Source organism: Canis lupus, chromosome 20 (assembly GCF_011100685.1).
Source record: "Canis lupus familiaris isolate Mischka breed German Shepherd chromosome 20, alternate assembly UU_Cfam_GSD_1.0, whole genome shotgun sequence".
NCBI lineage: Eukaryota > Metazoa > Chordata > Mammalia > Carnivora > Canidae > Canis > Canis lupus.
This window is the reverse complement of record NC_049241.1, coordinates 19786287-19897783: the sequence shown is the minus strand read 5'-3', so window position 1 is coordinate 19897783 and position 111497 is coordinate 19786287. Positions and strand designations below refer to the sequence as shown.

At 40.9% G+C, this 111497-nt stretch overlaps 1 protein-coding gene across 1 annotated transcript; it reads right to left on the bottom strand.

Moving 5' to 3' along the window:
- Positions 1-28097: 28097 nt before the first annotated feature.
- On the bottom strand, positions 28098-108288 carry RYBP (RING1 and YY1 binding protein). Its single transcript, XM_038565850.1, has 5 exons — positions 108157-108288; positions 107167-107292; positions 32725-32901; positions 32536-32634; positions 28098-32131 (listed from the first exon to the last, which is right to left on the bottom strand). Exons 1-5 carry the CDS (start codon positions 108186-108188, stop codon positions 31879-31881), a joined length of 687 nt encoding a protein of 228 aa, XP_038421778.1. The 5' UTR covers positions 108189-108288; the 3' UTR covers positions 28098-31878.
- Between the last annotated feature and the right edge of the window lie 3209 nt (positions 108289-111497).

Here is a 111497-nt window from a genome sequence, read left to right as displayed (position 1 = left end):
TCAACACGCACATTCAACAAAATGGTTGAAGTTCAGAAAGGTAGAGTGACTTGTCCAGGGCCACACAGCCAGTAAGTGACCAAGCGAGAGATCTGAACCCGAGTGGGTCTGACCCTGCTACATTAATGGTTTGGCTCAATGATACCCGTCAGCCTCTTAAAGTTTACTTCTGCGGGTACCAGGCCTTCAGGCCCTGCCCTCTGCCTTCTCCTGCTTGATGATGGGGTAATTGTGGGCTTCTGTGTGACTCACCCTAGGAAATAACCAGCAGAATAAAAATAGTTTCTGTTGGCCCAGGGCATTAGATTTCACAACAGAATGAGGGCACCGTGAGAGCAAGGAGTGTGCCTATTTCACTTGGCATTGTGTAATCAGCACCAGACAAATGCCTGGCACATCGTTGGTGCTCATGAAATCTCTGTTGACGGATGAATGGAGTCCACAAAATCTTTGTTGACAAAGACCTGCTGCTTCCTCGCTCTCTCGCTCTCCCTCTCTTTCCCTGTTCCCCTCTCTGGCCTCTGGACCACCAGTTTTCTGCCCCGAGATCCTGGCCACCCCCCTGCTTCTCTGTACATCCCTCTGGCTTCTGGATCTCCAGATTTCGTAAGAGGGTCCACCCCCCACCCCGAAGTCCCTGCTCTCAAAGGTTAATACCTGTGACCGTGACCCCCACAGTGTAGTGGGAAAGGCCTTGCATTAGCCTTCCTGCCTCGTACCCTCAGCATTGGCCAGAAGATGAAGGCAAATGTGCTCTCAGACCTTTCCCAACTTTTCTGTCCCTACTTCTCCTGTCCCCAGCCAGGACTTCTCAAGAAAAACATACCTTTTGGCCCTCTCTGTGCTTTCTTTCCTACCAAGCTACCAGAAATTGAAGCCTACGAATCTCCTATGTTGGGAGAAAGGGAAGAAAGCAATGGGAAGGTGTAATCAAGGGTTAATTAACCGCTCCCCACCCCACCCCCCGCCCCGCCTGCAGCCCAGAGGGCCAGTGCAGTGGCAGCTGCAAGGGTGTCTCCCCAAAGAAGAGGATGACAGGATCTGCAGAAGGCCTTTTGGCTTTACTTAGGGGAGGCCCCAATCACTGTCATTGCAGCATTTGTTTAGTTGTGCACACAAACATTTCAATCAGTCACTAAAGCATCCTAGGACCAGCACTTGGTTAACTCTACTAACTCCATGGTCTTTTTTTTTTTTTTTTTTAAAGATTTTATTTGTTTATTCATGAGAGACACAGAGAGAGAGGCAGAGACACAGGCAGAGGGAGAAGCACAGTCTCCCTGCAGGGAAGCCCAATGCAGGACTCGATCCCAGGACCCCAGGATCACACCCTGAGCCAAAGGCAGATGCTCAACCACTGAGCCACCCAGGTGCCCCTAACTCCATGTTTTAAAGCCTTTGCTTTACAAACACACTCACCCCGGATCACTATAATAATAGAGCTGCTGCGAGGGTATGGCCGGTACGTACCACCAGCCAGGGCTCTGTGCTGAGCACTTTATCTCTCCTAAGACTCAGCAATTTCACAACATTCCTGTGAGATAAGGTGTGTCCATTCCATGGATGAGAAAACTGAGGCTCGGAGAAGTTAGGTCACTTGCTCAGGACCACAGTGTTCTCATTTCCGCTTTTGTCCTCCTGCAAGGGGAATCAGCACACCACTGTCCAGAGGACAATCTAGCTGCTCTTTTCATAAAGTTTAATTGGACCACTGCCATACCTGGTCACTTATGGATGGCTTCTGGCTGCTTGGTGCAGTGCTGATTAGTCACAGCAGAGACAACACAGTCCCCCAGGCCAAAAATATTTACTATCTGGACTTTTGCAGAGAAAGATCACAACCCTTGCCCTATAATCTATTCTCTGCCTGTTCCCCAAAGGGATCCTTTGAAATGTTAATTCAAGTCATGATGCAAACTGTTTAAAATCTTTTGAATAAGGTCCAAATTTCTTCCCATAACCCACAGCATCAGCAGGATTTGGTAGCTGCTAACCTCTCCCACCCTCACTCCCACTGACTACATTCCAGCACACAGGACATTTTTCCATTTACCTAATGTACTGGGCTCTTTCTAACCTCAGGACCCTTGCACATGCTGTTCCCATGTCTGGAATGCTTGCCCCCATACCCCACCCTCAGCTTTTTTTTTTTTAAGATTTTGTTTATTTATTCATGAGAGACACAGAGAGAGAAAGAGAAGCGGAGACACAGGCAGAGGGAGAAGCAGGCTCCATGCAGGGAGCCCGATGCGGGACTCCATCCTGGGACCTTGGGATCATGCCTTGAGCTGAAGGCAGATGCTCAACCCCTGAGGCACCCAGGTGTCCCCACCCCGGGCTTTAAGTCTTAGCTTAAATACTATCTCCTCTGAAAGGCCTCCCCTGCTGTTATTCTGCATCCCCATACCTGGTCTGCTTCCTTTCTAGAGTGATGACAGTTTGTCATTAATTTATCTCTATTTTCACTTTTAATCTCTCTTTTGCCCTAGGCTGTAAGCCCCACGAGGGCAAGGGCTGTCGCTGTGTTGATGAGTGCTTTATCTTCTGCCTGGCTCATAGTAGATGATCTATAAATTGGTCTATGAATATTTGAGTGACCTCAGCACACGCATGCTGGCATCCAGGCCTACGGGACTCCCAGCCACCTCCTCAAGCAGATACTCCTGTCCCCTTGTCCTTCCCACAAGCACTCAGGAACCAAGATTCATAAAAGTCTGCAGAGGGACTAGATGAGTCCTGAGAAGAGCACAGGCCAGCCCCTGCCCTCAATGAATTCCCCAGGGACCAGGTTCTAGCACCTGAACCTCTTCCCTTCTTTGGAAATGACTGGCCAGAGAAGAGACTCCCCCTTGATGGGTTCCCGAGCCCAGCCCCCTCCCCAGGGAGGACTTGGCTGCTCCTCACTCGGGCCCCACCAAATACCCCCCAAGCTCCCTGTCCCTGAGAGGCTTTGGAACATAGCTGGGCTCCCCTGGAGACGGTGACACTGCAGGACTGGGTTTGGTGCTGGACAGATCCAGATGCCAGGTGTAAGGGAGCTCAATGGTGGTCACTAGAAAGACACGTCCAAGCCCCCCACACACACTCACCCTCCCCCCCCCCCACCCCTGCGGCCTGGAGCTTGTGAACTGTGATTGTGACTGTATTTGGGAAAGGGTCTTTTCAGATGTAATTAAGGATCTCAAGGTGGGATCATCCTGGCTTATTGGGGGAGCTTCTAAATCTAATGACAAGTGTCCTTTTAAGTGACAGAACAATGTATAGATAGAGGCAGAGACACGGCCACATGCCCCACAACACCTGGAGCCCCCAGAAGCTGAAACTGGCAAGGAAGGATCCTTTCCTAGAGCCCTCTGAGACAGTGTGGCCCTGCCGCCACCTTGATCTCAGATGCCCCGGCCCCAGGACCCTGAGACAATACATTTCTGGAGCTACGGGCCGCCCAGTGTGTGGCTAATTGGTTCGGACAGCCGCAGGAAACCCATACACCTGGGGAGGGCAGGCTCATGGCCTGCTTCGGCCCGTGAAGGTCAGGCTTCTGAGAACCACAGAACTGCCTGCTGGAAGGGGCACCAGGGCCAAGTCACCTGACATTTGCTGAATCCAGGCCCCCCAACTCCACCTGATCACTGTTCTCACTTCCACATGCCGCTCTGCTCTTCTTCCCTCGATGTGTGTTCAGGGGACCCAACCCGCTCCCCTACTCAAGTGTCTTTCCAGGGAGAACCTCACCTGTGAGTAGGGGAAACCAGTACCACTTGCAATTCATCACGTCCGCCCCCCCACCCCCACCCAAAACATTAGTGAACCACTGACTACGTCCTGGATGCCATTCAAGGCTCTGGAAACGCAGTCGGGGTGACGCAGACGTGAATCCCCATCCTCATGGGCCGGGCATCCTCCTGTGGAACAGGCTGGAGGATAACTGCCCAAATAAATACAAAGCTGTTAAAAGTCACAACGTGTATTGGCATGTCCCCTAAAATCATCTGTGACCCCCAGGTGGGGAAGTGCTGACACAGCCCCGCCCTTCCCTCCCAGGGGAGCAGGGTGGAGGCAGAGACAGGGTTTGAATTCTGGGTGTGCCACTTCCTGGCTCAAGGCCCCGAGAGCCCCACCAAAGCAGAAAGCATCCAGTTCCCAGTGCTCCTGGTCCCCTGCGGTCAAGAGCCTGTGCTTCGGGGGAGAAGGGGGGGCCTCCTCCCAGGGGTACTTGTGGGGCTGGGGCTGGCCGGCTTGCATGTCCCAGGTGCCGAGTCCGCTGTGCCCACAGCTGGCTGGGAGGGCAGGCAAGAGAGAGGCTCCGGGAGAGAAGGGACAGCCTGCCAGAGCTCAGAGCCTGTGCCAACCCCAGCCTCCCACGGGCGACAGGAAGGGGTGTCGTGTGACTTGTGGGATCTGTGGGCAAACAAACCGTGAAGCTGGATACTCGCCCAGGGAGGACAGGAAGCCTGCTTCTGAATCCTTTGGTTGCAATAAACATCATGCATTGAGGATCAACAATTTGTCAAACCCAGACGACCCGTTTTATATGGTTTACCAGCACAACGGTCATCAGGTTTACAGATGAGGAGACAGGGGCACAATGAGCTGACACGGCTCTAAGTGACAAGGTCAGGATTTGAACCCAGGGCTCACCCTAGCCACCTCACTCTACTACCTTTAACTCTATTTCTGAGTTGGTAAGGTGTTTTTGATTGCAAGGAACAATTATCCAATTCAAACTTAAGCCCACCTCTCTTCCCAAAAAGAATTTATTGTAAGAGTGTTGGGCTTTCAGGCACAGCTGGATCTAGTTGCTCAGTGTTCTCACAATTCTGACTCACCCCTTGGCTCTGTTTTCCTCAGGATCCGCTTCACTTTATAGTACCAGAAGTCCAAAGGTGGCTACCTGAGGCTCCAGGTTTCTACCCTGCTTTACAAATTTACTGGAAACAAGACCTTCTGTTCTAATAATTCTAATTAGCATAAGTCCTGGGTATCATTCCCATTGGCCCAGCTGGAATCACATGACCAGCCCAGAACCCATCATTTGATCAAGGGGTTTCAGCCTTCATTCCCACTGGCCAGAAATGGACCTACCCCTGCAGTGAGGGGTCAGGACAGCAACCTCTGCCAGGAGGTGATTCAGCACAGGGAAATCAGGAATCATTTACCAGCAGAATAGGTTCTTGGCAAGTGGAACCAATTGGCATCCATGACCGCCTGTTTCTCCCTTTAGTCTTTGGTAAAGTTCCACTGGATAATCTCCAGCCTCATCCTCATGAAAAAAGGAGGCAAAGCCTTCTCCCACGGCAGCAAGGCAAGATGGCCTTGGGGTGAGCTGCCTTTGTGTGGTGGATTGGATTGTCGAGCAAGTGGCTTGTACCTCTCCCTGAACTGATGGCGTGCTTGGCCATTCGACTGCCTTTGGTCCACAGGGTGTAAGTGAGTGTGTGGGAACAGAAGTCTTAGAGGTGTTTGCTTCATTATTAACTCGGTCTTCTCTGCTTCTGCCATTTACCATAAGAAATCCTCTGGGAAGGGGACGCCTGGGTGGCTCAGCGGTTAAGCATCTGCCTTCAACTCAGGGCATGACCCCGAGGTCCTGGGATCGAGTCCTGCATCCGGCTTCCTGCAGGGAGCCTGCTTCTCCCTCTGCCTGTGTCTCTGCTTCTCTCTGTGTCTCTCATGAATAAATAAATAAAATCATAAAAAAGAAAGACAGAAAAGGGTAACTCCAGATTGCAGAGCAAAGAAATACATGGAACATACCCAATCACAGACCCAGCCTGAAGCAGAGTTACCCCAGATGATCCACAGACCCAAGAGCAGGACATATAAATTGTTGTTTTTGTTAGGCTCCTAAGATTTGGGGGGAGTTGCTCGTTGTTTGGCATTTTGACAGCAAAATTTGATGAACGCACTTTGAAAGTTTAGGAGGTTTTACGTAGGAGGAGACCGCGATTCTTTGAAGTCCACAGTCTTTCAGGAAGTTACTACTGTGAGCTGTGGCTGGTATGTATTCTGCTAACATCCCCTGGGAACCCAGAAAGCCACTGTAGTTTAACACAGCAGTCATACCCCAACTCCTCCCCGAGAAAGTCTCCCCAGGCCAAAAGGGGGTTCAGCATCTTTTCTGGAGTCCTGCAATTTGCCTTACACTCCATCTGGGGTCTCTCAGGATCGTTGTTTTTTTTTTTTTTTAAGATTTTATTTATTTATTCATGGAGAGACAGAGACAGAGAGAGAGGCAGAGACATTGGCAGAGGGAGAAGCAGGCTCCATGTGGGGAGCCCAATGTAGGGACTCGAACCCAGGACCCGTGAGCTGAAGGCAGATGCTCAACCACTGAGCCACCCAAGCATCCCTCTCAGGATCTTTTCCAGCTGCTGTGTTGCCTCCAGCGAGTCACTCTGAGCCTCAGTTTCCCCATCTGCAAGAGGGAATAATACTAATCCTTGGCTTTGGGGGGAACTAATTGAGAGAATATACATAAAACACAACTCGGGCGCCTGGTGTAGTGAAATGTCAGTCTTCTATCTTTTAAATGCCTGGAGGAGTAAAGATGTGTCCAGTCTGTTCCGCCGAGCCTTGGGAAATTCCTGCGGGAAGCATGTGTGTATCCCACAGCAAAGAAGCTCCGGGAGCCTGAACCTGGGAGGAAAGGAATCTGGAACTTGGCAAGGCAGGTTTTTCTCTTCTGTTTTGTTTTGTTTTGTTTCAGTTACTTGAAATCACATAGCCGATTTATTTACTTTGACGGTTCATCACACAAATAAAAATAAAACAAAGACATGTGAACAGTGCTGGCAGTTGCTACAACTTGAACCCGTGGGGAAGAACCATGGCGGGATGAAAAGTCTCAATTCCGTTAACTGGGAAGACACTCGACTCCCATTTTTCATGTCCATTGGGAATTTCCTGTGAGGTGGGGCTTTGATGCCCATTGGCCGAGCAGCCACTGGGCCAGCCTTTATCCGGCTCTGCCTCTCCCTAGCCCTGCTGTGTGGACCTCAGAGTAAAAGCCTGGCCTTGGCTCAATGACCATGGCAAAGCAGTAGCAAATCCAGGTGCTCGGCAGGTACCAGGCACCGCGTTAGACACTGGTTGTGCAGCATCTCCTTAGCGCTCACCCCATCCCCGCGAGGCTGCTGTACGCTTTACATCAGATGAAAAACAAAGACTCAGAGGCTTCAGGTGATGTGCCCACACCCCACATCCAGAGGGGGGCAGATCCAGGACCTGAAGTCAGCTCCGATGACAAAGCCTGCACCCCAAATCCCTAATTTGGGCTGTACCGCCCAGTCCTGGGCACTGTCAGCCCCAGAGGATGCTGGGTCGGCAAGACTCACCTCCATCTTATATGGAACCCCAAAAAGAAGTTCAATATCAGGGCCTTCCTTCTCCTCATTCTGTACTACTTGCCCCAGTCTCTGAATCTGGCCATGGCTCCATCCCTTTCCGGGGAAGGATGATCCAAAGCTGCAGCCTCTTCAAGCCCATCACTGGCCATATCTAGGAAGAGCACCCTTGAACCTTGAACCTTCCGGCCCTGCAGCAAGATCCCCAGTCCAGGCCTTGGTGGCGAGCAGATTGCTGTGCTGCAAAGCACACTGTAAGGGGGCTGCAGACCCACGTCCTGCTCTTGGCATGACCTCTTCCCAGTCGCATGGCCTCAGGCATTCACAAATCTCCCTGGGCCTCAGTTTGGCCATCTATAATGGAGTAGCATACATTTGGCTCAAAGGTCTCCAATTTTAGGCGAGGACACCATTTGGAGAGAGCAGAGGCAGGCTTCCATGTGTATAACCACCGAGCAGCTGTTGCACACGAGAGAGGTCTGGGTCTTGGCACGCTCAGTCCTCACAGGGAGAAGTGAGAACATTACTAACCTGGCTCATCCCTGAGGCCCCATCCAGCTCTAACATTCTGTGTGATTCTTGGATCTCAACAATGCTCCCCAGAAAAGCTTTTCTTCCCAAATGCATTCATCAAGACCCTTGGGCTCCAAGTGACAAAAACTCAATTCAAATCAAGTTAAGCCAAAAGGAGAGATATATGGGCCGAGTCCCTAGAATTCCACTGCAGTTTTTTTCAGACTTGGTGCTCCCCTGCTTAAAGGCCCCCTGAAAGGTCTTTTGCAGCCCTGGGGAAAATGTGAATGCATTCCTTTAGCCTCTCGGTCTCTGCGTGACCTGGCCCCTGGTTCTCACTCCCTCATCCCGAACCTGCCTCTCTCTCATCCAGGCCTTTGCACATGCTGTGCCCTCCACCTGGGATGTTTCTCCCCACCCCACCCCACCCCTGCCCCAAGCTCTTTTGTATCTGTATCTGGCTCACCCTCCCCTTCAGGCTTCAGCTCATTTGTCATCTCTTCAGAGAGGCCTTTCCTTTCCTCCTCTAACTTAGGTAGTGGGATCCCTGGGTGGCGCAGCTGTTTGGCGCCGGCCTTTGGCCCAGGGCGTGATCCTGGAGACCCTGGATTGAATCCCACGTCGGGCTCCTGGTGCATGGAGCCTGCTTCTCCCTCTGCCTGTGTCTCTTCCCCTCTCTCTGTGTGACTATCATAAATAAATCAATAAATAAATCAATCAATAAATAAATAAATAAAACTTAGGTAGCGCCCGTGGCTCCCTTTTACCTCACCTGGCCATGTGTCCTGGCCATAGTCCGCAGTGAGATCATCCATGTGCTCACGTGCTTGCTGTCCAGCTCCCCGTTAGACTGTCCACTGCACTCTGAATTGCTCACTGAGGCATCCCTGACACCCAACACTCTACTCGCTGTGCACAAGTGCTCCATAAATATTTGGGGAATGAATGAATACATGGTTGACAATAACTCTTCATGCTTTATCAAGTCCAGATTCCTCTGCCTCAAATTCACCATGTCCCTGCAAACCAGACCCTCTTGTGTTTCTCAGCTGTAAGCCACACCCCCTGGCCAGGTTTGTAAACCCTGGCACCTCCCACCAACCCACTCCCTAGGCCTGCCAAGTCTCCCCTTAATCTCCCTAAGCCAACCGCTTCTGCCCATCCTCACCACCCCTCCCTCAGGGCTCCTGCTGCTGCTTCCCCGGGGGCTCTCCTGGAGCCCCTTCTCACCTAGCTCCAACCTCATCCCTGCAGCACTGCTCTGATTATCTCTCAGTATTATGTCTCAGCTTCTTTACTGAGAAGCTATCAGAAGACTTCCCAACACTCAGAGGAAGCTCACCACTTTTCTGTAGGCCACAGCTCTGCACGGCCTGCCCCCAGGAGCCCACGATGTGCCTTCCTCCTGCCCCTCTCTTTTTGCTCCAGCCACTATGTTCACCAGACTCCTGCTCCCAGCTTAACAGAGACCTTACCACAGTTGTTCACATGCATCTGCTGGGGCTCCTGGAGCATGTCTGCATCCTCCAGCTCACTTTACACTCTGGGGGCAGAGACACTGCCTGGCCTTGCAAGCGCAGCCCCGTTCCTGGCATTCGATGGGCTTGATAAATATTGGCTAATGAATGGTTGAATAAACACAGTTGAATAACTATCATATGCCACACATTAAGCTAAAAATGTAAATACGTTTTCTCATTTTCTCAACAATCTTGCAATGTCGGTACTATTATGTTTGATGGAATACATGAATGAATCAATGACTGAATGACCCAACAGGGGCAGAGCCACAGTCCAGAAGCGTACAGAGGTCTGGAGGAAATAGAATTTGTGAAAGGCACCTAGTTTCAGGAGCTAGTGAATAAAAGAGACGGTGGCAAAATGAAGCCCCACAGTGTGCACTATAGGTTGAGCTGTATTCCCTGGCAATTCCTGTGTTGAAGTCCTAACTCCCAGTACCTCGGAATATGATCTTCTTAGGAGAGAGGGTCTTTGCAGATTAAATTAAGATGAGAGTTGTTAGTGTGGGCCCGAATCCAATGTGACTCACTGGTGTCCTTATCAAAAGAGGAAATGTGGTCACACAGAGAGACACACACAGAGGGAAGGTGATGTGCAGGCACATGGACAGAAAACAGCCAAGGAGAGGGGGCCTGGGACAGATCCTGTCCCCACACTCCTCAGAAGGCCCCCGCTGACACCTCGACACCTCGATCTGGGACCTCTAGCCCCCCCAAACTGTGAAACCATTAGTTTCTGTCCTTGAAGCCACCCCCCACCCCAAGTCTATGGTCCTTGGTGACAGCAGCAGGAGCAAACTAGGCGGCATCTGAAGGCATTTGCATCCAAAAACACTTTTCAACCCTGATGGGCCAGATGAAATTTGTCTGGAGGCTGCATCCTGGGGGAGAGGGCACAGGTGGCAGCGCCGTGCTTCCCCAGTCCCGGCCACATGCTCTCCACTGGGAATTGGCTCTGCGGGAAGCAGAGGTCAAGCAGATCAAATGGGAATTCAATTATGGTTTGGAGATGAGTCCTCGAGGTCACAGATTAAATGAGGGCAGGTACTGGAGCCAGGGCCTCCCTGTGGCGCTTGTACCCCAGGCTCCAGAGGTTGGGCAGTGGCTCCCTGCAGAGCCCGACAAGGCCTGGCCTGTTTGTCAAGTATAGGGGAAAACCCGAATCAAAAAGAAGACGTTCATTGGATTAGTTTAGACATGCCCGTCGACTAATATCCCCAGCATATGGTAATCAATGCTCTGTAGAGCACATTGCTGTTTACAAGTATCTGTTAATTGTAAAAATTGAATCTATTTTTCCCCCTCCATTTAGTTCAGAAATCTCATGTTACACGGAAAGGTTAATTATAAACCGACTTCTAAGAACCCTTTGTTGGAAGCTTCTGTTTCATTTTCTTCAAGATGAGTCCTTGAACTCCATATTTGGGAATGCAGACTCGGGCTGGCTTAGCGAAATCACTTCCTCCTTCCACGGCCCCCAGATGCAGCAAACCTCTCAGATGGCCTGATGGAGCTGGGCTGGCCAGAAACCACTTCAAACCACCCCAACCCGTCTAAAATGTGGTGGTGGTGCTTTTTTCCATTTAGATTGAAGACCACCATCTTTTCAACATGTTGTCCTGGTTGCAAAAGTAAGAGGGTCTCAAGTTCCAGGACCACAATGAGAGACATACAATATTCCAGTGGCTACACCAATTAGGTCTGTTTGCTCCCAGCTCTGGAGAAGGTAAACGGTCTATTACTTGGCGGGTAATGCATACCACATGGCATTCCTCAGCCTCAAGAAAGCCTGCGAGGCCTCATTTTTCTAGTGATAACTACAGTGGCGTGGCACAGAGTAGGGCCCCAGCACCAAGGCTGAGCGTCTTCCCCACCGTTAGCTGCGCCAGGAACTTCCCTGCTTGCCGTGGCCCCAATGCAGCCTTCCCAGAAGCCTTCTGTTCTCTCCAAACATGTTTAGAAACTTCCTTACAGCAGGTGTGGGGTGGACAGGTTTTTGTCTGCCTGGCCACTTTTTGCTTCCTCTGGTCTCTTTAGCTCCGTATGTCTCCACGGGGTCATTATGGTACCCAGTCCCCGGGCATCATGGCTGGGCCATTTGGAGGACTGCATCCCTCTGTTCAGGTCAGAGGTGGGCACGTGACCCAAAGTCCTTGGGACTCGTACCTAGTGTGTAAAGATGGCCCTCCTCTTGGAAAGAAAAAAAAAATATTTTTCCCTGTAGGGATATACACTTGAGCTTCTAGGAACCAGTGTTCTTGCCTGATGAGTGATCCTGGCTGCAACTGAACCACAAAATAAATCACAATGATAATAATAATATTAAATCCTTATATAGTATTGACTCTGGCAAGCAGTATGCTAAACATACTTTGTATGTATATTACCTCCCGGAATCCCCACAACTCTCCTCTGAGGTCAGTACTCTTATCATATCCCCATTTTACATAGATGAGGAAACTGAGGCATAGGAAGGTTTAGTAACTTGCCACATGTCACAGAACAAGTGAGATTCAAATCCAGGCAATCTGGCTCCAGAGTCTTCACTCTTAAGGCTACCATCGAGTGAGCAAGGGACAGAAGGAGAGATGTCATCAGCTAAGCCCCTGGATCTAGCCATGCCTGAAGCTACAACCTGCATTTCCCAGCATCACAAACCAATTCATTCCCTTTATTTGCTGAAGCTACTGTGTTTTGTTGTCTATCTTTCACAACCAAAGGAGTCCTGCTTCATATGTCCCTCCATACATTCTGCTTGGGTGTAAGACAGGCAAGAAGCATCTCAACAAATTTCCTATAGTCTACTTAACAGCGTTCTGACTATGAACATAAAATCCCTTCTTCTGCTTCTATTATTAATCTTATTCCACAGACTATGGAACCGAGGCTGGGAGAGGAGAGGTTAAGTCAGTCCTCCAAGACTACATGGCTAATAAGTGACAGGTGTGCTTGACCCCCTGTCCATGACCCGACTACTTCCATCCAAATCCATGGTGTCATTACATTGATATTTTTCTTTTTAAGATTGATTGATTGATTGATTGATTGGTTTTAGAGAATGAGAGTGTGAGCAGGGACGGGGAGGGCCAGAGGGAGAGAAAGAGAGAATCTCAAGCTGACTCATGCTGAATGCAGAGCCTGTCCCAGGGCTGGACCTGGACTGAAACCAAGAGTCAGATGCTTAATTGAGCCACCCAGGCACCCCATCATTATGCTGATTTGTAATGCATAGCTCAATTACTGCCCAAATTAACATAAAGGGTCATAGTAGAAATGCAGATTATTTTTTTTACGTAGTCTCTACCTCCCACATGGGGCTAGAACTCATGACCACGAGATCAAGAATCATGTACTCTACTGACTGAGCCATCCAGGTGCCCCTAAATTTGATGTTTTTTAACGACAATTTTATTTATATATAATTCCCACGTTACAGAATTCAAACATTAAAATTCACAACTCAGAGACTTTTCCCATATTCACAGAGTTGTGTGGGCATCACCAAAATCAATTTCAGAACATTGGGACACCCTGGGTGGCTCAGCGGTTAAGCACCAGCCTTCAGCCCAGGGCGTGATCCTGGAGTCCCGGAATTGAGTCTCACATCAGGCTCCTTGCGGGAAGCCTGCTTCTCTCTATGTCTCTGCCTATGTCTCTGTGTGTCTCTCATGAATAAATAAATAAAATATTTTTTAAAAAGAACATTTCATCATCCCCAGAAAAGCCCTGTACCCTTGAGCAGTCCCTTTACATGTCCTATAAATTTGCCTGTTCTAGACATTTCATATCAATAGAATCATACAATATATAAAATTTGTGTCTGGTTCCTTTTAGTCAGAATAATGTTTTCAAGATTCATCTGTGTGGTGGTATGGATCAGTACTGTGTTTCTTTTTATTGCTAACATTGGAAATTCTATGGTTATACTGCATTCTATTTTACCCATTCATCAGTTGATGGATATTTGGGGTGGGGGGTGGGGGGTTGTTCGTTTGTTTGTTTTACTTTTTTGGCTATTCTAAATAATCATGTGTACGTGTTTTCCTGTTTTCACTTCTTTGGTATGTACCAGGAATTGCTGGCTGTATGGTAACTATGTTTAACGTTTTGAAGAACTTCAAGACTATTTTCCAAAATGGCTACATCATTTTACATTCTTACCCACAATGTATGAGGGTTCAAATTTCTCCACATCCTCACCAACATTTTTTATCATCCATCTTTTTTATTATAGCCGTCTTAAGGGGTGTATCTCACCATGGTTTTGATTTGCATTTCTCTCATGGTTAATGATGTTGAGCATTTTTTCATGTGCTTATTGGTCATTTGTATATGTATATTGGAGAAACATCTATTTAGATCCTTTGCCCACTTGTTAATTACATTATCTTTTTACAATTGAGTTGTAAGCGATCCTCATATATTGTATAAAGTCCCTTATCAAATATATGATTTGAGAATATTTCCTCCCATTCTATGCGTTGTCTTTTCACTTTAAAAAAAAAAGATTTTATTTATTTATTCGGGAGAGACACAGAGAGAGAGAGAGGCAGAAACATAGGCAGAGGGAGAAGCCCGATGAGGGACTCAATCCCAGGACCCAGGAATCATGCCCAGAGCCGAAGGCAGATGCTCAACCATTAAGCCACCCAAGCATCCCTTTCTTTTTACTTTTTTGATGGCATCTTCTGAAGCATGAAAGGTTTTTAGTTTTTATGGAGTCCAATTTATTGTTTGATTGTGCTTTTGACATCATATGTAAATAATTACTGCTGGATCCAAGATCATGAAGATTTATTCCTGTATTTTCTTCTTTTATAGTTTTCATTCTTACATTTAGGTTTTCAATCTATTTTGAATTAAATATGTATATGGTGTGAGGTAGAGCATCCAGCTTCATTCTTTTGTATGTGGACATCCAGTTATCCTAGCAGCATTTGTCAAAAAGACTATTCTTTCTGTGTTCGGTTGTTTTGTATACTTGTCAAAAATCAATTGACTGTGAGGTTTATTTCTAGACTGCCAATTCTACTCAATTGCTCTATATGTCTATTCTTATGCCAGTATCACAATATCTTGATTATTGTTGCCTTGTTTTTTTGTTTTTTTTTTAATTTTTTATTTATTTATGATAGTTACAGAGAGAGAGACAGAGGCAGAGACACAGGCAGAGGGAGAAGCAGGCTCCATGCACCGGGAGCCCGACGTGGGATTCGATCCCGGGTCTCCAGGATCGCGCCCTGGGCCAAAGGCAGGCGCCAAACCGCTGCGCCACCCAGGGATCCCTATTGTTGCCTTGTAATAAGTTTTTAGTGTATGAAGTGTGAGTCCTGTAAGTTTGTTTGTTCGTTTGTTTGTTTGTTTGTTTGTTTGTTTGTTTGTTTTAAAGATTGGACTATTCTGATTCCTTTGCATTGCCATATGAATTTTAGGATGAGCTTGTCAATTTCTTCAAAGAGGCCAACCGGGATGTTGATAGGATTGCACTGTGTTGTAGATTATGGAGGAGTACTGCCATTTTAACAGTATTACATTTCTGATCCATGAACATAGGATGTCTTTCCATTTATTTAGGTCTTTTTTTGTCTCTTTCAACAATTTTTATAGTTTTTGCATTTCATAGTATAGGTTTTGCATTTCTTTTGTTAAAAGTATTCTAAGTATTTTATTTTTTAAATGCTGTTGTAAAATGGAATTTCCTTAATTTTATTTTCAGATTATTATTGTTGATATATAGAAATACAATTGGTTTTTGAATATTGTTCTTTTTTCCTGCAGTCTTGCTGAACTTAGTTGCAATAGCTTCATTAGTGGATTCCTTGGGATTTTCTACAAATAAGATCATGACAGATGCAAAGATAATTTTACTTATTAATTTCCAATTTGGGTGTCTTTTATCTCATTTTCTTGCCTAAGTACCCTAGCTAGAAATTCCAGTATAATGTTGAATAAAAGTGGTAAGAGCACACATCTTTGCCTTTCTCCTGATCTGAGGGAAAGTATTTAGTCTTTCATCATGTAGTATGATGTGAGGTTTTCATAGATGTCTTTCATTCAGTTTGAGGAATTTCTTTTTTTTTTTTTTAAGATTTTTTTTATTTATTTGAGAGAGAGAGAGAGAGAGCACAAGCAGTGGGAAGGGGCAGAGGGTGAGACAGAAGCAGAAGCTGACTCCCTGCTGGAAGGGAGCCAACATGGGGCTTGATCCCAGGACTCTGGGATCATGACCTGAACTGAAGGCAGACGCTTAACTGACTGAGCCACCCAGGGGCCCCAAGAAAGTTCTCTTCTATTCCTAGTTTGTTGATTGTTTTTATATCACAAAGGTGAAAATTAGTTTTAAAAAGAGACCTCAAGACTTTCAGATAAAGACAGAGCATTGAATACACATATCATTTTGTTCTCTCTTGGAACACCATCTAAAGTGGAGTAAAAGTTTTTTATTTTGTTTTGTTTTTTGCAAAAAACCACAGTTCTGAGAGAATGAAGAGGAGACAATAGAAGAAAATATTTTAAGCTGGAAAATAGATGGGTAGGCAACCACTGCCTGCAGAAAACCAAATCTAAGCCAAATTGCAAAAACCAACAACCAACCAAATCGTCAAAAAAGTCGGGAATTCATTGCTCATGTAATTCTAGAAGTGGAGGTGAAGGGTGGGGAGAACTGAATAAAGGGAATTGGTTAAAAGCCAGTTAAAAAAAAAAAAAAGGAAAAAAAAAAAAGTGATGGCTTCCCACATCTGCTCCCAAGGCTCACCTCTCACTTTAGGATGCAGGGGACCCTCCCCTCCCCCACCCCCCTCCAGAAAGGAGGTTTTTCCCCAGGAGAGTGTGAGGCAAAGGATGTGTGACTGTCCATGATAAAGACTGAGGCCTTAGATTGCTTCCTGTATATCTCTACCTCCAAGCAGGAGTTTGGAAGGATCTGATGAGCCCAAAATGAAAGACCTAAAGACATTTACATTCCAGGCTCCCCAAAAAAGAATTCCTTCACATTCCTCTACATTTAACAAGTTCTACTCTTGGCTTGGTGTTTTTAGCCTCTTAGCCTTCCTCTCTTAAATAGGAGATTTAGAGACACCTGAGAAGAGCCTTTACCAGGATATAAAACAAGGAACTTAACAACAGCAACCTAGTCTGAGAAAAGAAAGCTTTAAATAATCATTAATTTTCTCAGATGAGAAAATATAGGGCAGACATGAAATAAGAGGTGGAAATGACAAAAAGGAAATGCACAGAACAACAACAAAAAATAGCTCTTAGAAATTGGAAACATGACAGAAGAAATGAAGAACTTAATAGAAGAAATGGAAGGCAAAGATGAGGTGTATCAGTTTCCTAGGGCTACTCTAACTAAGTTCCACAGACTGGGGTGCTTAAAACAACAGAGATTTATTGTCTCACAGTTCTGGAGGCCAAAAGCCCAAAATCAAGGTATTGGCAGAGAGATTAGTTCTTTGTGAGGACTCTATAAGGAGAATTTGTTCCTTGCCTCTCTCCTCACTTCTGGTGGTTTACTGGCAATTCTTGGTGTCTTGTAGCTTAGAAACATCACCCCAATCTCTGCTTTCATTTTCACTCAGCATTCTATCTATATGCAGGTCCATCCCTGTGTCCAAACTGGCCCTGCAATAATGACATCATATTGGATTAGGACCCACCTTATTGACTTCAGTTCTACTTGATGACCTCTGTGAAGACCCTACTTCCAAATAAGGTCACGTTCACAGACTCTAGGGATTAGGACTTCAGCATCTTTTGCAGGGCATAATGCAGTTCATAGGATGAGGTCGTTTCTTTCTAAAAAGAACAAAAGCATAAAATGAACACAAAACAAAAATCACAAGAAAATCAGAGGAGGTACAATATCTGGATAACAGAAGTTCTAGAAATAAAAAGATAAATGAAGTCATCAGCGAACTAGTTTAAGGGAATTCCCCAACACTGAATGATTTGAATTTAGGGATTGAAGGCACCCACTGGGCATTCGGCATAGTTGTGAAAACAGACCCACACCAAAGAGCATAGTCATGAAATGTCAGTGTACTGGGGACACAGAAAATCTTTGTTATTTTAATTTAGATTTTATTTTATTTTATTAAGGATTTACTTTTTTATTTAAGAGATGGGGGAGGGGCAGAAGGAGAGGGAGAGCATCCCAAGCAGATTCCCCACTGAGCTCGACCTACAGCTCAATTCTATGACCCTGATATTGTGAGCTGAGCCAAAGTCAAGAGTCAGACACTTAACCAACTCAGCTATCCAGGCCTCCCAAGATTTTATTTTTAAGGACTCTGCACCCAGTGTGGGACTCAAACTCACATCCTGAGTCAAGAGTCCCATGCTCTACTAACTGAGCCATCCAAGTGCCCCCAGATAAGCTTCTTTAAATGTACAAAGAGAAAAAAAGATGTCCAATGCACAGGATTGGGTACCAGGGGGCTTTAGGCTTCTCATCAGTGTTACCAGATGTAAGGAAGAAAAATTACTTCCAAGATTGGATCGTGCCAGGTGGGTGTGAAGGAAGAATAAAGACATTGTTGGTCTTGCAAGGTCTCAAAGAATGAAGTTCTCACATGCACATCCTTTCTCAGGAAGCTACTGGAGGATGAGCTCCCCTAAAATGAAGAAGTAAAGCCACAAAGAAGAAGACTGGGGTGACAGAAAATGGGATATACAACAGAGAAGGAAGGACATGCCAGGATGATGGTCAAGGGAGGTCCCACAGTGAGAGTATGGATGGGAACAGGTCAGGACACTCTAGGACAGATGTCTCCAGGAAGCTAAAACTAGGACACCTGAAGCCAATGAATCCTTGGCAAAAAATGAGAGGACAGGCCAGTTAGCCTTTAGTTTCACCGTCCCCTCTGCATTTCCTCCCCTTCCTGACCAGCAGCTTCCAGGAGGCCATCTCTGTGGATTGTAACTCTGGGCTCCCTTGCCCTCAGCTTCCTGTTGGGTTGGCTAATGAGCAACACTGGCAGAAGATGAGAGGCAAGGAAGCAAGGGAGGTCAAGTGTCTTTCGTGCCCCTCTCTTCCTGCTCTGATGCCACCATCTTGGCAGTGGCTACATTATCCTTCCCTGACTACAAATCCTGCAAGGCTGCCCCTCCTCTACAGCTCCAAATCTGCTGGGATCCAGTAACCCTATTTCCCCCTTTGCTCTTCAGGCCTGACACTGGTAATGGTTTCCTACTGTTGCTAAAGTCTAGGGGTGCCTTCCATCCTTGTCCACACCTCTCTGAATAGACCTTTCATGTACAGTCCTTGGATTGAAAGCCCATGTGTTGGTGACAGGCTCTTCTGACCAGGGACCTAAGCCTGTGTATGTTTGTTTTTGAATTGGTGATAAATGCATAGAGAAATAAGCAAACACACAAAAATCATTCCTCCAGAAAAGCAAACCAAAAAGACAAAGTAATCATAGTTTTGCCATAAAACTCCACCATGATGTACACTTACATATATAGTCAAAATAATATAAGTACTGCTATTAATCTAATCAAATATGACATAATAATACAGAGAGCAGGTCAGGGGCAGGGAGAAGTCCGCATTGTAGAGTGAAAATGGGCAGAAAAAAAGAGAGCTAAAATCTCATTTGCCATAGCAGAAGTCAAGAAGTACCATGGAAGATGGAAAATTCAGGAAGGAACCCACTGGGCATGATTCTTATGACATATGGAAAGAAATGCCAAAGTAATAGTGATAAAGAATAAAAAAAGAGTTTCCTCTAAAGAAGGGGAAATGGAAGAAAAGAAAAGTTGGACTGGAAGCTGGGGTTGCTGTTACTCTTAAAGTACTGGTCAGCTAGGACTGCACAACAAAACGCCACAGATTGGGTGGCTTTTTCTTTAGAACAGATAGTTATATTTTCACAGTTCTGGAGGCTGGAAATCTAAGATCAAGACAGCAGCAGGGACGGTCTCTGGTGAGGACCCTCTCCCTGACTTGTGGACAGCTGCCTTCTTGTTATGCCTCACATGGCCTCTTCTCTGTGTGTGATGAGAGAGCAACGGGTCTCTGGTGTCTCTACCTTTCTTATAAGGACCAGTTCCCTTAAGGGACCTCACTCTTAACTTTACATATGTCTTTAAAAAAAAAAAACTTTATTGGAGAAAGAGAGAGGGAGAAAGAGAGGGAGAGAGCACACACAAGCAAGGGGAACAGCAGAGGGAGAAGCAGACTCCCCACTGATCAGGGAGCCCAACATCTGTGAATCCCAGGACCTAAGCTGAAAGCAGACACTTAACTGACCCATACAGGTGCCCCTACATGTGTCTTTAAGGGCCCTATTTCGATAGATAGATAGATAGATAGATAGATAGATAGATAGATAGATAAAGGCCCTATTTCCAAATAGGTCACATTGGGAGTTAGAGCTTCAGCATATGAATTTTGGGGAACACAATTCAATCCATAACACTTAACATGACCTGCTGATCCAGGAGATTCTTTGGACTATGGGCTTGTGGAGTAGGGGTACCTAGGGAGCATCCACTATATGCTAAAGCATCTTTATATAAAGGCCAGGACTGAGGCATAAAGAGATGGGTAAGGGTGGACATCGGTTACACATATGCTTCTCATGAGTCTTGCCTTTGGATCACACCAGAGACTCAGCATCAAGGGCTCCAGAGATGGACCAGACTCACACAAAGATCTTCCAGAGCAGAAGCAATTACATGTGTAACTGAAATTTCATCTCTTCCCCAACCCAAACCTCAGACCACAGAATTCCCCCACTTCAGGAACATTTCCCAGTTTTCAGTTTAGAGGAATTGGACTAGAAGCAAAAGGTAAGTGGGAACATGGGGCCGTATTAGTCTTCAGCCTGGCTCTCCCAGAGTTCCACGTGCTGCCACCGGGCTTCACTTGCCTCCCACTGTTAACAATGCAGCCAGAATGGGAAACTGGCTTTTCTGTTCAGAGTCTCTCCTTGGCTACAGTTGGGTGAAGGCATTGGAATGGGGCAAGTGAAGTTGGAGTTGGTTCTTTCTAATTCTAGGTCCGTTTCTGTTTATATTCTTGTAGTCCAGCAAGATGGTGTGGTAGACCAGTTAATGTGCAAAACATTTGCTGCCCCACCCCGTGGCATCCAGCCTGGAGGATGATTATACATCCCTATCCTGTATGGCCATGTGATTCTCCGGCTAATAAAATGTGAGTGGAAGTGAGGTGTGTCACTTCTAACAGAGGCCGGAAGGAGCCAGGCATGTTTTGCTATCCCTTCTGCCACAAGACAGACAATCATATCCTACAGCGAGCCCTGTTCCAGAGGAAAGGGGACAGGAAATGGGGCTGAGAGAGACTCTTAGCCTGGGTGAGAAACAGACCTTTGCTCTTGTAAGCTTCGCTGGGTTGAGGTGTCTTGTTACAGCACCAGAACATGGCCTGAGCTGCCTGATTTGGGTGTGGATTTCTGTCGCTTGAAGCTGCCTGATAGCTGCCCCTGAACTCATGTGCCCACCACGTTTTCTGCCTAATACACACCGTTTGTTCTTCAGGGAGAAAGTCATTTATAGGAAGTGAGAGTCATGCCAAAATTGTCTGGATCCTTCTTGGCCTGCAGTGGAGATAGACAGATGGTAGATAGATGATTGATAGATGATAGATAGATAGATAGATAGATAGATAGATAGATAGATGTTAGATGATTGCTAGATGATAGATAGATGATAGATGATTGATAAATGATAGATGATTGATAGATAGGCAGACTCACATCTCCTACCGGTTGGTTCTTTTTCCCTGGGGAGCCCCAACTAATACATAGTGGTTTAAGTAAAAGAGTAGTTATGCCTCACCTATAAGGGGTCGGGAGCTAGGCAGGCACCGTGGGACGACAGACCGCTCCATGGACTCATCGGAACTGTATTTTTCAGCTCTTCTAACTCTTACTATGCAGCTTCCATCCTCAAGGTGACCTCACGACCCGTGATGACGGAGAGTTCCCGCCATCACCTTCAAGTTCCAAGCCCCAAGTCCTGAGGAATCGCGCAAACTTAAGAGTATGCTCGCCTCCCCCCCCCCCCCATTATCCCAGGACATTAGGGGTCTCTACTGCGAAACTGGAAGATGTCTCTGCTTTTATATTCCAATCTGGCCCTTCTCATCGGACTGATTGCACCCCGCCGTGCCCCGGCCACACGCGGCAAGGGCTGTCAGGGTGTGAGGCTTTTGGGGATCCTGTCGGGTCTGGGATGGTCGTTTCACGGGAGTCCGTCGGACTCGCTCCAGGGTGGACTCTTGCAGGCAAACACTTCGAGCGAGCGGGGCCGACGGAGAGCAGCCAGGCAGGGGCAGGCAAAAGTGAGGCTTGAAGTCGGAGGGGGCGGGGCGAGGCCGAGGGGGCGGGGCTATGGAGGGGGCGGAGCCTAGGGGAGGGCCGACCGAGGGGGCGGGGCCTAGGGGCGGGGCGAGGGCGGCCGAGAGGGGCGGGGCTGTGGAGGGGGCGGGCCTGGGGGCGGGGCTGTGGAGGGGGCGGGGCTTAGGGGCGGGGCCTAGGGGCGGGGCGAGGGCGGCCGAGAGGGGCGGGGCTGTGAAGGGGGCGGGCCTAGGGGGCGGGGCTGTGGAGGGGGCGGGGCCTAGGGGCGGGGCCTAGGGGCGGGCCGACCGAGAGGGGCGCGGGAGCCGGGGGCGGCGGGGCGGAGGGCTGGCCCCCAGCTGGGTCCCCGCCAGAGGAGCTGTGGCCTCCTGGGACGCCTGCCCCTGCGCTCCTGTGACCCCGGCGGGAGAGCCGGTTCCCCAAGCCTGGGGGGGGGAGGGAGGGAGGGAGGGAGGGAGGGTCTCCGGTTGCAGCGCCCGAGCTCTGTCCCTTCGACCCCAGCGGCTGCAAGGTCAGCGCCGGCCCCGGAGCGCGGCCTTCCCTGCGAGCGCGGGCTGCCAGAGGCGCTCCTGGGAGGAGGCCCCGGCTCCACCTGCCAGGCGGAGGTCCCCCTCCTTCCCCCCGGCCCGGCAGGGACGCGCCGGCAGGCTGGAAGGACGGTGCTGGGGCACGCGACAGGGCTTCCAGGTCTGCGGTTCCATCCTTCAAGCGCACGCGGCCAGCGGGAGGACAGCGGGGCAGCCCCTCCTGCCAGCCCGGGGGCAGCCACCTGGCTCCCCCTCCTTCCCCCTCCCCCCTCCGGGTCCCCTTCCCTGGCCTCCTCCCCGCCCTGTCCCCGGACCTGGCCCAGGTCCCATCCCGGCCCCGCCCTCTTCCCGGGCCGGGTCCCTGTATCCCCATCCCCTCCCCGGCCGGGCCCAGGCGGCCCCGGTGAGGGAACAACGGGCGGGGACCCAGGCGCAGCAGCTCCCCGCCCCCCGCGCCCCGACACCCCTCCTTGGCGCAGCCGAGTCTATTAAGCAAACTCTCGAGATGCCTGGGTGGCGGGCGGCGGGCGCTTTCGCAGGCACTGAAGTGGGTGGCCACGTGGAGAGGCTGCCAGCGCATCACCTGCCGTCAGGGAGAAAGGCGGGGGGCCAGGGAGTCAAGAAGGACTCACTTCAGCAGGAGTGTGACTGAGATGAGAGCAGATTCCGGAGCGCACGGTCAGATGTCCCCAGAAGGGGACAGGCACAGAGGGGAAGCCCCCGAGGCGAGCGCAGGCTGGCAGGGCTGAGCCAGCTGCTGGCTGCGCTGGCTGCACTGGCTGGAGAGTCCGTAGTTAGGATGCCAGACCTCCCCTCTCCTGCACTGGGGGTTCTGCTTTAGAGCCCAGTGTGGTCCTCGGATAGGCACCTGAAGGTGACACAAGCCATGCCTCTGGAAAGCTTCTGTGGCTCCATGTGGGGCCTCAAAGGTAGGAAATGGCAGGTGTGCAGGACAGCCGAGTCACCCTGCGGAACGGGGAAGTGACATTTTGTAGGTGTCTACCAGGACCCAGGAACTTACCAGCCTCACTAAATCTTTATCATGCCTGTTACCATTGTACAGAGAGAAAATAAAACAGAGGTTCAAAGAGGCTCCATAATTTTCTCACGGCCACGGGCCATCCGTGGCTGAACTACAAGTCTTTTCACAAATGCTCCCCCCTCAGAGTTATACTAGTTGCTGGAATAAGTTTTTAAAATACCATATTAAAGAAAGTGAAATGGGTTTGTTTCCTGCATGACTTCTCAGAGCCTTTCATATGCTAATGACCATCGGGAAACTCCAAGAGGGCTCCTACATTAAACAGGATTTCCACCAAATTTATTTGGCCCCATGAGGCATCTGGCCTAAGTTGTGTTCAAGGAACATATTTTGGAGGAAGCTGTCCATTCAGGCTCTTGAAAGCGAAAAGCCAGGACTCTGGATAGGACGGCCTTGATTCGAATCCCAGTTCCTCCACTTACCAGCTGGGTGGCCTTGGGCAAGTTCCTTAAGGTCTCCGCACTCCAGTTTCCTCATTTGTAAAATAGGCGGGCAGCGATTCCTTCATTCCACAGCCATTTATCCAGCACGGACTCTGCCAGTAACCCTTCTAGACTCTGAGGGCTATGTCAGTGCTTACCTCATAGAATGTGACAGATGGCAGTGTATGTTCCAGGGAGCAGTCCGGTTTTTCCCTAGGGGGCCAGTCCGGTTTTTCCTCTGTGGGCCCAGGGTCTCCATTGCAACAACCCCACTCTGCCTTTGTAGCAGGAAAGCAGCCAGAAACAATACCTGAACGAATGGGCATGGCTGTATTCCAATAAAACTTCATTTAGAGACTGAACTTTGAATTTCATATCATTTTCACATCACAAATATTATCCTTTAAAATTCTTTTTCAATCATTTAAAAGTGCAAAATCAACTCCTTGCTCATGGGCTGTACAAAAACAAGCAATGGGGAAGGATTTGGCCCACGGGCTATAGCTTGCCCACCCTGACTGTAATTCCATAGGGTTTCTGTGAGGATTAAGGGAGGTAATATTAAGTGAGGATTAAGTAAGGCCCTAAAAACAGTACCAAGAAAGTGTGCTGTCCTTGCTACTTAAATAAAGTTTGCTAAAGTAATGCCCTTGCACATAGAGTAGAATGGATTCAGAGTCAGGATGAAATGAGGAATCTTCATAAAGCTGAGAATAATCGATTTAAAAAAAAAAGGGTCCTAGGCAAGTGTCCTTCCCAGAATCTGCCACTCACACCCACCATTCCCAGCTCACTCAGTACCATTGAAGCGTAAGTTCCCACTTGGGATTTACGGGCTTCTACAGAAGAGTAGCAAGCCCAGCCAGTTGTTGGCACCCTGCCTCTGCTCAGCAGCCACCAGAGTGGTCCCCACCTCTTGCCAAGCACACAGGCGAGCTGGCCCATCTGTCCAGCAGCGGCTGCTGACTGTTCCCAGATGAATGGAGGTGCTCGCAATCCTCCCTCTTATTAGCCTATTTGTTTGCTGCCTTCGTCTGCATTGTCAGGATGATCTCTGCACGCAGGAGTCACTTCGAACGTTACAGTATAATTTATTAGAGGGTCTTGCCTCTTGGGAATGCCTCACATTCACACATTTTCCACTCTGGCAGATTGTTATAATTCCAGCCAATGAGATAACTCTACTGTAGACTTCTCCAAACGGGTACAAATTCCTTTAAATGTGAAGAGGCAATGAATACAATTTATATATCTGCCTTGCTCCCATACACGGAGCTCTCCTCCTTCTGGGGCTGCTCTGATGGCTGAATCACTCAGGCTGAAAAAATGGTTCTCATCTACAATTCACTCTCCATGAGTGTATTTGTGGCTGATCTAGTGGCCTGTAGCTCAAACTTCTCTATGCTAGGAGCTCGTGACATTTATGCATGAATGAAAAATCCCATTCTCCATCAATACACATGTGCATATATACAGACGTAGGCACGTATATACATATGCAGGTACAGTACATGTGCACAACCCGCAACTAATGCTTAGCTGCTCCTATGGTGTACTGATGCCAGGCACTCCATAATGTAGCGGATCTTAAATTCTCCCGCTGACTTGAAACTTTTTCTCTTTGGGAAATAACAGAGCAGTGAACATCATTTTAAAAAAATCAGACTTTTAATGAAGAAGAAAAGCCATACTTGTAACACTGTAGATACAGAAACACCAAGCAGCTGTCAAAAAATACCACCGGCATCGATTTACATGTGGCTTGCACCCAACTGCTCTGGGCCAGGGGTAACATATAAAATATAAAAAGGTAAAACAATCACAAAACAGAACAGACCTTTCTCACTCATTCAGAGTGTTGACATCACTGAAGCATTCTAGTAAATGTTCCAAGATGAATGTTGCTCCCTGTTGTTTAAAAAAAAAAAAAAAAAAGACAAAATAGAAACCACCACAGGGGCACTGGCCCATTGTCCCTGGGAACAGAGAACAAGGCAGAGGAGGAGGGTTTGTTTCAGAGATGAGGAAAATGAGCTTTAAGAGGCTGACTTGCCCAAGATCACCCAGTCAGGTAGAGGTGAGAGCCTTCTACAGTTCTAACTCCAAGGGTGTATCTTGCTGCTTCCAGGAATCACATCCGTTTGGTATATTGCCCTGTTATTTGAGTCTCTGGGGTTGGCCGAACCGGTGTGACAGCCTGGGCAGGTCCCGGTCTAGCCTACATGGTGACACCCATCACTGTCAGCAGGCCTCTGGGTCTGGCATTTAAAGCTGCAGTGCTCCGCACTGGCCGCCTCCTCTGGTCCCATTTTGAACAGGAAAGCTGAGCCTTTTGAAGAGTTGGTGTTGGATATTTAGTTTTCTTCTTTCCTCAACTCCTCCAAGCCTCTCAGCTGGCCTTCGGCTTGGAATTCCTCTGGCCCCAGGAGTGCCCCACAACTGAAGAATTGATGAAAATCAGCCTTGTAGGGTTCCCCCAACTGCTTGGGGTGGGTTTGGTCCAGGGCAGGAATGGTAAATGAGTTTTATCACACAGGAACATGGGGTCATGAAGCCTCTAGAGCTGTGTTGAAGATTCAGAGTCTGAATTCAGCTGGAAAAAAAAAGTCCTATAACTGATTCGTGGTACCTGGCATAGGCTCGAGATGGGGAGGACGGGGTGGAGGCTGTCGCTGGTACGCCAGGTCAAAAGCACCTGCAAGACTGGGCCAATTTCAGTCTGAATCCACACACTCACGCACTTTGCTGTGTTTGTGACTGACGTCTGGAGGGAAGGCAGGTTTACCAGGCTGAACAGATCACCTGGATGTCACTCCAGGGTCTGACCAGACCGGAGCCCTTCCTTCATCTTTTCAGACATGACTTAATGACCTTTGATAGAAAAATCAGAGCAGAGCCTTCCCTGCAGTTTTCGAGGGTCCATTTCTATTGCACTTAGCAGAGCCCAGACTGCTGGGGAAAAGGTTGTGCCTTCCCGACACACACCATTAGGAGTAGCCAGATTAGACCCTGGCATCTCTGGTAGCATCTTTTTTTTCTTTTTCCTGGTAGGATCTTGATCAAGTTTTTCATTCTAATACAATGGTGGTTCCGAGCCTTTCCTTCCTGTGACTTTAAGGTTCCAGACCTGCTGGGAGGTCAGGGATGAGAGAGACCTAGGGCCTCCAAGAAGAGAAACCCTTCATCTTCTCTTCGCTGCCCCAGGCTGGGGCTGGCTGGTTGTCCTGTCGCAGGACTATGAAAGCGGAGCACAAGCCTGGGCACTTTCCAGCTTCAGAGATCATCCCATCCTTGACCAAGAGGAATTTAGCCACTTCTCACCGTGCTGTCACACCCTAGCCACAGTGTTCCTCAATGGGGAGCCTGGACATGGGTCAACGCTGGGGTTTAGCTGAGGGCAAGAGGGAGGGAGCCTTTGCCTCCTCTCCTGTCCTGACTGGGAAGGATCCATACTCTTTCCCTAAAAGAAGTCCTTGCGCTTTCACTGAAAGGGCCAACCTCTTGCTGTAGGCCTCTATCTAGGGTGAAGGGCAGTTTCCATCCTCCTCCAAAGGGTGGAGTCAGTGCCAACAGCAGCGGGGACCCTCACACAGGACTCCTGAGGCAGCAGAGAAAGCTGAGGGAGGAGGGGTACAGTCCATAGCCATCACCTGTCCATGCCCACACTGCCCTCCACCCCTTGGGAAACATGAGACAGCATCTGATCCCTGCCCTTCCAACCTTCCAGGACCTGAGAGTTTTAGGGAGCCAGACTGGGTTAGGACAGAGGAGACCATAGTCTGCTAAGTCTCCTTTCACCAGGGCAGGACCACTTTCCAACTCGGCATCCTGCACTTTACATGGTCTTCCTTTCAGTACAAGTGCAAACTCAGGACAGAGAAGAGTGATGGGTAGGGGCAGATCTTGAAGCGTCTCAAGTGGCTTCCGAGTTCTCTGGAAGGGTTCAGCAACTGCCGAGGCATCTGGTCAGCAGCCCCCCAGCTCTGTTGGTGTGACTTTTAGATCTGATGCTGTGTTTTGCGGACATCCAAGTCAGAGTAGCTGACTGCACGGGGCCAGAAACTGATGGGTCTTCCGGGTGTCCAGTCATCCACTGAATTGTCCTCGGCCACCGTCTCCTGCTTTAAATTACTGCCACCAATCTCAAAATATGAACACACACAGGTTAGTGGGGTTTTTCCCCCTCACCTCGACATCCTTTTGTTCAATTACGTTTGCTGCTGTAGCTTAAGAGACGTGTCCTGAGACACCCAAATCAACTTGCGCTTCTGATAAACAAGGAGTCTTCCTCCTTAGCCTCCTGTTCCCATTGGAAAAATCCCACAAGCTAAAAATCTGTATGAAAAGTGGTCATTTTCTTCAGGGCTAAAATCTATACACAAGAAAATAAAGATTTCCGTGTAAATTTTACTATTTTATTTGTGAAAAAACTACAAGCAGAATTCATAAATAGACATTTCTATTTAAAGCAGGAAAATGATAAAGTGGCTTCTAATAACATAGTCGTGCACATGCCAGTAACAGGAATATATTAACATCTTTTATTTGCTAGACAAAGAGCAGTGTCCAATATAAATTTTCCCAAAACATTTAAGACCTGTGAATTTCTGACCAGTTCACAAAACCACCAACTGACACTTTAGCATGAAGGAAAAAAACAAACCTAACAGACTGTCAGCTCTAAAGACGTTACAGAGCAGAAACTTCCCAAAGCGTTATACAAGCTGTCTTTCTGGGCAAATGAAAAATATAGCTCGTATAATACATTAACAAAAATTCACAAGATAAGATTATGTTTTGACATACTTAACAAGCATTCTCTATTTGTCTCCAACAAACAAAGCTAAGGAAATAATGTAACCATCTTTACACAGTAAATTAAGGTTACAAGTCATACACAAGAACAGAACTGCTTGCGCATTAAAAACTGTTCAGCTCCATTGTCATACTCTAAATGTTGGCTCTTAAACCATTTTCGGTTACATACAAGCAAAGGTTATTATATATTCAGCAATTAATAAATTTTCAATAATTTAAGATACTGTAGCTTAAAAAAGTAGACTGAGAATGGTCTTGATAAGGCAGGTGGAACATCTTAGTGGAACTAAACTCACAGAAGCTTCTGCCAATGTTTTTAAAGATCCAGATTGAAACTGAAAGGTTTTGATTAAAATATTTTGTGGGTGTCAAGACGTCTTTACCTTTTTTTAAAACTGCATGACTCAAGCAGAGCAAGTCAGGTAAGCTCTGTGTGTGTGCGCACGCACGAGTGTGAAGGATCGTGTGGTATTAAAACAAATGGAAACTTGCAAGCGTTAACACTGTGCTTTTGTTTTTTTTTTTGTTTTGTTTTTATAACCTGCTTACTGTGCCACTGAATACCAAGTATTTCTGGTCCTCTTTTAATATATATCTTTATAATCTACACTAGTGTTTTTACACGCTGCCTACTAACTGTAGGGCAAACTGCAAATGCAGGAAGTTACAGGAATTCCATTTCCAGAATACATGCCTGAGGGATGTCTTCAATTTCAGAAATTAAAAGTTTAAGGTACCTACCACCTCACTACCTCAACAGAATACACAACGGCAGCTAGAGGACTGGCCCGATAACATCTGTTGAGAGAAGTCCCACTGTTAGCTGCAGTTTCTATCAGAATGCCAATTTCATCTCACCTGTTCTAAAGCAATCCTCCCTTCCTTCACCCCTTCCCATTCTTTCATTTACTGATTTATCACGGAGGCAAAACTGAAAAAACCAAGACATTGGCAATGAATTAATTAGCAGCCTATGAGTAGCTGGTTAATCAGCTTTTTCCACTAATCTAGGGGTCCAATCACTTTACATGAAACTAATTTTGAAAAAGTACACAGTGTTTCTGAACAAAGTGCATACCAACACTTATTGGTTCAAAAAGCAGTGCAACCCACATGAGTTTGGTGGCATTTAAAATTTTTTTAAAAAGTTAATTAAAAAACGTAGCAATTCCTTACATCTCTGGAAAATAAATATGGCTGACTAATTTACCCTCCCTGAGACCCTTAATAAAAGGAATATTAAAACTTTAGAAGGAATGTCTTTGCAATATCCCACTAATATTAAAATGTGGATTTAAAATTCATAGTCAAATCACTATGTATTATATATTCTGATGCTTACAGAAAGCATCTGATTTCCTTTGGTTCATTAATAAATACTTTAAAAATGTATTTAAAAAGATAGCATAGCTTGCATCCCAGATACAAGCATTATTTTAAAAAGAGGGGAACAATTGTCCATGCATTTGAGAATAGGACCACAGCAACAAATGGCACTGCTTTATAATCTATACCTTTGAGAACAGAATTTGAATTATGGTACATTAGTGACTACAGAATAGTTTTAATGTAAATGTGAAAGGAACCTTTCCTGTTGGCTACTCAAATCAAGCTGTTAATTGTTTCTTTTTTTACTCGTTGCCTCCAGACACTTACTTCTGTTCTTAAGCAAACCAGGCTTTTCACACCACACCAAAATGGTGGTGCTTCATCACAAATCGGCTGCCCTCCCGTGAGTCCTTCAGTATGATCAAATAAAGGAAGGTAACACCAAGTTCCCATGCCTGAAATGACTCTGAAGCCTATGAACTGTGTGGATATGAACCTTAAGAGTCGAACAGAAGAGAGACGCTAATTCCAAACAAAGCAAAACAAAACAGTTGAAAAATAAGGAGGGAGTGGAATCGTATTAGTGGTCTTTGTTGTTTGTTTTTGCAAGACAGTAAAAAAAATGAATGAAAAGAAACTTCGAAAGAGTTTGCTCAAGCTATCTTTATGATGAGAAAGAAAAAGATCACAGGCTTGCAGGAAGTATGAGCTTTCCCTGCAATTCTGGCTGCTAGTGCTTAAACCATTCACCACTTGAGTTCCTTCCCACAGCAGGGAATTGAGAAATGTCTCCAAACACTGAAAAGCTCCATGTCCGGACTGGATGTGCGGTTGATAACCTTTGTTCAGTAAAACAAACAAGAGTAGATTTTAAGAAAGAAAAAGAATTCTCATAACTAAATTGGTAGGAGGGGAGACACGAGGCAAACCAATTTTAATTACGAAAACCATGACTGCAATGTCACGTGCCAAGTGGAAATAGGGAGTTGCTTCTTGTATGGACCAAAAATACAGTTTAGACGGTTTTAATCCTAAAACTAAGAGACGATTTATAGATTTACCTCAGTCATGAGTTGAGGTCTGGAAAATGGATGGAATTCGAGTTACAGAATACCATATTTTCATGAGTGCCTATGTAAGAACAGCAATGTTAACATGGAACCGGAACTTATACGAATACTTGGCATTCTGGAGCTAGTTTAGTTACTTGTGAATGATCAAAGCCCTCCCCACTAAACCATTTGTGATTTGTCAGTTATTCCATTGCAAATGCAGGCTATCTGGAGCAGTCTTTAAATTTGAGATCACATTGTTCAAAAAATATATATATTTTTCTATCGTCCAGTACTCTTTAGACAGATGAGAGAGTCAAGTTCCCACGTGGGTTGGAACATACTTCATGTAAGACTGATTTTAATTTAATTTCAGCACTTTCATAGAAGGGACTGTCCCAGATCTGTAACTGTTCAATGTTGTATTCACTTCACAGTGTATCAAGCACCAGCGTTGCCATGGATTGGTTTCAAATAACCCTTTATATATAATTTTATATTTATATATATATAGTTATATCAAAACTGATAGTACATAGTATAACTGGAAGAAAGAACTAAACTTAAAAGGATATGCTGAAAAGATGGCGTTTGTGAACACAATAAATAAAAGTTCCCTCCCCCTCCCAACCCCCCCCCCCCAACAAAACAAAAACAAAAAACCAGTTGTAATGTACATGGAAAATTGTGCACAGCAGATTTTTTTTTTTTTATAAAAAGTAGATTCAGGAGCACATCCAATTATAAATGATTGTTAGGAAAATCATATAAAACAATGGAATACATAAAAGTGTCAAGAGTAATCGTCAGGGTGCGAAATTCCTTGGTGGCCAGATGCCCATGGCAAGCAGAAATTATCCTGGCAGCTTCACTAAGAGGCCGATGTCCACAGAAGATTCTCCAGGGGATGCAAGCAGCATGGGCAGGTGGAGGATTTGAATTTCATACCCTGATTCATAGTTTTCACAATTCCATGTGCAATTTCAGAAAGATTCATCATTTACTGCTGACATGTCGCCCTTTGGCGTGGAGGAACGGGAGGAGCCCTTGTCTGTGCTCTCCGACCCCGAGCTGCTCTGGTTCTGCTGTTCTGACCCTGCACTGGAGGTCACTGTGGATGAGGATGTCGAGGAGGAGCGAGTCTTTTCCTTAAAGTCTGTGATAATGACGGTGACGTTGCCCACAGTCACTGCCAACTGCTGTGCGGTGCTCCTGTCCACGTTTTTCAGCCGGGGCCTGAAAACAACACCCCAGGGAACAGCCGATTAAATAAGCTATGGATTCAAGTGACTTCTGCATCAATATACAGAGACTGCATGACCCTGTGGCGATGAATCTAAATTGTCACTGCATGTCCAAAGCTTACTACTTTAGCAATAGAAACCACCAATAAGCAAAGCTTTTGCACCAAAGCAATTATCATCAATTTATCTTTCTCCTGTTGTGGCCACAGTGACACAGAAGTAGCCTGCATATACACAGGTGTGTCTTCAAAGTTAAAAGCCCACATCCAGCTCATCCTCCTAACACCCATCTCAGCCTGCAAACCCACAGGCACAAAACCACCCCCGGGGGTTATTGACTAGGCAAAGTGAATAAATCAGAGCACCAATGCTATATTTCATTCTAGTTTCAAGTACCTTGAGGTGTGATTCGTTTCACTGGTCTTTGTTGTAGCATTTGCAGACTGTATACTGTTTGCTTCGCTGGGAGGATCTTTCAGAATATCAGACTTTGGTCTAAGGTGGGGATACAAAAAGAGACATTTAAAACATAGTTTAAATTCATCTGCAAAATAATATAGTGTGCTGAGTTAGCTGGGAACTTACTTTGTTTTCTTGTTGGTATTTTTCTTGGTGACACTAGGACTAATTTCCTTATCTTTCTCAGGTTTCTCTTTGTCTTGCTTTTCAACTTTCTCCTTCTTCTCCTTTTTAGGGGGTGGTGGAGTGGCATACTGTTGTGCCACTTGTTGTGCCACCAGCTGAGAATTGATCCGAGGTTTTCTAAAACATTCAAGAAAAGACACATCACTCTTTGCTTTATAAATTATTTCTCTCATTTTTAAAAATTTTATCATTTTTAGATATTTTATTACTGGTATCTGGGACCTCAAAACTAAATTACTTGTTATTTCTACATTATCGCTTCTGTGCAGTATGAGTAAGTCCATGAAACTTTTCCTCTTTCAATCACCTCCTATATACTTATCTACCTTTAATGACACATACACATGTGCTCAAACATACACATCCCTTTGCAGTTAAAAAAAAAAAAAAGTCTTTCAGCCCATAAAACATTACACTGTTTCTAAGAATGCTGAGAACAGACTTCTTTTGAGCTGTCAAGATTATACTGAGTGACAGCTTTCAAATACTCCTGCTGCAGAGGGTTAATCTCATTTTATTAAATGGACACTGGTAATCCCTTGAAAGGAGAATGAAATTAGAAGTGTGACATTCACTCCTCAATCTAATTATTCCAACTTGGTCTGCTCCCCTGCAGCTCTGTGATTGGCATGGACAACACACATAGAGCAATAAAAGGTAACTGTGGTTCATACTAGTTCCCAAGGGGGTGAAAGATGGAAAGTCACTATTAAAAAAAAAAAAAAAAAAAAAAAAAAACAAAAAACAAAAAACCTCAGACAAGTGATACATTCATTGTGCCATCAACCATTCTGTCCCCGCCAATCTCCAACTGACACTGGCTCTTAACACTATTGTTTACAAATTCTAAGTGCTGCCAAACACTCTACACAATGCATGAGCATTCAGACCCAAACAGGAAAGGGAGAAAGAGGAGCCTATGCATTATTTCTATACAATATTCATTTTCAAAGACATTCCCATCCAGTTTGCCATTTGTAATAGAATAATGTCTCCAAAAACAAGGTAGGAAACAAATACCCAGATGCGTCACTAATGAGGTGAACGACTGGCTGCCACAATGTAATCATCACCTTCAGGACAGAGAAGTGGGCTGGGAAATAAAAAACAACCAACCAGACAACATAGGTCTGGCTCATCAGTGGGAAGGCCAGTGGTGGAACACTGCAGGGGGAGCAGGGAGGACACATCACCAACAAATTTGGAAAAACAAAACAAACACCTGCTAGATACATGACATGCTGAACCCCTAAGTTAACCTTTAAGTTTCTGGAGCTCCTCAAGAGCAAGTGTGGTGTGGACAAGGAGATAAATGGCTTACTCCTGAACTCCTGTGAGTTCATCAAGGTGAGCCTGAACACAGAAGGCGCTGGGTTTGCTCTGAGTGTTTCAGTACCTGTTTGGAGCTAGTATGGGTTTGTCTGAAAACAGACCAAACAAAGGCACAATCTCAGAGCATGTTGCCTTGGTCATGGAAAGGCACACTGTGAAACCCAGTCAACAGGTACACCTCAGCCTGGACCACAGTCTCTTGTCACTGGGCAAGAGATTCAAACACAGAAGTAAAGTACCCTAAGGAAAGGGAGGAATGTACTTACTCTAAGCCCCCAGTCCCTAAACACACACAGGACACCATGTGAAAGGTCTGTTTCCCACAGGTTCTGAGAAAGGTAGCAGCAACAGCAGCCATTCTAACACATTCTACTCTGCCTAAGATTAAATATGAATGTGTTAATACTTACAAAGAAGATAATCACCACTACCCAAACATTTCACAAGCACTCACCGGGGACGCAAACAGATCAGCTGTCTAATGGGATTACGGAGGAGTTTAAATCAGTTAGAACAAAATGCCATATACTACTCAGGCATCAAAATGAAATAACTCGATCAGAGTTAATACTGTGAATAAACCATAAAAACTTTATAAAAAACTACACCTTGAGGGAGAATTTCAGTTAAGCCAGTATATGTACTTTACTCCAGGGAACTCTGAGGTGCAAAAACAAGAGGGGACACCTGGACAGGAGTCTATGAGAACCTTCAAAGGAGACAGAATCAAAGGTCACAGCCAGCCTCATCAACAGGGCCACCCAATCTGAGTTAGAGGTGTCTGTCTCACTCTAGAATACCCTACAAAGTTCTGTAACCTACAACACTGTACTCTAATTGCCAATCAACCATACACTCCTCAGTGGTAAGATCACATCTTAATCATTCTTGTCACCATGTCGTTCAGCAGTGGCAGGTATTCAATAACATTATCTACTGGATGAATGAAGAATAAATGAATATAGCAGAGAAAGACAAAGTAAAATGAGGATGGACAAGGGGGCCCAGGCTTTGGTGATCAGAAGGAGATCAATGACTACTTCCAGGAGAGGAGGCCACATGAGATTAAGGGTTGCAAAGACTTGATGGACTACAGGCTGCACGAGGACTAGTACAGAGGTGGGAAACTGGAACCCTTCTCTGAGCATCATGGTGCTGAGGGAGAGAGTGGCTCTAGCCAATATCGAAAACAGTAGGCCACGCTTCACCGTTCTATAGGAAAAGGAAACTTAAATCATGTTGTATATGCTGAAAGAGTCTCAAGGCAGGCAAATGAGAGGAGTTAACTCCTGGGACAGAGACAAACTACAATTGAGAAAAATCCTGAGAAAGGAATAGGGACACTTTTCTTCTGAGGCAGGAGAGGGATGCTAGATAAAGAGGGGTTATGAAGAGAGAAATTAGAAGTGAGAAGTCAGAGAAGAGATTTTGAAACCATGGACATTAGAAGTGGTGTCTGGTTCAGTTGAGTAGAAGGCACTAACAGCAGAAAAGAGAGCTGATGTTGAGCAGAGAGAAAAGGAAATTGCTCATTTTAATTTTTTAATGTGAGTAAAGTTGAGATACAATGTTATATTACTGTCAGGTGATTCAACAATTCCATAGTGTAGCTTCCATCAAAAAGTTACTTGTATATCACAAACTGCCCTTAAAGGCATGAGTGTAGGGGCCCATCAACCAGGTCTCAACCAGCCAGACCTCATGCTTGTCTAGGACCGAGTATCCGCAAATGAGGCCAGCCTGCTGAGGCTCTGGGCACACTGTGGACAACAGCTTAGGTGTCCGTGTGTTTCTTCCCCTGGTGATCATTCCCTAACACTTCAAATACACTGTCAGACTTCTTTTTCAGCACATGCACCATGATCCAGTATCTACAGGAAAAAACCCTACATGTACTTAAGTGAAATCCAGCTGTAATTCTTAATATGCGGCACATGTACACACAGCCATAGGACTGTTCTTACTTGCTCCTAAGAAAATGAGTATTTGACTAGAATAGTGAAGTGTTGTTCTCCTCCAAAAGCCAACCAAGCCACAACACATCATAAATGAAAAGGACCCAAGGCTATTTGGGATCCAATAATAAGCAAAGAATCAAGAAATATAAGGTGTCTGCTAAAAGCATCTGTGTCATCTCAAAAATATTGCTGTTTTATGTCATATATATTCTAAAGTAACAACCTAACTCCTTGGGTACTACTTCCATCCTACACATACACACAACCTCCACAATGATAGATAAGCATTTATTAAATTACCAAACCAGCTTTTTCTCTGTCCCCCACCAACGTGTCCTATAGAACTTCTAGAATTAGAGCACAGAGGATGAGGTAGGAAATAAACCTAGCCACTTTTTAAAAAGATTTTATTTTTAAGTCCTCTCTATACCCAACTTGGGGCTTGAACTCACAGTCCTAAATAAAGAGTTGCATGCTCTTCCGACTGAGCCAGCCAGGTGCCCCACACCTAACCAATTTTTAAATTTTTTGTTTTTAAAGATATTATTTATTCATGAGAGACACAGAGAAGGCAGAGACGCAGGCAGAGGGAGAAGCAGGCTCCATGCAGGAAGCCCGACGTGGGACTCAGATCTCCAGGATCACGCCCTGGGCTGAAGGCGGCGCTAAATCACTGAGCCACCTGGGCTGCCCCCTAACCAATTTTTAAGAGGTGCAGTGTTTCTGAACGAAGTGCATAGTTACTGGTTCAAAAAAGTGAAGCCAACATTTTGGAAGGGCAAAGTAAAGAAAACTAGAAGGCCCATTAGTGTCAACCTACCAAATAAAAGTGCCACCCTGTCAAAACTGTTCCAGCAGCTCCTGCCACCTGTCCTCTTCTTGTTCCTAGGCTTGTGTTGTGACTGCATGTGGCAGGAGAATGTCCAATCTACAGTGAGAACAGCACACTCTGCTCCAGTGAGGCCATGCCAGCTTCTCCAGACAAGACACTGAGAACAGCCTGGAGTGGCAGAGGCACAGCATGCAGTAAGATTGGGCACAGCACCTCTACAGGAGAGATGGACTGTCTCCATCTTACAACGACTGAAGAGCAGAAAGATAAAGAAACTCATCTAATGCTAACAAGTAGCTGAGCTGGGGGATTTTTAACCCAAATCTATCTGGACTCTTGTTGTAGAGCCCAGACGTGTGTGTGTGTGTGTGTGTGTGTGTGTGTGTGTGTGTGTGTGTGTAGAATGTGTGTCTATGTGTATGCACTGGGTCTGGGGTACCAAGGATGAAAAGCCCAGGTCAATCCAGGCTGCAGCTTTGCTAGACAAGGGAATGTCAGTAGCTTAATTAGCCTCACCATCCTTGTTCTGGCAAGGACTACTTAGGTTGTTCTTAAAGAGGGCTGGGTCGGGGGCTGGCAAGAATGCTTTCCACTGTCTATAGAACATTCCCAGGAAGGAGTGAACCTTTATCATGAAAGGGGATAGTGCTGATCAGTGAGAAATCATTACCTCCCACAGATTTATATTGCCTAATGTGTCTTCTAAGTGTCCTATAACAGACAGTGCATTTAACAAACAAAACTTCTAACATGTTGCAAAAAGTCAATTCTTCAATATGCAGCTGCCACTCCGAGTTCTTCAAAATTACCTGTTTCCCAACTAACAAATTTAAAATAAGCAATTAATAGCCTTCACAATACAGTGGAAAGCAGTAGATCAAAACACATGGCTTAAGCTTTAGATGCCTTAAGCCTTGATTTAAAGCTAATCAACTAACAATGGAAAACCCTATTTGAGAAGTGCTATGAACAGGGGGCCTACTTTCCTTACAGAGTAAAGTTGACACCAACCAAGTTATTTGTATCTTCTTCAAGACTTCTTAATGGGAAAAAAGTCTTCTTAATATTATTTTATAGGTTTATTGTTGCTGTTTCAATAACCTGTACAAATGGAAATTTGCTGTGAAATTTCAATAAACATCAGAAAAGTATGCCTGTTTATTTACATTTAACACAGCTAATATTTCAGAAAAGTGTCCATTCTATAACAAGCGAAGCAAATCTTCATGTAGGGACAGCCTTAATTTTAGAAAATGAAAAATTTCAGAGTCTGAATATACGTGAATGAATGAGCACAAAACTATCTTTCTGAATTGTTTTTGTTATGTTTGTGTACTCATGCCATTTTGGAGGAGCACAATTTTTTTTTTTTTAATTTTAGTCAAACCTATTTTTAAGAGGTGTTTCCACCATATATACCCTTTTCTGTGTCTGCTTGTGTACTCAGAAATGTACTTCTCTCTCTTGCACTTCTTTGTATCTCAGCTACCAAACAAGCAACAAGATAAACCCATTTCTTGTGGTTCAGGCAACAAAGAACAAGAAGAAATCTCTAACAAACTATCTTCCTTGATTATGTTCAGCTTTTCCTAAATTATCATTTGTGCATTTTGCCAACTTAGAGAATTCCATCTGGTGTTTTCAATTAAAATACCCCCCCCCCCCAAGGCTCTGGAATCAGACAACCAATTCATCCATTTTAAGGGAAAAAAAGGTACTTTACAAACTTACAAATCATCACTAAGTCAGCTTATAATGTCCTCAAGTTCTCTGGACATTTACATTTCCCCCCCAATCCTTTACTTCCCTTAGCAATGTGTTAGTTGAAGAATAGCAACATCAAGGATTTAACAGTTCTCAGAGTACCTTTCCACTATTAGCTCATTCCTATCAGGAGCCCATGATTCTTTATGATGGATCAGCATGGTAATATAAAAGGAACCTTCACATGACCCATTCTCCTGTCCCATGTGCAAAAGGTCATCCTACACATATGTACTGGGACAGCTCAGATTCTACCCCACCCAACAGTGACTGAATTTAAAAAAAAAAAAAAAAAAAAACAGTGACTGAATTTTTACATTAATGATCCCCCCAAACAAAAATACACCAGCTCGGAGCACAGCAAGGTCTGCATTTACTTCTAAGGCAATGTACATGTTGGGTCAACAACAATGTCCAAGACACACTAATAGCCCTGGCTTTGATGACTAGTATAGAAAGAGGCCCTACAAGTACAACCTGTTTTCTGTTCATTATAGACACCAGCTCCTGACCTATTGTTTTTGTTTTTTTTTTTTTTTTAAATACCAAAGATAATGCAGAGGAGAAATGCTGCAAACAGAAACAGAAGTAGTTAGAATTCCAGCTCCAACATCAATGACCGTGGAAACTTAAAAGGTGATGTAAGACTTTTAAAATCTAGACATGTGGGGCAGCCCCAGTAGCCCAGTGGTTTAAGCACTGCCTTCAGCCGGGGGTGTGATCCTGGAGACCCGGGATCGAGTCCCACATCAGGCTCCCTGCATGGAGCCTGCTTCTCCCTCTGCCTCTGTCTCTGCCTCTCTCTCTCTGTGTCTGTCATGAATAAATAAAATATTTAAAAAAATAAAAATAAAATCTAGACATGTATAGATTTAAGGTTATAAGGCCACTTTTAGGGCTCTTCCCCCTCCACATATGCTTTTTTTTTTAATTTATAACAACTATTGCCTCACTTTATCCTCAACAATTATAAAAAGTAAGTTAGAGAATAAGAGTCTCAGTTTTAAAAAATGAGAAGGCTAACAACTACAATGAGAAGGAGAATCTCCAGACTATTAGCGTGGCATTCTTTCAGCTATATCATGTGAGGCTGAGACTTTTTTATTTTTTTTTTTTGAGACTTTTTTAAATAAAGTATTTTAATCTCTTAAAAATTGCTGTACTTTTACATATTTGTTGCAGTGTTATAGGGTAGTGTATAACTACTAAGAATCACCAACATGATCAACTAGCCCAATGAAGAATAACAGATGAAGAAATACAGCAGATAATCTGGTTTAAAAGTAACCCCCCCCCCCCAAAAAAAATTAAATCCCAAGGGAGTTTCTACGTACATGCTTTCCTTTCCGCTATTTCAAAGGACTGATTATCTTAACAGACCGTTGAACAAATATTCATACATTCAGCTATGGGAATATAAATGAAACCTAATTCCTCCAACCTAATTCCTCCTTGATGCAGGACACACAAGACCTTGTTGGTACCAGCTGTTAGTCTCAATGATGAGGGTGCCCTTTCAAGATTGCCGGTTAGGGTCCATGTCAATGTTACTAGGACCTAGCTGGGCTTTGCTCTGGAAGATCAGTACTCATGGCCTTCCCCAGAGCTGCTTGCCACATCATCAGGCAATGCTGCACCAGGGTAAAAAGAAACTTGCATGACCTACTGACCTTCACTAAAGCCAACTATTATAATACGGACAACTTTAAGAATCACCCAACTTTGCTAGGATCACACACAGTATGGCATTATTATCTCTGCTTCCCAAATAGTATCTCTTCTTGCTGTTCTTTTCCTTCTAAATGTACAGAAAGTGTTCTTTCCTCTCTCATGTAGACACTTGTCTTCATGAAATTTCTCAAATCCTTTGGCTCATCTTTTAGAATGAACCATTAAGTAAGTGATCTAAGGGGTCTTAGTTACCAACCTAGGTTACTCCTTCCCAACAGTATACATCCTTGACTCAGGGTAACCACTCTACTCTGTACCAAAAACTAAAACTTTCAAACCTGACTCCAACTATCAGTTAAAACAAAACCCATCCCCTTCATTTCCTATATTTTTCCTTCTGCCATCTTCAACACACAACTGAAAGGGAGAGCACAGACTCTGGGATTAAGACATAGATAGGACAGCTCTTGGACTTTAAATAGGCCCTGCTACTACTGAGAGCTCAGTAGTCATAGTTACTCAAAATGGAAACAGGGCCATATCTAATTTAATACAATTGAAGTCAAGACTAAAAGAGGCAAAGTTCACTTAGCTTATCAAAGTACATGTACACAGATTGCATAGATACTCAACAAAATAATTCCCCTTACAAGTAATATATACATTTCAAAGCACTACTTTTCCAGCTGCAGATGTGTCTACCACCCTTCCTCAGAAACTGGGAAGCAAATGGCAAGATTTACAAGTCAAAAAAGTTGGTAAGCCTTGCCCTAGTTAGCTCAAGACATAAATCCTTCACATATGTTAGTGTCCTAAAGTTAATTATACTACTTAGCAGCAACAGCAGCACTAAGGATCCTTCATCAACATAGCTACCAATACTTCTGCCTGTCAGAGAGAATTCTGGTTTTGCAGATATTTCTTTTTAAAAGAGGATGCTTTTAGGGGAAGCCACCAGACTTCAATTGCACAATACTTATGGTATTACATAAATAAACTCTCACCAGATACAACTTGGTTAGGAACAATTGGCTCCAAAAGACTAACATAAACATCATTAATAAACAGCAGATTCAGCAATGTTCTATTCTAGATACAAAATGGTCATTCTGAATGTTCAAATGTCTCTTATGCCCTGAAAACACACTTACTTTACAAATAACCGCTAAGTATAGGCACTATATAACTTTTCTAGACCTTAGAAACACATTCAATTGGCAAAAGGAGCTACAGGTTGGGGTCCTGAAAGGAAGATACCTAGTTTATAAAACAACCTGGTAGCAGTAAGTGTCTTAGCCTCATGGATCTCAAAGTGTGGTCCTGAGACTCCTGGTGGTCCTCCAGACCTTTTCAAGGAGGGTCTACCTACTACAAAGGCCAAAACTATTTCCATAATAATTTTATTTTCCATAATAATTATTTCCACAATTCTAAGACATTACTTTGCTTTTTCACTTTCCAAAGATTACATGACATGTGACATCACTGCTCTGACACCTAATGAAATATGTTTGTATAGCAGACTCTTGAACAACAGAGGTTTGAACTAAATAGGACTGCTTATACACAGGTCTTTTCTAGTACAGTACTGTCAATGTATTTTCTCTTCCTTAGGATTTTCTTAACGTTTTCGCTAGTTTATTGTAGGAATACAGTAATACGTATAATGTACAAAATACGTGTTAATCAACTGTTATCAGTGAGAAATGGTAACAGTAGGCTATAAGTAAGCAGTTAATTATAAGTTTTAGGGGAGTCCAGTTATATGCAGATTTGATTGTGGGGGGGGGTCAGTGCCTACAACTCCTATGTTGTTCAAAGGTCAACTGTATATAGTTTTGTGTTTTAAACATTTCTCAGTTTTAATTTTTGATATGGAAAATATCTATACATACAACCAGTATGAACAAAAGCTTCTTCTTGGGGTCTATAATAATTTTATCAACAGTGTCAACAGTTGGAGGAATTTCCGACCAAAAAGCTTGAGAACTGCTATCCTAGGACCATGCCAGATTTTCTAACTGTGCAAGTCTGGTGTATTACAAGCAAAGAAAGAAGACACTTCAAAAGGCAGCTTCTAAAATAACTCAAGCTTAAATTCTTCCTCAACAAAACTTTAAAAAAAGAAAAGAAAAGCAACAATACTTCCAATTCACGTTAAAAAAGGTATGAAAATAAAGAAAAATTTTCAACTTTACTAAACAGCAGAACAACTTTTAAGGAGTGGGCTTAAACTATTTAAACCACAGACTATAAATCTGGCTTCCTTCTATTTCCTCTCTCTTGTGGTGCCTAACGTAACAGATTTTTACTGTGGTCATTCAAATATTTTAAGTAAATGTCCCATAATAAATACGCCCTTTATTTTTATTTTTTTTAATTTTTATTTATTTATGATAGGCATACAGTGAGAGAGAGGCAGAGACACAGGCAGAGCTCCCTCTGGAAGCAGGCTCCATGCACCGGGAGCCCGACGTGGGATTCGATCCCGGGTCTCCAGGATCGTGCCCTGGGCCAAAGGCAGGCGCCAAACTGCTGCGCCACCCAGGGATCCCTAAACACACCCTTTAGATCTCCCACAGCCATTTCTCAAAAGTAAGCCCACTCACTGATAAAGAATGTACTAGCTGACTTTATGTAAAGAAAACTGTTTCCTAAATTGTTTTTAAACTGGACCTTCTTCAAGATGGCTAACTGAATTTTTTTTGGTACCTCCATCATTTTCAATATAAATTTAATTCGATAGCAAAAGACTTCAGTGTTCAGTCTGAAAAGGGTCTTTTACTTACTGAGGATTTGGATTTTAGGATCACTGCCACACTGGAGGTAGCGTTATCACTGGAGCTGCTGTCCTTGAGACTACAGGTGTGGTGGAGACCTGCCCTGTTTAGAGGAGGAAAAGTCCACGCAGGAATCCAATCCCTATTTTCTGGGCTAGCATCTTCTACCTCTCAAACCCCATCTGAGTAAAGGAGGAGAGATGTGGCATGCCTTGCTTGTGCTGTCTTCTCTCCCAGTTTCACCTCTGGTATTCTGGCTTTTGTTTTCAAATTCACTGAACATGTTTTTCTTTTTGCCTACTATATGTCAAGTCAGGGTGCTGTGCACTCAGGATGTGTGGGAATATATGCTCATTTTCCAAAGAATTGATAAGGTATGACATAATAGATTCCAGTGGCCCAGATCACTGGTGAGGGTCCTCTGTGTTTTATGGGGTGATCCTTGTCACACAAGCTGGATTATAGGACTTAACAGGTGAGATGCATAAGGTCTCCTCCTCTTTTCTTTCTGTATTTATTTTGGAACCTAACCCAGTGACCTTGGATGAGTTCAGTACCTTCTCTAAACTTTAGTTTCCTGACTGGCAAAGGAGATTTGATTAAAGGTCAGTGATCTCTAAGGCTCTTTTAACTGAGACACCTGTATTCAATATTTAATAAGGACAACTAAACAGAATGTTTGTTCTCAAGGTAGAGGCAAGTTTTCAGTTTATGCTGTAACTCATTTAGCTTCTTTCTTAAAAAACAAAACAAAACAAAACAAAACAAAAAAAACAGGATTAAACATCATGAGGTACATCATACCAACTATATTGGTTTAGTGACTCTGATAGGACCTTTCTTCCTGCAAAAGACACACAAAAAATTACCTTATAAATCATATCAATAATTTAAGAGAAATCACAGATCTCTAAGCAAACCACATTTTCAGATGCAAATAAGCCCAATGATGAACCAAGTCTTTCTCTCTCCAAGAAACACTATACTGAGGCAATCCAATCTACTCTGCACATTACTTTATAGCTGTCAAAGATCCCATTTAAAATATATTTAACCACTTTGAAATCACAGCTCATGTCACAAAACTGGGACCTGCAAAGCATACAAAAAGAATTAGTAAATCTTCAAAGGGGAAAAAGGGATTAGATAATTCAAAGGATCTGAAGTCTAACAAGTCAGGTCCTTCAGGTCTTGGCCTCCTCACTTGTAAAATTAAAGGGCTGGTCTTAATTAAGGTAATCTTTAAGGATTCCTTCAACTCTAATCCTTAAAAACAAAACCAAAAAACGTACATTACTAGAAAATAACAGTTCTAACTAACAAACTAGTTCCTGGTCAAATTATCATGTTATAATGAGTTTCTTAAATCACTGGTAATCAAAACAATAAAGCCCACCATCACTCTGGAAGGCAGTCTACTGCATGGTTTTCTCAGCCTCTGCACTGTTATTTTGGACCTCAAAGTTTTTTTGCTGCCGGGGCTGTGCTTAGGCACCGAGGAATATTTAGAAGCATCCCCAGCCTTTACCTACCAGATGCCAGTAGCACCCCACCCTTAAATTTTGATAGGCAAAAATTTCTCCAGACACTGTCAAATGTTCTCTGGGAGGCAAACTCATTCCCAGGTGAAAACCACTGGTGTGTACAAGAATAAAATATAAACATGGGACAGGAGCCCAGATAACAGTAGTTCCTTTAAAATTTTATCAAAATATATCCACCAAAAACATCTGTAATGTGTTCATTATTCTAATTGTTGGGGGTTATCAGAGATTGGGATCTAGGAAGAAGCATCTGAAGGGCTTTGTAAAGCAACTGATACTAATAATCATGAGACCAGTCTGATCCATCACCAAGAGATGCCAGAGGAAAGGCTATTTGATAATCTCTATACAATTTCAATTCTGACAACTAAGATCATCTAGATTTCAGGCACTTTAGGTGAATCACAGTTTTTATTTTCAATAAACGAAGGGAAATTTTAGGGTATTTCATTGCCTCAAACAGATGAAAAATTAGACGTGAAAGAAGATGAAGACTCTGAAACCACCGGTAGCTCTCAGAGAAACAAGCAATGGAGTCTGCGAATTCCTTCAACTCAATAAGTACAATTTTGTTTTGCCGGTGCAGTGTGGAATAGTGTAGCACAGGCTGGAGACAGGAATTCAGGTATCAACTTAAACAGTACAATAAACCTGTGAATTAAATGTCTGTCCTATTTGTTACAATGAATGAAACAGATCTTGAATTAACCAGAAAATAAGGAGAATTATTTGAATAAGAATAGAAACCTAAATAAAGACAAGAATATTTTGAGATATGCTGTCACCAGTCACATATCACACCCAAACAAGTCTAAGCAGGCACCTTATCTCAGTGCCTAAGAAATTAGTCGGGCAAGTATCAAAATCTGCTTCAGATAAAGAAAATGTGTTGGAAAACACTGAAAGCCACTTCTTTATAGAATGGATCCCTTGAATTCTGAAGGGCCAAAGAAAATAGGTATTTAGGACATTACAGTAACAAACATTTGGATATAAAAAGTTTAGTTTATGCACAGACCCTCCTATGAGTACTTTTTTTCTTTGAGCAAAATTCTCAGAACTTTCCTAGCAAGAAAGTGTGGCGAACCGATGTCATACAAATGTTATTATAATGGGTGTAATGGGTGCTGCCTGATGTTTTCGGTGTCAAACACACTAATGTGTTCAGAACACCTTCTTGGGAATACTCATATATTCTCCTTCTCCTCATTTTTCATCATTACCTCAGAACACTGTCCACTTACCTCAATCCACCCTACCCTAATCTATCTTCTCCATTCTCACGTCTTCCTCCATTCTACTTCAGTACCTAAGCACTTCCTCCCTCCTCAGGGTCCTACTGGTAACTTTCAGTCTTCCCTCTAGCTAATCTCACATGACACTATTGAGACCAAGGGTCTGAAAAACAAATGCAATCGCTTATTTCTCGGTCTAAAAGCTCTGCCCTTGCCTGTGGCTTACAGAAGTCAGTCTTAACTCCCTAACTTGATGTGAAGGACTCCCCACATTCAGTTCCAACATTCCTCTCTAGCTCACCATTCCTCCACATTCACCACCACCTACCTCAGCTTCCTCCTGAGTTCTAAGAGCTTAAGCCACGCATACTTTAGCTCAGCTTTTTCAGAAGATACCTTTTACCACTTGCTCTGCTTGCCTTTCTTACTGATCCCTTAGCTTCTGAAATGTCCTTCCCCACATCTGATGTGCAAAACCCTAATTCCAGGCTATGGCCAGATTTTCAGGGTACCCAAATGGCTCTGACCTACCACTACTACTAAATACCCTACCTTAGAATACCACTTTATTTACCTGTCTCTTACTAGATTATGAACATCTCTGAGGCAATACTGATATTTTAAATGTTGTTATAGTTCCCAAACTTGCTTCAAAGTAATTGCCTGTTCCCTGACGGTACCTTGGTTAATGCTGGCTACAGGAATCTATGTCCTCTGTACCACATGGTGCAGACAGGAGATGCTGTATCAGCATGTAACACAAGATTTTAGTATTAGAACACTGTACTTAACAGTCTCTCTGGGCCTCAGAACTGAGGGATTTTGTACAACCCATCTTTTATATTGCCATTCCCCAGCAAAAAGCCTAGGACACAGTAGGTTCTCAATGAATATAAATACCTACCCCAAAGGACAGAATAGCTCCCAATTTAAAAGAGAGGAAGAAAGATGCAAGGAAATTAATTGGCAATGAGATGCGTCCTGGAAAGAGGCACTGTGTTGCATGTCCTGCATGTATCATTTCACAATTCTCACAACTTTTTGAAGTCACCGAGGGAACCAAAGCCTGAAGGTCCAACAGTAAACGGAAGGCCAGAGTTGGTAGAGTTTAATCCAAGTTTATGCTCTTTCCTCTAACCCACACTGTCCACCCAGTGAACCTTGATTAGGAAGCTGAAGTGAACCCAAGCCAATGAAAGTGAGGATAACAAAAGGGAATAGTATACCAAGAGCGAGACTGATTCCAGAAAAGAAGAGCCAATAATATTTAAAGCTGCAGCAGCAAACTAAGACTGAATGAATCTGCTAATCAAGGAGCTGCATTTGCAAAAGAGGTTTCTCTTCCATTCCTTCACTACATTACATATATACCCCTTCATATATACCCCTACATATATACCACTACATTACATATATACCCCTTCTCTTCCATTCCTTCACTACATTACATATATACCCCTCCTACCTCAAATATCCCGACTATTCCAACATGTCCAACCTACACTCACAACTATGTATGTGTGAAGAAGACAGACTCTGACATTCTATTGTACAATGGCTGTTATTTTTAAATATCTAGGGCCAAGGAATTGGCACAAAATTCTTAGGAAGTCAAGCCCAAGAACACTCTTGATCTTTTCTGTTTAGCAAAGTAAGATCTACAGGTAGTAACAAATGACTTCTCAAAGCATAGCAAAATTAATAAGTTGGGTTATTTAACTTTACAGAATCCACATCACAAAAGTACTATGTCATCAAGTGAGAGTCTCCCTACTTCCGGCAAGCTCTCCAATTACACAGATTTATCTAAATCCTTTGCTTACATAAAAAAAGGTATTTGTACAAATTTGAGGTGATGTTATAGTGCATACATGCCAAATATCCACACTATTTCAATAGAAGAAAATTTTCAGGTTGGCACTCTACTACAAATCAAGTATCTGCCTTCAGCATCAATGCAAGTCAATTTGCACACCTTGTAACAAGTTTCCAACAAGGTAAAGAGCCTGTAGATTTCCAAAAATGATTCTTAAGCGTCTCTGAAAGACTTTTTTCCCCCCGCTCTTAAGCCAAACTTGTATAAATCTTTCTTTCTTGTTCAAAATCTGATTCACTAACTTGGAAAGATAAAACAGATTTTTCAAATGCTTTGTTTCATTAAGTCTGAAAATAAATGTAAATGTTTCCCTTTTAACTAATTTAGAGTAGCAAAAATAGTAACAAGTTAGCATATACCTCTCACCCAGCTTCTTTCTCCTAATGTTTACTTCTTCCATAAACATGACTATCAAAGCCAAAAAATTAACACCACGGTACAATACTGTTAACTGAACTGGACATTTAAGAGCGAGTGAGCCCACATGCATGCACGTGAGTTGAGAGGGGTGGGGCAGGGAATTTTAAGCAGGGTGTGCTGTGCGCGCCCAGCACAGAGTCCAACACAGGGCTTGATCCAACCCTGAGATCATGACCTGAACCAAAATCAAGAGTCAGACACAACCCACTTACCCACCCAGATGCTCCTGAACCCTTTTTTATTCTCAACACTTGTCTCACCAATGTCCCTTTTTTCTTTCAGCATCCTGTTTAGGCTCCCTGCATTGCATTCTGTTGTTACTTCTCATTAGCTACTTGGTCTCCTTGTTTTTGATGGCCTTGATAACTTTGAAGAGCACACCAGTCACTTATCTTGTTGTAATTTCCTTCATTTTTGGTTGTCTGATGTTTTCTCATGATCAAAATGAGGTTACCCATTTTGACTACACCACAGCCAATATACGTGTCCTCCTGCATGCATTGTATCAAGTATCAAAGGGTTCATGTTTACATGTCTTAGTATAAACACTTGGCTGAGGTGGTGCCAATCAGGTTTCTCTAAAGCCATTGTCTTTTTTTAAGAATTTATGTATTTATTCACTCATTCGCTCATTCATGACACACACACACACACACACACACACACACACACACAGGGGGCAGAGACAGAGGAAAAAGCAGGCTTCCTGCAGGGAGCCTGATGCAGGACTGATCCCAGGACCCCAGGATCAGGACCTGAGCAGAAGGCAGCCGCTCAGCCAGAGCCACCCAGGTGCCCTAAAGGTATTGTCTTTCAAATAAAGATCCTAAAAGAGGTATCTTGAGTGTGTGTATATATGTATATATGTATGTATGCATGCAGTTTCTTCTCAAACTTGCACCCGTTAACTTCAGCATCTAAACGTGTCTAAACGTGGATTATGCAAAAATTACTATTTTGTTTTGTTTTTGCCTAATGGTGGTTTTCTGGTTCCGTCTTTTATGTTTATTAACTAGAATTCTATAGGTTAGAGCTGTCTCCTCTCCACTTATTTATATCAGTAGAAATTCACGGATATTTACACTTTATTTTATAGGTTAAAATCCAAAACTACCATTATTTATTTTGTTGCTCAAATTGTCTTAGCTTTGGCTATCAGTAGCTCCTTCAGGTTCAGTTCTCTGGACATGCCCTCATCCTTTTCTGAGCCATTAAAATCCAGGTTTTAGGATCAACTGTTTGTAGGACTATTTTACATTCCTAAGCACTGTACCCAAAGCCATTTAGCCCAGCTAGAAAATAAACAACTCTCATTTATCAGTCACATAAAATGATAAATCATTACATCCTATACCAATCAGTGTTACATTCCATACAGAACTATTAATAGAAATTGGTTGATGTCTGAGCAAATGGGAGTGCTAGAGAGCACATTTTCTCCAAATATACTCACTAATCTAATGCTTCTACTAACAGAAAACTACTGCGTTTCTAAAGACACACTTGATCATCAAACATTTTGTGGCCAGAGGTAAAATTGTCAAGAGGAATGATGATGGATTCTAGTTAGTCAGAAAGTGTTCTCTAAAACATAAAACTTCTTTTTCTGGCACTGGGGGAGGGGAGGCAGGTTTCAGGCTCTGGAAGAAACTGGAAATAGGAAAGGGTACAAAAGCCAAAGCTGAGTGCATGTTCCAAAGAATAAGCAGCTTGTAGTGTGGGAAACAAAGAAACCCCTCCTGTACCCTCGGTGCAGCTCTGTCCACAGCCTTAGAAAAAACAACTAGTGGCATCTCCAAAATGACTCCCCAATTGCTTATAGGTGCACAATCACCTGCCATCCAGATAGAAATCAAGGGAAGCAGGTAGAAGAGTAAAAGGTGCTGTGTTCTGCTAACGGGAACAACTTTTGCCTAGAATGCATTTTAAGAAGGCACAATTTACATAAAACAAAATGTAATTTACAAATGTATACAGCAGTAATCACCCCCAATCATGGTTCCTTTGTGTACCGCTTCCAGATAACCCACATTCTGAGTTCCAGGAGGCTATCCATTTGTTTTGTCACTTTGGATTAAATCTGTCAGTTTCGGGACACCTGGGTGGCTCAGCAGTTGAGCGTCTACCTTCAGCTCAGGCAGGGCATGATCCCGGAGTCCTGGGATCAAACCCCACATCGGGCTCCCTGAAAGGAGCCTGCTTCTCTCTCTGCCTATGCCTCTGCCTCTCTCTGTCTCTCTCATGAATAAATAAAATCTTTTAAAAAAAATAAATCTGTCAGTTTCATATTAATTTATGTGAAATCACATGGCATATATTCATTTGTGTATAGCTATTTTTGTTGAAAATATTTCTGAGATTCACCCATGGTGCTGTGTTTTGCTTGCTCAGTCTCTTAAAGATGGACATTTGGGCTGTTGCCAATTTTTAGCTATCATGAATAAGGTTGCTATGAACAATCATGTGCAAGTCTTTGGACATTTCTTTCATCTCTTTTGGCTAAAATTCCTATGGCAAATGTATACTTAAACTTTATGGCAAGCATATATTTTACTTAATAAGAAACTGCCAAACTATTTTTCAAAGGGTTTGCACTGTGTTGCATTTCCTCTAGCAAAGTATGGGCATTCCAAATGCTCCACATCTTCAATAACTCTTGGTACTGTCAGTCTTTTTGAATCATTCTAGTGGGTGTACAGTAGTATCTCGATGTGGTTTTAACATGCAATTCCCCAAAGACTAAAAATGTTCAGTCAACTTTTTGCCTAGGATGTACTTTTATACAAGTGCAGTTGATGACTTACCAGAAACAGTAAGATTTTATAATATTCTTGAAGATCAAGAAGTTTGCCAATGTTAACTGTTGAAGCTGGGTGATAGGTAGGGAGAATGTTGTCTCTACTTTTGTGTTTAAATTGCATTTGTTAAAAATAAACCAGAAACCTGCTGGGGTTGCATGCCAGAGAAATGTCTTAATGTTTTAACTGATATACAAGAACTCAAAGAGAATGAGGTAAAGAAACCACTTGTCTGCTTTTGTCAGAGTAATGAAATAAAGCAATTTTGACTCTCTGAACTAGACATTTAAGAAACTATTATGAACGAACTCTTATAAACTACCCACTTGACCCAGATGAGTAAAAGTGTACACACTATATATAACAGCTTGTAAAAATTAGTAAATAAGATGCAGAGAGTCGACAGGTAACAAGACTGAAAAGAAGAGCTACCAGTTTATATGACAGAATGAAATTCTGAAGAGGTTAGGCAAACCGGAGTGATGGATTTGAGATCAGATAATAAGATTTCACACAATAGATTATTAATAGAGAAAATCTGCTTCTTGTATTTCTTAATCTAAACATAACTGGTTTAGTGAAAAGATTCTTGGATGTTAAGAAAATGGAATTTTAGCTCTGGTTCTTTTATCAATTTGCAGAATAACTTAGAAGAATGACAGCCTTCAGCCTCAATTAAAGAGAAAACACCAGTCCCACATTCCTCTCATAAGGTTAAGGATAAAATGTTGGGCCAGCAAAACAAACACTTGGGGAGACAAGAATAGAAGACCTATTTTGGTTTTCACATTCACACATTTTTGCATATTCAAGTTTTTAAAACTTTGGTTTTAGTAAAAATGGAAGAATATTTCCCCAAGTTTCACATCAATATATGCCTCAGAGGGTTGATGATACATAAATACCCCAAGAAGAAAAAAAGGTAAGCCTTCATTGCCACACTACATTTATTGCATACTACCAGTGATAAGTCAATTTTCCAGGTAAGTAAATCTGCCCAGAATCAAACAGTGTTAAATAAATAATAATAATAAAATCAGCTTTTTAAAATTATAAATTTTATTTCTCGTATTATTAAACATTACATGGGAAATAATTTAGCCTTTTTTGGATTACAGTGAGATTCCCTGGAGAAGTATGCAGAGCAGCTCCAACCCCCTACAGTCCATGCCAGTTTTCATGGTATATGCTGATGATAGTGCCACAGTAGTGCCATCTCTGCTACTTTAGCAGCTGTCCATCATTCCTACTGTTAATAAGGAGCCATCCACACCCACGGAACCTGGAATGCACTTATAAAATAACATGCTAGAATTGAGAATACTACTGTTTCAGAAGCAGATTACTATGCGTTCAATTTTTGACCACGAATCCAGCATCTTTCCCAAACGACTTTTCAAGAAACTTGCTCTCCTAAATAAGTTATTACTGCATTAAATCCATCAAACATTAAACATACATTTAAAAATTATACTTAAGGGATGCTTGGGTGGGTCAGCGGTTGAACGTCTGCCTTTGGCTCAGGAAGTGATCCTGGAGTCCCAAGATCGAGTCCCACATCAGGCTCCCTACAAGAAGTCTGCTTCTCCCTCTGCCTATGTCTCTGCCTCTCTCTCTCTCTCTCTCTCTCTCTCTCTCTCTCTCTCTCTCTCTCGTGTGTCTCTCATGAATAAATAAAATCTCTAAAAAAATAAAAATTAAATTATAAACTCTTCTAGTAATAAGTCACAGTCATGTTATCTCAATATGTATACACACCCCAAATCTAAAATCTAGTAAGGAAAACTTGAAAAAGACAAACACATAAATAGTCATCTTTATTCTTAAAGTAGGAAATACCTCACAGGAATGACAAATACAGGAAATCAAGACCAAATCTGTTCCCTTCAAACAGCAGCTAGCAAATATAGTTTTAATTGGTAGGGAAATGGGTGAGGACATTATCAGGACTAACCATTAAAATCCTAATCATACAGAGGTGTTTTCTATCCAACACATGACCCATCTTTTCTTGAAAGAATCAGCAAATTCTTAATTATTAGAAAAGCACAAAATTAAATATTAATGAATATTATCAATTTAACTTATTTGTTGTGAATAATAGAATTAGCGTCATTCTATCTTTTCATCTGCTGAAGAATGTGATAAGCCCCTTGTGCTCACCAGCTTTTGGCAAAACTGAACAAACTATCTCATGGAGTTAAGAAATATATGAACATGCTTAGAACAGAATAATAAGCAGAGCAAGTGGTTCAACTGTGTGTGTGTGTGGGGGGGGGGGAACGACACAGCATACAGCAATTCCCCCAATCCTAATTTTCTGAGTCGCGAGTAGTTATCTACATTCCAAGTTCCACACACAGTCTGCAATGACTGGACTGGACAGGAGGGCTGGGCTACTGCCAACTTCCACATGCACCCAAGCTCATGATAAGACCATCTCTTGATCAAAAAGATCTTGCCTGAAGCCCCAATTCTGCCTATGCAAAGCTGCACCACTAAGAGGAAATCAACAGCACTTATTAGGGAAAAAAAACAGAAATGAGAGATACTTCAATTCCTTATGAGGGAGGATGGAAATTCAAGTCTATACATTTTTCAGGGTCTACTAATGCAAACTTGGTCTCATACTAAATATTGCAACAAAATGAGGGTGAATATGACAGGGACCAGAATGAGGTACTATAGGATATCTACCCAAAAAAGTACAGGGACACCTGGGTGGCTCAGTGGTTGAGCATCTGCCTTTGAATTTTTTTTTTTTTAAATTTTTATTTATTTGTGATAGTCACAGAGAAAAAGAGAGAATGAGGCAGAGACACAGGCAGAGGGAGAAGCAGGCTCCATGCAGGGAGCCCGACGTGGGATTCGATCCTGGGTCTCCAGGATCGCGCCCTGGGCCAAAGGCAGGCGCCAAACCACTGTGCCACCCAGGGATCTGCCTTTGGCTCAGGTAGTGATCCTGGAGTCCTGGGATTACTTACAGCATCAGGCTCCCTGCAGGGAGCCTGCTTTTACCTCTGCCTATGTTTGAGTTAGTAGCCAATTGCCAACATTTTATACATTACAATTCCCAGAGTAATCTTATTGTAGTTACAGGATTATAAATGCCTTCCAAAATTGTTAATAGAGGAGAATACCCACAGAGCTTGCGCTAGTAAGTTCAATACTCTCTCTTTTGTTCAAAGTGCAAAGAAAAGGGTCCCTGACTTACAGTGGTATGACTTGATGGTTGGGGAAGCAAGCAACACAATCAGTAGAGGTCATTCTTCAAATTCTGAATGTGGATCTTTTTCATGACTAGTGGTATTTGGTATGATCCTCTCTTGTGTTGCTGGGCAGCTGCAGGGGTCAACAACCAATACACTGACAACCATTCTGTTATTTGCTTTCAGGACAGAATTCAGCAAATTACAGGCGATATTATTATTTTTAAGGATTTTATTTATCCATTCATGAGACACAGAGAGAGAGAGGGGCAGAGACACAGGCAGAGGGAGAAGCAGGCTCCATGCAGGGAGCCTGACATGGTACTAGATCCTGGGACCCCAGGATCACACCCCAGGCCGAAGGCAGGCGCCAAACCGCTGAGCCACCCAGAGATCTCATTATTTTATTTATTTTTATTTTGAAGAGATGGGGCAGATGGAAAGGGAGAGAGAGAGAATCTTAAGCAGGCTCCACACTCAGTGCAGAGCCTGATATGGGACTCAATCTCACGAGCCTGAGATCATGAGCTGAGCTGAAACCAAGAGTCAAGATGCTTAACTGACTATGCCACCCAGGACCCCTTACAGGAGGTATTATTATAAAATATGCACATCCTATAAAAACGGCTTTGTCAGAGAGGATTTTGCTCAACTGCAGGCTAATCTAAGTGTTCTGAACATGTTTGATGTAGGCCAGGCAAAGCTGTGATGTTCCACAGGTTAGGTACTATTACATGCACTGTAGACTTAAGATATTTTCAACTCACAATGCATTTATTGGGATATAAGTCCATTGTAAGTCAAGAAAGATCTATTCTTTTTCATAGTAATAATTTCCTTTATTTTACTGATGAACGAAGCTTAGAGGTAACTAGTAATTTTCTCAATAATCTGAGTTTCATTTAACACAAAGTAACAACCACATAAGTACCTAACCAAGCCTCCCAGTAAACGTTTTTCTCAGTTTATAATAGAAGGGTCACTGCTAAATAAAACAAGTCTTACTCATCTACTCCAAGGCCCAAGTGATGTCATGTTTTCTTAATATTACCAAGTGTCAAAGGGAAATTTTTACACTTCCCACTTTCTAACACCAACTGCAATGTCAACAATTGTAATATGTGTTACTATTTCAGATAGATTAAAGTATGAGAAAGTGATGTATCAGAACAGGCAAAATAGGGTATGATTTGATTTATTCCTACGGATCACTTAACACTTGCCTTGGATAGTTAACACTGTGATAGATATAGTGCTTAAAAATAAAACTGAATTAACTTAAAAATACTCCAATATTCTAGTTCTAAAGTCAGATTGGACTCCCTCCTTCCAAAATAGTTAATACATAACCTAAAGCTTCAGGGAAGTAGCTGTTACCATATGCCTGTCAACTGTTTTAAAAAAGTACCTTAAAAAATTAAAAATTTCCAAATGACCCAGCAAAAGTATTCTTAAAACTGATCTGCATTGGGACGCCTGGGTGAGCATCTGCCTTGGGTCCTGGGATCAAGTCCCACATCAGGCTCCCTGCATGGAGCCTGTTTCTCCTTCTGCCTATGTCTCTGCCTGTGTGTGTGTGTGTGTGTGTGTGTCATGAATAAATAAATAAAATCTTTAAAAAAAAACCTGATCTGCGTTTTATTCTGCTGTTCTGGGGCCCAAAGAGAAAAGCAAGAGCATGGATCAATAGAGGGAGTTATGGGATATCTACAGTAATAAATTTTCCCAGAAAAATACCAAACTTGTGTCCCTGGGATAGATTTATTCACTGTGCTAAGTGTCTAGGAAACAGAAATAAAGAATACTACCTTAAATAAATTCTTCAGTACTTAACATGCATGGTTGGGTGGGGTCTTTTATGGAAGCTTTTGTGAATCTGGGAAAGTTATTAACCTACTCAGAAAAAAAGTGCACAAACAAGTAAGTATCTGTGTGCAATTTCAGATTTGTAGGTCCCACTGTTACAACTGGTCCAACAAATATCGATTTATAGAAAAACAAGAATAGGGAGGACTGGCCAAGATTCCATCTGTAACTTGCAGAATCTCAGAATGTTAATGTTCAAGCTCACTGATCTTCTCTTATCCTCTAGGAGAACTACAAATTTAGCATTTAAGGTGGATCATACCTTGAATAGTATCCAAAAATATAGCTAAACTAAAATGATTGAGAACAGCCATACATACACAAATACCATCCTACCCTTTTTCTGTAAGTCACCTACATTATTTCCACTAAGGTCTAATTTAGTATCCACATCCAAGAATCATTCTATCTTTCCTTCTTCACCCAGCCATGTCATTGCCTTTTATTACAAAGAAATTAGCACAGTTTTTATTTTTAAACTTGCTGATATATTCTAAAATTGAGTTTTTGCTTGTGTGTTTAATTTCCCTATTTTGTGATCAAGAATAGTTCATATATTTATTTTTGAAATCTGAGCCTCTGTAAAATATTACCTTGAAGATGAAGGGGATTACCAACATCTAGTATCACAGGATTGAGAGAAGTTGTGTTTCTTTTCTATGACACCTTGAACATTAGCCCTGAATTCAAAATCTATACTCTCAAGTCCTCTCAAATAGAGATATTTTGGAATATATTCTAACAAGCCCTTTTCAAAAATTTATTTACAGACCAGTGTATTCATATTATTATATAATATAGAGCTGTGTGCTATATATTATATAATAATATATATTATATTGTATTATACATACATATCAATAAAACCTTAAAGGGAAAAAGAGTGTAAGATATACATTTAAGTTGCTATTTGGGGGATGATTTGTTACACAGCCATAGATGACTCATACATACACACACACCTCTCCACATTTCCCAAAGAGTTTCTTTTTATTTACAGACCTGTGTATTCATATAATATATATAATTAATATATTATATAATATATAATACAGAGCTGTGTGCTATATATTATATAATATTATATATTACATATATTATACATATATATCAATAAAACCTTAAAGGGAAAAAGAGTGTAAGATATACATTTAAGTTGCTATTTGGGGGATGGTTTGTTACACAGCCATAGAAGACTCATACATACACACACACACACCTCTCCACATTTCCTAAAGCCACAGACAGAAAGGCAAGATAATCCCAGTTCAGGGCAAAGCAGCTTTCCAGAGCAGAGATATGGCCTCTCCTGATGTCCTCCAAATGAAATCTCAACATGCCTGATAAGAGCCTACTCTTTCCCATCAAGCAGCCTTTCTTCCAGGTAAAACAGTACTCCACTGTTAACTATCTCTTCTTTTTGACCATGAACTACACCTAGTGACAAGAATCTAACAGAGTATGAGTTAAGAGATTTCTGAGCTCAGAATATAAACATTGTGGCTTCCTCCTTGCTCCACTCTTGGACCACTGTGAGAAGCCAGCAGTCATGGTCATAGGAAACTTACAAAGCCTTAAGGGCAGGTTCATATGGTGAGCAACCAAGACCTCCTGCCATGCCAACCAACAGTCAGAGAGGAACTGAGCTCTTCAGCAAAGTCACATAAAGTTGTTTTGAGAAGCTGACCACCAACCTCAGTCAAGCCTTCAGATGATTGCAACCCAACCCAACATTCTGCTACCAGGTCCCTAGAGACCCTGAGCCAGAACCAGGTAAACCATTCCTAGATTCTTAACTCTTGAAGAACGTGTGAGAATTATAAAGGTGGTTAAAAGCTACAAACTTCCACTTATAAGATTAAGTAAGTACTGGGGACGTAACGTACAACATGAATATATTAACACTGCTTTATGGTATATCTGAAAGTCACTAAGAATAAATCCTAAAAGTTCTCATCACAAGGAAAAATCTTCCCTCTTCATTTTTTTTTTAAACTATATGAGGTGACAGATGTTAACTAAATTTACTGTGGTCATCATTTGACAAATTATTATGTTATATGCCCTAAACTTACTAGTTCTGTTATGTCAATTATATCTCAATAGAACTTTAAAGGAAAAAAGGGTGTAAGATAGTATGTTTAAGTCACTATCTGGAGGATAATTTCTTACACAGCCATAGTTAACTTATTCATTCATACATACATACATATATAGACACATACCTCCCACATTTTCCAAATATATGGTAATTTAAAAAATAAAGTTAAGGGGAAAAAAGCCTTTAAAAATCTACTATTTTCTATAAAACCTTTAAGATTAAACATCCTGATCACATCTGCTCTAGAGAGAATAAAGGTTAATCCGAAGAAGCTAGAAGTGAATCTTAAATTTAAGTAAGCCAGCTCTGATCTCATAGTCAACTCTTCAGATATTTAATCAGGTACTGTCACAATAGTTACTGTATTCCTTTAGACAAGGAGTCACCCAACTTTTGATGTAAACTACATAGCAACAATTTTTGGTTCTGTAGGCCAAGAGGCAAAAATAAAGATTATGGACATGCTTATATAATCATCATTTAAAAATGTAAAGACCATTCTGAAATCCCAGGCCCTCTAAATACAGGTGGTTAGCATAGACTACAAGAAGTAGATGGTCTTTCATGTTAAAGCAATCCCAAACTTTTAGTGTCTCTCAGAGGACCTCCCCACAGGCTGCACATTATGCAAATATTAGTAAAAAAACAACAAACCTTACAAACTATAGTGGCTGTTATTTTCCTAAGACAGTAAGGCCATTCCCAAGTTAACAATATCTCAACACGAAAGTCAGAAGAATAAAGATAGCATTCCTGTCAAACTGGAAGAAATACAAACTTGTTTCAGTAAGAATATTAAGGACAAGAGCACAATAATGGGAATACTCCCGGCAAATAAATTTATCATTAAACAAAAGGTCTGAGTAGCAAAAATGACGAATGGGTTAGCCAATATTTTGTGTGCATACATAATTATTGTATATTTGGGAAATGTGGAGAGGTGTGTGTGTGTGTCTATGTATGAGTTATCTATGGCTGTGTAACAAATCATCCCCCAAATAGCAACTTAAATGTATATCTTACACTCTTTTTCCCTTTAAGGTTTTATTGATATATATCTAATATATAATATTATATAATATATAGCACACAGCTCTGTATTATTTATAATATTATATAATATATATAGCACACAGCTCTGTAAACACGACTGACTTACACCAATGGGTCCCTGGAATGAAGTTAATCATATTAAATTAGCTCTCATCACAATGGAAGACTCAGGAGACCTCCAACATCTAATCCTTACACTCTGGACTAGCTGCTGAGTCTTTGCCCAGCTGTTTGTTTTCTTTGAGATTCATATTCCACGTGACAGAACTACAATTTATTACACCTGAATCTTCTGAGTGGTTAAAAACTCATGACTGACATATATTTTAAACAGGTAAGAAGCCTAAAGTAAGTTCTGTCTCCTTAAGCGATAATAGGTGGTAAGCAAGTGCTACACTAAAAAAAAGGCAAGAAAATATAAAGAAATTAAGGTCTAGAAAATACTCCATTTGCTTATTAGGAGCTCATACTAGGAGAATTCTCTAAGTCAGTGAAACGTTTTCCGTAGGCAATGTCTAATTCCTTATTAATTTGCCTTAAGACAATGTTTTGTCCCAGCCTCTAACATTACAGACCCAGTAATCTCCACAGAATTCTTCCCCTCCCCCCCCATAAAGGCTTCCTGCTAAATGCACTCTCTTAAAGGAAAATATCACTCAAGAACTTGAAATCAGTCTGGCGGGCCAATCAAAGACCCTGAAAAGCCTACAGGAAAATAACAGTATCAAGTTATTGGGAAATTATATATAGTCTTACACTTGGCTACACAGTATCCTGCTTGGTGACCAAAAGCATTTGAAGAAGACATCATTATCCTATCTTTGGCATATGGTGACAACAAGGATCTAGTCTGAATCCAAGCATACTATGTATTGAGAAACTGTTTAAAGTCTTCAATATTTTAGATATACTTAGCATAAAGTTGCAAATGTACTTGAGTCCATATTGAAAATTTTTAAAACTGAAAAATATTAAGTGCTTTAGGAAAATTCAATGTTTTAAAAAAACATTTTCTTGAATTTATTTCTTAATAAATTTAGTGCTGTGCCATGTTTAATCATCATTTTCCAAATAAAATCTATTCCACAAATTAATGAGGGTTGAAGAAGGAATAGAAAAGACTTAAATGTTTCAGAGTAAAGTGGAAATGAAACTAATGTTTAAATGATTTGGGACTTTAAAAAATCTGACCATTATTTTCCTTCTTCTGTGTTCTACAAAGGATGAGATGGCTTACAATGTTTTTTTAAATCACAGATGAACTATTTGTATATTAAAAAAATATTAAATGAAAACAAAAGCAGAAAATGAGGACTAGGACAAAGAATGTGTAACTGTTGCTATACTTCATCAAACTTCAAATTTTGGCTTGGAGTTTCCCAGGGTTCCTGGGTACATATGAAACCCACTGAGTAACAGATTCTGGTTGGGGCCACTTGACATTAAAGAAGAGAGTTTAAGAGTAAAAGGACTAAGGAGTTTAATATTCCTCTAATATCAGAAATTTTTTGTTTTTGTCAATTTTGGGGAGAAACTAATCAATCAATTACAGCAGAAAATTTTGGATAAGGGCTAGATACTAGCAATCAAACAGAAGGTAAGTGCTGAGGTATGACAATTAAGGCACTTAAAACCAGGCCAGCTACCCACTTGTGGGGTGAAGAGCAGAGAAAGCTATAGGCAGTGTCTCAGTTTTTAATTTGGAGAGCCCATCTCAGCACATGGACAAGTTCTTGAACTGACCTCCCAAGAGTTTTGCATCATAGGCCATTTAAGGTGATTCTCACCTGGAAAATTTTCAGAAGAGGAGCCCACCAGCATCACAGAAAGGTCTTCAGGATACTGCCATGGATATTCCGGCTTTGCCAATGCTTTCCGGTGAGTTTAACCACTAAATAAGCATAAGCTTCCGGCAAGGCCAGTCATTAGCAAAGAATACTGATAAATCTTTGTGTATTTTATTCCCTGGACAATTAAAAACAGAAAGAACTTAAAAAAAAAAAAAGAGCCAACCATGATTATAATTTTTTCCTCAGTTTATTAGGCTGTGTCTTATTTAAAGCAGTGAGGTAAATCCAGACAAAAAAAGAATAGCAGGTAACCATGTTCTATTGGTTCTTTCACAATTAGAAAATATTTACTCCAATTTCTTTTGTTTTACAGATGACAAAAATGAAATGCAGATACTTACTGCTTTTCCAAATGTTCCACTGTTATTTTGTCTCTCCTAACTCCTGGGGGTACAGTGGTCATGCCTTTTAGTATTGCCTAACACTGCCTTCCTTATAAAATTTCATATAAATATCCTGAATTTAACATTCCTACATATTAGAAATTTGTATTAAGACTCATCTGCCATCAATAAGAATCAAAAAATTAACAAACAATTGGTCTGCCTGCCAATTTTGGACTTAAAATTATCTCCATCTCAAAAATAACCCACCCAATGAAGTCACACATATCTTAAGTCAATAGATTTTGCTACCATCTGATAACAGTTCCACTACAAAATAACTGCTCTTTATTATTTCTCCTCTACAAGTTTTCTCACACTGACTCCTCCTTACCACTCATCCCACAAATAGGAATGACACATAACCAGCACCCATTCTCTCCCTTCCAAATCCAGAGCAAACATGAGAGAGACCAGATAAGGCTTCAGAATCCTAAAAACTACACTCCAAGAAGTTGTAAAAGAAAACCCAGTCTATTCTTTCCCATGCCTGGTATTTCCAATTCCTTCTGTTTTTCCCACTTTAGTCTCTATACTAATGCCAAAATCATCTTTTAAAATATGGCTATGATCCTTCCTCTAAGATCTTCACTGCCTTTCAACTATCTATAAAGTCAATCCTAAAGTCCACAATGGAACATCAGTCTACACCCTGTCTTTCCCCTGACCGACTGAAGTCTGGCTACTGACTCTGTTCACCCCCTAAAATGACAACCATTCCCTTTCCTACCTCCTTTCCAAAGCTTTTCCTGACTACTCCTGTTCATGATATGATCTCCAGCCTCAGCAGTCCTCCAGCTCCTATTAGCTCTCCTACTCTTTATTTCATTCCATAGACACATATAACTAGTGGAATTTTTTTTTCCAGTTACTCTGCACTTACATTTTTCATTCATTCAACATATGCTGTATCTCAAGCGTTGTGCTAGATGCTAGAAATACAACAGTGACTAAAAACAGGCTGATTTCTGCTCTTAAAGAGTTTCATCTAAATAGAGTCATCCAGCAAATAATTACAAACAGAAAATTACAAAGGAGGAAAATGTTCCAAAGAAACAATCAATGGCATATTCAGAGAACATAGTCTTGAGGTGTGGGAGTCATTGAGGGATATAAGGAGGAAAGAGTCAAGGACAGAAGTCTCAGGTAGGGGAAACACAGAAAATGGCACTGTGGTAGAAAGAAAGTCTTCTGGTGTTGTGTAATACTAAGACCAAGGTGGCTGATTTGCAAAGACCAGGCAGCAAAAAATGAGGCCAGAAGAGCAGGCAGGGAGCCAGATAGGCTCTATTAATTAGGGATCATATATTCCACTCACCATGAATTCCCTATTCTATTATAGTCAAAAACTTAAAATCTACTTGCTGAATGAAGTTAAATATATCAACAAAAATGTGCTGAAATATTAAACTAAATACTCAAGTTGTTAAAGAAATAAGCAGCCTGGGCGCCAATCCTATCAAACTTGTATCAATGATTCCCAATCATGCTTACCCTTAGAAATCTGCGTTCTCAAATCTAACTGCACTTTAGAATCAATCAGGGAGCCAGCCTTTAAAGAGCAATGATGCTCTGACTCCACCAACAGAAATACCAATTTAATGAGCCAAAGATGGGGGCCACCTAGGCAAATGCATTTTATTTTACCTATTTTTCCTGGTTTACATGCTTTTGTTTTTATTTATAACTGAAGTATAATTGGCTTACAGTATCATGTTACATATTGATTTTGACAATTCTATACATTGCTCAATGCTCACAATAAGTGTAGTCACCAATGTTATAACAATTTACTGACTATATTCCTTGCGCTGTACTTTTCATCTCTGTGACTTGATGATTTCTAACTTCAAGTATGTACTTCTTAATCCTCTTCATCTATTTTGCTCAATCTCCCTACCCACCTCCCTTCTGGCAACCACCAATTTATTCTATTTAAGTCTCCCTTTTCTGTTCTTTTTGTTTTTTAGATTATACACATAAGTGAAATCACATGGTATTTGTCTTTCTTGGTCTAACTTATTTTACTTAGCATAATGCCTGCTAGGTCTGTTCATGTTGCTGCAAATGGTAAGATCTTATTCCTTTCTATGGCTGAGTAACACTTCAATGTCAACATACCTTATCTTTCTCATCTATTCATCTATCGATGGAGACTTGGCTTGCTTCCATTAACTTGGCTACTGTAAATAATGCTGTAGTAAACATAGGCATGCATATATCCTTTCGAATTAAGTGTTTCTGCTTCTTTGGGTAAAAAGTCAGTAGAGTTACTAGATCCTCTGGTATTTCTTTTTTTTTTTTTCAAGAACCGCCATACTGTCAGTGTTTGCACCAATTTATATTCTCACTAATAATGAATGATGATTCCCTTTTCTCCATATCCTTTGTCAACACTTGTTACTTCTTGTCTTTGATTTTAGCCATTCAAAAAGGCAAAGGTGATATCTCATTATGGTTTAGATTTGCATTTCTCTGATTACATGTTAGAAAAGATGTTAGAACATCTTTTCATGTGCCTGTTGGCCACCTGTAAATCTTCTTGTGAATAATGTCTACTCAGATGCTCTGTTCATTCCTAAATTGAAATGTTTTTTGGTGATGAGTCTTTATATATTCTGGATATTAATCCCTTAGCAGATATATGATTTGTAAATACCTTCTATTCACTAGGTTGCCTTTTTATTTTGATTGTTTCCTTTGCTTTACAGAAGCTTTATATTTGGGATCCCTGGGTGGCGCAGCGGTTTGGCGCCTGCCTTTGGTCCAGGGCGCGATCCTGGAGACTCAGGATCGAATCCCACGTCGGGCTCCCGGTGCATGGAGCCTGCTTCTCCCTCTGCCTGTGTCTCTTCCTCTCTCTCTCTCTCTCTCTCTCTCTCTCTCTGTGACTATCATAAATAAATTTAAAAAAAAAAAAAAAAAAAAAAAAAAAAGAAGCTTTATATTTTGGTATAGTCCCAGTAGTTTACTTTTGCTTTTGTATCCCCTGCCTGAGGAGACATTATCCTGTTCCATTTCTGTGCCTATTTTTGTGCCAGTACCACATTGTTCTGATTACTGTAACTTTGTACTATTTATTCATATTTGGGATTATAATACCCCCAGTTTTGTTCTTACTCAAGAATATTTTGCTAGTCGAGGTCTTTTGTACTTCTATACAAATTATGGAATTGTTTTAGGTCTGTGAAAAAATACTATTGGTATTTTGATAGGTATTGTACTGAATCTGTAGACTGCTTTGGGTAGCATGGACGTTTTAACAATACTAAGTCGTCTAATTCATGAGCATGGTATACCGTTCCATGTGTTGTCTTCAACTTCAATGCCTTACAGTTTGGGGAAATATGAGGTTTTTCACCTCCTGGATTAACAAAATTTATTCCTATGTATTTTATTGAGCAAAATTATTTTAAATAACTCCTAGGAGACTCTAATGTGAAGTCTAGGTAGAGAACCATTTATCTTAGAGATAGTTCTCCCAACAAACTTCTTAGAAATAGCTTTGTGTTTCTCCTAGTTCTTCCTTAAAGCATTAGACATACGCCCTCCTCCCCTCTTCTCCACCCCCCAGGTTTAACCCAACTGCTGGTGTTCCCAAACACATCTGTGTACCTACATTCCAGAAACTATATTCATTCTTTTACACCCTTTCAAACAAGCAAGTTGCTATAAAAAGTGAAGAGCGGGTGGAGGAGTTGAACTGGAATTTAAAAACCACCCTTAAAGTAACCCAGTTCAGTCTTGAATACCCTAGTCAAAATTCTAATTTGTGCAAAAGGGGTAAAATCCTTAAGGTGGCAGACAAAATGAGATGAGTGTATTCTGTCCAAGACAAAACAATCTGCCACATCATTAGCAAAAAAGAAAAAAACTAGAAAAGAGAAAACACTTGATTCATATTTGCTTGTTTCCCAGGCAAAGAGCTTTGAGAAACTAAAAGAACAGTATAGGCAGCAGAGTCCCAAGAAATTCAAAAGAGAGGAATACATTCAAAATTGCTCCCAAAGTTGTAGGCATATAACAGTTACAAGAACTCAAATATGGCGACGTTTGGGTGGCTCAGGGTGTGATCCTGAGATCCTGGAATGGATTCCCACTATGGGCTCCCCTGGGGGAGCCTGCTTTTCCCTCTGCCTATTGTCTCTGCCTCTCTCCCTCTGTGTCTCTCATGAATAAATTTAAAAAAAAAAAAAAAAACACCCTTAAATATAAGTCAAATGTAGGTTGACTCCTAAGCTATTAAAATTGCCTGAATTCAAGGACAGAGATTTTGGCTATAGCTTTTGTTTTGTAATAGAAGAAAACTGTTAATCAATGTTACTGTATTAATAAGATTATATCCCTAATGCTGGTTATATACAAAGGTAATATTTAAAATAAATCAAAATTAGGTGCATGTTATGAACAATTTTAGATTTCACTGGCTACTCTGGATTATCTGTGCACACGTCTTCCAGTATTGGGTTGAGGTGCAAAGCACAAAAGAAATTTTAATCACAATATAGGCAATTTTACATATAAAAAATCAGGGTTTGATAAAATTTATGCAATCCACTTTCACCTTCTCTGTTTTAAAACTAAACCCATTCTAAGAACAATGACAAGTGACACAATGAGAAAAATTAGCTCTCTCCAAGAACTTTCTGTTATAAGATGAACCTGGGCCAACTGTAAATCACACCATCCTGGCACCATTATTTCAAGTCATTTTCATTTATGGAATCTCACATCAATGGCAGAAGTGCCTTTCATTACCCATCCCACTTTTTTTTTTTTAAAGATTTATTTATTTATTTATGATAGACAGAGAGAGAGAGAGAGAGGCAGAGACACAGGCAGAGGGAGAAGCAGGCTCCATGCTGGGAGCCTGACGTGGGACTTGATCCCGGGACTCCAGGATCGCGCCCTGGGCCAAAGGCAGGCGCTAAACCGCTGAGCCACCCAGGGATCCCTCCCATCCCACTTAATGCGCACAATCTCTCTTGGGTTCCACTGACCAGAGTATATAGAGCTTAGTGAGAATGCATTATTGGGCTTCTTAATGCCTTTACTTCCTATTAGCTAAAAAGGCTGAACACTTGGCAAAGCATCTGAACTATGTATATGTAGCACATGTAGTTTGTCAGTCTAACACAGTTTTAAGGAGAATCTTGAATGAATGAACTAAATAAACAATGTCTGCTCAGCAAATGCCTCCCACATCCAAACTTCTAAATTTCAAACATACATGAGATGTTTCTTTTTCTTTAAATCCAGAACAAGGGCATGGCAGGTTGCCTTTTGATGACATAATTTAAAACACATTTCAATTAGATTTTTATTTCCTTCCCCAAACATAATTACACTCTCAAAAAAAGGATAACTGAAAAAACACCATTCTGTGTTAAGTATTTCTTTTAACAATGGCTGCATTCTTGGGAATATGTTCTATCCCATCATCACCATTAAGGCAATGGTATGTCTTTGTATTTAAAATATTAATTTAATATAAATCTTAGGACTGGCAAAACAATGCAAAATTACTCTATCATGCTTCAGGCAGCATTTTCAAATACATTTCTCTTTGTGTGTTACTTAAAAATTATTTCTGTAAAGTCAGTAATTTAATTTTTTTAAAGATTTTATTTATTTGAGAGAGAGTGAGAGAGAACAGTAGCATGAGAGCACAGTAGCAGTGGAGAGGGAGAAGCAGGCTCCCCACTGAGTAGGCAGCCCCATATGGGGCTTGATCCCAGGACCCTGAGATCATGACCTGAGCCGAAGGCAGACACTTAACAGACTGATCCACCCAGGTGCCCCTGAAAAGTCAGAAATTTCATACTACTCAAATCATTTCCTCTACCTTTAGTATTTCGTCCAACTGTATGTGAAAACACACAAACGTTAAACTACTACTTGTTACTAAAAGCTATTTTTAAAGTAATGAGCCTGCTTGCACTGGATTAAGCTCAATGCCAAACAAATGAAAGATACTTTGATTCTGTTTTGGAGATTATATTCTAAACCAACAGACAACACAAGACATTCAGGGCATTCAAAGTTAAAACACACACACACACACACACACACACACACACACACACACTCATACACACAAAAGATCTGGTGCAAGCTAAATAGTTCATTCAGTGAACTGGTAAATATACAGGCAAAAGTATACTGTAATAGCAATTAATATGCAAAGTATATTGTAATACTTAGCAATAGCAATATGTTGCAATACATCCTAAAGATTTCCTACAAAAAAAAAAAAAGATTTCCTACAGAGTAGCTGAACACATTTATAGGAATCTATGTGACTCAAATCTCTGGGGTTAGTGACAAAGGGTGGAGGGCAACAAGCTGATAAAAGACATTTCAGAAATAAATGTAATTAGAAAGAAGGCTTGAATAGGAGACAAATGAAGTGGATTACTGTGTAGAAATCTATACCATCCACAGAAGGCAAAGAAGTGTGAAGACCTGAGAGGGAGAAACTAATCTGTTCAAGAAAGGGGGCTCTGGAATATAAAACTGACAGTGTGTGCTCAGCCAAGTACCTGAATGGTAAAAATTGTATTCTCATTTCTTCTTTGGGTGGTTAATGTAAATAGCTTAAGTTACTCAAAGTGGGAAGTTTATTACTGGACAGAGATCTTAGTTTTACTTTCAAAAGTATGTAGCTGTTATTTTTCTCCCCAAATTCACAAATTTTTAACATTTATCCATCATATCAGATGATCTTTTAAAAATGGTTATGCATTTTCAACATAAAGATCCTTCCTCATAGTAAGACTGATGTTCAATGTAACAAAAAGACTTTTAAAGGTCTGACTTATTGAGATAGTAACTACTAAATAATTTGAGTAAAAACAAGTAATGTTTCCAAAGACATCAAAATCAGCTTCACCTTCGTTCTCCACCATATTTGGAAAGGCAAAGCCTGAAGAGGTGGGGCCGCAGTTAAGGGCAATCCTCCACAACAACACTGAGACCATTCCCCACTTTTCTCATTGTAGCTCCTTCCTCTGCAACTCAAGTCAGTATATCATACTGACTATATGTATGCTCTGGATGGGTTAAGGCTATTCTTATCTTTAAAATGAGAGTGAGGGATCCCTGGGTGGCGCAGCGGTTTAGCGCCTGCCTTTGGCCCAGGGCGCGATCCCGGAGACCCAGGATCGAATCCCACGTCGGGCTCCCGGTGCATGGAGCCTGCTTCTCCCTCTGCCTAGGTCTCTGCCCCCCCCCCCCCCATAAATAAATAAAAAATTAAAAAAAAAAAGATTTAAAATGAGAGTGATACCAGGGACCTTCATGACTACTGTAAAGGAGTCACCTAAAAATGCCTTTTCCCAGGCCTGGGAAACTTACTGGAGATTTATTGTTCACTCAATAGTTATTATCCCACCTCCTGCTATAGATCAAACTACAGCTCACCTGAGCTATTTAGTACAAACAAACCTCCTCACCTCTAGAGTACATCCCTTTCTTTTATCACAGGGTTCCAAAGTTCATTCTTTCACGGTCACTGATTATTATACCACTCCCTTACTCAAAAAGCATGAGCCTGATTTCCCCACACGCATTATGGGGCTAGATCTAAGCTGTTAACTTCACGACCCATCCTTCCTCAGTAGCACTGGCACTTCTAGACTTTTTCCAGTGGTCCCCTTTTCCCAGACGACTCTTTCCGCTGCCCACTTCAACCCATGAGGTCATTCTTGTTAATTATACCTTGAGACTCCTTTTGTTGACTTGACAAATATTTATATAGTGGATATACGTAAGGACCTATGTATTAGCCCCTCTTACTGACAGTAAGGAACTGACAGCTAGAAACCTCTCCACAATTCAAACCTAGAATTTTCAGTTTCACTACACTTCACACTTGTACTTTGTTGCTTTCTCACTTTCAACATAGTTGCTCATACATTCAAATAATTCTCACAAAACAACAATTTCACAAATGAGAAAACTATGAGCGATTCACCAATGGTATGGACCTTTTTAAGACCTAGCTAATGACAATGCAGGTAACCTTATTTAAATCTTCTTCGTACACCCCTCCTCTGATACTCTATTTTTTTATTTTTATTTTTAATTTTTTTATTTATTTATGATAGTCACACACAGAGAGAGAGAGAGGCAGAGACATAGGCAGAGGGAGAAGCAGGCTCCATGCACCGGGAGCCCGACGTGGGATTCGATCCCGGGTCTCCAGGATCGCGCCCTGGGCCAAAGGCAGGCACCAAACCGCTGCGCCACCCAGGGATCCCTAATTTTTTATTTTTAGAAGACCCTGCTCGGCTTATCCTCTGCCACTAACTACATACCTGCGTTTGATGCATTATAGTTTTACAGCACTAAGGACATGGTTTCATGTTCTTGTGCTCTTTTCAGGCAGTAGCAGTAGTTCTGGGTTTGAGTGGTTTGAGTGTGGTGTTACAGAAACCAAGATTGCATTTCCATCTCCATGTAGACTAAGATGTTCTCCTGTTCGGTGCCCAGATATGCTGCTGCTGTTACTGCTGCAAAACCTTCCTATAAATGCCCACCATCATCCAGAGCCAGAGACTGGAATGCTTCAGCCAAAAGTCAACCAACACACATTAAGTGCTGACAAGCTGAACAGTACCTGCCTTCTGGAGATGGATAGGAACAGGGGTGGCCAATTCTGTAAAACATTAATTTCAAATGTAAAGATGCTGGTGAGGATACTAGGTACTGTGGCACAAAAAAAAGAGGGAACACCAACTTTGCCCTAGGAGATGAGGGAAGGAAACGATGAGGGAATCTTCAATGAGTGAACCAAGTGAACATCCCGAGGAGGGAAAAATATCTATGTAAGGGGAGAGAGACAAGTAAGTGTGGGAAACCCCCCACTCATTTGGACAGCTAAAGCACATTATCACTGAAGATTACAAAGGACTGCAGGCGCTAAGTACTTGGTTTACTGGAAAACGACAAGCATATGCCTGGTGGTGATGTCTCAAGTACAAAGACCATCTCTGCTGCCAGCTTTGTTTTGCAGTGGTAAATTCACATGAGAACTGATTCTATCATGGTGTATTCTTCTAGCTCCATAGCCTGTCTCCACCTCAACCACACAACTCAAAAAATGACTTCAGAGATTATTTCCTTTATTTCCTCAATTCTCCCAAGGATACAAATAACCAGTATGATTCCAAATGCACAGAGAAGGTAATTCACTACCCAATGGAAGCCTTATAGCAGTGGAGCCAATTCTCTCCAGAACCGATTAAGAAAGGCTGCTGGGCTTAAGAACGCTGTGTTTGCACTTATCTTAGTACCGAACACAGAACGGATATATAACTCAACCTGAGGTTTGTGCTCTTATCTGAATGCTAGTAAATGGTGAGGAATTTCCATTGCTGTTGTGTTTTTCTCTCAGAGGGGAGAGGGAAAAAAGCAGTAAGATACACTATTTTCCATAGTCCCTGAGATATCTGCAAATAATGCAATTAGTAAGCCTCTCAGATGATGATGTATTTATTTAAAACAAAGCTTTGTAAAAAAAAAAAAAAAAAATTACAGAGTGCAAATTGGAGGATTTAGAGCTGAAAAGCATTGCTGAGCTCTAATAAGTAGAAGCCTCTCATTGTACAAATTAGAAAACAAAAGCCAGAGAAGGTGCGACTTGCCCAGAGTCACAGGTGGTGCTCAGGCAGTCCTCACACTGAACTCCAGACTTCCCAGGCATTCTCCATGTAACGACTTGTCCTCTTTTTAGGAAACATACCCCACTTCAAAAAACAGACTTTATAATGAAGCAATAATGAGCAAAAGCAATGATGAGGAACAAAAAGTATTACTTTATAACACTCCCCAAACAGTATTTACATTCACACGAACACATCTTACAACAACTAAGCTTAACTGGTTGTATTTCGCTATTAGTTTAGTCTAAAAATACTATTAATGTGTTTACTCTATTACTGACATTGTTGCCCTCATCAGTGAGAAACAGATTACTACCAGAAGTATTTTCTAATATGCTAAGAACATCGAACTTACAGATACCAATTTTGTAGGAATTAAAAAAAAAAAAAAACCCACTACATCGTTATGGTTTCTATAAGAAGATATTTCACAAGTTCAACTGTAATAACATCTTGTGTCTCATTTAACTTGCTTTACCAGAATGAATAATCCAAGTCTGAATTTACTTGACTCAAGTCAAAGTATTGTCATTATTTCATTTAATAGTGGTTGTTACCTACCCTAGTGGTTGCTGTGATGTATTTAGAAACTTTAAAGTATATCCCAAACTACACAGATACCTCAGAACACAAACCTAAGAACAACTTACAGATAAGGAAAATGATTAATCAACTCTAGCACAGATGAAAAATTCTAGAATAGCAAAAATTAAGGATAATTTAGCCAATTATAAATCTGATGAGCAGCTTCCTTAATAGGTATCTTTAGAAACTAACGTTAAAAGAGGATTCTCCCACGTACCATGAAACCATTTCATAAGTGACCATTACTACATACACACACATTGGCAATGCTAAACTAAAGGCCAAGATCTACAGGGAGACAAAAATGAAGGTGGCTCACTCTTATCATTGTCAGAAGATTCAGGATTCCAATCAATCCTTGTGCAGCTATACTAACTTGTGAATAAGAAACAATACACATTTTTTCCTGTATTGCACCAAAAGAAATTCCATTATTTGTTAGCAGGTTTACCTTTTACAGCACATTTATACCTTAAATGTAGTCCAGCAGCCTTCCTTGCCCAAACACCCTCCCCTTCCTACTCCCAAAGACACCAACAAACAAGTGTTATTAGAGAATATTCTTCAAAAACAGAAAAACAAAATCCATCATCAACTCCAACTAAATGCTGTGAAGAAAAACTTAACTCATACAGTGAAAATGTAGCCAGTGAGCAAAACCATGGCGCTTGGGGAAAAAAATTAAAGCAAGGAAGTTATTAATTCTAGTCACCTGCTTGTTCCACTACCCACCTTTCTTCAACAGCCTACAAATATGTTTCCTGGTTCATAACTGGGGGAAAGCATCCACGTCAGCTTTTGAGCAGGACCCTATCCACTCAGTTTCCTAGACAATAGGTGGCAAGAGGACAGAATCAGACTGCCTACACAGCTAGGTGCTGCTGTGCTAGCCGCAGCCTAACTAAAAGCTTGGGGTTAACGCAATAGGACCCGTCACCATAGAAGGCCTCAAAACTGTTCCCTGAAATCTGTTTCTGGCAAACTCCAAGACAGTAGATGTTTAAAAGATTATAGCATGCTTATTAAAACACCTTCCCGTATTTTTACTTCTGTGTATCAATTACGTTGGAAAAAAACCTGTTAACTAAGTTGTGGGTCTACAGAAGCCAACCCTCCATATCTACAAGATGAACCTCCACACAGCCGTGTATAATATCCAGCAAAGGAGACACCTGGCAAAAAGGCACATCTAGTTCTCTGGTGGGAATGACTCTGCCCATGAGCTTAACATGTTACTCTACCCAACACTACTCCAAATGCCGCACTCTCTCTCTTTCACAGAATTCTCATGTAAGAAGCTTTTCAGTGAAGCAATTACTAAATTCCTACTAAACCTCCCCTCATCCTTTCATTAAACTTGAGATCTGTTGTTTTGCTTCCTAGTACCAAGAAAAATCTGTAACTTCTGCAAGCAACAATCTGCCTGTGAAGCCAGCAGTGCACACTCTGCAGTCCATCCTGTCCTGAGAGGCGATCTGAACCCCTCCAGTTTCTCATGATCATTCTCAGAGTCACTTTAACTGGGTAAGTCTGTATATGTTTATATGATCCCAAAGCAGGACTGTTCTGGGCACAGAAGAGTTCATAAAAAATGGCTGATATGAGGCAGTGCTAAGTATATGGAAGAAGTACTCAAGTATCTTTTTAACTTGTACCCATTTTGATATGCACCCAAGAGGTTTACTTTTAATTTTCATCCGTGCTAACTTCTATGTATTAAGATGATGAATGGGTAAGAAGTCCAACACTAATGCCATAACTAGGTTATAATTTGCATTCTTTTCCTTAAAGATTATCCTTAACAGTATTTACTCAAAAATCTGCCCTGCATTGATAATTTTACTAGTAAACTGATGATGGCAAACTAAGATGAAATGGAGACATTCAGGTATGAAGGGAAGAAAAAAGATGACAAAAAATTAATACCTCTGAAGCCACAATTACACTGCAATTTATTTCCAGATAGCAATTTTTAAAAAGCTTGTTGCAACAATAAAGTCTACATTAAAAAGCCTCAAAAAGGAGAAATATGAGAGCCTTTTTATTTCTTCTCCTAAGAGTTCTAAAAAGAGTGAAGATAGAAACAGTTCAGAGACACTGGTTCCCCACTAGCCTGCTTTTCTAATAATAATCGGATGGCATGTGGCACTCATTCTAGAATGCGTGTATATGTGTGTGTATACATATATATATGTGTGTGTGTGTGTGTGTGTATATATATATATATAGTGCATCTCAATTAAGCTGGTATTTTTCTTCAAGAAAATGTCCTGAACAGGCCTACGGTGAAAGTATTACTTGCTTTTTCATGGTAAACAAATGATGAAAACAAAACTGCTCACACAAGATTTAGAATCCATTCAGAAGGTTCTGGGGCAGAAACATAGATACTATAAGCTGTTTTTTCCATTGTTGGGTAAGAAAACTAAAAAAAAAAAAAAAAAAAAGAAAAGACTCGAGGCAGTAACCCAGCATCATTTTAGAAACAGTAATAAAAGTTCATGATGTAAATATAAATATATATTGTTCTTTCATTGGCAAAATTACCTTTTAATAAGACAAAAAATATAACTGGACTTCACAATTAAAAACTTTTGCTCTTCAAAAGACACAGGTAAGAAAATGAAAAATTATATATATTATATATATTTGATAGATGACACAGTATATCCAGGATATAGAAAAAAGTATTACAAACTCTGAACACCACAGTTCAAGAAATGGACAAAATATCTGAATAGACATCTGACCAAAGAACATATACAAATGGCTAATAAGCATTAAGAAAAGATCTTCAATATCAGTCATTTGAAAAATACCAATTAAAACCACAATACATCCACTAAAAATTAGGCTATAATCAGAAGTGCTGGTGAGGACATGGAGAAACTGGAACCCTCCTATGTTGTTGGTATAATATAAAATGTACAAGCACTTTGGAAAACAGTTCAACAGCTTCTTCAAAGGTTAGACATGAAATTACAAGTCAGCAGTTTATCTAGGTTATCTACTCAAGAGAAACCCAAGTCTGTGCAAATATTTATAGCAGCACTACTCTTACTCTTAACAGCCAGAAATTGCAAACAATCCTGATCCATTAACTGGTGAGTAATGAAAATGTAGCTTAACCATTCAATGAAATACTCCCCAGCAATAAGATGGACAAATATAAAAAACATTATGCTAAGTCAGAGAAGTGAGCCATCAAAGACTACACACAGAACTATTCCAGTTATTTCTACAGAGACTAAAAGCTCAGTTGCTGCCTGGAGAGTAAGGACTGACTGCAAACAGGCAAATGGGAACTTTCTGAGGTGATCTAAGTATTCCAGAACTCGACTGTACAACTGTATAAATTTGCTAAAATTCATTAAAATTGACAGGTGAATTGTATAGTAAATTATAATGTAAAAAAAGATGTTATAAGTGAAAAATTTAACCCAACCCTCCAAAAAGTTAATATAGAAGCTAATTTAATTTTCAGAATACTCTCATATTTACCAAAGATAACAGATGTTTTCAAACACAAATTGTATTAGAACTAAAAGGAATTCAAGATGATAGTTTTCCTTTTAAGGCATATTGTTTAGCAATGCCAAACACAAAAGATATTTCATTCTCATCTATACAAAACCCAATCAATACATTGCTCGTACACTTGGGCATTTACTCTGGAGAAAGACCTATGTTTACATGAAAACCTGTATATAAATGTTTATAGCAGCTTTATTTGATCATAGTCTAAAACTGAAAACAACACAAATGTCCTTCAGTGGGTGGATGTACAGCTCTGGTACATTCATATGATGGAATACCACTAAGGAGGTATGAACTACTTATACATACAACATGAACAGATTAGAAGTGAAAAAAATCCAATCTTAGAGGGTAACATATGATTCCATTTACAAAACATTCTTAAAATGCCAAAATCATTGAGATAGAGACCAGTTAGTAGTGGTTGTCAGAGAGGCTGGGAGCAGAGGAGGGAACTGTAACTCTTAACAGAGTAGCATGGGGGTTTCTTGTGATGGCTTATTCTGTATCTTTACTATGATGGTGGCCATCATACTACACGTATGGTAACATTACCTACAACTAAATATGTATACACACATGCACTCTCATTCTCTCTCACTTCCTCTATCTCACAACACCACAGATAGGTCCAAGTAAAACTTAGAAACCTAAATAAAGTCTGGATTGTGTCAGCGTCAAATTTTCTGGATGTAATATTGTGTTCTACAGTCACTCAAGATGTTATCACTGGGAAAAACAGGATAAAGGGTCTCTGAAATGTCTCTGAAAGAATTTCTTACAACGGTATATAAATCTACAATTATTTCAAGATAAAGTTTTTTTTTTAAGTTAAAATAATCAACATAGTATATTTGTACTGCTACTTCTTGGAATACCGATACCTCAAATATTCTGAGGCTGCATTACATTTAAATGTTGCAATATAGTACTCTTTTTTTTAATGGGGTATAAACCTTCTGAACAGCAGTAGACCAAATCAATCATTAACTACTGATTTTTAAACACGAGAGAACAAAGACAGGAAAGAAATTCAGCACTTAAAACTTCTACACCAAGCTGCATAAAACAATCTCTAGAGGTAGATTTAAATTTTTACCAAAAACCCAGGAACAATTTCTTCAGAAAGGTATTTTCTACAGTGTGGTATAGATGAAGCCATGCCTTCAAGACTATAGGACACACAAAAAGGCACACCTTTCATTATTAATTTCAAGTTTATCAAGTGAGTTCAAATCACTAAGCTGGGTTCTTAGTGCCTTAACACCTTAAACTCCCATCTGTTAAGATGCCTGGTTAGTGGAGAGAAGTATCACAATAAACTGCCATTCTGCTTATACTTTAGTTTTTTAGGAGCTCAATTTCATCTTCATCTCTCAACTCCACATAAAGTGTGCAAAGCTATATCCCTTCAATCTAGTAACTGTTGGCACCCAGCAAGTCTTCAAATGCAATGGACAGCTGCCAGGAAAAGGAGGGCTGACAGTAAAGGTGGGAAACCTTCCTCTCCATTTCAAAGTAAAGAGCAAGAGTAAAGGAGCCATTTGAAAACTATAACATTACCTGATATTTATAACAACAGAAAGAAAAGCAAGGTGGGCACATACTGTAGTCCTTTTGCACCCTGAAATAAACCGGTAACTAAAGACAAAGGATAGAAAACATGAGAAGAGACTATAAAGGAACCAAAAGAAAAGAACACCAGAATTCAAATTATAACTCAGGGGACAATATCTAGAAGATTAAACCTTCTTAACATTCCAACATGGTTAACAAATAGAGAAGGATTTCAAACATCTAACAAACATACAAAAAGTAAACTTCTGGATAAGGGAAATGTAAACTAAAAGAATAAAAATACCATTTCCCACCCTACATTTTCCACTCTCTTTTCTAAATCTGAAATCTGATAACCCCAACTGTTGATATTATATAGGAAAACTGGAACTCTGCTGCTCGCAAAAACACTTTAGAAGCCAATTTAATAATTCTTAATGCTGAAAAGGCCCATATCTTATAATCCAGTAATTCCACTTAAAGATCTCTAACCTAAAGATCTCTTGTATTTGTCACAAGATGTATACAAAGATGCTCACAACAGTGGAATTCGTATTAAGGACAAGGAGAAGCTACCTAAAAGGATAACCTGTATTTTATCCAAGGAAACCCTACATAACAGTTCAAATGTGCAAGCTAGATCCTATCAACATGGTTCTATCTCAGACAATGCTAACTGGGAAGAAAACCACACACACACATACACACACACACACGGTGCAAAAAGTTATGCGCAGTACAGCATTTAGTCTTTCCAAACTAGAGGGGAAAAAAAGGTTTATACTGATGATGAATTCATACAAACACATACCAAAAAAACAGGCAAATATGCAAGAATAATATACATCTCCTTCAGTAATAGTTGTTGGGAAAGGCACTGAGGGGAAAAAAAGTCAGTAGAGGTTCTCACTGTTTAAATTTCTGCTAGATGTTCTCTAAACATTTTAATAAAAACTATACAAATCAAATATAGGAAAAATGTTAACATTTATTAAAATTAGGTGATAGGTATATATTACTTTTTGTGTTTTTCTATTATTTTAAAAGATTTTTTTTCCTAATGTTTTAAAAGGGGGTAGTATATTAAGTCCAAGAAAAAAAGATACAAGTTCTCTCAGAAATCAAGAGACATTACAAGTCTTACAGGTATCAAAAGGATAAGGGAAACTTATGAACAATTAATGTGTAAGTTTGATAAAACTTTTCCGAATTACCAAAGTTTATATAACAGGTAACATAAATAGACGTATTAAATAAATAAACCTACATATATTTTAAAAACTGCTGTGTACTTAAAAACTTCAACAATTAAAACAATAAAACCAAAATAACCCCCAACCAAGACGACGTCATTGAATTTCTACCAAAAATTTAAGAATTCTACAAATTCTTCCACAAGAAAAAGAACACTTTTCAACTCAATGACATAAAACCAGCATTACTAGAACAGAAATAACAACACAAGAATACTATAGAGCTCTCTCTCAAGAACATGGAACCCAAACTTAAGAAATTAGAAAATTGAATTCAGCAATATCTAAAAAGGTAATATATGATGAACAAGTGAGTTTACACGAGTGCAAAATTGTTTCAGTATCTGAAAAACGAAAATAACTCACTATGCCAATATATTAAAGAAAAACTGTATGCTCGTAGTAATACATGAAGCATCAATAAAACTCAACATGATTCATAATCATAACTTTTAAAAAGCCAGCAAACTAAGCCTTCTAGTCAATATTGTACTAGTGGCCCAGGAGTATAGAATTGGGGAGGGGGGACATTACCCTCATTACAGAAAGTTCTATCGCTATTGGACTGTGCTGATCTACAGATTCAATGCAATCCTGTCAAAATCCCACCAAATTTCACAGGAGTTAAGTATGGAACAGGAGGACCTCATATACTCAAAACAAATTCTGAAAAAGAAGCACCAAGCTGAAGGACTGATGTTACTGGATTTCATGATTTATGCTGACTTCTTACAGTATTTAAAGACAGTGTGGTATTGGCAAAAGGATAACAAAGTCCAGAAATATATACAAACATATATATGATCATTTTTAAACAAAGATACCAATGTAATTCGATAAGGGAGAGTCTTTCAACAAATGGTATAGAAAAAGCTGGGACGTCTATACGTAAAAATTAAGAACTTCAATCCATACTTAATCCATATATTAAGAATTATCTCAAAATGGATTAAACACCTAAATGTAAAATTTCAAAGCTATTATAAAATTTCTGAGAAAACAAAGGAAAATCTTTAAGACCCCAGTCTATGCTAAGATTCCTTGGATCTTAAAAGCATAAACTGCAGAAGAAATACACATGAGTTTCAAAAAACTAACAATTTCCATTCTTTGAAAGACACCATTTCCCCAGTTTTATTGAGAAATAACTGACACACATCACCGTATAAGTCTAAGGTGCAGAGCATGATGGTTTGATTTATACATATCATAAAATGACTACGAGTTCGGTTAACACCCATCATCTCATATAAATACAATAAAAAGAAAAAAGTTTCTCCTTGTGGTAAGAATTCTTCAGAATTCACTCTTTTTAACAAGTTTCCTATACACCATAACAGAATTATGGTCATCATGCTGTACATTTCATCCTTAGTATTTATTTAAAACTTGGTTATTTGTGCCTTTTGACCACTTTCCTCGAATTCCCTCTTCCCCCTGAAAGACACCATTAAGAAAATGAAAACCCAGGCTAGGATAAAAAACATGCAAAATACGTATCTAATAAAACTGTTATTCAGAATATATGAAAACTTCTAAAAGCTGAACACAATTTAAAAATGGGCAAAAAAAATCTGAAGTAATTTCTCCAGAGATACATGGGTGACTTACATAAACACATGAAAAAAGACTTCTCATTAGTTGTTAAGGAAATGCAAATTAAAATTACAATGGTGTACCACTAACATCTAATATATTGGTTATTAAAAACAAACAAACAACTGGCAATGTCAAATACTGAGGACACATAGAGACGGGGATTTCTACACTGTTGATCAAAACCAAAATGGCACTTTTGGAGATGATGCAAATATTGTTTTGATTGTAATTACAAGGCTAAATTCATAAAATTGACAGACCTGTAACCAAAAAGGATTAATATTACTGTATATGAGTACCTCTATACATCTGACCTAAAAAAGAAATTCTCATATTTTTCTCATATACTTCTTTCAAATTGTTTAACGTTTCAGTTTTCCAAATTCAATCCAAACGTTTCTAACTCCTCTCATCATGTACTTCTAAACGGCCCCCTTAAAACCTCATATAACCAAACCAGTTTGATCAAACCAACTCCAAAAGACAACCGAATGTTCCATATGACTAGACAATCTGTTTCCAATGCATAGTATTGTATAGCTAATCAGATAAGCTTCAAAAAGGATAAAGGCATGTAAAACATTCCACCTCTGCCAAAGTACTACAGGTGCTCCATAATTATCTATGAAGAAAATCATCAAGAGGAATAATCAAATAAAAGGTCTCTAAAAACAAAGGAAATCTTTTTTTTTTTAATTTTTATTTATTTATGATAGTCACAAAGAGAGAGAGAGAGAGAGGCAGAGACATAGGCAGATGGAGAAGCAGGCTCCATGCACCGGGAGCCCGACGTGGAATTCGATCCCGGGTCTCTAGGATCGCGCCCTGGGCCAAAGGCAGGTGCTAAACCGCTGCGCCACCCAGGGATCCCTAAAAACAAAGGAAATCTTACAAAGGGTAAGGGAGTATTACACATGTGATGGTAACAACAAAAAACCTCCAACCCACACTCATACATACCTCCCACTGGGAGAAATTAGGTGAGCAGAACAGAAACATATCAAGAGAAAGCTAATTCACACCCTGAATCCCCTCATATCAAATTTCCCTGTCATGCAAACCTAATCACAGACTTCTTATGACAACATACAAGCACTGAAAGTCTAAGATAGTTAAAACAGTTTATGAGCTACTACAGGAGTATTTCACAAAAGTGCCTAAAGAGAGAAAAATGAGAGCTGGAAATTAAGAAACCATTCTTATTTCATTATGAAAGACACATGTGCCTACCATAGTTCTGAATCTTAAATGTTAAAAACCCTAAAATCTAAGGCAGTCACACTCATACTGCATAGAGTGCAGAGAAATACCTCTAATCATCTTCTTAATGCATAGTTTGTCAGAAAGGTGGTACAGTTGAGTGGCAAGAAGACAAAGCTAGCCCAGGTTCCATTACTACTAACCTGTTTCATGAGTTGGGGTCAGTCACTTACTTAATCTCACCAAATTCTAGTTTTTCTAGATGGAATGGCTGGATAAAAATATCTCTAAAGGCCCATTAGAAAGAAATTTTTCCATGGAGGAAGAACAGTAGCCCAGGGCAATTCAAAAAATTCTAGCTCTTCTTGGCCAGATAGGACTACAGCCATTATGAATGTGGATTTAACATTAGCTAGTTTTATAAAACTGTACATTATTTATTTCCCAATTGCATATGGACTTTAAGTAGAAAGCACAATGCTGCTCAACAAGCCCTAAGCACAAAAAACACGTAGAGAACAATATCAAGGCCATCATAATCAAATTGCTAAAGGCCAGAGGTATAGAGAAATCTTAAAAAGCAACAACCAAAGACACACTCCGTAGAGAAAGGAAAAAAGGGGAATGACAGTAGATTACTCGTCAGAAATAATGAAACCCAAAAATAATGGAATAATACCTTTAAACTAGTAAAAGGAGTCCACTGAACCTAGAATTCTATACCCATTGAAAACAACTTTCAAAACAAGAACAAGAAACTGGAAGCCTCATACATTGTTGGTCTAATATAAAATGGTGCAGCCATTCTGGAAAAGAGTGGTAGACTTCAAAGAATTGAAGAGTTATCATTTGTCCCATCAACTCCAATTCTCGGTATATACCTCAGAGAAATTAAAACACGTATCCATACAAAAATGTGTATACTCATGTTCATGGCAAAATTATTCATAATAGCCAAAAGGTGGAAAAATTCAAAATAATCACCAACCGAATAAACAAAATGTGGTGTATCTATACAATGGGATATTATTTGGCTATTAACAGGAATGGGTACTGACACATGCTACAACATACGTGTTTCCAAGGTGAGTCTTAGAAATATTATGGTAGTGAAAGAATCCAGTCACAAAAACCACGTCCTATGATTCCACTTAACACAAAATACCCAGAACCAGCAAATCTTTAGAGAGAGTTTAACAGTGGTTCCCTAGGAGTGGGGATGGCTGTGTGGTGGGTGGGGAGTGGAGGCACCCTGAAAGGTGACAACTAGAAAGTACGGGATTTCTTTTGAGGGTGATGAAATGAGGCCACAGTTCATGATTCTGTGAATATACTACACACCAGTAACTACACACTTTAAATAGATGAACTGTATAATATATGCATCGCAGCTTCAAAAAGCTGTTATCAGAAGAAAGCAAGAAAAACTTCTGAGATGTAAAAAACCAAAGAATCACCAGCAGACCCTAACTATAAGGAATATTAAAAGGAAGTCCTTCAGGCCGAAGAAATATAACCACATGGACATCTGCACACACAAAGGAATGAAGAGTACCAGAAATGGTAAATATGTGGAAGAGTATAAAAGATTTCTTCTGTCATATTTTGCAATCTCATTAAAAGATAAGTTGACTACATAAAAATTACGTTATGCAGGATGGCAACAGCAGTAGCAGCAGAAAGGCTAGGTATGGGAAAGTGGAAGTGAACGACACTAAGGTTCTTATACGACGGATGACACTTGAACAAGACAGGTTTAAACTGCGCGGGTCCAATTACAAGTGGATTTTTTTTTCCCTCGAAAAACACAATATTGTAAATGTATTTTCTCTTCCTAATGATTTCCTTAACTTTTTCTTTTCTCTAACTTGCTTTATTATAAATATACACTGTATAATACATATCGCATATAAAATATGTGCTAATTTGACTGTTTATGTTATTGATCAGGCTTCCTGTAAATAGCCTATTAAGTACTTAAAGTTTTGGGGGATTCCTAAGTTATATCTAGATTTCAACTACATGTGGGGTCAGCACCCCTGAGACCCAGGGTGTTCAAAGGTCAATTGGATATGTAAAGAAGTTTATCTCTTGAAGATAATCTGTGGTATTAACGATGTATACTAAAGCAACAACTAAAACCAAAGAGTTATAGCTAAAAAGAAAGGACATAAACTGGATTTTTAAAAAAACACTCAACTAAGCCAAAGACAGCAAGAAGTAAAGGGAAAGAGGATGAGTGGGAAAAATAGAAACAAACAGCAAGAGAGATTTAAAACCAATCGCATAAAAAAAATAAAATAAAATAAAATCAATTGTATCAATAATCACATTAAATGTAAATGGTCTCTTAAAAAGGGCAAAGACTATGATGTTTAACTACAAAAAAGAACCCAATTATATCTGCCTATAAGAAATCCATGTCAAATATAAAGATACAAATATGGAAAAAGATATACCATGCTAACCCTACTCATTTATTGAATCTATGTAATATAGGACAAAGTAGTATCACAGCAAAAAAAAATTACCAGTGACACAGGTGATTTCATAATGACACAGGGCTCAGTTCCTCAAGACAATTCTAGATTTTTATCCATATAAGAAATTAAACTAGAAGTAAAAAACAGAAGGATAACTGGAAAATCCTCACATAGTTGGAACTGAAGCAACAACTGAAAATAATCCATCAGCCAAAAGAGAAAGGGAAAATCAGAAAATATTTTGAACCAAATGAAGATGAAATACATTATCAAATTTTATGGATTGTAACTAAAGTCATAGTTGAGAAGGAAATTTATAGCATCAAATGCCTATACATTAGGGGCTCCTGGGTGGCTCAGTGGTTGAGCATCTGCCTTCGGCTCAGGATGTGATCCCCACATCCTGGGATCAAGTCCCACATCAGGCTCCCCACAGGGAGCCTGCTTTTCTCCCTCTAGGTCCCTGCCTCTCTCATTCATGAATAAATAAATTTTTTTTTTTAAAAAGGCCTATACATGAAAAAGAGTTATTAAATAGATGACCACACTGATACTTTAGGAAACTAGGAAGAGCAAATGAAACTCAAAATAAGCAAAATAAAGATCAAATTAGAAATCAATGGAGAACAAGAGAAACAAAGAAAAAAAAAAACCAGTAAAATCAAAATCCTGTTGAGATCAATACAATTTTGATAAGCCAGACTCATCAGAAAGAGAAGACACAAATCACCAGTGAGGAATAAGGTGATACCTCCATAGCTGCTACAGATATTAAAAAGGATGATATGGGAATATTATCAACAGCTTTACTTCAATAAAATGAGCAAATTCCGACATTCCTTTAAAGGCAGAAACTGCCAAAGCTCATCCAAAAGGAAACAAATAATCTAAATATTCCTATATACCTACAGAAATTTAATTTGTAGTTAAAACCTCCATAAAGAAACTCTAGGCCCAGATGGCTTCACTGATGAATTATAACAAACCTTTAAGAAGAAATAATACCAATTATATACTAACTCGTCCAGAAAAATCATGAGTTTTCAACTCCTTCTGAGACCCACATCAATCTGAATACAAAACCACATATATTATTACAAGGTAAGAAAACTAGACCAATGTCCTTCATGAGTATAGATACAAATAAAAAAATAATAATCTATCATGGATTACTGCCAAGAAAATACATCATGACAAAGTGGGATTTTTCCCAGAAATGCAAGGTTGGTTTAAAATCCAAAAATCAATGTAATTGATTATGTACAATGTAATTGTACAATGTAATTCAGCATTAAGTATGGAAAAACTGTATGACTATCTTAATAGATGCAGGAGATACAGAGCAGGGAAATGTACTTGTCAATTCTTTAATCAAAAGCCCTTAGCAAACTAGAAAAGAACTTCCTCAACCTACCAAAAACTACAGCTAATACCATACTTAACAGTAAAAGGCTGAATGCTTTACTCCCTTAAAATTTAAGAACAGTGCAAGGATGTCAACTCTTTACTAGTTCTAGTCAGCACTGTTCTGAAGAGTTAACCTGCTTAATTAGTTTGCAAGAAAAATAAAAGGCATCCAAATTGGAAAAGTAAAATTGAAAATTCAGATAAAATCATCTATGGAAAAAACCGCAAAATCCACAAAAAAGCTAGTAGAATAGGAAAGTTTAGTAAAGATGCAGTACAAGACTAAAAAATAACTATTTGTATAAATCATCTAAAAACCACCAAAAATTGAAATCTTTAAAGTAAAAATACTTACACAGCACAAAAAATGTGAAACACTTTGTGATGAATTTGACACAGAATATGCAAAAGATTTATAGACTAAAACACACAAAGCATTGTTGAGAAGATCTAAATAGGAGACCTACATGACTTTCAGGGATTGGAATACTGAATCTAATGTGGTTAAGATGTCAGTTTTCTACAAATTCAATGCATTCCAATAAAAATCCCAGCAGGCTTTTTAAATAGAAACTGACAAGGTGATTCTAAAATTTATTTGCAAATACAAAGGACCCAGAAAAGCCAAAATAACTTTAAGAATGAACAATATTAGAAGTCCCAAAATCCCGGATTTCAAGACCTTAAACACACACACACTGAGACAGTACAGTACCAATGTAAAATACAGTAAACTGATGGAACAGAGTCCAGAAACATAGTACCAATGTAAAGACAAGCAGATTGATGGAAGAGAGTCCAGAAACAGCATCATATATACACTCCATTGATTTTCACCAAAATGCCAAGGAAATTCAATGAAGAAAAAATAATCTTTTCAATAAATGATCCAGAATAACAGGATGGCTGTATGTTTAAAATAAAACATTTAACTCATCCTTATAAATCTGTATACAATTATCAGTTCAAAATAGACTAAGGACCCAATATAAGAGTTAAAACTATAAAACTCATACAAGCAAAAATCTGAGAAAATCTTGGTGATGTTGGGTTTGGCAAAGACTTCTTAAAAATGACACAAAAAGTAAAAAGTAATAAAAGAAAAAATAACAAATTGGACTTCATCTAACCTAGTGTTCAACACTTTTAAAACATACATTGGGGATCCCTGGGTGGCGCAGCGGTTTAGCACCTGCCTTTGGCCCAGGGCGCGATCCTGGAGACCCGGGATCGAATCCCACATCGGGGTCCAGGTGCATGGAGCCTGCTTCTCCCTCTGCCTGTGTCTCTGCCTCTCTCTCTCTGTGTGACTATCATAAATAAAAAAAAATTTTAAAAAAATACTTTAAAACATACATTGGAATCTAGAACAAGGAACTCAATTCGGTAAGTCGAACAATCACTTAAAAATGAGTAAAAGATATTAAAAAGGAACTTAAAATATACAGATGGGAAATAAGCACGTGAAAACAAAACAATGATCGTTATTAGGAAAAGGTACAAAACCACAATGAGATACCATCAGGCTCCCTCTATTTGCTTAAAGTTAAAAAGACTACACAGACTACACATCAAGGCTGGCAAAAATGTGGAGCAACTGGAACTCTCACATACTGTTTTGGGAATTTAAAATATACAACCACTGTAAAAAAAAAAAAAAAAGTTTGGCAGTTTGTTAAAAGGTTAAACATACCCAGTGACTCCACTGCTTTACCGAAGTGAAACAAAAGCCTATGTCTACACATATGTTCAGGAATGTAGAAGGCAGCTTTATTTTTATTCGCCAGAAACTGGAAACTCAAATGACCATCAACAGGTGAACAGATAAACAGCAAAACAGGCATACAATGAAATAGTATTCAGCAACAAAAAGGAATTAAATATGGATGAACTCAAAATAAGCACACGGACTGCAAGAGACCAAAGAAAAACCCAAAAGTACATAGCATGGGATCACATTTATACAACATTCAAGAAAATGCAAACTAATGTGTAATTGTAGAAAGCAGATTAATGGTAGACTGGGAACAGAAAGGTAGGAGGAACTACCAAGGGGCAAGAGAAGATTTTTTCGGGGGAAAGATATAATATTTATCTTATTTGTGGTACTTTTCCCAGGTTATTCTTCAAACGTGAAGTTTCTTATAGGCCAATTACATTTTAACAAAGCTAAAAAGAATTAAACCCAGATAACAAGGTGCCATGCTTTTTCTCCTGATTACAGTACTTTTTAGTTTTTCTTAAGGGGCTAATACAGAATTTAATAGAGTAATTATCCATTACTATATAAGTTAATCTATGTTTTATTATTCATCATTTTTTTTTAAATCAGGAGGTCAAATCTACTTGTTTAGTACTATTTGAGAGTGCATTCTAGAAATGCTAAAAATACATCATTTTTTATAGAGCAAAGTATTTTCTCACTAGCTCTTAAGTATTTTCTAAATGCTCTATCTTCATTTCTAGTAATTTTAATTGGCAATAGTACCTAACATTTTAGCTGTAAATTTACTATCAATACCATCATTACCATTACATACACACACAAAACACACCCCATAAATTATAACATGCACCTCTTCAGGAACAATCTGTACCACCAGGGTTTCACCAAGGCATAAAGTGGTTTTCCTAATGGCTGGAAGAGTTCATTAACCTAACTTGTTTACAGCTTCATGTAATTTCGGGGTCACTATGCTATTTCTTATATTCCCTATTAATAGAGTAAAATCCTCTTCCTGATCTCCATACCAGTATCTGGTCCAAATATTTTTATGTCTAAAACATGTGAAAAGACAGGAAAGGCAAAAAACATAGCCAAGCTAAGTTTACTTAAGGGTCAATATTCTAGTTACCTCTTTCTTGCTTCATAGCATCTCAAAGTTTTTGTGGGGCTGGACACAGGGAGAGGTGGGTATTCTTTCACTACTTTTGAATCCCTGAGTCTTGAAAAGCCAGAGGTAAGGGAAGAAACTCTTAATTTGCCAGAAGCCTTCTTTTTTAAATTCCAGGGCTTGGGTTGGTTGGTTGGTTGGTTGGTTGGTTGGTTGGTTGGTTTTTGGGGGCTGGGGTCAGGTGGTGATGAAAAGGCTTAAACTAATGATTAAAATGAATTTTTCAGGTTTTGTGAAGGTTATGTGAAGGTTATGTGAAGTCTAAATCATAAAAGAACAAGTGGAAAATGGCACTAATTGTTCTGCACTCATCACTCTTAGGCCACTCTTTGCTGTAAAGCAGAGGCAGGAGGACAAGATTGTTTTCTTGATTTTGAATACAGCCAAGTGGCAAGATTTAAAAAACGTATTCATTTGTATATAATAAATAGTATTCCACACTTTAATACAAATATTTGCTAACCTGAATGTCAAATTATAATCTTCTAGGACAAATGGACTTATAGAAGAAGTCTGATTTACCTGAAAACTACAAATATTATTACTCTAAAGGACAATCCATCAGCCCAAAAGGCTGTTCACTAAAGAAAAAAAAAAAGCTGCATTCTGTGATTTATTCTCTACAATCTAGATATGTTTACTCAATTATATAAAGGTAAGGGTTTTACAATGAAAGACTAAGTAGCAGCAGACACCACCATGAAGTCAAAGTCTTTCCTCAAAAATCCGATTTGTTAGTACTAAAGTTAGAAAAGTTAAAATGAGACAAAAATAGCCAAGATATATTTGTCATTATGTTAGAATTTCAAAGATTTTTCCACTTTACCACACTATTACTAAGACTTTGGAGACATCTACTGAATATTTAAATTTCACTTTATGGATAAGACACTTGAAAAAGCAAAGAGTTCTAAGAACTATAAGTTATAAATACAACTATCATTTCTAAAACATTATATCATATAAAACTAGAGGGCCTGGATAAAGGAAGGAGAAATGGGATAAGATAATTAGGGCCTATTTACTTGACCAAATCAATGAACTGGAAACAAAACAAACTTATGGTGATTGCAAAACAAAACTGAAAAGTAAAGATTATACTGGTCACAGAGAAAAACAAAGCAATATCCTTATACAATTTTCTAAGCGTGTTATGAATAAAATTAATTCTGAAAATACACCTTTCAAAACCACAAGAGGATCACAATGATTCATCAAGTTACCATTAGCTGGTTTAACTAATAGGATTAAGCCCCATACTAAATTTAGCAAAAGTTCCCCAGTTAGGGATCAACATCGTTGCTGTGTACTAAATTTATTCATGTTTGTATAGGACATTCCCTGATGCAAATGTTTTTAAAACTAAGTATGGATTTTGCAAAAGTTTGCCTGCAAATCTGTTTAGAAGCCAACTTTGCAGTTCAGCATTAGTCTCTATTTTTGAGAATTTATATATTCTCAAAGTTTGTGCTCCAGTAATTAAATGCTTATTAATAGCTAACGGATTAAAGATTTTATTTATTTGAGAACGAGCAAGAGAGAACCAGAGCACAAGTAGGGGACACGCAGAGGGAGAAGCAGACTCCCCACTGAGCAGGGAACCCTACATGGAACTTAATCCCAGGGCTCTGGCATCATGACTTGAGCAAAAAGAAGGCAGATTAACGAAGTGATCGACCCCAGGCACCCCATTAACAGATTAATTTAAAATGTAACAAATTCTTTTTACCAGAAGATTCCAATTCATCAGATGCATCTTCTTTCATGAAATTTTTAGATCAATGAGTTTTGAAAAATATTGATATACAACTAAGGATCTTCATTTACAAAACAGTACCAACTGAAAGGGAATGAGCATCTAGGACTTCAATCCTGAAAAATAATAGATAAAACCACCAGTATCTACATTACTTATCAGTTCAAAAAACTTTCCAGCCCACCTCTCAAAAATCCTTTGCTAAAAAAACTCCAGCCATTCTGAGTCCTATTCAGTTGCAAAATTCCAAGACAGACTTCACCATCTTGTCCATTTTAACCCTTTTCCTCCTTAAGCCATAGTGCATCTAGACCACTCTAGTCACTTTTCTACAAACCTTTCAAGATAGCTCTGTTTCTAAAACCTTAAGCCAGCAAGCACAAAACATTAAGAGAAAGGCATTTTTTAGTTTTCCTGAGAAGGTGAACCTTTTTAAAACAGACACTAGTTCAGATGAACTCGATTTTGCAATAAACTGTTGTCTCAGCTGTGAGCAGAGGAGCAGGTATGAACTTGAAAGGAAGCTAATAAAAGGACCTATGTTAACAGACTATGCAAAAAGTAAAATTAGAAACTAAAGAGAGGAAGTAAATGAATGCTGGCAGTATTTCCAAGTCATTCAAGTGCCTTTTTTTTTTTTAATGGACATAACCTATTTGCAGAAAGGGTTAACCAATATGACATTTTAAAAAGGAAACATTTTAAACTGGAGATTGGAAGAATGGATTAACCTTTAAAAGGTACACCTAAAAGTACAAAGCAGTAGAGGCATTAAGATCCTGCCTCTGAAGATTTAACAATGTGTCAGTGGTACTATCCTTGCCCATGAGGGCTTCAAATTTAAATTTGGGGCAACAAACGTAAACAAATTTCACTACAAAATGAAGACGTGCTATGCTAAAGAAATGCACAAAGTTCTTCAATGATCACAGGAAAAAAAAGAATCAAGAGAGGTTTCCCAAAAGAGTTGACATGAGCTGTATCTTACATCTACGGGTGGCATTTACTAAGTAATACTAAGGTAAAAGTCTCCAGGCAGCACAGTGACATGAAAGAACATGCTGATGGAACACAAGTTTGACCAGAAGGTGCATGGTAAGAAGTGGCAAAGATGAGCTGGTACATAGGACAGAGCCAGATCATGCTAGGCCTCACGGGTCGTTTAAGGAGACAAGGCAATACCTCCTTGGGCAATAAGGCAGTAAATAACCAAGGATTCTAGACAGACAAGGTACATGATCTATGTGTTTTCTAGAGATCACTGAATACCTGGCAGACCAAAGCTACTACAATAGTCCAGAAGCAGGCCTGGACTATAGAGACTTGCAATTAATGAAGTTCACACTGAAATAAAAAATGAAATATTGAGGACCTAAAGGCGGTAAAACAGGAATACAAGAGGAATAAAGCCACAGAATTTGACATCTGACTGCTATAGCTGAGTGTCTAAAGTGATGTCCATAGACTGGTGTATGTATAGATGGTAATGCCATTTTCAGAGAAAAACTCATTAGAAACAATTTTTTTTTAAAAAAGATTTTATTTATTTATTCGTGAGAGACACAGAGAGGCAGAGACATAGGCAGAGGGAGAAGCAGGTTCCCTGTAGGGAGCCCAATGTGGAACACGATCCTGGAACTCTGGGATCACAACCTACACCAAAGCCAGATGCTCAACCACTGAGCCACCCGGGCGTCACCATCAGAAATAATATTAATGTGAAGCTGGAAAAGATCCGAGTCAAGTGCAACTGTGCTATATAAACTCGGGCTGGGGATATAAACTCTAAGCCTCATTTTGTTATCTGTGAAATGGAGATACAATATCATACCATTAAAAGGATTAAATGAGGGACACCTGAATGGCTCAGCGGTTGAGCATCTGCCTTTGGCTCAGGTCATGATCCCAGGGTCCTGGGATTAAGTCCCGAACTGAACTCCCTGTAGGGAGTCTGCTTCTCTCTCTGCCTATGTCTCTGCCCCTCTCTGTGTGTCTCTCATGAATAAGTAATTAAAATCTATTAAAAAAAAAAAAAAGACTAAGGAGACAATCCATGAAATAGGCTTAATACAGTGCCTGCTATTCGCCAAATGCCCATTAAATGCTGGCCCTTATCAGCATTATTATTGGGTTAGTTGCAGGTCACTGATGAAGCCTTTTAAGAGCTGTGTCTCACTCTTCTTCCTATTAACCAATGAAATTCCTAGGTCTGTGTTTCAGTTATAGTACTTAACTCACTCAATAATGGCTGTTCAATAAAAGCTAAGCATAAAAAAGTACAAATGTACACCTGTTCTATTAGAAACAAGCTTTGCCTTGGGGCATGACACAATATTAACTATTTCAGTAATACAAACTCCCGCCCCCCCCCCCCGCCCCCCAAGAGAAGCATTGGAGTTTTCTTTTAATTAAATGAAATAACAAAGACTAAGAATACCCTTAGGGCTGTAGTACACCTGTCTGTAGTTAATATACCCTCTACATCAAGTGTTGTGACAGAAAGCCCTTATCTTAGAGATCCATAAATAGGAGATTAACTGAATCTACTGTTTTGGTCAGTCTGTGATGAGTTTAATTTCTTAGACTGGGAAAGAGAGGGATAAAGATATTTAAGTACATAAATGAAGGATTTCAAAATAAACGCATTAACTATAACTTAAATAAGGAAATTTCAACTACACATTCCGTTGCCAAAAGTTTTAGCAAGATAAAGCCTTCCCATTCAGAGATTCTGAAATATATAAATATCTACTGACATATCTTGAGGGTGGAGAAATGAGACATTGCAAATCAATTACTTTCAATATACAGGAACTATGTACAGTCAAGCTTTTAAGACATCCTTAGCATGGAGAAAAAACAAAAATCTTGAATCCTATTACGTCGAATTTCAGTCCGTCTAGAGAACCACATTCCACAAGCCTCACAACCCTTCAATGAAGGGAAAGAAAACTCTAATTGCAGAATTTCACATTGCTAAAATTCACAAAGATCAGAAGTGAGTTTTTCATATAGAATTCTGAGGGGTTCTTTTAGATAGACAAGAAGAGACGCATTGTCAGGCACATTATGCTGAGCCAGAAAAAAGAAAAGGCAGAGAAAAAACCAAGGGAACAAAGAACACTCTACCTACCTTCCCACCTCCCCCTATTATCACTCTTGTCTTGAGCACCAAAATCTAATTCTCCTTCTTATAAATACATTTCAATGATGCACACCAAAAGTACATGTCAGGATAAGTTCACTGTCATACATTTTGTCCCAGAGTACTCAACAGCAAATTAGACCTCCTGTGACTCCCTCAATTTTCTTAACTGGAGGGAAAAAAAAAATCCCACAAACAGACAGCCATGCATACACTGAAAGCAGATTCTACATATTAGAGAACACAGATACCTAATGCCTGATGACATGTGCTCCATGAGACTCTGCCCAGGAGCAGGTACCTCCCACTGCTGCCTCTGACCACTGATTTTTAATGGCGGCATGCCAGGTTCTTTCAAAGAATTGTGTCATTTTCTGAATGAGTCACATGACAAACTACTTCAAAGTTTATTTTTCAGACAGTATATACTGCATATTCTCAGCCCATTTTCGGAGTATATTTCACCAAGAGACAGAGTGAGAAAAAGTCAACGTTCTAAAAAAAAAAAAAAAAAATCACAATAAGCACAATAAATCACCTAACCTATATAGACTTATTTTAACCTTTTATATTATAGATAAGGTTAAGCTAATAAATCTCAGGATAATTCTCAATAAAGTGGACATTATATTATTGCCCTTATCTAATTTAAATGGCCCTGGAAAAGTATTCTCTCTTGAGACAGCAAAGGAGAAAGGGAAGGAATTAAAAGAAGCCAGTTAAAACACTTTGGTACAATATTAATTTGTCCATTTAATTATGTCAACTTTCTATTTCTTCTATTCTACTAGCTAGGTATGAAATCAACTAAGTTATTACTTCACTTTTCTGATCTTCAACTTCCTCAACTGTGAAAGTGGGAATAACAACTCTATCTCAGGATTGCTTTGAGTATTACATTGGGAAAACAGATAAAAAACTGGTATGGTAAATGTAAAGTGCTATGCAAATATATAATATTTGAGAATATCATCTTAAGATTTACAGTCTAAATGTTCAAGTGCCTAGCGCAATACATTGCACATAAGTGCTCAAATATTTGTCCATTTATTCGATCATCATTTAAAACTTAGGTCCCAAAAGTTGAATTCCAGAAAACGCAGGTCTCACGTACTACTTATGTATTTTCACTGGTAATATTATTAAGAAACCAGTTGTGCCTTTAAAATGATTAGTCATTCAATCCAATACAATACAATACAATCCATCAACAGCTTTATCATTTTTTACAGTATTTATTGTGCTAGGTCCTGTGCCAAGTTGCTAAACACATTCACTCACTTAATCCTTATAATACCACCATGGAGAAGTTACTATTCACAAATGAAACACTGAAGCACAAGGTTAAGTAACATGCCCAAGATCACAAGATTAGCAAGTAAGAGTTGGTGTTACTTAACTTAGGCCTGACACCAAAGCCCTGGCTCTCAACTCCTACTACTACTTTCAATATGGTAGCCACATGTGTTACTGAGAACTTGAAATGTGGCTAGTCTGAACTTGGTTGCACTGTGATTATAAAATGTACACCAAAGTATGATGGCCTAGTACACTAAAAAGAATGTAAAATATCTCGTTGCAATTTTATGCTGATCATATATTGAAATGATAGTATTCTGGATATAATGGATTAAAATAAATTCTTCAAAATAATTCACCTGCTTTTTTACTTTCCCACTGTGGCTAATGAAGTTTATAATTTCGTGTGGTTTGCAATGCATATACTTATGTTGGACAGCATAAGTTATGATGTTAGAACATCATACTGTATGTTTTTGTAATACCACAAGCACAAAACAGCTTTAAATTTACAAACATAACATGTTTTAGAGTATAAATATATTTTCCAATCTCCGTTAATAGCTATTTAAATGCTAAATTAGTGTAACCAATATAAACAAAACTTTACAATCTCAATGTAAAATGTTAAATATTCCAGAATTAATTTTTTTGAACTTCCTATCACGAAAATTGGTTTTGCCAACTACAAAGTGATACCAACTAATCTACACTGCAGAAATTACAGAAAAGCACACACACGAAAGAATCCATCGTGCTATTGCTCAGAATTAATATTTTGATCACTCATTACTTCCAGGTATATATTAGATTAAGTGGCATGAAACATTTTTTTTTAAGATTTTATTTATTTATTCATGATAGAGAGGGGGGGGGGGGGCAGAGACACAGGCAGAGGGAGAAGCAGGCTCCACTCAGGGAGCCCAACGTGGGATTCGATCCCGGATCTCCAGGATGGCGCCCTGGGCCAAAGGCAGGCACCAAACCGCTGTGCCACCCAGGGATCCCAGTGGCATGAAATATAAAGTGGGATCTTACTGTCATATCATTTTGAACCGTTTTTTTGCTAATATTATGAACATTTCCTCTATTACATACTCTAAAACTTAACTTTTTATTTTGAAATAAATAACTTTTTATTTTGAAATAAATAACTTTTTATTTTGAAATAAATGTCACAAGACATTGCAAAAGTAGTACTAGGTCCTACATAACTTGCACCCCATTTCTCAGGCAGGGTTGCATTCTCTGGATTATAGTACATCAAAACCAAGAAGTTCACATTGGGGGCAGCCCCGGTGGCGCAGCGGTTTGGCGCCGCCTGCAGCCTGGGGTGTGATCCTGGAGACTCGGGATCGAGTCCCACATCGGGCTCCCTGTGTGGAGCCTGCTTCTCCCTCTGCCTGTGTCTCTGCCTCTCTCTCTCTGTGTCTATGAATAAATAAAATAAAAAAATCTTTAAAAAAAAAAGTTCACATTGGGATGTGTGTGTAACCATTCTATTTCACCTCATCACATGCGTTGATTCACGTGACCACCACCACTATCAAGATTAGATTTCATCAACGTAAAACTTTCCCTCTTGGTATCCCTTTAGAGTCACACCCATCTCCCTCCCACCCCAACAGCCCTAATCCTTGGCACCAATAATCTGATAATCTGTTCTAATTTTGTTATTACAAAAATGTTAATTGGTCACCTATAGTGCATGACCTTTAGAGACTGGTTTTTTTTCTTTCTTTTTTTTTTTTTTTGAGACTGGTTTTTTTCACTCAACATCATCACCTTGAAATCCATGCCAGTTGCTGTATGTATCAAGAGTTTGTTTCTTCTCAACTGCTGAGTAAGTAGTATTCCATGAGGTATAAACGTAACGCTCATCTACCGAAGGACATGTGGGTTATTTCCAGTTTTAGGGCATTACAAATAAAGCTGCCATGAGTATTGGTTAACAGGTTTTCTGTGAACCTAAGTTTCCCTTTCTCTGGGATAAATGCCCAGGAATGCAACTACTAGGTCATACAGTATGCATATGGTTAATTTTGCAAGCAACTGCCAAGCTACTTTCCAGAGTGGCTTTATCATTCTACATTTCTAACACAAATGTATGAAAGAACTCAAAACATTTTTTAGATCTGCAAAATATTTAGAGCTAGTCCATAGTTTTTAACAATTCCCTGCTGATTCCTATGCAGGTAATTTTTTAACTTGCAGCAAGAATTACTATCAAACTCCACTTGTTGGGCCAAAGACCTTGTGGTGTTAGCAAAAGACCTGCCCCTCATGTAGCACACTATCAACACTTGTTGAGTCCATCAGCCTGCCAGTCATTTTGTTATAATGATGATGTAATTAATATATATACACAGATATTTTTATATGCAGATCACCTAAATTCCTAGAAACTGAATTGTTGGGTTACAAGGTACAAACATTTTTAAAGGAATTGATATCAACTGTCATAATGGCCTTCAGAAAACGTAAAGCAACTTCCCCAGCAACCAAGTGTCTGTGAGAATGTCCACTTCTTCCTAGACTCACTAAAAAATTTTTAATCTTTAAAGTGTGGCTTATCAAAAATGTTACTTTGTATTTATTTAAGTAATGGGAAGGCTGTAAATTTCTCATGTTTACTGACTTAATTTGTAGTTCTTTTATTAACTACCTATTCCTGTTCTTTGGCAACTATTTACTGAAATGTTGGTTTACTGATTGTAAAAGTTGGTTCTAGCATATTTTGCAAAGATTTTAAAAATACATATATCTGAAATCCAATTGATGTATTAACGCAAGACAGTATCCTGATTTTCCAATGTATAAAAGAAACTAGTTGATATGGTAGCAATTTTTAAATATTCCTATATTACACACAACCTATTTATTAAGAAATCACCTCCAATGCCAGCTCTTCATTAAAAACACGAATGTTGATCACTTCTCTTAAAATCCCAGTGAAATGCCAACACATAATTTTCCAAAACAAATATCAAAAACTATCTCCAGTTTCATTAAGAGAAGTTGGCTTTTCTTTAGGAGAATTAAAGGTCATTCAACCAATAGTTCTGAAAAGTGTGCTCCCTAGACCAGCACCAGCAGCACTAACATCACCTAAAACTTTTAAGAAATGCAAATTCACAGACCCTACCCGGACCTACTTAATAAAAACCCAGAAAGTGGAGGATAGAGTAGGGAATCAAGTAATGTGTTTCAACAAGCCTTCCAGGTGATTCTGATACATGCCAAAGTATGAGAATCACCACTCTAAACGAATTTAATATAAAAACATTAAATCTGGATTGCTTTGTATACTTCATTATTCTTTGCATGAAAGACTTCAGCAAAGTTAATCACACCAGATATTAAGAATTCAATGATGTATTTTCATTCTCCCCCAAATTAAAACAATTCAAAAAGAAAACTGGAAACTGGATGTTAGCTTTATTTCGTGCAAAAAGGAATCCCCCAAACCATTAAGTGTTCACAAAAAATTTCCCTTAGAAGAAAAACCCAAAATAAACCACATAAAACTAACAAGTCAGAATGCATATCCTTCAAACCAGAGATTAAATGTTTTGTATCGCACGCTGCCTGACATTCCTATTCCTACATGGAACTACCACCTACAATACTCTGAAAATTCAATGAACTAGCATATTAAACAGCACATGGAGAACTATAGCGACTCAAATATTTGTGGTCCAGAGCATGAATAAATTGGTCAACAAATAAAAAAAAATTCTGCATGACAGAATATAGGTGGCCTTTGCTTATGTTTTTGTTTTGTCCTCAAACTTCTTATAATAAGCATGTATTACCATCTTCAGAACTAAAATAAGAGAACCATGATCATAGGTAATAGTACAGGAAATTAACCTATAACATACAGATTTTTTAAATTTTACCAAAGCACTGATAATCTTTCCTTTATCTGTATGATAAAAATGGGTAAGTACCAGGTAAACAGAGTTCCAATCATCCAGTTTATTATAGTTTGAAACTCGAACTGAATATATGAGTATTATTACCCAGTTACAAAGGTGTGTTACTATGGTAGCTATTTTCCTATCCACTTGGTTAAGTGTTCCATTTTTCTTCAAGTAAGACTCTGCAGACTGGTTAGCCTTGGCCAATCCAACCGTCCCAACCTCCAGGAAACAAAGAATGGCCCGGGAATTGGGCAAGTTAACAGGAGTCCTGATTCCTGCAGTTGATTCTGAGTTTAAATGGTATCCTTCTCATTACTGGTTAAGACAGCAAAAACAATTTAAGACCTTATTGTTTTATTTCCTTCAAAGTGAGCATGTGTGCGTGAGAGAATGTGGGCTGGGGGAGGACAAGCGGACTCCAGTAAGAAGGGAACCTGATGTGGGGCTAGATCTCAGGTCCCCAGGATCATTACCTGAGTCTCAAAGGCAACCATGTAACCGACATGTAAGCCACCCAGATGCCCCAAGACAACAAAATTGTTTTATTTTGACTTAAGATAGTTTGAGCTGAATTATTTCTTGAAACCCTGAATATTCTGGCAGACTTATGATACTAAACAACTCTTAGTTCTATAAAGGAATGAACAAGTATAAACCTTATAACCTATATGTGAAATCTGATCTCTTCTTAGAAAGCAGTCACCAGGACACCTGGGTGGCTCAGCGGTTGGGTGCCTGCCTTGGGCCCAGGGCGTGATCCTGGAGTCCTGGGATCGAGTCCCACATCGGGCTCCCTGAATGGAGCCTGCTTCTCCCTCTGCCTGTGTCTCTGCCTCCCTCTCTTTGTCTCTCTCATGAATAAAGTCTTCAAAAGACAAAAACAAAAAGAAAGCAGTCACCAAGTTTGTTTCCTCCATGACTAACCACCACGTACTGACTAGGTTTTAGATCCAATATAGGCTGATGAAATTAGCATCCTACATCACCTTTAATTTCTTGTCCCTCTCAAAGTGAACTTCATCTTAATATATATTGTTAATGTTCTTAAATTATAAAGTTTTAAGATTTTATTTTTTACATATCCCTTCCACCATTTCTTTTTCCAACCAAAAGATAATTTAGTTTTTCTAAATTGATGGAGGCAGGGAAGGAGAGCAGTAGTATCGAATGCTATTGAAAAATTAAAATTTCACCTGTTTACCTTGTGATTTCAACTATTCATGATTTCTAACACTGTAGTTTACTACATTCATTGCCTTAACTGAGATTTCTTCTTTGACACAACAGTCTGTGTCAATCACTGCATGGAACTGAAATTAATGCTAAATAAATGAAGTGAATGAGTCAAAACTTCAATTTAACAGAAGTGCTTAATCCAAATTACTCAACAGGATAGTAATATTCTCCATGTACAAGGTACAACTTCCAACTTATAGGTACGTTAACACAACTTATACAATGGACAGCATAATAACACTCAAAACGTTTTGTGCCCATTTTTAAACTGCCTTTAAATGCCAGCTTACAAACAAGCACACCCATCTAGTTCCCACATAGGCACCCAAAAAGAATCGTCACAGTTCTTATTTAGGTAAATGTGCCTATGTTATAAAGCTCCAAACCACTCCAGGAAGTACTTTAAATGCACTGCCTAAAAGTAAAAAAAAAAAAAAAATGCACTGCCTACAGCGGTGCATTAATTACCAGCACACGTTTACAAAAACAAAACCAGAAAAACAGGAATACCACTTTTAAGGACATACTTCATAAAGACAACTTTCCCCTAAACCAATAACATTACACATACATGATCCAAGCCTCAGTATGAAAGCATATTTCTTAGATAAAACTTTTTTTTTAAAGATTTTATTTATTCATGAGAAACACAGATAGAGAGAGAGGCACAGACACAGGCAGAGGGAGCCTGATGTGGGACTTGATCCCAGATCTCCAGGATCACACCCTGGGCTGAAGACTGCGCTAAACCTCTGAGCCACCCTGGCTGCCCTAGATAAAACTTTTAAACTGGAACAGTTTTAAAGAGAACTCCCAATTTAAACTCTTAGTCTTCATTATTCTATATACATTTACTGAGCCCGTCAAGTGCCAGGCACTGTACTAGATTTTCAAGAAAAATAAAGCTGTGAAACGAAAGGTACTGCCCTTAAGGGGCACCTAACTGACTGAGCCACTTAAGTATCAGACTCTTGGTTTCCGCTCAGGTCATGATCTCAGGGTCATGAGATGTATGGAGCCCCACATCGGTCTCTGAGGCTGCGCGGAGAGACTGACTGCTTAGATTCTCAATCTCCGTCTCTCTCTCAAATTAAAATTAATTAATTAAAGAAAGAAAGAAAGGTCCTGCCCTCCGAAAAGGTGAAAACATAGTAAGTGATCAAATAAAAATTCTGTTCAAGTGTTACGATGAGGTACACCTGGTTGGAGGGCAATGGAAAGGCCTCCTGAAACATCTAGAAGGACAAATAGAAGTTAGGCAGGACACAGAAGCAAGGGAAAGCACTTCAGAGAAAATCAAGAGAAGGGAAGGTGTGAAGGTATGGAAATGAGATAGGCCCATGCTTGGGAAACAAGCAGTTTGGCATGAAACACACACATGCTGTATGTGGAGGGCAGATGGGGTGTGGTGGCAGTCTGCTTCCAGAAATCCTAAAGGAACAAGAAAGGACTATTGTGATGCTCAGCATTTGGACTTTGTATCTTGAAGGCAATAAGAATAGGAGCTGATATAAGTTGACCAAGTGGAGAGGCCCCAAAATCAGTTGGATTTGATAGCCATGAACATGCATGCATAAGGGTGGTGATGGATGGTTAATAGTGTATTAGAATTACCAGCCTGTGGGGAGAAATGGAAAGGTATGGATGACATCTGAAATGAGGAAGAGCTGAAAAGGATGTAGGAGGGAGCAAACAACTTCTATTAGCCGGTACAAGAAACTCTACAGAATCATAAAGGCCTCATTTAAATTCCAGATTCAGTGAGGCCTTTCCCAATGTACCCATACAGACTATTTCTACCATGTGCTCATTCATTCCATGCCTATTTACATCACTGAACATCTTTTTACCGTCTTACCTTTTCAACATTTGTTAGGTTTTCTGAAAGCAGGAATTTTCTGTTTACTTAACCAATGACTTGAAATATAAATGACTGATAAACACTACATCTGATGAGAAGCAAAAGTTTACTCCATTTCTGTACTGTAGAAAGTTCCACATACCAGGTTTTATCCTTACACCTAATGATGTGTGAATTTACACTACAGCTGAAAGAAAACAACTGTGTTCAACTAAATAGGTAATAAAAAGCTATCAAGGAGAGATCCTATCTCTAGAATGTTGAAGGGTCTACATGCAGAGTTGAGCTCTAAGATACTCTTAGGATAAAACAGCAACACTGGTTGAAAAAACAAGAACCACATACACTAACATGGATGAATCTCAAGAAGCCAGACACAGAAGTGAACATAACTGTATGACTTATACGAAGTTCAGAAACATGCAGAACTCCTCTCCAGCGTTAGAAGTTAGGACACTGGCTGAAGTGACCGTCCTAAGAGTGTACAATGGACTCTGGGGTCCTGGTAATGTTTTCCTACCCTGGGTACAAGATACATGGTGTCTTCATCCTATGAAGGTCCCTCAAGCCTTTTAATTTTGATTTGTGCACTTCTCCATATGTACGCTACTGTTCAAAAAGTTTACTTAAAGGGGCACCTGGGTGGCTCAGTGAGTTAAGCATCCATCTCTTGAGTGGCTCAGATCATGGGATTGAGCCCTTAATCCCACTCCGTTAAATCAAGTGCGCTCTCTCTCCTTCTGCTCCTCCCCCACTTTCTCTCAAAACAAATAAAATCTTTCAAATAATAAATAAACCTGAAAAAAGAAAAAAACCTCTTTACCTAAAAAAGAGGAAGGGAACATTTCTGATGGGGAGGATAAAAGATGCCACAAACAAAAAAAGGCCCTGGTGACAGAGCCAAAGAGAAAATGAGAGCCAGAAAGACTGTAGAATGTTTTAGTTCAAACTGCAAAGGAGACAGAGACCCACTGTTACCTGAAGTACTAATAATGAACTGAGTTAGTGCCGACAACTTCCTCAAGTAGCTGTTGTTTACCAAAATAGTTTTTATTAATCTTGGCATTTCTTCAGCATTGACAGCACAGGATAAATGTATGCCACATGAATAATCCATTCAAACCTCCCATCCCAGTAACTAACAGGATATACTGACAAGTTAGCTGGCCTGGCCTCAGTATAGGGCATGCAACTAAGGAAAAGCTGAGTAGCCTGTACACAAAGGTTCCAACTCTAAACTGTCCCCAACCCAATGAGCTAGATGGCACAGGCTAGAGAAATAACCTACAGAAATAACTATCCCCTTGTTCCAAAAGAAAGCAGCATGCATGCTGCCTAAAAAGGCAAATGTGTATCTTAACACTGTCTAGAAAGCAGTCACTCCCCCAGTTCTCATCACTCTATAGTTCCACATTCTGCTCTAATTTCTCAAAACACTTGCCACTGGCCAAAATTACTTTATTTTTCTGTTTATTTCTCTTCTTCTCCATAGTAATTCAGACTCTATGAGAACAAGCACCTTGTCTGTCTTTCCACTACTGTATATCCAGAGCCCATTTAGCTGTGAGCTCAATAAAAACTTGTCAAATAACCACAACTACCCAGGTAATTTACTTTAAGGTCACCAAGTATACATAAGATCAAGTTAGTACCAATAAATCAGTAAGTCCAATGTAATAGCAAATACAAAATAAATTATCACTGTTTCTGGATAAGAGTGATCTTTAAAAACTCTACCAGCTTTGAGGCCGAAAGGTTTGGTAAGGTTTGATGGTTCGGAAGACAGGTAATTTTTCCATGTATTTTATGGAGAAATTCTGTGAAAGACAAACACTACAGTAAAACCAATGTGACCTAAGGAGCAAAACCACTGTGGTGGATGATCCAAAACCATAGGAAAGTGGCTTGGCTCTGCTCCAGATTAGGTACACCCCCACCCCTGCTTTCTGGGAGTTTTCCTATCTGAAAAGTAACTCAGGGTGATGCACTTTTGAAGCGAGATTGGAACTGCCACAAATCATGTATTTTTTTCCCCTAAAACTGAAGTACTTCATGACTATTCAATGGATATTCAGTTATTAGGCTATCTGAACTTAAGGAAGAGAAAACATCCAAATTTACAACACTGAAATACAAGTTCCTGAACAAGGAAAAAGCATTTTACAAACGGAATACCAACATTTTTTATTTTTAAATGGCCATGATCTTATTACATATCTAAAGTAAATTCCTCACCTCTACTTGTCTGCAAAAGCTCTAAAAACAGTACACTTTTCAGGGGGATGGTATTCAAATAAACATGATTTGAACCCAGTATCAGGATAAAATCTGGCACTAAAGACTGGATAAGTTCTAAATCTATGGTAACTACCCAGAGCAAAAATCTACCCATTTTCAAATGAATGTCATTTAAGCGGTAGCTGAAGGTCAAAATGCAGCACTATGATCAAAGAACCACTCACCAATCAGCTAGAGTTGCAGCAGGGTCTTGGCAATCTGTATCTCCAACAAAAACATGGTTGGATTCATAAAAGTAGCAAAACCAAAGCTAAGTATATTTTATTCATCACCAAGTATAGGAAGTTACTCTGCTCAACACTCAAGAGCTTCAACTTAACAAAATGGCTAAGTAAATTTGTTAATTTGCAGGCGTTTTTCCTTCAGAAAACTGGTGGTTATCATCTTTCATGAGACTGGCAAACAAGGCTGGGAAATCCCACTTTATCTTCAATTTATCACCTAGGAAAGGGATAGTGTTTCCTCCCCACCCACAGCCACCTTATATACACACTCCTTTATTTCCTATACTGTACGGCTTACTCTGGAGTTCTCTCAGCACAGGGAGGAGGCTGCAGGTGACCCCTCCAATCTCTTAAGTTGTATCACAGAACAGGCAGGAGAAAACCATATGATATGAAGAAATCTTCTAAAACTGGTTTGTGGTGATGGTTGCACAAGTCTTTAAGATAACTAAAATTCAATGAATCATATATACACTTAAAATTAGTGAATTCTATAGTATATAAAACTCAATAAAACTATATTTAAAAAAAAAATCACCAGCAAAAGGTAGAGAGCGGGATGATATAGTTAGAAAAAGGAGTGTATCTAAGACCCAGAGACCCTCCATATAATTAACACATCCAAAATACAGATCTCTATTGCCCCCTGCGCCTCCAAGTAGCCTTTCATTAAGTATCTCTTCCTCCTTCCCCTAACATGTTCCTTGGGAGCATCTGACCCTCGACTTTCATTCTGCTCTATGCTGCTGCAAGAAGAAAAAAAGGCCTTATCCATCACTTTCACAAATCTACCTGCAGAATTCAATATATAACATACACGTGACAATAACCATAAAAATTTGGCAGGTGATTTTTTAGAAATCAATTCCCTTTTCAGAAGAAATGGGGAGAAGGAATCCTTCTAATTGATTCCCCAACTCAGACTGCTCCAATCTCCCATAGCACTTCACTTATACATCTCTCAGAGCCTGTATAGCTTGGATTCTGATCATCATTGTACATGTCCAACCAACCCTCCCACCCCTCGCCAATTATCCTGACCAGTATTTTGCATCTTAGGAGCTTAATAAACATTCTTTGTAGAACACTCAATATTTTCCTCATCAAATTAAGTAACATCAATTCTATCCTCAAAGAGTGCATACAGTTCTGTGTCCTACCAGACCTACTAATTAAAACCTGACTTCCTTGGTTGACTTGGTAGATAATGGCAACAATGACAAAAATGATGAACAAACTCCAAATGACCACTGGCGAGGCCACCAGCTAGGCTGTATAAGAGGAATACCAAACACCAGCTCTGAGCAATAAAACCCAACTTCTATACCAGTCAACAGAGGTTAACAAAGCCCTTTTATTATTTTTAAAAGTCATTCTAAAATCACAAATTTCTGCCTATTACTCAGCATCCAAAACCCAACAAGTTTTGTACTGTCATCAATACCAGGTCTGGTTAAAACTATGCAAGGCAGAAAATGTTAAAGTCTTTGAGGTACCAAATACAGTACAAGAGTAAGACCCAGGAAAAATCACACAGCAGTAACTAGTATGGCAGAGAAATTAACCAACAGTTTTCTACACCTGATAAGCCTGAAGGAAGACCTGTGATATTCACCTTTCTACATGAAACCCATTCATACTGTAAGAAAGCCAAAATATTGTTTACTTTCCACTTAATGATGCCTTCAAGAATAGATCTCAAACATCCAAACACTGATAATAACCAAGATGAAACAAACTTAGGCCACATACAGGTATCACGATTTGATAAGCGTCTAAGTCCTTGGATCTTGGAAATCTGTGTTCAAATTCTACTCAATAAGAGACCTCAAAAAACTACAGGAAAACCCTTAAAGAGAAAAGTATCCTGTTCCTGAACAGACTTTAAAATATTTCATCTTCAATTTGTTAAAAAACTGAATTTCACTGTCATCATCTGTAACTCTGAAAAAAACTTTATAAACATTTCTATTGCTTTTAAAATCAAAACCTCCCACATTATTTCCAAAAAGTTGATAAGTCAGATTTTTTAAATACACGTAGAAACTGAAATGCATTTCATTATAAGATAATCATTCCCAGCAATACATCAGATGTAAACTTGAATTTGGTTTTGCTCTTCACCAGTAAAGTTCTCAAGTTCTTAGGAGTTTCCTAGTCATTTACTTGAACATCATCTACGGTAACACTCAAAGCAAAACCACAATAAAGAGGTTTGGCCCCTGAGGGATTCTACATGTAAAAAAACATTACTCATAAATATAATACAATCACTATTGCTTTAAATAATAAATACATTTCTAAACTTTCATGCCATTTGATGGAATTCCCTGTTTCAGAGAGCAAAACAAAATCTATTAAGCTCCCAATAAGTGCTTTTTATTTTAACTAAATTTGTTCTATGGTTAATACAAAAACGGACATGAATTTGCTGGAAAAACAACTTCTGGAGAAATATTTTTAGTTCTTGAGTACTTTTTTTCAAATCACTCATTATTTAAATAGTGGAAGTCACAGAACTGCTCCACCAGTAAAGTAATTGGACCAATATAATTCATCCCGGAATTAAATTCTTCAGGTGATCCAATATCCTATGTAATCCCAGGTATAAATAAAGCAAGGAAACCCTAACAGGACACCTTCATTTAGTCAAAGAATAACATCCAGTTAGAACTATGGAGTACTACTACACAGTCATATTGGAACACCACCAACTCAGAAACAAGTACCTGATGAAATGAAGACTCCTGGCAATCAACTTAAGCCTTCAAGGATCCACTAGGAACTCATTCCTTCTCCCCAGCTTTCACATACATATAGCACAATGTCTTCCCATTAAATGAGTATCAAGAATAGTTTAACTTCAAACTCTAACATCACTGACACAAATTCCAGATTCAGTTTAAAAGATGACCAGAAGACTACAAAATCCAGCTTTGACGTTTTACCCAAATATATCTAAATGTTAAAATGTGGAGCAGTTCAACTCGTTTTGATACCAGATGGGATTTACTACCTTCCCAAGAAGGAAAAGGAATTCTTTCAACATTCTTTGCGTCGTAATAAAGCTTTAAAACACACAAAAAAAACTTCAAAACAGTCTATCCATTTCACCATTTTGCAAAATCGTCCTCCATCACCATTCTGCATAAGCTAATCGGAAAAAAAAAAAAAAAACACACACACAAATTGACAGCTCGGCCTTCCAAAAAAAAAAAAAAAAAAAATGCACTTTATCAATCCCCAACATTTATTTTCAAGCCCAAGAAAATAACAGACGTTTGCAGCTCAAGGCAGAAAACACACACACACACACACACACAACCACCAGCATCCTCAGATAACTATAAATGGCTCAGAGAAGAAAAAAAATAATTCAGTTCAGGCAAATTAAAAACATTCTACACATGGCAAAAATAAAAGGTCTAAAGTCCTACAATCCATAGCAAAAGCACTGCTTCCTCTCTTTTTGAGCCAATACCAATAAGCCAATGGATACAAGTGTCAAATAAATCCAGCCTGTTTGAAATAAGACGAAAACCTGGAAAAATTCCCTCCCATAAATCATTCAGTGCATAGGAGGCTTTGCACCCAACACGAAATACACACAACCAAGACCACACATCACCCACCCCCAAATGCCAAAAAAAAAAAAAAAAAAAGCCATAATCAACAAGTTGGAGAGGGGGCACAAAGTATAGCTCTGTACCCTCTCTCCCACCTTTAAAAAAAAAAAAAAATTAGGAAAAGTCCTTCAACAAAAGCTAACACACATCCTCAAGTACCTGGTGGAGGTGCCTTTCCTCACATCGCAGATGCTGCATTTAAAGGCTTCAGCGCTGTTTCTGAAGGTGCAGACGCTACAATCCCAAAAGCCTTCGTCTGCGGCAGGTTTCGCTTGTCTTTTTGGCCTTCGAAGGGGTGAGGAGTGGGGGGAAAGGGGAGGCGAGAGAGACGAGGAGCGGGCGGGGGGGGGGGGGGGGAAACGGCAAAAAAAAAAAAAAAAAAAAAAAAAAACACAACACAGGCGCTGGTGAGCCGTCGCGATTCCGCAGGGATCCAGCGCTGGAAACTTCGCTCGGGCGACCACCCAGCCTCCCTCCTCCCTCCCCCCTCCCCCCTCCCCCCCTTTCCGGGGACCGAGGGAGGAGGGCAGGGGGCGCCCCCGCCGCCGGCACCCTGCAACCTCCGGGCCGGGGCCGCGCTGCCTCGCACGGCAGGCGGCAGGCGGCAGGCGGCGGCGGCGGCGGCGGCGGCGGCGCCCCGGGAAGGGCCGCGGCGGGCGCAGGAAGCGGGCGGACTTGTGGACTTGAGCGTGGGGCTGGGGGGGCCGGCAGGGGAGCCGCGGGCCGGATCTGGAGGGGGCGCGCAGGGGCAGCCCGAGGCCGGCGGCGGGGAGTGGGCCGGCTCCTTCGCTCTCCCCTCCCCTGCTCGCGCCCTCCCTCCCTCCCTCCCTCCCTCCCCACCTGGTTAAATCTCCCTTTGTCTGGGAGGAGTGGCGGCGGCGGCGGCGGCGGCGGCGGAGGGCGGCCGAGGAGGAGCCGCCATGGCTGCGGCGCGCACGGCCGCCGGCCCCGAGCCGGAGCGACACCGCCTCCCGCCGCCGCCGCCGCCGCCGCCGCCACCGCCCGCCGCCGCCGCCTCCCCCCGCCCCCGGATCTCCATCTTAGCAGCGCCTCCCCCCGCCCCGGGTGGCTCCGGGGCCTAGTCGTCGCCGGCCCCCGCCCGCCCCCCGCCCTCCCGCCCCTTCCGCCCCCTCCGCTCCGAGCAGGTACCTGGTCGGGCTCTTCTTGTCGCCCATGGTCATGGATGGGCTGTACCCCCGCCCCCCCCAAAGCCGAACCCGGCGCCGCTCGGAGGAGAAACGCCGTCCGGGGAGTCGTCGCGGACCGGCCCCCCTCCCTCCCCCGCGCCCGCCCGCCCGCCCTCCGCCGCTGGGGCTCGAGCTCCGGCCGCCGCCGCCGCCGCCGCCGCCAGTCTCCGGACGAGACTAGTCCCCGCCAGCGCCGCCTCCGCCGAGTGACTGACGAGGGGCGGGGCCGGGCGCCGCGCGTCACGCGCCGGGCGGCCAATGGGAGCGCGGCGGCCGGCGCCGCGAGGGCGGGGGCGGGGCGCGGGGGAGGGCGGGGCGTGGCGGACGTGGGCCGGGCCGTCGGTGTGCGTGCCCGGGAGTGTGTGCGCGCTGGGGGCGCGCGTGCCTGCCGGTGGCCCGGCGGCCCGGCGCGGCGGAGCGTGCGAGCCCGGCGGGGCGCACGTGGCCGCGCCCGGGGGGCGGCGCGGGGCTGCCGCCCGGGCGCGCCCGCCCCGCGGGGCTGTCGCGGGGACCCTGGGCCGCCGGGCCGCCCCCGGGGAAGTAGTTGGGCGCAGTAGTTGGCGCCCGCCACCGGGGCTCGCAACTGCCGCGCCGCGCCGCCCCGCGCCGCCCCGCGCCGCCCCGCGCCGCTTGCAACGCCTCGAGGCTCGAGCCCCGGGAGCTTGGCAGGGCCTCTTTCTCTGGGCCCGTGTGCCCCCGCGCCCTTCTGCTGCTCCGCCACGCGGGGCTTTGTATCGGCCCCTGCTGGAGCCCCGGCCTCCTTGCCGACACTCCGGCCCCGAGCCCCCGCCCCGGCCCGCGGCGCAGGGCAGGACTGTGCAGAAAGGGTGTGGCACGGCTGAAGGGTCCCCCCGAAACCCGACGCCGAGCTCGGGGCCGCCGACTCCCTCCCCGCCCCGCCGGAGCCTAACTGGGGCGTTTCCCGAGGGAAGTTGCTGTTCAAATCCCCGGCGGCCACGTGCCAGCAGCCTAACCTTGTGCCTCAGCTCCTTCGCCTGCCTGCAAGGTGAGGCTGAGCAACCTTCCTCCCAGGACCGTTCGGGGAATTCGGGTATAATCCACCGAAAGCACGCAAGCCGGTGCCTGGCGTTGAGGAAGGACCAGTCCAAAGTACTGGGTTAAGAACTACCGTTAAGTGGGTCTGGGTTGAGCACCGAGCGGCTCCCCCAGCTTCAGAACATTCCTGAAGGCGAGGAACAGGTAGCAGCAGTCAGTACCCTTTGCTTTCTGCCCAGCTTCGGGAATGCTCGCCAAATTGACTTGAACGTGACTCAGGCCCCTTTGCCCTCAGGGAGTCAGGACCCTAGATGATTAGATAAAAGGTTCGGCTGGGCGGAAGCTCCGGGTAGGGGGTAGGGAACTGGTCAAAGAATGATGCCAGAAGTTGGGAGGTGGGGATAGGGGTGTGGAGGGAAGATAAGACAGGCCCACGACATCTACTGAGATATATTTACATGCAAACACAAAGTGGGTTATCAGGACTGCCCCCTGGAAGGGAAACATCACCGAGGGAGGCACGAGACCAGACCCCGGGGAAGCTCACTGAGACCGAATCACCCAAGGAGCAGGAAGTCCTAGGATCATTCCAGGGAACAGAAAGGAGAATAAAAGAGGGAGGGAATGAATGTGTCAACGATAAGCTAGATCAGCACATGCTGTCCTTTGCAGGCAGGCACACCCTGGAGAGCCAGGAGGGACAGCAGGATTTAGCAAGGGTCAGCAACCTGCGGGGGGCCTCCCTGGCTTCCGCACCCCTGCTTTCTGAGGAAAGGAGGGAGAAAAGGAGGAAGAGGAGGGAGACAGAGGGCCAAAGGGGCCAGAAGAAGCCAGGGGGCATGCACACAAGCCGTGGCCCGGTGCCCACAGCCTTGGCCTCTGGTGTCTGCCTGGCTTCCTCCCAGGACTCCACCCCTGGTATGAATGAAGGTAATGAAAGGAAGGGGACATTAAGAAATCCCTAGAGGAGTGGCCTCTGTGTAGGGGAACTGGGTAGCTGGGAGCCGAGATAGTGGAAAGGAGACTGACTTTATTATATACACGAAATAAAATGCATACATCATTTTTCAGCTCCGTGAATTTTTATAGATATCTACTATACCTCTGTATCCACCATCCGGATCAAGATATAGAACATTTTCATCCTCCCAGTAATTCCCCTCCCCTCAGGCAACCTCTATTCCAACTTCTGTCACCAAAGATCTGCTTTGCCTGTTTGAGTGTCATAGACATGAGTTATATGATATGGTATTCGTGTATCTACTCAACGTAATATTTGAGATATTCCTCTATCTTGTTGCCTATTATCAGTAGTTCCCTTTTATTTGCTTGCTTAAGTATGTGGAATTCCATTGCAAACAATGTAGTTATCCCTAAGAGATTAACTTTTCTAGTGCATTTTTTAAATTCTTTGACCTGTTTCACCTTTTCAAAAAACAATGTTTTTTTTTTTTTTTTTTTTTTTAATGTCTTTAAAAAAGAAGCTCCAGAATAGAGCTCCTAATTTCTAGGAACATATCAGACCCACACATCACCATGTGGTTGTAACTGTAGAGGCTCTAATTTCGTTCCCTTGTTGGAGGTAAATATCTACTGAAAGTCTCCTGGTAGGTACAAGAGCCAAACAAGACTACTGGAGCAGTGTGCTATAAAATACCTTGGCTCAAGGCAGCACCACTACCACCCTGTGTGGGGAACAAATCTTCCTCTGTGGTGTTGCCTTGAACCCCTGTGAGGTGTAGGGATGAGTGGGATTTGACAGACAGCACCTCCCCTGCTCCTCTGTTTCCTATTTTGAACTTCCATTTCCAGTTTCATTTGAAGGAAAGGTTCTACTGCTTTAAAAACCATTTGAAATCCATGGTCTTTAGAATAGACACTGGTTAGAAGCACTCCCCAAGAAGTGTCCGATGTAAATGATTCCACAGATACACAAGACAGAAGAAAAGACCACTGGCTTCTTTTGCTGTTCCTGGAGCACTCATGTTCCCCAACCCAGGGCCTTTGCACCTGCTATTCTGTCTACTTGGAATGCTCTTTCCCTAGATAACCACATTCTTAGCTGCCTCACTTCCTTCAGGTTTTTGTTCAAAAGTCACATTCTCTGTGAGGTTTTTCCTGGGCACCCTATCTAAACATATCGCACACCAACCCATAACCTGAAGCCTCAACTACTTTGCTTTTGTCCCCCTTGACTACTTGACTTTCTTCTCCTTAGCACTTACCACCATCTACATACCATGTAGTGTACTTATCTTGTTTAGCAGATCTTTGCCCAGTAGAATATAAGTTCCGTAACAGCAAGGA

Excerpts from the sequence above, each read along its gene's own strand:
- RYBP (XM_038565850.1), bottom strand. The coding sequence starts at position 108,188 with ATGACCATGGGCGACAAGAAGAGCCCGACCAG. Across the intron at positions 32,635-32,724 it reads AATACCAACAAGAAAACAAA|ACCAAAGTCTGATATTCTGA; the intron begins GTAAGTTCCCAG and ends TCCCCACCTTAG. Across the intron at positions 32,132-32,535 it reads GAAACGAATCACACCTCAAG|GCCCCGGCTGAAAAACGTGG; the intron begins GTACTTGAAACT and ends TGTTGTTTTCAG.